Genomic DNA, 144179 nt, shown 5'->3' with positions numbered 1-144179 from the left:
AAATAAAATGATTTTTTTAAAAATACTTTTACCTTCCACTTCAACAATATAAGGACATTATTTTAACACTAATCTATTCACTCTGTCAGCAACCAAAAACATCTTGTACATATCAAAGGGATATAAACAAACATAAAATATTTTAATAAAATATCAATGATCATTTTTTAAAGCTAGTGATGAAGAAATTGAAGCTTTCTACCAACAAATTCAGTTAGAAATTGATTAAATATGTGATCAAATACATTAATAGTTATTGGTGATTGGAATGTAAAAATTGGAAACAAAGAGGCAGGAATAGTAGCTGGAAATTTTGGACTTGGTGGTAGAAATGAAGTTGGAGATTGCCTGTCGGAATTTAACAAACCCAACGACTTATTCATATCAAATACCTTTTTCCAACACAAAAAGCAACACATGGAATTCACAAAAATAAAATTGACTACATCTGTGGAAAGACTCAAAAAGGAAGCTGAATATCAGCAGCTAAAACCAGACCAGGGTCAACTGTGGAACAGACTATCAATTGCTCATATGTAAATTCATGAGAAAGCTAAAGAAAATGAAAACAAGACCAGAGGATCCAAAATAATACGCCCAGGTCTATCGCACCTGAAATTCAAGAACAGATTTGACACATAAAACACTAATGACAGAAGACCGGATGGGTTGTGAGAGGACATCAAGACCATCATTCTTGAAAAAAGCAAAAATGGTCATTAAAAAGACAGGAAAGGAAAAAAGATCAAAGTGTCTATCAGAAGTGACTCTGAAACTTGCTATTAAACATAGAGTAGCTAAAGCAAATGGAAGAAAGCATAAGACCAAGGAGCTGAATCAAAAATTTCAAAGGGCAGCTCAAGAAGATAAAGCCAAATATTAAAACAAAGTGTTCAAGACCTAGAATTACAAAACCAAAAGGAAAGAACATGCTCAGCATGTCCAAAACGGAAAGAACTCAAGAAAAATTTCAAGCCTGGAATTGAAACTTTGAAGGATCCTATAGAGAAAATATTGAATGATGCAGGAAGCATCAAACGAAAATGGAAAAATATATAGATAGAGTCATTGTACAAAAAAACTAGTCGATAGTCCACCTTTTCAGGAGATAGTATTATGAGCAAGAACCAATGGTGCTAAAGGATGAAGTTCAAACTTCACTGGAGATACTTGCCAAAAACGAGGCTCCAAGAAGTGACAGAATGCCCATTGAAGTGTTTCAGAATGCTGAAGAATCACTGGAAGCCCTCATTTGATGCCCAGAAATTTGGAAGACAGCTACCTGGCCAACTGATTGGAAGAGATCCATGTTTGTGCCGATTCCAAAGAAAGGTGACCCAGCAGACTGTTCAGACTACAGAAAGATGTGGTATACAAGTAAAATTTTTTCCAGGTTCTTCCATGTCATCTGGTGTTTCGAGGTTTCATTGCTGTTTTTCAGAGATATATAGTATATCATTTTGTACCATAGTTTCTTTATCCATTCCTCTACATTTGAACCTTCGGGTTCTTTGCTATTGTGAACTGTGCCGCTGTAAAGATGGGAGATCACAACAACTCATTGTGTCTTTTATTTCTTTGGGGTATATGTTTAAGAGTGGTATTGTTGGATTGTATGGGATTTCAATTCCCAGTTCCTTTACGTGTCACCATATCATTTTCTGTGGTGGCTGTAGTATTTACAAATACACCAACAGGGTAAACTATTTCCATCCTCTCCATACCCTCTCCAGCATTTGTTGATTTCTGTGATTTTGAATTGGGCTAGTATTGTGGGTACAAGCTGGTTTCTCATCTTTTCAATTTGCATCACCTGGATAACCAGTGATCCTGAGAACTTTTACATGTTTGTGAGCCATTTTTGGTGGTCTGTTCATGTCTTTCTCCCAGTTCTAAATGGGTAGTTTTATTATTTTCTTATTGAGCTATTGGAGAGTTCTGAATATTTTGGTAATTAGACCCTTGTCCAATGAATGTGTCACTGGTAAAACAATTGTTCCGAATCTGTGGACTCTTGTTTTACTCTTCTGATGAAGTCTTTTGATGTACATAAGAGATGTAATTTCAGCATGTCCCAGTCATCTATCTTGTCTTCTGCTGTGTGTACCTCCTCCATTATACTTGGCCTATGTATGCCCTGCAATTGGGACCTTAAATTTGTTCCAGTTTTCTCATTAATGACCCTGATAGCTCTGGGGTTTACATTTAGGTCTTTAATCCACCATGAGTTTGTTTTTGTGCATGGAGAGCGATATGGGTCTTGTTTCATCCTTCTGCATATGGAAATCTATTTTTACCATCACTATTTGGTGAAGAGACTATCTTTGTCCCACCGGATATTTCTGGATCCTTTGTGGAAGATTAGTTGCCTGCAGGCTGATGCATTTATGTGTGGGTTTTCTGATCTAATCCATTGGTCTATATATCTCTAATTGCCCCAGTACCAGGCTGTTTTGACTACTGTAGCTATGTAATTCGTTTTTACATCAGGTAGTGCTATACCTCTTATTTGGTTCATCTTTTTAAGATGTTCTTTGCTTATCCTGCGTCTGTTTACCCATATGAAATTGGTAATTAGTTTTTCATTTCTTTGAAGAAGGTATTTGGAATTTGTATAGGGATTGCATTATATCTGTAGGTTATTTTAGGTAGAATTGACATTTTTACCATCAAATGTCTTGGCATACTCAATGAAACACAAGTAAACATCTTTCTGGTAGTCAAGATCTATGTGACATCAGCAATGATATCCATTGTTCCATAGCCTCTTCTGAATCTGCCCTGAACCACTGACAACTACCTATCAGTGAAGGTGATTGGACTAGCTATCCCACATCAAGCTGCATCTGAAATGAGGTGTGCGGATGAAATGAAAAGAAAGAAATATATACAAAGCTTGGGATAGGGAGGACAACAGTCTGATGGACTGAAGTACCGAGTATATTCAAACCTTGGTTTTTATACTCTTCTTAAGAGGGAATGGTTACAAACATCAAAGAACTTACTTTTAAAAACATTCCTAACCTCTTATCTATGCAAATGTTACTTAACTAGTCACACTTTCTTAACATTTGAATAATAAAAGCACTATAATTCTAAGATAAGATATGCAAGATTCAAAAGAATCTTTTTTTTTAAATTTTAACAATTTATTAGGGGCTCATACAATTCTTATCACAGTTCATACATATACATACATCAATTGTATAAAGCACATCTGTACAGTCCCTGCCCTAATCATTTTTTTTCTCCTCTTTTCTTTTTTTACATTTTATTAGGGACCCATACAACTCTTATCACCATCCATACATATACATACATCAATTGTATAAAGCACATCCATACATTCCCTACCCCAATCATTCTCAAAGCATTTGCTCTCCACTTAAGCCCCTTGCATCAGGTCCTCTTTTTTTTTCCCCCTCCCTCCCCTTTCCCCCTCAAAAGAATCTTAAAGAGGTCGTAAATAACTGAGTTATATCCCAATGTTTTTAGCTGCAAGGTCATAAGTAACTGAGTTATTTTGAAATTCTTTTGTCTGCAAAGACACAAAGGCACAGGGGACTAATTGGTCACCCATCAATAAACACCTGGACCAGCCAATGGCCTCCTACAGATCAGTGTAAATGTTGTTGGATGACTCAGCAAAATTGTACTTGTATGTGATAGTCATGATATTACTCTGAATTTAGGCATTCTGTTGAGTCACTTTTCTTTGCAATTGGTAAACTAGGGATGTTTTCCCACTAGTTGGCCAAGTAGCTGTCTTCCAAATTTCCTATCATAGGAGAGACATACCTCCAGTCCTTGATCATAGTTGAAACATTTCTATTGGTATTTCATCAATCCTTACATCCTTGTTTTTGGCTAAAGCTTTCAGTGCAGTTGAAATAGTAATTTCAATGATAATTGTAGCTCTAAAATGACCTATGGACACATATAAACCATAGATATGTAAATATGTTTTAGCTCTCACTTTAATTATTGCCTGAATCTAAAAAATTAGTTCTTATGACATGGCCCTTGTTAATATTCTCCCTCATGAAGAGTTTAGTTAAGATGCAGGTGCTACAACAACAAAGTGTGGTGAAGAAATCTGCTAGTACTTGATTATCAGAAAGTATAACATCTGAGGTCTTAAAGGCTCGTCTTCAAACGAACAGCCATCCGAGTGAGGTGTCAGCTAAGTCTACACAAAAGAAGCACACCAGCCAGTGCGATCCAAGGACTGTAAATAATAGAAATCTAAACCCAAAGGAAGGAAGTATAGTAGAGCTTAAATTCTAAGCACTAGGATTGCAGAAGGCTATGAGTGACAGAGGAAGTCCACAATCCATTTTCAGGGTCCCTATGTGGATTAAGCCTCAAGCATTCCCCTCTGACCATAGTCCAGGCATATGAATAGTGTTGCTCTCAGACAGAGCTTTGTAAAGTGGATTATGGCAGATGTGGCTACGTTAAAATATAGCATTTTAGCACTTGATCTCCCTTTTGGCTCATTTTGAATTTATTCCGGTACATCATATTTTCTGCTTTCTTTTTGATTGAGGATTTATTTTGTTTTATTTTGTTACTGGGTTGTTTTATTATTGGATTTTGATTGCTTGTTTTTGGTCTTTGATTAATTTGGTTTTCTGTACATGAAATCTAGAATAGGTAAGTCAATAAATATGATATTATTGAATTAATCATTTCCTAAAACCATGCAAGGGAAAAGCGGGGGGGGGGGGGGGAATAGGGAGCCAACAACAATGACTACAAGAAAGAAGAAAATGTTCTAAAATTGATTGTAGTGATGATTTCAGAACTCTTAATATAATTAAACCATCAAATTTTGTATGTGAATTATATGCAAATAAAGCATTTTTCAAAAGAAAATTATACAACAACAGTAAAAGAAACCACAAAAAACTCTCAATCAAAAACCTCCCCAAACCAGACAATATTGGGCACCCTCAAAGCAGGAGATTCAACCCAAAGTTCAATGACTTCCACATCCACAGCTCTGGAAAGTAGTCATCTGCTTCTTTTCACCTAGGAAATGTCAGCCTTAATTACCATAAAAGTGAGCTAACAAAAAAACAACTGTTATCAAGCGGATACCGATTCATAGCAACCCTGTAGGATAAGTAGACATGCTTCTGGGAGTTACTGAGACTGTAACAGGAGTAGAAAGCACGTGTTTCTCCCACAGAGCAGCTGGTGATTCCACAATGTGTAACAACACCAGTGGAGTAAATTCCTTTAATCTGCAGCAGAAATTTTTAAGGTAAAGTCTGGATAACTTAATGGGTTTTCAAATCAGATCTGTCTGGTGTGGCCTATGAAGGATGTTATTCACCTTAAAAGGACAAATTCTATAGTCCTGGTTATTTATAGCATCTGACATGGGTCACAAGGGGCTGGATAGAAAGTAAGTCTGACATGCCTGGTTAGGAACATAATACAAGGCATAGTCTTCCATCGGAGGGCTATATAAATAATGTTAAGCATTTTTGGTTTGGTCTGCAATGGCAAGTTGTCCTTCCTGAAATTCACAACAACAAAAGTAAAATTACTTTCTATAAGACAAACATGTCCCAGCCCCTCACCGCTGCACTTGAATTTCCATTCAGGTTCTCTGAGCACCCCTGTAGCAGTGTCTGTTCATCTGGGGTGGCCATGGAATGATAGTATATGGCAAAAACTGGTTTTCTCCTCCTCCTTATCTCCAACATGAAAAACTGACCCCCAGTTCAAGCAAGGCCTCCTCTGACAAAGTGGTTTTTGAGATGTATAAAAAACCGAGTCTATCTGAATCATAAAGATTAAGAAGGCACATTGATTCATTGCTTGGGAGGATGGATTAGATTACATGATCTGAAAACAGACACCTTTTTGGTCTTGGTACTTACCCTCATAGCAGTGGTTCAGGATATCTGTTGCTTTATGACTGACTCCCTTTTCTCAGCACCATATTTTCCAGATCCCTCCATGTCATGAGGTGCTTCATGGTTTTATCACTTATTTCAAAGGATGCGTAGTATTCCGTTGTGTGTCTGTTTTCCAAGAGTTCCTTTATCCAGTGTTCGACTGATGGGCATTTGGGCTGTCTCCAGCTTCTTGCTATAATGAATCATGCTGCAATCAATGCACATGTGAAAGCATACATCTGTTTCATGTTGGATCTCTTACTTCTTTGAGGTATATATCTGGCGGAAGTATTGCTGGATCATATGGGATTTGTATTCCCAGTTGCTTTAAGTAGCACCTCATCATATTCCACAATGGTTTGTATATGTTGACAAAGCCACCAGCAGTTTATATACGTTCCAATCTCTCCACACCCTTTCCAGCATTATTGCTCTCCCTTTTTAAATTACACTGTCATTTTCAGTGTAAGGTGGTATCACATTATTCTTTTTTTGATTTGCATCTCCCAGATAGCTAGTGATTGTGATCATTTTTCATGTGTTTGCTAGAAATTGGATGACATTTTTTCGTGAACTATGTATTTTGTCTATGTTTTAATTGGATTTTTTCTGTGTTTCACATTGAGGCATTTAGAAACTGTTGCCAAATATTTTTTTCTCACCTCAAGGGCTCTCCTTTTACTCTGTTGGTGAAGTTTTTTGATGCACATATATATCTTGTTTTTAGTAAGTGTCAGTGATCTACTTTGTCTTGCACTGTGTGTGCTTTTATTATAGTTGGTAGTATGAAGGGGTACCCCCAGAAGGTTTTTTTTCAAAGCTATGTATTTAAATTCTTTTTATAAAACCAATTTATCACCTTCAACATACTCTCTTACACTTAATACACTTGTCAAATATGCTCTTCCATTTTGGGAAACATTTTTCAAACTCATCTGTTTGGCTGACTGACTGTACCTCCCTTGTTTGTTTTTCTGCATCTCTTCTATGTCATCATTGTTCTTTCATGTCCTTCTTTATTGTAAGAAACAAAAAGAAGTCACACAGAGCGAGGTCCGGTGAGTAAGGTGTGGGGGGCAAGAGAAGCATGCTGTTTTGTGCCCAAAACTGGTGCACAGAGATGGTTGCATGAGCATGTACATTGGCATGGTGGCAAACAAGTCCCCTGTCAGCCACAAATCGGGCTTTTTTTTAATGCACACTGTTGCACTATTTTTTCAGAAGCTCTAAATAGAAAGCTTGCTTAACAGTCTGACCTTGTGGAAAGAACTCCAAATGCATTATCCCCCTCACATCGAAAAAAGAAAAGCAAAGCAGAGCATCGTTGTTTTTTTTGCAGGGGGTACCCCCTCGTATCTCTATGCACTCCATTTAAGTTTGTTCCTATTTTTGCACTGATGATCCTTATAGGCTGGTGGGTTACATTTAGCTCTTTTGTCTGTTTTGAGTTTATTTCTGTACAGGGCAAAACATGGATACTATTTCATTATTTTGTATATGGAAACCCAATTTTTCCAGCATCATTTGTTGAAGAGTCTATATTTTCCCTGTTTAATTTTTTTTGGTCCATTGTTGAAAATCAGTTCTCTGTAGATGGATACTTTTATTTCTGGGTTTTCTATTCTGTTCGTTGGTCCACGTATCTATCATTGCACCAGTCAGTATTAGGCTATATTGGCTACTGTGGTTACGCAGTAGATTTGAGGCCAGGTAGTGTAAGACATCCTACTTTGTTCTTTGTAAGAAGTTATTTGTTTGTGTTGGATCTCTTTCCCCTCCAGATAAAGATGGTAATTCGTTTTTCATTTCCTTAAAAAATGAAGTTGGGATCTGGTTTAGGATTCCATTGTATTTATGTACTACTTTAAGTTGTATTGACCTTGTCACAATAATGTCTTCCTACTCATGAATATGAGATGGTCTTTCTTTTGTGTAGGTTTCTTGTAATAACATTCTGTGGTTTCCTTTGTACAGATATTTAGCTTCTTTGGTTAGGTTTTTCCCTGAGTATTTCATCTTTTGTATGTCTATTATAAATGTATCTTTAATAACTTTTTTAAGAGATCGCTTCACTGGTATACATGAATCCAATTGATTTCTGCTCGTTGATCTTGTAGCCAGCCACTTTACCAAATCTCTCAATTGTTTCCAACAATATTTTTGTGGAGACCTTGAAATTTCCCATATATTACATATGCAAATAGTGAAAGCTTCACTTCTTTTCCCAAAGGCAGTCCTTTGATATCTCTTTTTTAAATCATTTTATTGGGGGCTCATACAATTCTTATCACAATCCATGCATACATTCATTGTGTCAAGAACATATGTACATTTGTTGCCATCATCATTCTCAAAACATTTGCCTTCTACTTGAGCCCTGAATATCGGCTGCTCATTTTCCCCCTCCCTCCACACGCCCCCCCCCACCTCATGAACCCTTCATCATTCATAAATTATTATTATTTTGTCATATATTACACTGTCTGATGTCTCCCCCCTCCTTCTTCTCTGCTGTCCATTCCCCAGGGAGGAGGCTATACGTAGATTCTTGTAATCAGTTCCCCCTTTCTACCCCACATTCTCTCCACCCTCCAGGCATTGCCACTCTCACCACTGGTCCTGGAGGAGTCACCTGTTCTGGATTCCCTGTGTTTCCAGTTGCTATCTGTACCTATGTACATCCTCTGGTCTAGCCAGATTTGTAAGGTAGAATCGGGATCATGATAGTGGTGGGGGGGGGGCGGAAGCATTTAAGAACTAGAGGAAAGTTATATGTTTCATCATTGCTACCCTGCACCCTGCCTGGTTCATCTCCTCCCCAAACCCCTTCAGTAGGGGTGTCTGGTTGACTACCAATGGGCTATGAGTCTCCACTCTGCACTCACCCACATTTTCGATGATATAATATTTTGTCAAAATCTCGTGGTCACACAGGCTGGTGTGTTTCTTCCATGTGGGCTTTGTTGCTTCTGAGCTAGATGGCCACTTGTTTATCTTCAAGCCTTTAAGACCCCAGATGCTATATCTTTTGATAGCTGGGCACCATCAGTGTTCTTCACCACATTTGCTTATGCACACGTTTGTCTTCATTGATTGTATCAGGGAGGTGGGCACCCATTGATATGATTTTTAGTTCTTTAATGTCTGATAACTGGTCCCTTCTGCACCTTGTGGTTTGCTTCTTCCATGTGGGCTTTGATGCTTCTCAGCTAGATGGCCACTGTTTTATCTTCAAGCCTTTAAGACCCCAGATGTGATAACCTCTTTTTTGTCTAATGATTCTAGCTGACTTTCAGTATGATATTACATAAAAGTTGTGATATGGGCCATCTTTGTCTAGTTTTAAATTTTTCCCATTAGAGTTGGCCTCTGGGTTTTTTTTTAAATTATTTTTTCCTACTTTTATTGGGGGCTCTTACATCTCTTATCAAAATCCATACATTCATTCATTGTATCAAGTACATTTGCACATGTACCACCATCATCATTTTCAAAGCATTCTTTTCCCACTTGAACCCCTCATATCAACTCCCCTCATGAACCCTTAATAAGTTATAGATTATTATTTTCATATCTTACATTGTCCTCTGTCATCCCTCACCAACTTTTCCATTATTTGTCCCCCTGGGAGGGGATTATATTTTGATCCTTGTGATCAATTGGTCACTGAATTTTTCATATGTCCTTTATTATGTGTGGACTTTCATTTATGTTCCTATTTCATTGTGTATTTTTATCAGAAATGGGTGTTGAATGTTGTCAAATGCCTTTTCTGCATCTATTGATAGATTCATATGCTTATTTTTTTGTCTTGCTTGTATGGTGAATTACATTGATTGCTGTTCAGATGTTGAATTATTCTTGTATACCAGGTATGGACACTTGGCCATGGTGAATATTTTTTCTGTATGATGTTGGATACTATTTGGCAGAATTTTGTTGAGATTTCTTGTGTCTATATTCATGAGGGATATTGGCCTGTAGTTTTCTGTCTGTGGAGTCTTTGCTTGGCTTTGGTATAAGGGTTATACTCATTTCATAGAATGAGTTTGGGGCTTGCTATCCCTCTCTATATCCTGGAATATTCTGTGTAGACCTGATGAGAGCTCTTCACTGAATACTTTGTCAAATTCCCCTGGAAAGCTATCTAGACCTAAAGTTGTCATTATTGGAAGGTTACTAATGACTTTCTCTATTTTCTCTTTAATTATGGATTTGTTGAGGTTTTCTACATTCATCTCATTTAATTTGGGTTAATGGAGTATTTCTAGGCATTTTTCCATTTCTTCAAGATTATCCATCTTGCTGGGGATATCTTTCAGAGCAGTGTGTAATTCATTGGGATCTGTTGTGATGTCTCCCTTTTCTAAATTTAGATATTTTCATCTTCCCTTTTTTTTCTTTAAGTATTTTACTCTCGTTAATCTTCTCAAAGAACCAACTTCTTGTCTTGTTGATTTTTTCCATTGTTGTTCTGCTTTTAATTCATTTATTTCTGCTCCAATTTATATTCTTCTCTTGTTGGAGAGTTTATACTGTTGCATTTGTTCTAGTTGTTGACAGTGTTATGTTAAGGTGTTGATTTTGGATTTCTCTTATTTTTTTCATATTGCTATAAATTTCCCTATGATTTTCTTTTTGCTCTGCTCCCATGGTTTTCGTATGTTGTGTTATCATTCTTGCTTGTTTCACAGAATTCCTTCATCTCATCCCTTTTTTTGGTGTCTTACATGATTGTTTTAAAGTGCTATTTTGTCCACTCACTATGTGTTTGTCTTTGTGCTGCTGTTCTTCCCATTGTTGACTTCCAGGCTAATAGTATTGCAATCTAAGAAAATAAATTGTAGGATTTCAATGTTTTACAATTTTTTAAGATTGTCTTTGTGGCCTGACATGTGATCTATTCTACAGAATGTGCCACCTGCACTGGAGAAAAAATGTCAATGGTGTTGTTGCCTGGTAGAGATGTCTGTATATATTTAAAAGTTTGAGCAGTTTGATTTTGCAGTTTAGTTTTTCTGCTTCTTTATTGGGTTTATTTCCTGAAAATCTATATTTCCTTAAGACTTCCTTGAAGTCTCCTACTATTACTGTTGAGGTATCTATTCCTCTTTTCCTGTCTAAGAGAGTATAAAAACAAAAGTAAAAAATAAACCAGCAGTTTTGGTGGGGACAGGTGGACATGGTATGTGCGAGTGCCCTTCTTGAGGGAAAAAGAGGTACATGAGGGAGGAGGAACACTGGATAAGATAAAGTTTAAAAAAATAACAAGAAAAAATTAATGGTGAAATTCATTGCTTGGGTAGTGAGGATGCCTGTACCTATGACGCCCTCTATTGGGACAAGGACCCCAGAGGTTAGAACTATGAGTTTTGTTGGGTACGTTTAAACAGGAGTTTGGCAAGATTGGTGATCACAGTGGGAGGTGATGTTCACTGAAACAGTGTGGTCCACTGGTCAATGCTGAAGGGGAATCAGAAACAATAAGCAGGTTTTTCTTATTCAACTTAGACAAAACAGCATGGTGTACTGAACTTTTATGTTGATTTTCTGGCTTCCAAGAACACATAATTTCTCCTTGGACCTGTCTGGTATTTGCTGAAGAGTTCTTCCCATGCTTATGCCTGATTCTCCCACATGCTTTTCTTTGTCTGAAATCCCATATATATACATCTAGATACAGCGATTAGATTAATAGTTTCTTAGGGTTATGATAGGTGAGGTCTGAGGGTGATGGGAAGTTAATAATAACAAGTATAAGAAAATATTCTAAAATTGATAGGGGTGCTAATTGCACATTTCCTTTTAATATACTTAAATGATTGAATTGCATTACATATCAATAAAATTATTAAATTTGCTTAAATTAAAAATCCGAATTCTACTTTGCAGGGCTGGATAGGGCAGAGGTTGTACACTGGTACATATGGGGGCTGGAGGCACAGGGAATCCAGGGTGGATGATACCTTCAGGACCAGGGGTGTGAGGGGCAATGCTGGGAGAGTAGAGGGTGAGTGGGTTGGAAATGGGGAACTGATTACAAGGATCTACATGTGACCTCCTCCCAGGGAGATGGACGGCAGAGAAGGGGGGGAAGGGAGACTCTGGATAGGGCAAGATATGACAAAATAACAATGTATAAATTACCAAGGGCACATGCGGGAGGGGGAGGGGGGAGCGGGGAGGGAAGAGGGAAAAAAAGAGGACCTGATGCAAAGGGCTTAAGTGGAGAGCAAATGCTTTGAGAATGAATGGGGCAGGGAATGTATGGATGTGCTTTATACAATTGATGTATGTATATGTATGGATTGTGATGAGTTGTATGAGCCCCTAATAAAATGTAAAAAATGAAAAGAGGGGAAAAAAAGAAAAAAGGAAAATGATTAGGGCAAAAAATGTAAAGATGTGCTTTATACAATTGATGTATGTATTTGTATGGATTGTGATAAGAGCTGTATGAGCCCCTAATAAAATGTTTAAAAAAACTACCAAAAAAAGAGATATAAAATTTTCTTGAATTAAATGAGAATGAAAGTCCAAAATGGAAAAAACCTTTGAGACATAGAGAAAATATTACTCAGAGAACAAGTTATATCAATGAATACATATGTAAAAAAAGAAAAACAAACAAAGCAAAATCATAACCTTGACCAAACATTTCCAAAAATTTTTAAAATACCAGGACAAGAATGCTGTAGCTAATAGAAGAAATACTTAATAAAGATATTAAATGAATAGCAAAAGAGTAAAAATATTTTAAAAGCCAAGTTAACAGGATTAACAGATTTGATCAGCCAATGACAAATCTAAAACAGGAAAGGAAGGATAATATGCAAATATCATGAATAAGAAATTAAATGGGCAACATCACAACAGAACAAATTGAAATTTAAAAGACAATAAGAAAATAATGTGAATGATGGTTCTTCTATAAATTTGGATATTTTTCTAGAAATCTACTACCTATGTTAAGTAACAGCAAAATCCTACCCAACAGAATCCAACAATATATAAAAAAATAATGCATTTTGAACAAATGGGATTCACACTAGATATGCAATGATGGTCCAATTTTAGAAAAGCAATCAATGTACTTCATCACATAAATAAAACAAAGGAAAACAACAACATAATCATATCAGTTGGTGCAGAAAGGGCACTTGCTAAAATCAAACACCCATTTTTTGATAGAACTCTCAGCAAAATAGGACTAGGAGGGAAATTCCTCAGGATAATAAAGGCCATATGTACAAATCCAACAGCCAACAAATGTATCAACACAGAGACACTGAAAGCATTCCCATTGCAAACAAAAAACAGACAAGAATGTCCTTTATCACCATTTTTAGTCAATATTGTACTGGAAACATTAGCCAGAACTATCAGGCAAGAAAAGGAAATTAAAGATATCGAAATTGGCAAAGAACCAAAACTCTATTTGCAGATCATATGATTCTATGTATAGAATGTTGCAAAAAACTCTCCAAAATGTTGGAACTAATTGAAAGGATCCTTAGGTTTTCAAACTTTTTTGACTTGTAACCCCTTTTCAGAAAATAAAATTATCCCCCCAGGATAAAATATCAGTTGGACAAAGTTTTAAAATGGAAATCAGGAAAACAACACAACTTACCCATGCAAAGGATAAATTGCCTAAGAGTAAACAAAAATCAAATTGAGTTCATGGATGAAAAGATAACTTCTTTAATAAGTGGTGCTGGAAAAAATAAATTTCCATTTGTAGAAGAACAAAGCAGGACATATATTTCGCTCGAAAGAAGTGAACTCAAGTTGGATCAAGGACAAATGTAAAACAAGAAACTATAAAGATTGCAAACATGACATAAATAACTATCACACATAATGAAAACCATACACAAAAACAAAAGAAAAAATAGAAGACAGAGACCACCTAAAAATTAGACATTTCTATGCATCCGAGGTTTCACCAAAATGTAAAAAATAAAGCTATAGACTGGTAAAAAAAATAATGGTAATGATATATTAGACAAGGAAATAATCTTTAAAGTTCATTAAAAATGTCCACACTTCACATATAACATTCCTCTAATTCTTTAATGGTTCCTGACCCTCACTATCATGAACCTAATTCTACCTTACATATCCAGCTAAACTGGAGCACCTACATTGATGCAGATAAGAGCTCTCAAAACAAGGAATACAGGACATATAAACCCTTCAGGACCAGTAATGGGAGTACCAACTGCAGAGGGTACAGGGAAGGCACAGGGAGAAGGGGAATGGATCGCAATGATTGACATATAACACCCCCCTGCCTCCACCAGGGGGATGAACAACAGAAACATAGGTGAGGTGATACAGCAGATGGTGTAAGATATGAAAATAATAATACTATATAATTTATCAAGGGTTCATGAGGGTGGGAAGCTAGGGGAGGACAGGGGGAACATAGGAGCTGATTCCAAGGGCTGAAGCAGAAAGAAAATGTTTGAAAATGAGGATGGTAACATATGCACACATGTGACTGATACAATTGACGTCTGGATTATTATAAGAGCTGTAAACAATTTAAAAAGTAATCAAATAAAAAGAAAAGAACATGTCCACACCTCAACAGCAAGAAGACTATTCTATTTTCAAATGGGCAGAGGAGCAGGACAATTTGGAATAATGTGTCCAAGATTGTTTCCTGAAGTGGAAGAGACTACTAGGACCAGATAGATGCAGGAGATTGTGGCATGGAGAACAATGTCAAGACTAGGGAGTAACTCCCCTCATCTTGGCAGACTACGGAATGATGCGGTGAAGCAGGGCAGGGTAGCTTCATTACCCATGCAAGCAGAGGCTGAGAAACCACATGGTTGAGAGACTGAGCATCAAAGAGAATTGGTTGCTGACTGGGAAGTGGTGTTGCTATGGACCAATTACTGTACCCTTAACCTCCCTGATTGTTGGGGAAAATAAAAGATGGACAGAAGACATAAACAGATAGTTCAACAAAGAAGACAATCAAGTTTCCAAACAAATATATGAAGCAATGCTCAAGATCATTAAGCATTCCAGAAATGTACATTAAAACAATGAACTTCCACCTCATTCTAATATTAATTGTAAAGTAAAAAAATTGGAAAAACAACAAATGCTGGTATGATGGTTAGATTTTATCCTGTATACTGTATCCTGTATTCAGTATTAAAACTGAATCTGTATATAAGATGTCCATTTTGTTTAATAATTTATCCTTGTGTCACATGTGAAATTACTATCATGTCGTTTGGACTGGAAAATTAAGTCCATTTTTTCCTGATGAAAACAAGTCTGGTCCCAGGGACAGGGGAGCAACAAGTGATCCAAAATCAGTGGCAAGGAGGGTATGAGAGGCCTGGTAGGGATTCAGCAAGGGCAAGGTAACCAAGAGAAACTACTGAAACCCAAGTGAAGGTTGAGCATGATAATGGAAAAAGAGGAAAGTATAAGGAAATAGAGGAAAGAACTAGGTGACAAAGAGTATTTACAGGGGTCTAAAGACTGGAATGTACATATGTAAATGTATTTATGTAAGAGTGTGGGGAAACGGATCTATGTGCATATATTTATAGCTTTAGTATTAGGCAGTAGATGGACATTGGGCTTCCACTCAAGCACTTACTCAATGCAAGAACACTTTGTTCTTCAGACAAGGGTGACGTCCCCTAGTGTGTTTTGTTGTCTTGTTGCCCCGCCCCACCCCCCTTGCCTGAGCCTTTAGTGAAAGTAGAGAAGCGATATTTTATTAAAAGAAAGAAGAATGGAATGAAGGAAGGAATGAAGGAAGGAATGAAGGAAGGAAGGAAGGAAGGGAGGAAGAAAGGAAGGAAGGAAGGAAGGAAGAAAGGAAGAAAGGAAGAAAGGAAGAAAGAACGAAAGAAAGAAAGAAAGAAAGAAAGAAAGAAAGAAAGAAAGAAAGAAAGAAAGAAAGAAAGAAAGAAAGAGAGAGAGAGAGAACCATGACTGTAGGAATCCAGGTAAGGAGCAAGCATACTAGCCAGGCTCAAGAGTAGGACAGAGAGGTGGTCCTGTGAAAATTTTAGGAGGCGACTGATCAACATTAGCAGTGGGGAGACAAAGAGGACACAACAACCTTTCACAGTAGTACCTGGCCCAACACCTACCATCCCAGAAATCTGATGTGCAAACTCCAGAAATGTCATCCACATGGACTTTTCCATGCAGTTCTTCCTGTGCACTCGGGTAATTAAAATCCATGGGGCCCTTACCAGACTCCTAAGGGTGTTCATGTAACAAGCTGGCTCTAAACCAGTGGTCCTCAACCTTCCTAATGCTGCAACCCTTTAATACAGTTCCTCATGTTGGGGTGACTGCAACCACAAAACTATTTTCATTGTTACTTCATAACTGTAATTTTGTTACTGTTATGAATCATAATGTAAATATCTGATATGCAGGATGTATTTTCATTGTTATAAATTGAACATAATTAAAGCACAGTGATTAATCACAAAACAATATGTAATTATATATTGTGAATCATTTATTTCTAATTCCAAGCAAATGAAATTTTGTCTTAAATCATGGTGTAGCATGGGTAACAGTCTTTACACTGGGTACTTGTGTGGGGGTGTATCTGCACATCGGCCGACTCTCCTGGAAACGGAGAAAGGAGTGGTGTGTCAGTTCCTAAGACCTTCGGAAATATGGTTTTCAAATGGTCTTAGGCGACCCCTGCAGTAACTAATAAGCAGAATGTGTTAAACTGAGTTAAAGTTTATTGTCCCAACCTGGCCAATAAACACATGTGGGCTTAGTTGAAGGGCGGAGGGATAAATGGCTTGGTGAGCCTCGCCTTTCGAGTTCTCTTGCTTTGTGATGGTTGGACCAGGGGGCAACTGCCTTAGCCAGTTCCCTGCTTCAGCTGGTTCACTTCCTGCCAGACATCCCCAAGGAGAAGCCACATGGACCTACCCTGATGCAGCCCTGGGTGCTGGAACAGCCATGTGGAGACCCCTGCCAGCACTGAGATGCTTACACATTCACTGATTCATCCCTGAAGTCGGCATCATTGCACGTGTTTTGTGAGATGAAGGAGGACTTTATGGATTGGTGTCCGACATATGGGCTAATGAACTTGTGGGCTTGGGCAGCACTGGGTTAGGATGTTTTCTTGTTGTGCACATACCCTTTATATAAAACCCTCTCTTCTCTATATGAGTTTCTGTTAATTTGTTTCTCTAATGTACCCAGACTAACACATAAACTAACATACATTATCAGATCTAAAAGCCACTCTATTGGTGAAATATATTTCCAAATTTATTAAAAAGTTTAGATGTGCATGTATGTTTTTTATAAATAAACATATTTTTCTTAATTCTAGCCCTAATATAAGAACAATTGCATATAATAATAATAATTTACAAATTATCGAGGGTTCATGAGAAAGGGGAAAAGGGGTGAGAGGGGAGAAATGAGAAGCTGATGCCAAGGGCTCAAGTAGGAAGCAAATGTTTTTAGAATGATGAGGGCAATAAATGTACAAATGTGCTTGATGGCACAATCGATGTATATATGGATTGTAATAAGAGTTGTAAGAGCCCCAATAAAATGATTTTTAAAAAAGAACAATTACTTCTGACATGGCCCTACTCAATACTCACCGTCATGAAGAAATCATTGAAGATGTGGGTTCATAGCAAAGTGTGGTGAAGAATAGAGTGCAGGGTCTTAAAGACTTGTCTTCAAACAAGCCTCCATCTAACTAAGGGTCAAATAATTCCACACAGAATAAAAACACCAGCCTGTATGATCCAAGGACTGTAAAAATAACATCCAAATCTGAAGGAGGAAAGCTAAGATTATGAACACCTGGTTTGCAGAAGGCTATGGGTGACATGGAAGCTCAGAATCCACCCACAGGGTCCACCCACATGGTTTAAGCCTGTAGTAAATTCATGTGGACCACAGTCCAGGCACGTGACTAGCCTTACGATCAGACAGGGAACATTGTAAAGTCAATTTTGGCAGATGTGGTTAGGTTAATAATGTAACACTCTACCGTTTGATCTCCCTTTCAACCTATTTTAAAATGTTCAGTTCTTAATCTTTTCTGCTTTCTTTTACTTATTTATTTATTAATCATTTTATTGGGGCTCATACAACTCTTATCACAATCCATACATACATCAATTATGGAAAGCACATCTGTACATTCATTGCCCTCATCATTCCCAAAACATTTGCTCTCCACTTACGCCCCTGGCATCAGGCCCTCATTTCTGCCCCTCCCTCCCACTCGCCCCTCTCTCATGAACCCTTGATAATTTAAAAATTATTATTTTGTCATATCTTACACTGTCCAAAGTCTCCCCTCACCCACCCTTCTTTTTTCCATCCCCCAGGGAGGTCACATGCAGATCCTTGTAATCGGTTCCCCCTTTCCAACCCACTCTCCTTCCACCCTCCCATTATCATCACTCTTACCACTGGTCCTGAATGGATCATCTGCCCTGGTGTTCCCAGTTCCTATCTGTACCAGTGTACATCCCTTGGTCTAGTCAGATTTGTAAGGTAAAAATGGGATGATAGTGGGTAGGAAGGAAGCATTTAGGAACTAGAGGAAAGTTATGTGTTTCATAGTTGCTACCCTGCACCCTGACTGACTGGTCTCCTCCCCACGACCCTTCTGTAAGGGGCTGTCTGTCCACTTGCCTACATATGGGCTTTGGGTCCCCACTCTGCACTGCTCCTTATTTACAATGATATGATTTTTTTGTTCTTTGATGCCTGATACCTGATCCCTTCAACACCTTGTGATCACACAGGCTGCCGTGCTTCTTCCATGTGGGCTTTGTTGCTTCTGAGGTAGATGGCTGCTTACTTACCTTCAAGCCTTTAAGACCCCAAATGCTATAGCTTTTGATAGCCAGGCACCATCAGCTTTCTTCACTACATTTGCTTATGCACACATCTGTCTTCAGGGATCTGGTCAGGAAGGGAAGGTGAGCATCATGGAATGCCAGTTTAACAGAACAAGGTATTCTTACATTGAGGGAGTACTTGAGTGGAGGCCCAATGTCCATCTGCTACCTCTATACTAAACCTATAAATATATGTAAGTAGACCTATTTCCCCATCATCATGTATAAATACATTTACATATGTAATTCTGTATTTAGACCTCTATAAATGCCCTTTGCTTCCTAGCTCTTTCCGCTATTTCCTTTCCTCTTGTCCCACTATCATGCTCAGTCTGCATTTGGGTTTCAGTAATTCCTCTGTTACATTATCCTTGATCACGCCCTACCAGGCCTCCTACACCCTCCTAACCACCAATTTGGATCAGTTGTTGTTCCCTTGTCCCTGTGTTTGTTAATACCACTTCCTTTCCTCCCCACCTCCCCCTCTACCATGTCTCCCCAGAACCGTTGGTCCCATTGTTTTCTCCTCCAGATTGTTCATCCAGCCTATCTTATTTAGATAGACGCACGGAGGTAATAACATGCACAAAAACAAGACAGAGCAAAACAAAGCAACAAAACAAAACAACAAAAAAGAAAAGCTTGTAGTTAGTTCAAAGACTGTTAGTTGGCCTTTAGGAGCATTTTCCGGTTGAGTCTGATAGGGTGCCAAGCCCTGGTGCCAAAGTCTATTTTTGGTATTCCCTGGGGACTTTGTTGCTCTGTTTCCCTTGCTGTTCTGTTGCATGTCCTTAGTGTTTAGCCTCGGTGTGATGGAATCAGATTGGATGTAATTCCCATACTGTGTCTCTAGTGTTGTCCCCTGAAGGGCTATGGGTCAGTGAAAGATGCCATAGCTCATAGTGTGGCCAGCCATATGGTCTTGTCTGTGGATTGGCTGCTCTGAGTGGGAATATTGTCCTCAAGCCTTGGTGGGCCAGGATGTGCTCCACTCTCTCTTCCTCCCCCTTCATTATCTCCCATGTGCTCTGATCAGACATGTCCCTCTCCCTGAGCTGCAGCTTCAGTGCTATCCTATGAAATAAATTCTTCTGTGGGGACGGGTAATGTCTATGTAGTTGGGATTGGGGCCAGGCCCTCAGACCTCTCCTCTGCTTTCTTGTTTATTGGATTTTTTTTCCTGTTTTGTCTAGTCATTTGTTGTTGGATTTTCTGGTTGGTTTTTTTTTTGTTGTTTGTTTATTTGCTTGCTTGCTGTTATGTTTTGTATGATTTTCTGTATATGAAATCCAGGAGAGGTTAATTTATAGACAATGAACTGAATTAGCCTAGGGAAATAGCAGGGGAGGTTTTGGGGAAAGTAGGGAGCTAACAAGTACAAGAAGAAAATATTGCAAAATCGTTTGCAGTGAGGACTACACAATTCCTCTCAATATGGTTTAATGATTAAATTTATGATATGTGAAGTATATGCCAATAAAACTATTTAAAATAAATAACTATAAAAGTAATGTGCTTTTATTGCCACTTCCAGCCAGATGCCAATAAAAAATGATTGCCAAGCAGAAAGTTCTATCAGATATCAATAGGTTATAATTTGACCCAAGCACTATGCTATACATATTGCAAAAATTCTGGTTTCTGTAATCCTGCCAGGTAGAAATGTTTTATCCCATGTATAGGTAAGGCAACAGAGGCACCGAGAATTGAGTTTCTGAAAAATCCCTGATAAGTGGGGAGCTGTTATTACAAGTTCAGTGCTGGGAAATGAGACTTTTGGAGGAGCCCAGAAGGACAGTAAGACTTGTAAACTGAGTGTCACACACAAGTGTGCCACAACCAATGCTCCCTATCCCTTGAACTTGCAGCTTCTGCAATGCTGTTGGGAGGGCAAGCAAGCAAAGCAATGAATGATAGACAATAATCATTTCCAATATGTGTGAGCAATTTGAATAGAAGCTTCTAGGGCCTCTCACACTGGCTTTATCTTAACTCCTACAAATCTCACTGTCTGTCTGCTTGGTGGTGCTTTATCTTACAGACACTGAGAAGAGAAACTTTTGCTGAGCCACTAGTGAGATTCTGCTCCACCCTTCACCCCCCACACAAATTAACTGGGAACACCGAAAACAAAAATAGCTCCTATGTTTGAAAGAAAACCCAAAGGAATCTTGGCTGGAGAGAATATAAATTGCAATAAGCCAAAATCATTTTCAAAACACAGAGACATTTTGAATCTTCTCGGCCCAGCTAGGCTTTCCTCACAGGCCTGCATTTGTGTAAATCACCTCAAATAATAAAAAAAATTGACAGCTCACTTTCTGTGATGGGGAACCACACTGGAGAAGCCCCACCCACCCCCCCCACCCAGCTTCCATCCCTGGAAATGATTGCTGACGATGTTTTGTGGTGCCACCTTTACCAAGAAAGCCTTCGGTCTAAAAAACACTGGAGGGCTAAGAGGTATTTATTCTGGAACGGGCATGTAGGGATGGAACATGTCAGGCAAGTTAAGTCATGTTAGTGTCTCTGGCTCTAGTTTCCTGATAACATTAGCTCGTGAACAGCAGAGCAATTACCTCTCTGATAGGCCATACCCACATGCACAGGAAACACCAGAGCGCTCCCTTGTCTCTGGCCATCACTGCTCCTTCACCACCCACCATGAAGGTGTGCTTTTGCCTGAAATGCCCCTTCTTCCACTAGACTGAATCAGTCTTACACACACACACACACACACACACACCATGCTTCCTCCTGCCTTTCCCCACAAGATTCTGAATTTTCCCTATATCAGCATGCTTTCCAAACCTTCCCGGATAAACCCTGCCTCACCCCAATCCCTGCCTCATTTGATTTTCTAATCATATCTAACTTATGCAACCTCCCTGTCTCCAAATAAGCGTACAGCCACTGTTTATCGCTTTGCTTGTGTCTGCATCATTTAGCTGTTTTCATGTCTGGACTTTTCTCTCTCTTTCTGATCTGAGACATCTCCCCAGGAGAGACTGGCCCCACAGGCAAAGGCCAGGTCTACCAGGTCCCTTGACACTCCGTGAGGGTTGTAGACAATACGCTATGCAGGCATATGTAACCTGACGACTCAGATAGTTATTCTATGTAAGGTAGATAAAAGATCCTTGGGAAATGTTTTGACAAAATAGTACCTGTGCAGACTATTTCTCCAAATATCTTATTTGGTTTTAACTTCTATTAATTGGCACAGGACCAAACCATCCATCCACCTCAGCAGATGTTGCTTTGTCTGCATATTAGTGCCACCTATTGGCTCCAGGAGAAAGTAGGGGTGAGTTTGGCAAGATCTGAGGCTGCACCTTATAAACAGCTTCCTCCAACTTATAACAACTTTTTTTTAGGGTAAGAGAAATGCTTTGGCCAATACTGTCCTGATTCTGTCTGCCTATGTTTCATCAAAAGTCTTTGGGGGCTTAAACCTGGGACCAGAATTTGTGCTCAAGGCATGAAGACAGAAGTACCGCCCAAAAGAGAAGTTGGACGCAGTGAAGTGACTTAGCCACACTCTGAGGACAGATATTTCAATTCATCTTCTCTGGCATCTTGTTTGATCAGTATTTCAATCACCAGGCATCTATTAAGGCACCTGCCTGTGCTAGAGCCTGAAAGTCAGTCTCTTAGCCAAAAAAAAGCAAACCTAGGTCTCTCTGTGTTGTCTCAAGTCAGCCTTTTCTCCGTGTTCCATCAGCATCCTGACAACCACTGAAGCCCTATCTCACAGGATAACTTCAGTTATCTCAGGAACATCTAAATGCTCCCCAGAGTCGAATGGATGGTGGGTCTCAAGCCACCAAAAGTGGAAGAATTTGCTTTGTAATTTCTTGCTTTGGAGCTCAGTCCACCTCCACTAACCCCAACAAGATCTGTCGAGGACAGGCTACAGAGTTACCCTGATGGTTGGCTTCGCATCCAGAAATCGGGCCGAAAACTGCGATTTTCCTGTCTCAATTCAGATGAGGATCATTGTTCCAGGAAGAAACATCATTCAGTTGTTACTAAGTTTGAAAAACTTCAGCATTCACCATTTACCACAGTAAGTTACTTTTACAATGAAAAAAAAAAAAGACAAACTCTCCTTTATTGCTGTATAAAAAGCCACGCCAAAATGTAACAGCTTAAATCAGTAGTTTATAATTAAATTAAAGCAAATGACTAAACATGAACAATGATTTACAGTTTCTCACCCTCCTGTAGGCTAAGTGGGTGATTCTTCTCCACATCATGTCAGCTGTGGTCGTTCATGCATTCAGCTGGGCAGGCCTGGAAGGCTCACGGCAGACTTGGCACTGCTCCATGTGGCTTCTCCCTCCATGTGGCATCCCATCCTCCAGGGCCTCTCTTTGTGGCTTCTTTCTCTACTAGCTCCATTAGCATCAAAGCTGGAGCTATGAGGCCTCTTTAAAAGTCCTGGGACTGACGGGTTTTGCATTTTATGGTCAATGCAAGGCACAGGCTAACCGAGATTCAAGGGTTACAGAAATTGACTAGACCTGCCAATGGGAGGAGAAAAACAAGCATACGGTAAGAGGAGAACTGATTGGCAGTCATCATTAAAGACAACGTACCACATAGAGCATAAGTAAAAGAGGCCCACATGGATCGGGTGCCTCCACCTTCGATGTGGAAGACTAGCCGGTTGCAGTCTCTTTGAATGATGATGGTAATTTCTACTTGGAGGGCTGTGAGGATTAAATGAGATCACTATGGTTAATGCTTGGCACAGGTTTATGACTCAGCAAGTTACCATAGAATATTAGCACTCTTTGGCACCACTAAGGAGCAATCAGCAGAGGAGGTGCCATTTCAAAGTGTTCAGTGCTCAAGACTGGCTCCAAATTCATGCCTCAGTGGGTTTTCTAGGGAGCTTCGATGTCTCTGTAGCCCTTAAGGACTCTTTAAAAAAAATTTTTTTTCACAAAAAGAACAAAAAAAAAAATTTCAGCTAACCAATATAAAATGCTGCACATACTCATTTTTCCCTAAAACTAAAAGATTTCATTCAGATTACATCCACAGATTGCATTAGAGATGCTGCAAAGCAGGTGGGCACCGATGAGATCAGCAAACACGGGCCAGGGAAGCACGCAACTGTGCACGCTTACAGCTCCAATCTTATTCAAATGGCCTCTACAAGAAGAGGCCTCAATAAAATGATATTTAACAAATACTGTACGTGGGGGGAAACAGAGTGGGTGCGATGTTTACACCTCTGGTTTATGGCATAGTGCCCCACTGTCGAGCAGGATGCTGCCAGCAGGGAACGCATGTTTGAGGTGTCAGGGATATTAGTGAATGAAGAAAAAGGTTCTGAGAGAAAATACATAGTTGAGGGGAAGGGAATGTTGACAGCAGGCATTTTAGAAAGGAATGCTTCATAGATTAGAAAAAGCTGGGGAGTAATAAGGCAGCTGAGCTAGTTTTGCTGGTGTCTGCCCACCCCCTACTCTGAGAAAGTGCTAAACATATTCCTTGCTTCTAAAACTCTCTTCTGGGGTTATTAGCTGGAGATGAAATTTCCAGCAAGTATAAAGCAGATTTGAAGGTTCTAATTCCAGTGCGACACTCAATCAATGAGGGATAGGAATGGTGGGAAATACCTTAACTTCCTTGCACTCTTTCGTCCCTTCTCACTGACCTCTTTCGCCTTGCTTCCTTGGCTGCCTCCCAAACAAGATGGCTATGCCTAAAGCCTTGTTTCAAGGTCTGCTTTGGACAATAACTAAAATCAAAAGCCACTGCCGTCGAGTTGATTCGGACTCGCAGCGGCCCTATCCAGTGTTTCTGAGAATGTAGACCTTTGCGGAAGGAGAGTGCCCTGTCGTCATCTGCAGAGCCTTGCAGAGCACCTGATGTGTTTGAATGGCCCACCTTGTGGTTGTTAGTCAAATGCTTGCCCAAAAACCGGACCAGAGCACCCAATCGCCTTCATTATTTTTACAGCTCACATAGTCTTGGCCCTGAGGATAAGATCCCAGTGCACAATCCTACCCTCAGTTTCTTGAAATTTTCCCATTTTCCATTAATTCATCCCACCTATCTTTCTCAATTCTCTTGACCAACCTTTACAAAGCCATGATTGCATGAGATACTGCTGTTGTTTTTGTAAAAGAAATTAGAAGGCCTAGCATTCTCCCTTCTCTCCTTGGAATTTATCTTTGGCTCTATTACCAAGTCTACTTCAGCTTTTGCTTCCTTTGCTTGGTTCACTAAATTTTTCTGTGTGATGTTTTTTAACCCCTTATGCACTAATAGCCCCCAGATTAGTAATTCAAACCCACTCTCAGAAGACAGACCTGTGAATATGCTCCTAAAAGTTCACACCTTTGAGAACCTTATTGTGGAAGAACTCTACTCAATACACAGGGGGGCACCAGGAGTTGGGATCGACTCAGGGCAACTAAGAACTCACTTCCAAATGAGTCACTCTAACTCTGTTCGGTTAGAAGCCCAGTGTTATTTTAGGGCCTTGGTTTTGTTTTCAGAACAGGAATACAGGAAGCCTCACAGATGACCTGGGGACATTTGCCCAAGAGAAGCATCTTTACAGAACTCAGGCTGATGTAATTAATGACGCCGAGGTCAAAACAGGAGTGAAATGGGATTGCTACAGAATCACAGAAACTTTCATTAAAGAAAAATATCGACATGTAAATTCATTATTTCTCAATATGTCCTTCATCTAAGTCTATACCATTTTCAAAGCAGTTCCCTCGTGTCTTTAAACCTCCCTGCTCCCCCAAAGAATTCTGTCGTCCTCTTTTTGTGCCGTGTCAAAAAAGAAGTTTTGCCATTCTCTAGGGACTTAGTTTGTGTTACTTTAAACTGTTATTTGAGTTTGGGGAGCAAAAATAGTCTGAAATGGCAAGGGGTGAGGTTTCCCAGTGAAAGTTCCCAAAGAAGGCCCTTGCTACCCCAAAAAGTAAGCGGATTCATTATCATAGTGGAATAAAATCCTGTAGCATAACGTTTCTCCTGTTGTCCTCACCAGTGCAACTCTCCACTTTCTTTAAACTTTTTAATAAGCTCTACTAATAATTGTGTTCTTTCAAAAAGACCAAACCAAGTATATTATTTAGAGAGCGTGTCTTAAGCTCTCCACTGATTAGAGACGTGTTTAAACACATTTTGTTTTAAATAAACCCATGCACGTATGAAGTGAATCTCTAGTAGAAATATTTTTTACTTACACTCTTATTATAAATACAGAAATTACTTTTCCAGTAGTGGGCAGAGAGCTCAGTCTTTAAATTATTCCCAAGCATACCTCCTAATCTCTAGGAGATAGAAGCTTTCAGCTTGTCTGTTCTTTCACATTCTTCCCATTATCAAATTTAACTCAGCCTGGCCTCTTTTTCCTTGGAGTACAAGAGAAATGAATTACTAAATGCTCTTATAGATGACAAGTACAAAAATTAAATTCAAATTAGCTTACATAAATACCAGTTATTGGCTCAACAAACTGAAAACTCCATTAGTAAAGTTTAGTTTGCATTCCATTTAGATCAGTGGTTCTCAACCTTCCGAATGCTGTGTCCCTTTAATACAGTTCCTCACATTGTGGTGACCCCAACCATAAAATAATTTTTGTTGCTACTTCATAGCTGTAATTTTGCTACTGTTAGGAATTGTAATGTAAATATCTGACATGCAGGATGTATTTTCATTTTTATACATTGAATATAATTAAAGCATAGTGATTAATCACAAAAACAATATGTAATTATATATTGTGAAATATTTATTTCTAATTCCAAACAAATGAAATTTTGTCTAGAAGCATGGTGTAGCATGAATTACAGTCTTAATATAATAGCAGTAGTCTACATAGCTACATTTTGTGACAATGTGTGTAAAAAGTTGACGTCAGTGTGAAGGTTGAGGTAGCTTCTTTCTCACCGGATCAGAAATTCTCGGGGCAGACTTTTCAAGGGCACAACAAAGATCATCTTCCACAACTAGTCTACTTCTGTATTTAGACTTGATAACCAACAAGCTGGAAAACCCTGTTTCACAAACGTATGTGGTTGGAAATGGAAGAAGGTGCAACACAGTCTCAGAACAAGATGACTGCAAACACTTGATCCAGATGTATGTAACTGGCATTGTAGAGAAATCAGTTCTCACTGCATCACGGTCAATCAGTTCAATGAACTCTTGTGCTAGCTCAGGAACAGCTTCAAGTTTGACTGTGATGGGCTTCTGGCAAGGGTAAATTGGGTGTCAGGTGGATTTGGAAAGTACAATGAAATTTCATCTGCAAGCATGTGCAAGTGTTCTTTCACATATTATCATTGCAATCCTTTTGTCTGGCTCAATGTCATGTTCCTCAAAGAAAGGAGATAAGGTAGGCAGCATATGAATTTTATTTTCATATTTTTCCCCAAAGCTGAAAGTTTCATTTGGAATGAGGTCTTTTCAGACAAACCAAGGCTAGTTGCATTTGGTCCTTGCAGTGATCTTTTTTTTTTCATATTCCAAATTTTATATATTTTTATTTAAATCATTTTATTGGGGGCTCATATAATTCTTATCACAATCCATACATACATCCATTGTGTCAAGCACAGTTGTATTTGTTGCCATCATCATTCTCAAAACATTTGCTTTCTACTTGAGCTCTTAATATCAGCTCATTTTTCTCCTCCATCCCCACTCCCCCCCCCCATGAGCCCTTCATAATTCATGTTATTTTGTCATATCTTTCACTGTCTGATGTCTCCATTCACCCATTTTTCTGTTGTCCATCCCCAGGGAGGAGGTTATATGTAGATCCTTGTAATTGGTTCCCCCTTTTACCCCACCTTCTCTCCACTCTCCCGGAATAGCCACTCTCACCACTGGTCCTGAAAGGCTCATCTGTCCTGGATTTCCTGTGTTTCCTGTTCCTATCTGTACCAATGTGCATCCTCTGGTCTAGCCAGATTTGTAAGGTAGAATTGGGATCATTATATTGGGAGGAGGAAGCATTTAAGAACTAGAGAGAAGTTGTATGTTTCATTGTTGCTACACTGCACCCTCACTGGCTCATCTCCTCCCTGCAACCTTTCAGTAAAGGGGTGTCCAACTGCCTAGAGATGGGTTTTGGGTCTCCACTCTGCACTCCTCATTTACAATAAGTTTTTTTTGTTCTTTGATGCCTGTTACCTGATCCCTTCAACACATTGTGGTCACACATGCTGGTGTGCTTTTACCATGTGGGTTTTGTTGCTTCTGAGCTAGATGGCCACTTGTTTATCTTCAAGCCTTTAAGACCCCAGATGCTACATCTTTTGGTAGCTGGGCACCATCAGCTTTTTTCACTACATTTGCTTATGCACATATTTGTCTTCAGTGATCATATCGGGAAGGTGGGCACCCACTGATATGATTGTTTGTTCTTGATGTCTGATACCTGGTCCCTTCTACACCTCATGGTCACACAGGCTGGCGTGCCTCTTCCATGTGGGCCCCGATGCTTCTGAGCTAGATGGCTGCCTGTTTATCTGAAAGCCTTTAAGACCCCAGATGCGATATCTTTTGATAGCTGGGCACCACCAGCTTTCTTCAGCACATTTGCTTATGAACCCATTCATCTCCAGCGATCTCATCGGGAAGGTGTGCATCATGGAATGCCAATTTAATAGAACAAAGTATTCTTGCACTGAGAAGGCGCTTGAGTGGAGGTCCAATGTCCATCTGCTGCCTCAAAACCAAACCCACAAACATGCACGTAGATATATTTCCCCACCATCCTATATAAATAGGTTTATATATGTACATGCCTGTATTTAGACCTCTATAAATGCCCTTTGTCTCCTAGTTCTTTCCTCTATTTCCTTTTTATTTTGCTGTGATAATTTTAACTCATTCAAGTAGACAAAGATGTCAACCAAGTAAGCTATTTTCTGCAGTTCACTTTTAGAGCTGAAAAGTGCTTTGAACCGCCATTTAGCTTTCTTCATAAAAGAAGTTTTTCGTTCATCACGAAGCTCAAAAACACATTTTAATACCTTTTAACTTGACAACCATCTCACTTCAGTGTGAAATATCCGAGCATTATTCAGTGCATCAAACTCATTGCACATCTGCGAAAACAGTCGACTGTTTAAAGTGCTCACCTTTACAAAATTGACAGAACTTATGACACTTTTCATTACTTCTTGTAACTCTGTGGCAGCATCTTCATTGCTAGTATTTGCCGATGAATCATATAGCAAGTTCTGATGACTTTTGGTGACTCAGTACCAAACGTTGAAATCCAGATCCACATCCTGGCATGCTGGAGCACATTCTGTTCAAACACCACAAATCTTTTCCCAAGAGATCTTATGCTCTTTCAGAAATGAATCAACTGTGTCAAGTATATCACGTGCAGTAGTTGTTTTTTTGCAAAACCCTTGAAAAGACAAACTCATCTTTAAAGTCGCCATCATTAATAAACCTCATGTAAACCAGTAACTGTGAACAGTTTGCAACATCTGTAGATTCATCCAGCTGGATGCTAAATATTGGAAGTGGAGCAGATTTAATTTCCTGGATTACCTGATCAAGACATGTCATCTATTCTTCTGTGGACAGTGTCCTTAGATAAGGAAATTGCATTCAATTTCATAACAAATTCATCTCTGGTCATAACAAACAATGTCTGTGGCCACTGACAACAGTAAATCCTCAGCAACGGTATGAGGTTTCATAGCTCTGGTGATTCTGTGTGCCACCAAATATGAAGTTTCAATGCTATGTTTTGTTTGTGGTACTTGCTACCAGTGTCAAATCTGGCTTTCTTGAGTCCATCAGCTTTGCTTCAAAATAGTTGGTATCCTTGCTGGCAAAGCTCTGATGCTTGCTATCAAAATGGCATTTTAATTTGCTTGGCTTCATAGATTTGGCCAATAAAACTTCACAACAAATAACATACTGTGGTTTCTAAAGTCCTGCTGTAATTATTGGGGTAAAGCCATTCTGCAAAAAAATCCTCACTATATTTTCTTTTCTTGACATTCTTCTCTACACGATCCATTGTCATGGTGTGGTTTGCTAATGAAAAGAATATACAACAACAGCTTTAATAATATAAAAGATGATATAGAGCATAGTTCAGTCAGTACAGTTCATGAAAATTTCCTATGATTTACCATTCTGTTTTGTTGTTTTCACATACCTGTTACTATCACAAGGTGGCAGTATTCATATCAATCACAGCTGAATATAAAAAGACTGATCAGCATCCAGATTAAGTTCCCATGGTACAGATTTTTTTTCAGTAGTTGATGATTTTACACTTATCCAGTAATTAAAATTCATGAATTGTTTTATCTCCAATACTGCTGCTTTCAACACAGTAGCTGCTTTTAACAGAGTACCATATATACTCAATTATAAGCCAAGTTTTTCAGCATGTTTTTAATGCATTTTTTCGGTAAAATTATGTGCCTCAGCTGATATTCAGGTCAGCTTATACTCAAGTATATATGGTAGCTGCTTTCAACACAGCAGTTGCTTTTTACACAGTAGATGCTCTCCACGCAGTAGCTTCTCTCTACATATGTGTGACTGATCCACATAAGTACATTATGGCACCAACCCTGTCACATACACCTGTATTTGTATGGGGTGTATGTGATAGGGTTGGCGCAATGCATCACGCCAGGTATGTGTATGTGGACATGTCTGCATGTGGCAGACCCACCTGGAGATGGTCTTAGGAATCTAGACATTGCTCCTCTATCCATCAGATATATGTGTTTTCTGATGCTCTTAGGTTACCCCTGTGAAAGGGTCGTTCGACCCTCAAAGGGGTCGCAACCCACAGGCTGAGAACTGCTGATTTAGATGGTTGTTGAATTTAAGACAAGCCTTTACCTCCCTAGATTCTTTCTGATAGCCAAGCACTATCCGATTTCCTCACCACATTTTTCTATGCACCCTTATCTTCAGTGATCACTTCATGAGGGTTAGTATTTAGCAAAACCATATTATATGAACTAATTGTTCTTATATTAGGGCTCAGGTTAAATGCAAGCTTAAAATGCATCCATACTTAAGATATATGTATGTGTATTCTACTTTAGATTCAGTATTGTTAGCTTCTTGAAAAATAACATAAGTAACTTCCATAAGAAGTTACTTGGTTATTTGGTAACTCTAAGAATAATAACATTAATCTATCCAATGATATAGGATTGAAAATACTAGTAAAAAATGAGAAAATATATAAGGGACAGCCGTTTAAACTAAAATACATGAAGTGTTTACTTATATAGATTAAAACTTAATGACAGAACCCTGTTTGACAAGAAGGAAACAAATTTCAATACTTACTCATTAATGCTTATTCACTAAGACTAAACTATTGGCTTGCAGAATTGAGACATATACAAAAGGCAAAGAAGATAGCAAATATAGTCTCAAATTGTCAAATATTGGGCAACCCCAAAGCAATAGGAAATTGGAACTAAAATCCAATGACTTCCAAGTCCATGACCTCAAGGTAGCAGTCTTTGGCATCTTTCCACACTAGGGGATTTCCAGTTTAAATCCAAAGGGGTATTCCAATTCATTTAATCTGCAAAAGATATTTAAGATAAAGTCCAGTTCACTTAGCGGGGTTTCCAAATCATGTCCTTCTGATAGGGCTCTGATGAAGAACACTGTACACTTAGAATAGACAAAATCTTAATTCCAACATCACCAAAGACGCAAATGAATCTGGTCAAAATGCATAATTAGCAACATTATATGGTGTGGATTTTTTTCCCTTTTAAAAAAATAGGGGTTCCTCTTAGTAATGCTAAGGGTTTTCACCGAGGGCCCCTTCCCTGGTATACCCACAAACAAAAGTTAAATCGCCTTCTTAGAGAAAAGGAGGTACTCACTTCCCCCAGTTCACGAATTTCCAGAGAAATTCACTGAGCACCATTATAGGCATATCTATAAAATCATGGTGACTGTAGGACAGCACTCTATAGCAGGAATAATGTGGTCTTCTCCCACTCTCCCCACAAGTGAAAATCTGACCCTAGCTGAGGTGAGGCCTCCTCTGAGGAGTTTTCTTTTAAACACAACTGAGAAAGTGATTAATGGATTATAAGAATTCGACAGGCACATTGTAGCACTGCTTGGGAGCCTGGATTAAATAATTACATAATTTGCCCTAAATCCAACTGACTAGTCTCTTTTTGTTTTTTTTTGGTATTTTTCCTTCGTTTGAGTGCATTATTTAAAAGAACAAAATGCTCTGAGCAATGTGATCTGTTGTTCTTTCTGTAACATCATTCAAAATTAAAATGGCCCTTACAAGCTTACTGTCATCAAGTAAATACAGATGTATAATGACCTTATAGGACAGAGTAGAATTGCTCCTTTGAGTTTCTAACACTACACTGTTTACAGGAGTAGAAATCCCTTTCTCCCATAGAGCAGCTGGTGGTTTTGAACTGCTGCCCTTTCAGATTGCAACCCAACAAGTAACCACCACTATGCCACCAGGGCTCCTAAAATGATTTTTAGGCACCATTTTGTTTTAGTCTGATTTAATATCCAAAGTATTTTTTAAAAAGTTATCTAAGGGCAAATGGTTCACACATAAGTTATCCCAACTTCTACAAATGCCAGAGACAGAATAGAAACATTAACATCATTTGGCCAAATATTTTTAAATAATATGTAAAACTAAATTATGAGTTATTTTTAAATAGCGAAATAAGACCAGTAGCTGTTACATTCTGTAAAAACCTCAGATTCTTTATAACCAAGGACATGGATGTGGACACTGAAACATTCATCTGTTAAGACACAAAGTTGTCTCACTGGAACATAATAGGGAATTATACTGTTTTTCTATTTTATAGCTAATAGCTAAAATCTCACTAAATTCTCTAATCATGGTTTTTATGAATTTATTAAACTTTTCTAAAAGAAGTTTTTGATTTGAGGGTTATGATAATTTAAAACCATAAATTAAGCCATTTGGGAGAAATGAGAAAAGTACATTCTTATATACAGAGGATAATTTTATTTTTCCCCAGAGGACAATTTTTTTAAATCATTTTATTGGAGGCTCATACAATTCTTATCACAATCCATACATACATCCATTGTGTCAATCACATATGTACATTTGTTGCCATCATCATTCTCAAAATATTTGCCTTCTACTTGAGCCCTTAATATCTGCTGCTCATTTTCCCCCTCCCTCCCCACTCCCCCCTCCCTCAAGAACCCTTCATAATTCATAAATATTTATTATTTTGCCATATCTTGCACTGTCTGACGTCTACCCCCGCCCTCTTCTCTGCTGTCTATCCCCCAGGGAGGAGGCTATACGTAGATTCTTGTAATCGGTTCCCCCTTTCTACCCCACATTCCCTCCATCCTCTAGGCATCGCCACTCTCACCACTGGTCCTGCAGGAGTCACGTGTCCTGGAGTCCCTGTGTTCCCGGTTGCTATCTGTGCCAGTGCACATCCTCCCAGAGGACAACTTTCAAATGACCACACCAGTCACACATATGGAGTTTATAGAAACATTTACTCTGTCCAATGGCTAATAACTATTCTTAACAATGTTTGAAACCACTGTAATTTATCCACCCCATCACCTTTGAAGTTCAGAGATATGGATTTAGACAGGGCGGGGGAGCAAGGGGGGATCCAAATCCTTTCTTAGAAATCCAGTATGGTCCAGTTTTTGTTAGAAATGTTGGTCAAACAACTTGGCAGGTTAGCAAAGTAAAAGCTTACTATAGATGGCAAAACCTAATATGTCCATGGTCAATCAAGGGTGATGCATATATCACTGGAAGACTTCAAGGCCAAACAAGGTGAACTGAAAGTCAGAAAGAACATTAGACTGAAAGGAAATATCTCAAAATACAAAGCTTATAAGTTCCAGATAGACTGTCAAGCCTAAATTAGCAGAAATCTGTCATCGTTTCCTGGTTGTACCGTGGATAAATAGTTGGAGGGACCTATTTGCAATCTTTTCTCAACTGTACACCCACTGACCAAATGTACTTAATCTGATCATGTACTTGAACAGCTCATTGGTATAAACCAGCCATGATAGGGGGCTTTAGGTTTACTGAACCAGCGGTTCTCAACCTTCCTAAGGCAGCAACCCTTTAACACAGTTCCTCATGTTGTGGTGAACCCCAACCATAAAATTACTTTTGTTGCTCCTTCTTAACTGTAATTTTGCTACTGTTATAAACCGGGTGATCCTGTGGAAGGGTCATTCGATCCTCAAAGGGGTTGTGACCCACAGGTTAAGAACCATTGACTTAAACCCCTCAAAGACGATAATCCCATTGCTATTTTAGAATAGAGTATTATCATTAGGTATCTGTCCAGAGCCATGAGGCCCGGCCATTGCTTGGAATTTATTAGGACTTGCCTGGAGCCGTGAGGCCCGGCCATTACTTGGAATTTATTAGCCTGAGCTCTGGGCATTCTTCTACCCCAGCCTACTTGACAGAGCACTGCAGCTGTAAAGCTTGAGCAAACAAGGGGTGATGCTCTTTAGATAAGCACCCGTGTCCTGCATCCCCTTGATTGGGCAAAAGATCGTCTTCCCCTATGCTTGATTTGCATGTACATGCCACTCCTCTTCGTACCTAATTGAAGACTGTAAGCCCTTACTGACTCATGGGCAGGGCACGCTCCCCTGAACTCCCTGATTGGCCTGTTGCCAAGGTAGCCTAATCTGCATGTGCGGCTGAGGCTCCCCCCCTTGGCTGGCCCTTATAAGCTGTGACTCTTTGTTCATTAAAACAGGACTTGATCAGGATATTGTCTTGTCCTCATTCTCCATGCCTCTTGTACCCCCCCAATTCCCACTCTCTCCTCCAGGACCCACGGTGAATGTCCCGCGGGACGGGACAGGTATCATCTTATGAAAGATTTGAAGGTTTAAAACTATCAGTAATATAAACTAAATTCACTGCCACTAAGTCAATACCAACCCACCCTGTGGGTTTCTGAGAAAGTCGCTGTTTACATGGGCAGAAAAGCCAGTCTTTCTTCAGAGGAGTGACTAATGGTTTTGAACGGCTTACCACAGCCAAAGCATAGCTACTGTACCACCAGGGCTCCAGATAAGTAATGTAGGTAGGTTTTAATCCTCAATGAATAGGCTTGCCAACTGGACACCCCCTTACAGAAGGGTCACAGGGAGGAGACCAGCCAATCAGGGTGCAGGGTAACAACGATAAAATATACAGCTTTCCTCTAGTTCCTAGATGCTTCCTCTCCCCACTCTCATGATCCCAATTCTACCTTACAAATCTGGCTAGACCAGAGGATGTAGAGGTACAGATAGGAACTGGAAACACGGGCAATACAGGACAGATGATCCCTTCAGGACCAGTGGTGAGAGTGGTGATACCAGGAGGGTGGAGAGAGGGTGGATGGAAAGGGGGAACGGATTATAAGGATCTACCTATAACCTCCTCCCTGGGGGATGGACAACAGAGAAGCGGGTAAAGGGAGATGTGTTGGACAGTGTAAGATATGACAAAATAATAATAATTTATAAATTATGAATGTATCATGAGGGAGGGGAGCATGGAGGGAGGGGAAAATGAGGAGCTGATATCAAGGGTTCAATTAGAAAGAAAATGTTTTGAGAATAATGATGGCAACAAATGTACAAATGTGCTTGACACAATGGATGGATGTATGGATTGTGATAAGAGTTGTACAAGCCCCCAAGTAAAATGATTTTTTTTTTAATGAACAGGCTTGCCAACTTTGGCTAAAACCTGATTCAAATGTTAAGAAGAGTCTTCATATACTAACGAACCTTTGGCCAACAGTCTTTTAAAATGCAAATGCTCTTGATATAGGAAACTAAGATTCACCAGCCGTTTTCAGTCTTATGGACAAACGCACTTAAATTTCATCTAATATCATAAATGTCTTAATTTCTTCCCATTGATTTAAACAACTACACACCAAAGCATAGTTCAGTCATTCAAACTTTCCACAGCTTAGCACACACCCCTCATTAACCTCTATTATCTTTCACGTTTTGATTCAATCAGATATTCTGCTTTAAGACAAAATGACTTTCTTTTCCCCCCTAAAAACTAACAATCTATAAAAACTTACTATCAGTCATTCTATCTTCCTTCTAACTGTTAAGCCCACATTGAAACTTTCAACTCAATTCTTTTTTTTTTCTTGGTCTTTTGTTAAAACTCAATTCTTAAGGTGGTTTTCATCTAGTAGCTTAGAATATTCTAGGTTTTTACTAAGTGAATATGACATACACATTTTAAATCAGGGAAGGCCTACACTAATTTGAAATGGCATCAAAAGGTAAATCTTAATTAAGCCTGTAGGTAATTAAATGGAATTAAAAGAAATAAGTTAGAAATCAAAGCAGTTAAGATGATCTTATTAAGTAAAATAATCCTCAAAAATATAAATATCTGCTGTAACAATAAGATAAAACAATAGAGTAACAGTTATGAACTTTGAACAATCTCCTTGGATGTCTTCATAGTCCTATGAGTGGAACAGTTTTAGATGATCTAGTAGGCCAAACAATCCAGATATCATATCTGTTCTAGAGCAAATTGTTAAAATCATGAAAAAACAAACAACAATCTCAGGAATATTGAAGTGAGGAAAAAACAGACATGGTCTGCATTTAGACTGACAACAAAATAGGAAGTAAATTTAGGTTACACTATTTCCCATAAAGTTTAGCTTGTCAGCAATGATCTGAGAAATGCCAGAGCATCAACCGTTTTTTTTAAAACAAAGAAACATAAAAACATGTGGTTTGGTTAAATACAGTCTACCCTTTACCTTGAAGCCATCCATTCAAAGAATGAATCACATTTTCAAACTAACAATTTTTTCCCTTAATGGCCAGAAGTCCAATTTTTTGCATATTGATACTATTTAACACTGATATCCGCCCCCACCCCACGCCTCACCCCCAAGGAGCCCTGATGGCATGGTGGTGACGGGTTGGGCTGCTAATCACCAAGGTCAGCAATTCAAAACCACCAACTTGCTCCTCATAATGATGGGCTTTTCCCTCACACTATTAGGTGGACTCTCGGAAACCTAGAGGGTAGAACTGCCCATGGGTTTCCGAGCCTATAAGTCATCACCAAAGTAGAAAAATGCATCTTTCTCTTGCAGCGTGGCTGGTGGGTTGGAACACAGACCAAAGCGTCAGCTTACAGTGCACCAGAGTTCTTTGAAAAACAGAATCATCTTATTCAAATATCTGAGAATCCAGACACAAAATGTTTCAAAACAGTACTATTTTCCAGGTTTACTCTGGATCATAGAAAGAACCTACTATACCAGCAAAGTTTCAATGACAAATATTTTTTTCTTGCACCTCCACCAAACATGTACAAAAAATGTGATCCCTGAACTCTCCCACCCCACCACAAAAATTAGAAATTACCTTTGTCAAAGCTGAATCAAAATATCAGTTTTCAGAAGATTCTGTGTCATGCAAAAATAAATAAAAACAAACAAACAAACTAGGCATCGACAAACAGGACAGAAAGATCGAATGAACAATTCACAGCAGAGAAAACACAAGACTTAACATAAAACTCAAACTCACTGCCATTGAATCAATTCTGATTAATGTTGACTTGATAAAGGTATAGTAAAGTTTCTGGAAGCCCCAAAAGGTGGGTTGGTAATTTCAATAGCATTTATCCTTGAGTAGTCTCCGAGGATCCATTAAAATGTGGAGGAAAGTACTTTTTTTTTTCTGACACCAAATTTCCTAACCCCACCAGAAATCTCACCAAGAAAGACAACTTTGGAATTCTGTTTTCCAACTACAGCACTTGTTTGGGGGCACAGAAAGACACCCCATCTCAATTTAAGGAAAATATTGATTAAGTCTTATTTAAATATAATTTAAGGAAAATATTGATTAAGTCTTAAAGAGACAAAGACAACACCAAGATACAGATACATCATCAGAATGAGAGAAGCCATTCACACCAAGTCAACATGGCATCCAGTGCATAAGCCTTTAAGGAGCAGCCTGGTGATACTACTTACCAGAAAGTTTTCTTTTAATTCTTCTGGAAGTCCATGGTACTTTGAATATTTTTCACCAACATCATAGTTCAAATGTATTGATTCTTCAGCAGTCTTCGGTATTCACTGTGCAACTTTCACACTCATATGAGTCCACTGGAAATATTATGGTTTGGGACAGACATACCTTATTCCTTAAAGTTAAATCCTTGCTTTTCAACACCTGAAAGGGACCTGGTATAGCAGATCTACTCAATGCAACACATCATTTAGCTTCTTGATTGCTGCTTCTAGGAGCACAGATTATGGATCCAAGCAAAATAAAATCCTTGAGAATTTCAATCTTTTCTCTGTTTATCATAATGAATTAATGTTCTCTTCTGATCTATAATGTTTTCACTGGCTGATTTTTTTGAAATTGGACTGCCAGGCTCTCCTCCTGTCTTATTAGTCTGAAAATTCCAATGAAATCTGTTCACCATGGATAACACTGCAGGTATTTTCAATGCCTAGTATAGCCTAGAGCATTAAATTAATCCCCAAGACAACATGGAATGAGGACATGAAAAACTAGTGGTAACACACAGTAGGTGTTTTATAAGTGCCAGTTTTCTTCTTTCCCCTTAGTTCTTACAAAACGTCACTCACCTATGTTATATAATTTTTAGTTATCCAAACCCTTTGGGATTCTGAGCGATGTAATTAATATCCCCATTCTAAGGATGAGGGTATTAAAACTCAGAGATATGAAGGAACAACTTTCAATCCATTTGTGTCTTTATCTAGTAACTACTAAGAAAGTATCTTTTAAAAAAGGAAAGGAGAATTAAACCAAAAAGAATCACTAAAATGAAGCATACAATGCTTAAAAATAAAAACAAATTATTAAGAAATGGAATAGCTAAATTACTTTTATCAGTAATTCCAGTGAACATAAATAGACAAAATACTCCAATCAAAAGACTTAGAGTGGCAAAATGCTTTTTTTTTTAATCTAGCTTTCTGTAGAAATCACAATTTTCTTACAGTCAAATGAAAATGAAAGCCCAACACACTGACATTATGAGATGTAGGAAAGGCAGTATTAAGAGGAAAACATAGAAATAAAATATTTTAAATCAGCAGTGTAAATATAAATCTCTAGAAATTAGACAGAGAAGATCAAACTAAGCCTAAATCTACCAGAAGAAAAGAAATAACAAAGATCAGACAATAAATAAATACAATTGAAAACAGAAAAATATTTGCGAGAATCAGTAAAACCAGAGTTGGATCTTTGAAAAGATTAATAAATTTACAAACCTTAGACTAGATTGATCAAAGAAAAGACATAAATAGCAAAAACTTAAAATGAGAGCAGGGACATTACACCTGCCTGTGAGAAATAAAGAGAATTATGTCAGAATATAATACACAGCCACCACGTGTCTGTCAGTTTGTCGTACTGTGGAGGCTTGTGTTACTGAGATGTGGAAGCTGTCTCACTGGTATTTCAAATGCCAGCAAGGTCACCCAAGGGGACAGGTGGTACAAACAGAAAAAGGAAGTATTATATGGTTTCAATTCAGGAAAGGTGGGTGACAGGGTTGTGTCCCCTCACTATACTTATTCAGTTTGTGTACTAAGAATGTAATCAGAAAAGCTGGATGATATGAAGAAGAATGTGGCATTAGGATTGGAGGAGGCTTATTAACAATCTGCCATATACAGAGGATATGGCCTTGCTTGAAGGAAGGAAGACTTTAAGGGCTTGCTGATGAAGATCAAGGATAGCAACCTTCGGTGTGGATTACAATTCAATGTAAAGAAAACCAAAACCTTTACAATTGGGCTAATAAGTAACATCATGATTCATGGAGAAAGGATTTTAATTGCCAAGGGTTTATTTTTGCTTAGATCCATAATTAATGCTCATGGAAGCAGCAACCAAGAGATCAAATGATGTCTCACTGGGCAAATCTGCTGCACCAGACCTCTTCAGAATGTTGAAAAGCAGGGAAGGTACTTTGAGGACTAAGGTGAGCCTGACCCAAGCCATGATATTTTTAATTGCTTCATATATATGTGAAAGTAATATATTGAATCAGGAAAACCAAAGAAGAATTGATGTGATGTTAGTGAAGACTATTGATAGTTCCATGGACCGACAAAAAGGCAAGAATGGCGAGACTTGTCCTACATACTTTGGACATGTTTCAGTGGCTGTCACAATGGGCTCAAACATAAGAACAATTGTGAGGCGGTGCAGGACCTGGCGGTGTTTTGTTCTGTTGGGCATAGGATCACTATGGGTCATAACCCACTCAATGTCACGCAATAACGACAACATTATGAACAAGTATGCAATGACAGACCGTATAAACTGGGTGAAATGGGAAAATTCTTAGAAACACCAAACTCTCAATCTGACTTCAAAAGAACTAGAATGTGTGACGGACTCATAACAAGTGAAGAGAAACTTGTGATCAAAGACTTTGGGTGTGGATTCGGGTGTAAGCGACGGGGAGGGTCCCTTGAACAAATTTAACTTTACTGGAGAATTCTACTAAATATTTTCAGAAAAATTGGCATCAATGCTGTTTAAACTTTTCCAAAAGACAGAAAATGAATGAGTATTCCCTAATTGATTCTATGAAGCAAAGCACAACTCTGACACCAAAATCAACAAAGATTTTGAAAGAAAACAAAGACTATAGGTTAGTATGTCTTATGAATATATCTTAAAAACGCCTTCTACAAAATAATTGCAAGCAGAATCCACCGACATATTTTGAAAGTCACACACCATGACCAAGTGGAATCTATTCCATGCCTCTTGGGCTGACACAACATTAGGAAATCAGTCAACATAGTACACAACCGCTATAGTACAAAGGAAAAGAAACGCAAAAGCATCTCCATGGATGCAGCAAAAGCTTTAGATAAAATCCCAACACCCCTTATTAGTGAAAACCCTAAAGATTAGAAGGGAAATTCCTAACTATAATTTAAGGCATATATTAAAATCCAGCATCTAATATGATTGTAAAAATGGCATGGGGGCAGAACATGACCTGTTCAACTTCTAAGGGAAGAGAGAGGACAAAAATCAACAGCCTGAGGCTGATTCATATGAGGCAGAGGTGAACCATGCCTTCCCCCTTCAGCTTGTAACCCTTTCACCAATTCTGACACCAACCATTGCACTGTACTCTCTACTTACTTTTGACATTGAATAATTCATTGCAATGGCCACACAGAACACACAGACAATACACCTGATTATGGGAGTGCAGTGCAGTGGCTATGTGCTATGTGCTGTGGTTCTTCTAGCAAATGACTGGGTGGGCCTATGCAAATAAGGTATCTAGAAATCCAATGAGATTAGTTACTTTGTCATCCTAGTATGTTAAAAATGAATCATCCCAGAATTAGGAAAAGGGGATCTTATTGCCATCAAGTTAGAAGAACCAGGAGTGGCACGTTCACTCTGGACCCCAAGATTCCTGAGCACTGATATTCCTACGTCCAGGAGAGAGAGCTATGAACTAGAGGCATGGAAGTGGTGGTAGCAGAGGTAGCAGCACCAAGAGCATGAGACAGACTGCTGGGCTTCCTGGCCCACAAAGAGAGTAAAGCTGAGCACTTCATGACGGGAGACGAGCTTGTGAAGTGAAATGTCTCCAGACACTTATTAGAAGGAGCAATGTTGGCTGACCCATGGGGCTACAGTTAAGTACCTTTGGTCTGAGGCTTATGGTGGCGTGGTGGGTCCTTTGGGCATTTAACCACAGCACTAAAGGAGCTTTTTAAGACTTGCTCCAGCAGGGCAGAGGTCACAGGGCTGTGTAGTTTAGAGGCCAGGGAACAGAGCATGGTGCTGCTCACTGGAAGAACTTAATATAAGCATTTCAGATCCAGAACTTTAACCTCTTAATTTCCTAAATAAACCCATAATCACGAGTATGACCATGTATTCTATGTGGCCATTGCAATGAATTGTGGGACCAATAAGAGACAACACGCAAGAAGGAATGGTTGACCTCTAAAATTATAGAGAAGTCTGGGGTCTGATGGCATGCCTGACCTCTGCCTCAGAGGACTCATGCCCTGTCTGATGCTGTCGGATGCTCTTTCCTCCTTGTGAGGTTAGAGGAGGTCAGGCACTGCCTCTATGCCATTCGGACAGGGGTAATGGGCTGTCCTGTTGTTAGGAGTCATCTAGTGGGTTCTGACCCATAGTCCCCCTTAGAGCCAACAGGACAAAACACCTCCTGGTCTTGCTCCTCACAATTTCGCCTGTGCTTGAACCTGCTGTTGAAGCCCTACTGTCAATCCATCTGCTCAAGGGCCTTCATCATTTTCGCTGCCCCTCTCTTACCAAATATGTCGTCCTTCTCCAGAGCCTGGTCTTTTCTGACATGTCCAAAGTCTGTAAGACAAGTCTCGCCATCCTTGCCTCTAAGGAGCACTCTGGCCATACTTCTTCCAAGACAGGTAGGTTTGTTCTCTTAGCAGTCCATGGTTCTTTCCAGGTTCTTTCCCAGCACTACACTTCAAAATGCCTCAATTTTTCTTTAGCCTTCTTTATTGGATGACCAACTTTCACATGCATGTGAGGTCATTAAAAACACCATGGCTTGAGTCTGGCAAACCTTGGTCCTGAAAGTAACATCCTAACTTTAGTGCAGCATATTTACCGAATGCAAATGCAAACTCACCTTTTGATCTGTTGACTGCTGCTTCCATGAGCGCTGATTGTGAATCTAAAAAAGATAAAACCTTGACAGTTTTAACCTTTTGTCCATTTACCATGATGCTACCTATTGGTCCAATTGTGAGGTTTTTGGTCTTCTTTGCATTAAGTTGTAATCCACACTGAAGGCTGAAAGCTTTGCTCTTCATCAGCAAATGCTTCAAGTCATCCTCACTTTCAGCAATCAAGGTGTGTCATCTGCATATTGCAAGTAGTTAAAAAGTCTTTCTACAATCATGATGCCATATTCTTCATAGAATCCAGTTTCTCTGATTATTTGCTCAGTATACAGATTGAACAAGAATTGTGAGAAGACATAATCCTAATATGCAACTTTCCTGACTTTAAACCATACAGTACTCCCTTCTTCAGTTCACACAACTGCTTCTTTATCCACGTACAAATTCCTCATGAGCAGTGAAGGGTTCTGGAATTCTCATCCTCCTCAAGGTTTGAGATAGTTTATTGTGCCAACCTGGCCTATAAACATAAGTGGGATTAATTGAAGGGCGGAGAGATAAGTGGCTTGGTGAGCCTCGCCTTTCTTGCCTCTCGCTCTTTAATCATCAGACCAGTGTGCGGCTGCCTTGCTTGTTGTGTGCCTCAATTTATAGGGTACACTACCTGTGGGACGCCTAACCTGTGGACTGTTCCGCTGTAAGTAGAGGTCCCTTTAAGACCACATGATTTGAATTTACATTTCTGGAGCTGAGGACCGACAGCTGGTGACCTGGCTGACAGTTGGTGACCTGCCTTGCTGTTTGCTGCCTGTGCTAGGATAGGCTAGCTCTCTCTAGAGATGACTACTTGGCAGCCCTCAAACTTAAAGGACTGCCAGTGTCTCACAACTCTCTCACAGCATTGAGTTGCACTGAGCCGTTTGTACTGCTTTATAATTTAACTGTTCACTTCTTGTATCATATATCTATCTTTATTTTATATAATTTACCTGTTCATTTCTTGTGTTATATATCTATCTATCTTTATAAATATATATATAATTATCAGAAATCTTGTTTTATCTCTCTAGAGAACCCTAATACATTTAATGTAATATTAGACCGGTCTGAATTTCTAGATATGGGACCCCTAGAGCACAGACTGTTCTTTCAATGTCTCTGCGAGAGAGGCTAAGAGAGGATCTAATGCTTTATTTGCTTAGTTCAATGAAGCACGGACTGCCAGATGGCCTAGATCTGACCAACTTGAAGTACCTGACCTACCTTGGTACACTGTAGAGGAAGGCATCCAAAAGCTTATAGAAATTGGTATGTAGGAATGGATCTATCAGGATATTCCCATAGATCCAAAAAGGGGGTGTCCTGAGGACATACCCTTTACCACAACCATAAGGAACAAGTTTGTGAAGTGGGCCCCAGCATCTCTTAAGACTCCTGTAATTGCTATTGTGTGTGCACCAGGATTAACAGTAGGCACTGCCCTAAGTGAACTCCGACATTTGCCCACAATAGGGCTGATTGGGCCCCGTGATGGTAGAGGACAGATGTCAGCACTGAATCAACAGAGACAGGGTGGGTGTGGTTATAATAGACAACAAGTTTTAAGTTGTAATCAAAGCAACCTGTCTGGTGTGGAATTATGGCATTGGCTACTTAGCCATGGTGTCCCTAGAAATGAAACAGATGGGAAACCTACTAAAGTCCAATCATGTGGTCTTAAAGGGACCTCAACTTACAGCAACACAATCCACAGGCTAGGCACCCCACAGGTAGTGTGCCCTATAAATTGAGGCGCACAACAAGCAAGGCAGCCGCATATTGGTCCGATGATTAAAGAGCAAGAGGCAAGAAAGGCGAGGCTCACCGAGCCATTTATCTCTCTGCCCTTCAATTAATCCCTCTTGTGTCTATCGGCCAGGCTGGCACAATAAACTAACTATCTCAAGGTTATTCATCATTTGCTATGATCTACACATTGAACCTCCTAGATCCAGAAGACAGTGATAACATCACTGGAGCCAGAGCATGGAACAGAATGGTGGACTTACCAGTCCATGGAACAAGTGAAGCTGAGATTTTTGTTTAGGAGGCTGGCTTATGGAATAGGGACCTCTAGGTACTTAATTTGGGGTCCTGGGTTTGCTGACCCACAGAGTTTCCATAGAAGTGTTATGCCCTTTGGGGCATTTATTAGCAAGCCTGAAAGAGCTTTGTAACATGTCCTGATAAGCAACTATCCTGAGCAATTCTCACTGGACTTAGAGCATGTTAACTTCCTCAATAAACTCCTTAAGCATGAATTTTGTCTGTGAGTTCTGTGTATCCATTGCAATGGATATTAGAATCTAGAGAACAAGTACAAAATAACAGGCATCCTGCTTGGGAAAGTGGAGAGGCAGCAAAAAGAGGAAGACCCTTGATGAAATAGATTTACACAGTGGCTACAACAATGAACTCAAGTGTAACATCATGAGTAGGGGAATTGGGAGGGGGGAGGAATGAAAGGGGGAACCCATCACAAGGTTGGAGCTATAGCTTACTCCCTAGGGGGCTGAATAACAGAAATCCTGGTGAAGGGAGACAACAGACAGTATAAGACACAAAATAACAACAATAATATACAATTGATCAAGGATTCGTAAAGTGGGGTGGGGGGAGGAGGAAGGAGGAAAAAGAGGAGCTGATACCAAGGGCTCAACTAGAAAGAAAATATTTTGGAAATGTTGATGGCAACATATGTACAAGTGTGCTTGCTACAATTTAATGATAGATTGTTAAAAGATTTGTAAAATGTCCCAACCCGCGGAAACTTCAACGCGGACCCTGGAGGAGGGAGTGGGAATTAGGGGGACAAGAGACACGAGAAATGGAGACAAGACAGCAGTCTTATCAAGTCTCCTTTATTGAGTAAAAGGCTACAGCTTATATAGGCCAGGAAAAGGGAAACAAGTCGCAGGTGTTTCCCTGAGAATAAATGGGGGAAGCAAGCCGCAGGTGATTCCCTGAGAACAATGACCGCAGAAAAAAACAGTTCCTGTGGAAAGTTACAGAGCTCAGGCAATAAAGATCAAGACAATGGCTGGGCCTCATGGCTCCCGCCAGGTCCCCCTTTTTTATTTTGTAAAGCCAAGAGAGATCCCTTTGGGAACTGCGTCTGTCTTAGGTTGTCAGGCATCAAGTGTCATCCTTACCCGTCATTGATCAATGGAATGCTTTCAGAAAATAAGAGCAAACCAATGTCTGTCTTAGGTTGGTATGTCTTGTGCCGATCTTACCCGTCATTGACTGTCCAGTTCAGCACACAAGGGCAGGGGGTCTTATCATAACTTCTCGTATGAGCCACCCTGTTTGCACATCTCAAGGCGGTGGTAATGGACCTGTATAGGCTTTGCCTGGATGGCCTCAATCCGTTGCTTGATAAATGCCATGAGCTTGTAAAACACCACAGGTCCCAGTGAGAGAAAGAGTAATAGGCTAACCAAGGGGCCCTAAAATGGTAAGAGATAGGGTAAAAGCCTGTTCAGCCAAAGACTCTAAAAGGGCTAAGCTGTATGGAGAGGTAGCCCCATATTGAGATACAGCCGTTTTAAATTCCTTTATGAGGGCGAATATGAGCCCAACATAATTTCGGACAGGCTCCCCCTGCTCATCTATGGTCTCGGTAACTGGGAAAGCATGTACAGGAGAGAAACCCCCTCCTCTCCTTCTGCAGGCATTTTCTTTGTAGGGAGATATTGCCTAGGCTGTTGCAGTGGGCGGGCCGTTTCTGTCCCTTTTTCTGTTTCTGACACCCTTGGATTCCCTGATCTCAATGTCTGCAGCCTGGTTATCAAAGACTGATGTAACTCTTCTACTTTTATCTGTTCTTTAAGCTAATTTTTTCTTTAAGTTCCTCTATTATAGGAGGACCCTTGGCCTCCTCTTCATCACTTTCTAGGGAAATAATGTCAATCTCCTTCTCTGGTGGAGACTCTCTGAGATCTGTTTTAGAACTGACTTTTAATATTTCTTCCGTCTGGGCGATGGCCGCCGTTATTTGCGGACAACTCTCCTTTCTATCTATCAAATCTTTAATTAAAATCCAATAAGAAAAAGCTGTAACAGGAATTCTTTCCGGTCCAAAGACCTCATCATAATGCTCCAAAGCACTGCCAACCCTTTTCCATCTTTTTATATCAATTGTCCCTTCCTGCAGAAACCAAGGACAAGTATCTTTTTTAAAGTGAAAAATTTAAATAAATCACAACTTTTAACCTTTACTCTTCGTGTCTTTAAAGCCTCTTTCAATTGTTTAACATAAATCTGATGCTGGCTTAATTCTTGTCCCATTTTCAGGCGCTTTTACTCACCTTCAGTCTGGTGCGGCAGGCTCCCCGCGGCGGCCGAAGGATTTTTCTTTCACTTTTACTCGCCAGCCTCCTTTGGCGCCTTCTTTCTCACGATATCCCTCGTATCCGGGCCCCACGTTGAGGGCCAGATGTCAGATGTCTCGACCCACGGAAACTTCAACGCAGACCCTGGAGGAGGGAGTGGGAATTGGGGGGGGGGGGGGAACAAGAGACATGAGAAATGGAGACAAGACAGCAGTCTTATCAAGTCTCCTTTATTGAGCAAAAGGCTACAGCTTATATAGGCCAGGGAAAGGGAAACAAGCCGCAGGTGTTTCCCTGAGAATAAATGGGGGAAGCAAGCCTCAGGTGTTTCCCTGAGAACAATGACCGCAGAAAAAAACAGTTCCTGTGGAAAGTTACAGAGCTCAGGCAATAAAGATCAAGACGCCAGGCCTCATGGCTCCGGACAGTAAAGGCCCCCAGTAAAATGATTAATTAAAGAAAAAGAAGGGAGGAAAAAGTCGCTACTGAGGCCACTTATATGCAACCAAATACCTCATGGTTCAAGGTCATGGTTGCATAGGACATCCTAGTAACTGTCCTAATAATGTGTTTAGTATTTCTGTTCTACCTCCTAGTTCACCGCATAGTGCTAGTGGTTTTAAAAGCATACAGGCACCAAGGACAATTGGTCTCTATTTGCCTGCAGCAATAGAAAGAAAAGGGAATCAAGAAAGGGAGGATATGGAATGTGTGGTTAATTGTCTCCATGAACACCCGTCTCGTTTGCATTGAGACCAGAACTAAATGAGCAATTTTATCAAAGATTCTATAAAGAATCAGATTCTATGGAAGATCTTATAGAAGAATCAGATGATCAAAAGGGGCCTTATGGGCCAGCACTGGACTTACTTGAGTTGCACTGGGCTGGGATGCCTTCTGGATATGTAGTTACTTCTTGATAGAAAACTCTTTCTTACACATGAATGAATGTCACTGGGTTTGTCTCTTCAGACAACCCAGCCTACCACAAGGGGGACATAGAATTCCAAAGTTTCAAATAAAAATCCAGACTTTCTGAAGCCACAGGAGTTGAATAAAACCCTGAAAACAATAAGGCTTTTTATTTGGTTAGAATTTGGAAGGAGGGAAGGGAAGCGGGGAAAGAAAGGAGACGACTCTAATGAGGGCTTGCTAATAAAAACTTGAATGAAAGTAAAAAGTTAGACTTTATCGCATTCAAAAGTATGTAACCATTCAAATGCATCCATTGAATAATGTACCAGTTATTGTGTTTATTCTCTCTGAACTTCCATACTCAGCTTTGTGATGTATCTGCCTTCCTGCCTGGCCACCTGCTCCCCTTGGTATCTGACAATGGGAAAGTGGGAGGATGGAGAAGAATGGGGCCCTGCTCCTCTTGTTCATGAGAAGTTTCGGGCTCTGGGTATTTCCTGATCCTGGATACTTCCTACTAGGAGTATTTCTGTTTTTCTTTTTTTTTTCCCAAGGACTTCCTGTTCCTGTCTGCCCGGCTCCAGCAATGCTTTCTCATGTTGGCCATGGCCGCTGCTTTCCATGGCAGTAAATGAATAAAGTTTGAAGTGTCTCGGATGCTTGTAGAACTGATCTTATTTTATCTCCTACTCAGATAACCTGATTTCCAACTCTGTGGCACCCCATCTTTATGGTAATTTCTGCTTCTAACCAAATCCATACAATATAAGCAGTAATATTCTTCCTTCCGCATTCTCTGCTGGATCTGGCTTAAATTTGGGGAAGTTCCTGTCAATGTGCTGCTGCAATCATTTTTCAATTATTTACATAAGCTTTGGTTCGCATATGATATTACAGACCCGGTCCAATCATTTCTGCATTGCACTGGATCATCCTTCTGCTGAATGCATACAAGTGAGGGTCACTTCAGTTCTTTGGCACAGATAAGTGAGTCCAACCCACACTGTATTCATTTCTTGAGACATCTTAATTGGTAGTCCACTAATTATTAAAGCATCATTGCCTTCAATGCCACTTGGACTTCTTCTTTCAGTACCATTCATTTTTTGTTTATTTGTTTGTTTTTGTTTGTAATCATTTACTACTCCTGCAGTGGTTGAATGGAAGAAATGATGGAGTAAAAATGGCAAACAGAAAGCTTCAATGAGTGACTCAAGAACAAAAACTATTGTAATGAAACGTGCCGAGTCCTGGAGTTAGAAACCCAAAAGGAAGAACATGTTCAGTTTATCTTAAGCTGAAGAAGAAGTGGGGGAGGGAACAATTCAAGCCTTGGGTTAGAAATAAATATTCTACAGGGAAAAATTTGAATAATATAGGACACACCAAAAGAAGATGGAGAGAGCGCACAGCGACTGATCAAAGTTCAACCATTTCAGGAGGTAGCTTATAAACAAGAACCTACTGATCCTCGCACAAAATGAGGAATCTCAAATGCATTATAATGAATGAAAGAGATCTCAAAAAATTACACACCTTATGATCCCACTATGTGGTATTCTATAAACAGTCGAACCATACCAACAGAGAGGATGTTAATGGTTGTCAGAAATCAGGAGGTGTTGTATTACAAGGGAGTTTGGGTGGGTGATGAAACTGTTCTATTGAAGTTGAGCTTACGCAACTCTATACATGGGCTAAAATCCCTAGAACTGCTTACCGAAGCAAAAAGAAGATTGAGTTAATGACTAAAGATTGGAGAACTCTTGGGAAAAGACCTGATGCTGTGCTGAGTATAAGGAACATTAACGATGAGTCTAGAAAGAATGGAAGTGTCCAAAGGATTCAGAGCCCAACTGGATGAGCTCACACCAATAAAAATTAAGACTATTCAGCTATGAAAATGAATGATTACATAAACACATTGTATATAAAAGTGATTCTTTAACCAAGTATAAAAGAGCCTCATCAATTACAGGACATGTTATTCCTCCAGATAAGATGCAATCAGAAGGAGCCAACATCAACTGCATGATATGTCTGCCACAAATGTTCATATCAAATCTCCAGAAGACAATAGGAAGAAGCCAGATTGAGGGACATTCTGAAGAACAGCTGGTCAAATATCTTACACACCATAAAAAAATTGTAGTCATTCAACAGCTCAAAAATACTAGAAGTAGAAAGCAGATGTTTTGAGAATGATGATGGCAACAAGTGTACAAATGTGCTTCACACAATGGATGGATGTATGGATTGTGATAGTACAAGCCCCCAATAAAATGATTTAAAATATATATTAGAGAATTGTTGACAAACGATTGTCATGGCAAATGTATAATTCTGCTTAATGGGATTGAAATATGGAATTTTATATGTATTAAATCCCAACTAATAAATAAATATAAAGCACTTGAACTTTAAAAAAATAGCAAGGGAACTGTTTTAGATTGAGGGAAATAAAAGAGCTGACTGCCAAAGTCAATATGTTAGCCTTGATTATTCCTTTAATTAAACCAAAGAAATACAATTATTTAGTGATTTCAATATGGATTCATGTTAGAAAATTCTATTTACTCAAAGAAAAAAATGCCCAAGTACAATAACTTTCTTATGCTTCTGCAGGAAAATGTCTTTATTCTTAGGAAACAAAAAATGGAACCACTTGGAGCCACGTGTCATGATGTCTACAAATAACTGTAAAAGTTTGAGAAAAAATGAAGAGAGAGAAGGAGGAGAAAGAGACGGCAAGTTTAGCAAAATGTTAATAGTTTGTGAATCTAAAAAGTGTGAGATATTTCCACTAGTTCATTGTACTTACTCCAGCAGTTTTGAAGAAAACCGAACAAAACATGAGAAAACCCTAGTATAAGTGGGAACATGAACCCCAAACCTACTGCTATGGAGTCGATCCCAACTCATAGCAACCCTATAGAGGGTGTCCGAGGCTATGAATCTTAGCATGAGCCCCTAAGAGGGTGCTGTCAGATGAGCATTGAACTGTTAGCAGCGAGGTTTGCTACTCAAACCCATCATCTGCTCCACGGGATGTAAATGAGGCTGTCACAGTGATGGCGAGCAATGGAAATTCTCACCTAGGACTGGTCGAGAGTGTCAATTGTTACAATATTCCTGGGTATCTATCAACATTTAAACTGAGCATACACTTTGACCCAGAGAGCCCGTGTGCAGATTAACATAAGGAGAGCATTAACATGTACACTAATGTTCCATTGCAGACCGGGGTGTTTTTGTTTTGTTTTATATCTGAAATAATACAAATAATCGCTGTCCATCTTTGGAAAAGTGGTAGGAAAATTAGCACGCATTTTAAGTGGCATTTTCTTGTGCCTTCGTCACCTCATCTGTAACATGGGCACAATGAATATTGCTGCCTGATAGAGATGATATAAGCATCTAGTACAGTGCCTGGCCCATAGCAGGCATCCAATAAATATTACAGGTTATTAGTTACTGTGTAATGGATACAGTGATGTAAGTGATGATTAAGATAGTTACTAAAAGAGAAAGAGAGTTACTGGCCTAGAAAGGTATCTGTGACAGCGATTAACAAAGGGAGCTTAGCATGGCTAGATGCGGCTCCACTGCTGTGAAGAGCAAGACATTTCCATCCCTATTTGCTAAAGCAAGACATTTCCATCCCTATTTGCTAAAGCAAGAGAGGTAAGCTGCTCTGGTGGTCATCCCTGATGAGGGTTGATGAGTCATTTACAGCCACCTCTGCCCGTGAGAACTGGCGTTCAATGAGTCAATGTACCTTGCAGTCGCCTTTTCTTTCAGAGCCTCCTCCACCTGGCCCTCTGCCAGACACACTGATGTGTGGGTGTTGTGGAAACGCCGGGGTTCCTGTGAAGCATGTGGGTGGCTACAGAGCCGAAAATAGCGGGAGCTGTTGATATTTTTAGGTAGGTCCTAACTACATAAATTCAATTTGCAGCGTTGTCCCTAAATCCTAGCTTTCTGCTGTCCCAATGCAAATGGTGGTGCTTTTACCAAGTTGGCCACTAGATGGGAGTCTTTCCTCACAGCAGCGCCGCACTGCCCGGCCCATCCTTCAGGCTTGTTTCTGAAACCAGCTTCTGTGTTGACTTGGGTATTTTCAGAAAGAGATTCTTCACTGAAAAGACCTTCACCGAAGAAAATAGTAGGATTAAGTACTCAGAAGCAGCAGAGCTAGAAGAAAATATAATTTTACAACCTCACATCCAGCCTGCTCTTCTTAAGCAGAAATCACAGCAGTGTTGTGTTGGTGTGCAGGCCAGGGTAGAATTAGAATTGCCAAACAGCTAGCCCTGAATCCACATTCCTGTACACTCTATGCCACTCAAAGCCAGATATTGATGTCTGAAAACACGATACATAAGCTTCATTATTTAAGGACCCTTTTCTTAAACAAGACTGCTTTAATACTTACCAAGGTAGGGAGGCTACATAATTTAAAATCTATGCAAATAGAAATAAGAAATGATTTGTAGTGGGCTCCACTTTATCACATGCCAACAAAGAAAGACATTCACAATTTGTTGCCTTCCCAGGGCCCCAAAATACAACACAGGCCTGTTCTCCTGCTCTGGGCAGAAGCCACAGCTGAAGCTGCTCTTTATCAGCTTTTCTCTCCCAATATTTACCAACCAATAAATCTTTTTTTCCTAAGAAAACTGACATTCGAATCCCATTTATGTGGAAGCTTGTTATCCAAATAATATTAAATCAACCCACTGAGAAAGTAGTAAGATGGATTTTTTTCTTAGTGGGTCAATATTAAAGAAGAGGAGGCTGTTTCAGTCCCAGAGGAGGGCAGCTGCCCTGTCTGGAGTTAGCATATCCCAATCTAAGAGCCTCCTGACTCTGGGGCCAGCAAATGGCTTGGAACTGGTATGGTGCCTTCTCTTATCATAAAGCATGGGTGTTCGGCTTTAGAAACCTGTCTATTTTGACTCAAAGGGCTTCCCTGAGGCTCTGCCTTGTGGCATCAACCCCCAAGCTGACACCTGCAGAGTCGAGCCTGGCTGCACTGTTGCCACAGCTGTAATGAAGGACTTTACAGAGTAGAAAAATTTGCCAGGGATGCAAGAGTCTTTTGCCAAATTTCCAAAAGTAGAGTATGTTATTCTTTTGATAAAATGTTTAGGTCTTTTTCCATAATTCAATTCCTCATTCTCTTCCTCCATCTGTCAGAGGTTTGTGTGTGTGTTGTTGACAGAGAGACCATTGACCAGAAGTATCAGCAGATGGGAGATCTGGGGCCAGCTGTGCTGCTAACTTCCTGGTGGGATCAGTCGTCTAACTCGCCTCTCTGTGCCTCAGTTTATACTTTTGTAGCATGAGGTATTTCACCTGAAGCTTAATTTTTTTTTAATCATTTTATTAGGGACTCATACACCACCCATCTCGATCCATATATACATCAATTGTGTAAAGCACATTTGTACATTCGTTGCCCTCATCATTCTCAAAACTTTTGCTCTCCACCCAAGCCCCTGGCATCAGGTCCTCATTTTTTCCCCTCTTTCCCCATTACCCCCTCCCTCATGAACCCCTGATAATTTATAAATTGTTATTTTGTCATATCTGGCTCTGTCCCATGTCTCCCTTCCCCCATTTTTCTGTTGTATGTCCCCCAGGGAGGAGGTCAAATGCAGGTCCTTGAAGTAGGTACCCCCTTTCCAACCCACCCTCCCTATGCCCTCCCAGTATCGCCACTCACTCCACTGGTTCTGAGGGAATCATCCGCCCTGTGGTTTCCCTGTGTTTCCAGTTCTCATCTGTACCAGTGTACCTCCTCTGGTCTAGTCAGGCTTGCAAGGTAGAATTTGGATCATGACAGTGGTAGAGGGGGGCGGTGAGGAAGCATTTAGGAACTAGAGGAAAGTTATATCTTTGATCATTGCTATGTTGCACCCTGTCTTGTCTCCTCCCCAAGACCCTTCTGTAAGGGGATGTCCAGTGAACTACAAATGGGTTTTGCCTCTCCACTCCACACTCCCCCGCTCATTCACTATGGTAAGATTTTTGTTCTGACGATGCCTGATACCTGATCCCTTGACACCTTGTGATCGCAGACGCTGGTGTGCTTCTTCCATGTGGGCTTTGTTGCTTCTGAGCTAGATGGCCACTTGTTTACTTTCAAGCTGTTAAGACCCCAGACGCTATATCTTTTGATAGCCTGGCACCATCAGCTTTCTTCACCACATTTGCTTATGCACCCATTTGCCTTCAACGATCATATCAGGGAAGTCAGCACAAAATGTTACAATTTTTTTGTTCTTTGATGCTTGATAACTGATCGCTGAAGCTTAATTTTAATTTGATACTTGATTCAAACTTCCTCTTAATTTTACTGATCAAAGATGTAAAATTTTAAAAAGAGGTTTAGGGCATTGGAAACTTCCAATCATCAGAGACCACAAGCACTGGCTTCTTCTTGGAAGCTAAGTATCTCAGTCCCTGGCAAGACTTCTAGAAAGAAATAATAATAATAATAGAAATAGAAACTAACTACATGGAGAGTTTTCAACATTAGGCATCATCCTAAAGTCTTCATAACATTAATAAATTCAGTCCTCACAAAATCCCTACGCTATTTTGCCCGATTATACTTGAAGCTGAAAAACCAAGAGGTTAAATCACTTCAGCAGAGTCACCGGGCTGGTAAGTAGCTGAAGCGTCCGAAGCCAGGTCATTTGGCTCCAGAGCCCATTTCTTAACTCCCTTGCTTTCTGGATGGCAACAGGTCCACATAACTTCTGAGCGCTGTCATTTCTTGGTAGGCGATGCTGTGTGCTAGAATCTCTGATTCTTGAAAGAGTTATGGCCTTCGGGGGTTGGACACTCCGCAAGTGCTCCTGGCTCCTGTTGAGGCACTTTCTCAGGGTCTTTAAAATTCCAGTTGCCATTGAGTCAATTCTGAGTCGTATCAGAGTAGGTCTGTGTTCCCTCATGTTTTCAATGACTGTCTATTTCAGATGTAGATGGCCAGGTCTTTCTTCTGAGGCACCTCTATGTGGAAGTTCCTTTGGATGGGTTAGCAGCCAATCTTATTAAGCATAAACACCACTAGTGGCTCCTCCCCAACCTTTCCTCTACTTTTTTTCTGCCAGGCATGGCTAGAGGGGATGTACACATTCATCAGCAATTTCGTGCAGATGTCTGACATTAATTTATCACTACACAATAGTATTTAGTGCTTCATAAAAAATAGGAAACATAACGTAAAACATAACAAATAAGGCTAAAAGTTCCATTTAACCACCACTATTTCCAGTTCTCTCTGTCCCTCACTAAAGTAATGACTGTCATCATTTCAGAGGTACCCTGCCAAATATTGTCCATGCCATGTCTACTCTTTATGGGTTTTGTTTGTCTCAAAAATGGCATCACGCTGGTGATGTTATTGGAACATTCTTTTCCTCCAGCAACAAGACCATCTTAGACATCTTTCCCTGTGCATTGCCACGGACCTGCCACCGTAGTGTATGTCAATGTTAGTTGATCGAGTCCTTTTGACATAAACTTTCTTATTCCAGACACGATGGTAGTTTTGCTTTATTTTATCTTGTTGCTCTCCACGTGTATGTACAAAATATCATTTTCTATAAACACATAAAAAGGAATTGCTTTGCATATACATGCTTTATACAACTGACATACACACTGTACAAGATTTTACAAATGCTTCACCCAAATATTATGGGATGTAAGACTATAATAATCAAATTACTGCAGGAAGTAAGAGTCGCAAGCAATGGAGCACAATCACAAGGAGGAGGAAAAATATGCACGTCAGCTGTAAGTCCATGCTTTTTACTTCCATCCCAGAAAACATATCAGAATGCAAGCGGGTGGAAGTGACCTTCATATTGCTGTGGTGGGTGGGTGCCATCGAGTCATTTATAACCCATAGCAACCCCAGGCACACCAGTACGAATAACTGTCCAATCCTGCACCATCCTCACATTTGTTCCTATGCTTGAGCCCATTGTTGTGGCCACTGTCAATCCATCTGGTTGAGAACCTTCCTCTTCTTCACTACCTCTCTACTTGACTATCCTTCTCCATGGACTGGCCGCTCCTGACAACATGTCCAAAATACATGACATGAAGTCTTGACATCCTTTCTTCTAGGGAGCATTCTGGCTGCTTCCCTTCCAAGACAGATTCGTTTGTTCTTTTGGCAGTCCCTGGTATTTTCAATATTCTTCACCAGCACCACCATTCACATGCATCAATTCTTCCGTGGTGTTTCTTATTCGATGGCCAACTTTCACATGCATAGGAGGCAATTGAAAATGCCATGGCTTGAGTCAGGCACACCTCAGTCCTCAAAGTAGCCTCCCTGCTTTTTACTCTAAAGAGATTTATGCAGCAGATTTATCCAATAGAACTTGTCTTTCGATCTCTTCACTGCTGCTTCCAGGAACACTGATGGTGGATCCAAGCAAGATGAAATCCTTGACTTCAAACTTTTCTCCATCTACCATCAACTGTTGGTCTAGCTGTGAGAATTTTGATCTTCTTTACATTGAGTTGTAATTCGTACTGAAGGCTGCAATTCTTGATCTTCATCAGCAAGTGCTTCAAGTCCCCCTCACTTTCAGCAAGCAAGGTTGTGTTACCTGCACATTCAGGTTATAAATAAGACTTCCCTCAATACTGATGCTGCCTTCTTCTTCATATAATCCAGTTACTCTGATTATTTTCTCAACATACAGATTGAATGAGTATGGTGAGAGGATGCATCCCAGACACATGCTTTTCATGATTTTAAACCATACACTATACCTTTTTTGCTGTTTGCACAACTGCCACTTGATCCATGGACAAGTTCCACATGAGCAAAATGACATGTTCTGGAATTCTCATTCTTCTCAAGGTTATCCATAGTTTGTTATGATCCACACAGTTGTATACAAAGTCAATAAAACACAAGTAAATATCTTTCTGGTATTCTTTGCATTCAGCCAAGATCCTTAATAAGGGAAACATTTCAATCGGCAGAGATTTAATTAATTTTAAAAATGATTTCTTTATAAGCATATACAAAGTGCTATTTTCTTGCAGTTCCATCTGCTTGCATGGTTCATGCTTCCAATAAGGAGATATTGCACACACCACAAAATAGGTGAGACAGCAACCAGTTCAGGACAGAAATATTCCAAAGTGTTCCGGCTCCATAACATGTGCTGGAATAGGGTCACTGTGCAAGGATGGAAGCCTGTGTCTGTCTGCCATGCTCTGTGTGTCAACATAGCCCACTGACATGTGCCACATGTGCTCACACACATACAACACACCCACAGATGCACATGTACACACATGTGCATATATATATATATATATACTCACTGACACAGTCCTAGGATTCCTGCAATTCCAGGTTGAACCCCGAGGGGTTAGGACTGGGAGATTGCCCTGGTAACTGAGGTGCACCCCAGGATCCTTGGACCGTACTCTGAGTCTATGAGGAACAAGAAATAATATTTTATTTTAGTGATGGAACTTCAACACCAGTTCTCACAAGGAAGCCAAGAGTGATACATTTTTATGTTGGTCCACCATCTTTCAAACCGAGAATTTTCCCAAATATTAATCTTGATCACAGGCTAAGAAACAAACACTGAGCAAAGTTGGTGTTTAGGGAACCTTAACTCCCAAGCTCGGCAGATTGCCCCTCTGAAAGCAGTGCCCCCACCCTGTGCCTCCTTTTCTTTCCTCCTTTCACTTTGCAAAGCTGCTTCCATGAAAGCAGCTCAGTCTGCCCTGCAGATCAGCACATTCATAAAGCAGCCCTGGGTGCCTGGGTCTAGTCCAGCAAGGGTCTAAAAGGTGATGTGGAGGGAAAACACTCGGAACTTTTATATGAGCTCAGAAAATAAAGGTGGACTTGGATTTGGAAGTAAATGTTTATTTTCCCAGAAATCCATTTTGATTGTATTTTATAAAAACATTTACCTGGGATATATTGGAAATTTCTTGTAACATGCATCTTTAGGTTGAGATGTCCCCATCTCTAAGATCTTTGATTGAAGCTTTAATTTTTCTGGAAGAGAAGACCACTCCCCTGGGGCCCAGGTCATTCCATGCGTGATGCACGGAGGGGCAGGAGACTCCTGGTTCTAGATGTCCTTCGTTATATGTGGCTGTCCCCTCCATTATTGCTAGAGGATTACTTTCCTCACAGGAATAAAGATAATTCAAAGAGTAACCATACTGTGTACTATCACGTAGATTTTTTCTAATTCTTCCTAATTTATTTAAATGTATGCTTTTATACATGCGTGTATATAATACCATCTTTCTAACACTGCTATATGTAAGCTATACAATATATTAAAATAATTACTGTATGTAAATTGACATTGATATTTATTATATACATGCAGAAAATGTAAACACAAATAATACACTAATGTTAATAAGTTTTTAAACATCCATTATTAATTGGGAATTAATACATATATTATATCATTCCATGGTTCAATCACATCCAGTAGAAATGCACATTCATGCTGGACCTGATCTGGTTTCCAAAATTTCTGTGTTTTTGATTTGGTTTTTGTTTGTACATATTATGGTGTATCTCTGAGGTGTTAGCTTATTGGGAAGTCACCCTCTTGAAGTTTTTTTGTTTTGGTTGTTTTCATTTTTAAATATATGAAACCCAGGATTAATGAACCTATAGAGATATCAAGTAGAATAAGGGTTTAGGGGTGGGGTACAGTGGTGGTGGCGGGGTGAAGGGGAGATGAGGTCAAGGAGTCCATGTGAGAATCAATGCTTGGAAACTTATTGTGGTCACTTCTAATTATATCAAACTTCTTAGGCAAGGGAGGTGCTGTTTCATGCTTTGCAGTTCTGTCACATACACCTGGGGCGGGGGGAGGAAGAAGCAAAGTTCATAAGGAATAAGGACAGTGATTTGTTGATGTGTCATTTGTATAGATGTAAGAGAAACAGAAGCCTTGTGTCCTTTTAGGACCTGACCTCTGAGTCATGGAGTCAGTGGTTGAGATGGTCACAAGACACCTGGAGAGGAACACCTGAAGAGTCGAGGAAGTATTTGTGCAAGTATTTGTGGAAAAGGAAAATACACTTTGCCCCAAATAGTTTTCACTTAAAAGCATTGGACTTAAAAGGTTGATGATCAGTCAGGAGATCAAACAATGCCTTAAACTGGGAAAATCTACTGCAAAAGAACTCTAATGTTGAAAAGCAGGAAAGTTACTTCAAGGACTCAGGTGCACTTGATCCAAGTCACAGTGTTTGCATATTTGGGTGAAAACAGAATATTGGATAAGGAAGATCGAAAAAAAATCAATGCACTTGAATGGTGATGCTAGTGAGGAATATTGAACGTTCTATGAATGGCCAGAAGGATAGATAAATCTGTCGTGGAAGAAGTGTGGCCAGAGTGCTTCTTAGGGGAAAGGCTGGTGAGATTTTGTTTGACATGCCTTGGAAATGCTGTCAGGAGAGACCAGTGCTTGGAGAAAGACATCATGCTTGGCACAGTAGAGGGGCAGAGAAAAAGAGGAAGTCACTTAACAAGATGATTGGCACAGCGACTGCAAGACGGGCTAAGGCACAAGAACAATTGTGAGGATGGTGCAGGACTGAGCAGAGTTTGTTCTGTTAGTTTCAGGGTTGGTATGCTCAGAACTGATTTGATGAGACCAAACAACAACGAAAACAACAGTGGTGGCACAGGAGAAAGATCAGTAAATCTGGTTCCATAAAATGATAGCCAGAAGACCCTCTGGAAGAATTCTTCTCTGAAACATATGGACACATGAGGTCGCCTCGAATAGGAGTCAATTGGACAATAGATTTGTTTGTTGTCGTGGTGTTTACAGCAAATAAACAGCTACAGGACAACCATTCACAAGGCATGAACAGGTTAGGAAGCACCTCTCAGTGCTTGCCAATAATGATTTCGTGTAGCACGTCTTAGGTGCTTGCAAACAATGGCTCTCGTTTAGGGAACACTTGGTCGGTGACTCTTCACGTCTCACCATGTGCTCCACTGCATTTCTGGAGGAAGCTGGTGCCTGTGCCTTTGAGCCAATCCCAGTGAAATGACTCCCCTGGAAGTCGCTGGTCCCCTGCTCTATCCAGTGAGACCAGAATAAGCAAAAATCCTTCCTTGATCCTCCTCCCTGGTAGGGTGTGCTGCCCCCTAAGTTGTGCAGGATGGAATTATCTTCTTGCCCAGCATTTTAACATGTTATCGCTTATTGCTGCTGGCTTATTTACATTACCCTGCATAGACTCCAAGGTCCTCAAGACCTGGGACCACATTTGCTTTTTGTCATAGCCCTAGAGGTGACGAGCATATTTGGGCTACTGATGGTTGATTGCTGGAGGAGAGGAGAGTAGGTGAAATCTTAGGGACACAGCATTAATGCTATTTTCTTCTTGTTTTATTAAGAGAAGTTGAAACTTTCTTTTATATTTATTTCATATAAAGCTTCATTTATATGCCCGCACACGTATTTATGTGTACCCTGTGTAATGACTGTATATTTGTGTATGTGTATAAGTCTGTGTGTATTTATGTGTGAAATTGTATTTGTGTGTGTGTATATATGTGTTAATATGTTTGTATGTATGTTCCTGTGAGTGTATGTGCATTTATATCTTGGTATGGGTGTGTTTATATGTGTATCTGTTTGTATGGGTGTGTTTAATCTGTATTTGTTAATTTCTGAATGCATTTGTGTACATGCAACATTTGTATGTATGTATGCTTGTGTGCACATTAGTATGTATGTGCCTGTGTGTGTGTGGCTCTGCTGACTGTGTAGATATAAGTGAGTGCACGCACAACCAGCCCTCTGACTTGCAGGATGGGCTGTGAAGCATCCTGCCCTCATTGGCAATTCCTCCAGTGTCCTCAGCGAGGCCATCTTTACTTCCTCTCAGGGATGAGGAGCTGAGCAGAGGTCAAGTGACTTGCTCCAGACCCCACAGCAAGTCCATGGCAGTTCTGCTTGGGTCAGATTGCCAGGCTCCCTTCCCCTCCCCACCCCCACCATAAGGCCGAGCTGCCTCTCTGTGGCATGTTGGCACCTCGCCCAGCCACGCTGCCCAGCTCTGAGAGCCCCCATTGTGGGCGACAAGTGGCTGTGTGCCATCACCCAAGATTCTGCAGGTGACGGGTCTGTTTTGAGAAGCTGTGGGAGGAGGGACTCCCAAGAGGACAGGAAAAGGGCACCTCTCATTTTGTGTAGCTAAAGGGTTGGAAATAACGAACATGTAAAAGGGAGAAAAAGGAAAGAGGAAACCAAAGCTAATGAGGAAGAATGAAGACGTCGAGAAGGACACACACAGAGAATGGTGGGAGCCAGAGGGTGACTGATCAGAAGCGGAAAACACACACACAAATAGCAACAGGAAACAAAGAGCGCTGGAGATCAAATTGGGCCCAGGAAGCCTTTTGTTTCTCTCTTTAATTGGTGACCCCATTGCAGAGTTGCTAGAAATGGGCACTTGCTCAAGAGACTCAAGTGCTGGTATGTGAGACAATGGGATGCTGAATGGCATGGAAAAGCAGCCAAGTCCAACTTCAGTCTCTGGCACCAGTGAGCTTTAGAGTCGCTCCCCTGCTCACAGAAGGTGGCTCGGAAAGCTCTCAGACTGCGCTCCCAACTAAGTTCAGCATGAAAAATCTGCCTGGGTAGACTGATCCACTGATATGACAATTCTAGATGGAAGTTGCTAGCATGTCACTGGAAATAAACACTATTATCTTTTAATTCCACTTTCCCACAAACTTTTTAAAGCACTCTGGTAAATTCACTGGCTCCCCTACAAGCTGCCCTGTACTTAATTCTGTCTCATATGTACAGGAGAGAACTGTTCAGCAGGGTTTTCTTGGTGGCACATGTTTGTAAATAGATCGCCAGGCTTGTTCTGAAGGGTCTCTGGGTGGATATGAACCACTGATATCTTGGTTCATGGTTGAGTCTTTAACCATTTGTGCCACCAATGGATTCTAGTAGTAAAGTTATAAGAAGAAATTTATATTCACTAATTATATTCAGTTTAAGTCATCAAAAGGAATTTTAAAATAAGTTGCTTGAGATGGAGAATAAGAACTACCCACGAAGTAAAAAGTAGAAACAATCAATCCATGCGCTTCCACTGAGAGGAAATGTTGCAGGTGCAGAGCTGGCATGTGGTTTTGGGTCAGGTGACGTGGAGACCAAGCTGTTTCTCTGTCTGGAATATTCATCGGTGTGCAAGAAAAGAGGTTCAACCAAAGTTAAGAACAACCAGCGTAACATCTTTACCCAAACCGTTGAGTCATTCATTATACTCTTCTTAGTGGGAAAGCCAAGACAAAAACAACAATAGCTTTTCAAAGCATTCTTCCTTAAAGGGAGCAAATTTTCTATGAGTTGGGAGCCAGGGCTGCCTACGTAGATACTGGCACCCAGAACCAAGCCCTCCCCATTCTGGTATTTGAATAGGCCTGGCAGAAAAGTTATAAGTCCACAGATGGAGCCAGGGGGTTGTACGTGGCTACTGACTGAAAGACTGGTGAGTCAAACCTGCCTGGCAAGACCACAGAATAAAGGCCCAGTAATCTGCTTCCAAAAAGATCACTGCCAAGCAAATCCTATGGAACCCAATTATATTATGTTAACACGTGGTGTTGCCATGAGTCAGAATTGGTACCTGGTTGAGTCTAAATCTACTTTCCCGTCTCTTCCCCTTAAAGTGAAGCGTATCGATACATTAGCTTTGTCCCTCTTAAAGGCTTCTAATCCAATGTACTGAACTGATCATAGCAAAACTGACCCAGCTACCTAGGAAAATTGACGATTTCCTTCTTAACAATTAACAGCAATACATATTACCAACATTCAGGGAACACTAGCTATCTAATACAGATACTCACACAGGCTGGTGTGCTACTTCCATGTGGTCTTAGTGGACACCTCACTTAGATGGCTTCTTGTTTTAAGACAAGTCTTTACAGCCCCAGACACTATTCCTTCTGATAGCTGGTCACCATCTAGTTTCTTCGCCATACGTTGCTAGAGTACCAATGCCCTCAGTGGTCTCTCTATGACAGTGTGTAGATTGCGGAATTCAAAGAACGGAGCTCAGGTGGCCCCTGTTGGAGAGGTGGGGCTCACTCGTTTCAGATGATGACGGTCTGTCCAAGAGGAGAAGGGCTATAGGGACTGTACCCAGTGCTTCCCTAAGTGGCATAGGGTCTTTACTGGGGGTGGGGCCGTGAGGCAGCTGGGACATTCAGGTCAGCTGGAACTTCATGCGTGATATGTGGCAATTACTGAACCCTTCCATTCTTAGGGAGTACGGCTCAGGCTTAGGGAGCATGCCCCTTCTGGCAGAGGGGCAAAGGGGCAGAGGGACAGTAACCTGCCAGGGCATTTACCAGCTATGACCCTCATCAGCCAAGAGGTACTCCACAATCCAGGGGTACGTGTATGTCTACTCATTGAGGGATGAGTGGGGTATAGAGGCAGTCAGGAAGCCACGTGTGTGGGGTGTATACCCACTGGGGAAGTAAGTCAGCCATAAGGTTGGTGGCTTGGTCTGCTGGGAAGAATGGTTAGGCTTCTCGTCTTTCTAGTCACCCTCTGCCAATCCCACCACCACTGCACTCTTGGAGGACTTGGGTCACTAACTATTGGGTTGCTCTCCAGACTGTCGGTGGCCCCTTCTCTCTTCCTTGGAGATGTTCTCCCGGTTCTTGGAGAGACATTCACTCTTCATGCAATATGTGGAACCATTTTGACCCCGAACTCTAGAGTTAGATTCAAAATGGAGTTTGGGTCTCAAACCCTAGAATAGTCACCATCACATGCCAGGAGTCTTAAGTTAATTTGAGTGCTCTTACTTTAACTTAGTACAATGCCTGTTAGTTGTTGTTGTTGTTGTTGTTGTTGTTAAACGCTGCCGAGTCAGTTCCTACTCATGAACTCTAGGCAGTTGTTCTTATAAGTTTGAGCCCATTGCTGCAGCGCCTGTGTAAGTCCGTCTCTTTGATTGTCATCTTCTTCGCAGCTTCTCTACTGTACCAAGTACGATGTCCCCTCCAAGGACTGTTGTCTCCTGATAAAATGTCAAAGTGCATGAGACAAAATCTCACCATCCTAACATTTAAGGAGACTTCTGGCTCCTTGACATAGACCTGTTTGTTCTTTTGGCAGGCATGGTACTTTCAATATTCTTCTCCAGTATCAAAATTCAAATGCATTGACGCTTCTCCAGGTTTCCTTAATCGATGCCCAATTTTCACATGCATACGAGCAATGGGAAAGATGATAGCTCGGGTCAAGAGCTTCTTAGTTTTCTAATTCTCCATAAAGCCCAGCTTCTTGGGTGATTTGTTTGGCATATAATTTCCAGATATACAACCATCTTGAATTTTTAAAATCATTTTATCGGGGGCTCATACAATTCTTAGCACAATCCATAATACATCCATTATGTCAAGAACATATATACATCTGTTGCCATCATCATTCTCAAAACATTTGGCTTCTACTTGAGCCCTTAATATCTGCTGCTCATTTTCCCCCTCCCTCCCCTCCCCCTACCTCATGAACCCTTCACCATTCATAAATTATTGTTATTTGTCATATGTTACACTGTGCGACGTCTCCCCCCACCTTCTTCACTGCTGTCCATCCCCCAGGGAGGAGGCTATACGTAGACTCTTGTGATCAGTTACCCCTTTCTACCCCACATTCTCTCCACCCTCTAGGCATCGCCACTCTCACCATTGGTCCTGAAGGAGTCATCTGTCCTGGATTCCCTGTGTTTCCAGTTGCTTTGGAGCTAGATGGCCGCTTGTTTACCTTCAAGCCTTTAAGACCCCAGATGCTATATCTTTTGATAGCCAAGCACCATTAGCTTTCTTCACCACATTTGCTTATTTACACATTTGTCTTCAGTGATCATATCAGGAAGGTGGGCACCCACTGATTTGATTTTTAGTTCTTTGATGTCTGATAACTGGTCCCTTTTATACCTCGTGGTCAGATAGGCTAGTATGCTTCTCCTATGTGGGCATTTACTCTCAGCTAGATGGCTGCTTGTTTATCGTCAAGCCTTTAGGACCCCAGATGCTATATATTTTGATAACTGGGCACCATCAGCTTTCTTCACCACATTTGCTTATGCGCACCTTTTTCTTCAGCAATCATGTTGGGAAGGTGTGCATCCTGGAATGTCAATTTAATAGAGCAACAGGTTCTTGCATTTAGTAAGTGCTTGAGTGGAGGCCCAATGTCCATCTGCTGACTTAATACTAAACCTATAAATATATGCACGTAGATCTGTTTCCCCACACTCATATATAAATATATTTACACATGTACATTCCAGTCTTTAGACCACTGTAAATACTCTTTGTCACCTAGTTCTTTCCTCTATTTCCTTACACTTTCCTCTTGTTCCACTATCATGCTCAGCCTTCAATTTCAGTAATATCTCTCAGTTACCTTGCCCTTGCTGAATCCCTTCCAGGCCTCTCACACCATCCTTGACACTGATTTTGGATCACTTGTTGCTCATCTGCCCCTGGGTTGGTCAGCACCACCTCCTTACCCCTTCATCCCCCTCTCCCATGTCCCCCCAGAACCATTGTTCCCGTTGTTTACTCCTCCAGACTATTCATCCAGTCTATCTTATCTAGATAGATCTGTAGAGATAATAATATGCACCAGAAATCAAGTCATAGCAAGATAGGCGGTGAGTGAGAACACAGCGATGACAACAAAAAAGGAAATCAATTATCCATAGAAGAATAATTTTTTATTTAAAAGAAAGAAAAATCCGTAAATAGATCAAGGTATGTGTTTTTAATCTCTAAGCATTTCCTTCAGTCAGGTCCAATGGGGTATCATGCTTTGGCCCCAGAGTCTGTCTTTTGTACTCACTTGGGGGAATCCCTGCTCTGCTCCCACGGTTGCTTTGCCACACGCTTTCATTGGTTTGCCTCAGTGTCCCAGGGTCAGTCTGGGCGAGTCCCGACCCTGAGTCTCCAGTGTTGTCCCCCTTAGGGCCCTGAGCTATCAAGGGATGACATGTCTCATAGTCAACCATGTTGACTTTAAACCACGCAGCGGTATCCCTTTGTTCTAATCACACTGCTGCCTCTGGATCCATATTCAAGTTCCACATGAGCATAATGTTTTGGAATTCCCCTTCTACTAAAGATCATCCATAATTGTGTGGTAGTTACATAATTTCATGTCATCTTGATAAATAAATGTAGGGGTGGAGTCTAGCCTGTCAATCAGGTCCCAGCCTGATGATGCCTCCTTGTGGGTATGGCCTTCTCATGAGGATTCTGGGAACTTTCTCTCGCTCTCTCTCTCTCTCTCTCTCTCTCTCTCTCTGCCTTCCACTTCCTGTTGACAAGCCACACAGAGACTTGGGAGACCTGCCAGAGCCCCTTCCTCTGTTTTCACTTCCGGTTGACAAGACACATTGAGCCATGCTGGGACCTGTGAGACCCTTGGGGATGCTTCCAACACCACTGGGTCTACAAGAGTGTGTACCCACTACCTTGTCAAACGGATCTTGGCTAAAAGCAGAGAAAACGAGAAAGATGCTTTTGTTATATTGACTATGCAAGGGAATTCGACTGCATGGACCATAACAAAGTGTGTTAGTTCAGGTTGGCTAGAGAAACAAATCAAGAGACACTTATATATGTATAAGAAAGAACTTTATATCAACGAGTAATTGTATATTAAGAAAACATACCAGTCCAGTCCAGATCAACTCCATAAGTATGATATTAGTCCATAAGTCCGATACTAGTCCATAAATCCCTCTCAGACTCATGCAACACATGCAATGGTGGAAAATGGAATTATTTTATAAAATCTCTTTTATAGATTGGACCAAAATTACATTAATTGATTTCACAGCGCATTAATGAGATTGTGACTCTCACTGGAGAATTACTGCCCTGCAGGCCCTGCCCGGCTTTTTGTCTCTGTCTGTATCAAAATTTTTTTTAACTGTTCTCCACTTAAATTTTACCAATTCTTGATGAATGGTCTACCTATAAAATAACGAGGACTTGCATAACAATTAAAGCAACAAAATTGTTAAAAGATAGCTTTCACTATTCAAATAGAAATCCTATTTTCAATCATTATTAAAGAAAAAAAGACTTAGGGAAAGTAGGCAGATTGAAATCAAGTGTTAACTGCTGCTTCCTTCCCAATACCTCGGAAACAATATAAAAAAATGAGAAGAGATTTGGAAAATGAAAGCGTGAATAACAGCAATAAAATAATAGAAGCTAGACGGGAGATGAGGAAATGATGATGAAACACAGACCTCCTGGCTTGCACATCTGAGAAAGATAACTAACTTAGCGGTAGCAGAGCCAAACGACAAAGGGAAAAGGCCATGAAGCCTCAGGAGCTAGAGGCATATACTCCAGAAAATGGAAGCCCTGATTGGGGAGTAAAAAATACAGACAAAAATTAGGAAAATTGGATGAAAGCCTGTGACAGGAATTTATGTACCCCCAGAGAGTTGCCCCTTCCTTACATTGTGATAAACTGAGATTCACTCTGTTCTAAGTAAAGCTGAGGGTATCTGATCTGGGAAAGAGTCCCAGGGAAGCACCCACCCACTGTAACTTGTCATCGCTGACTCATAGCAACCCTAGGGAAGAGTCGAACTGCGCCCTAGGGTTCCCAAGCCTGCAAATCTTTACAATGTATACTGCCTCATCATTCTCCAACCTGAAACCCACAGCAGTATCATGACACAAGCAAGTAATTGTGTGAATTTTATGACTGAATATGGAGCATCTCCCCTATTGTTAGCACCAGACTCACTGTTCATAAATATACACTCGGTGATAGGTAAGTTTTCATGTTAATGTGTCTGGACCAGTGGTTTGGTTGTCAAGACCTAGTAACCGTCCCTGATGAAATAACCTCAAAGATTGGGGCCTGCTTCCAACATAAGTATATGCTGCTGACAAGCTTGCTTGCTCTTTGCTAGGCTTAAATCCTACATCTGATTTGTTAACCTCTGGTTCTTTGGACTTGAGCCAATAGCCTGTCATTGCTTGCTGAATGTTGGAGTTGTCAGAGGCCTGGATTCATTTGTCTCTGCACCCAGCAGTCTGTTGTCTTCCTGCCAATCTAAATTCATCAGCCCTTGAAGCTACTTAAGTGAGGCCTGCTTCTACAACTGTGTGAGCTATTTCCTTGAGATAAATCTCTCTGTGTGTCCTTGTCTCTCTGTTTCTCTCTCTCCTTCTCTCCCTCCAAAAGGTAAAAGTAGATTCTTCCCTAGGAAATTTGACCAAGTTACAAGAAAAGACCTAAGATACTGGCCCCAACGGTTCTTCTAGGATGACCTGGCAAGATCACCCTACAATGGAAGCCATATTTGACAAGCCCCACCAACATGTACAGAATTTTCTATCAGTTTTTTCATGGTCTATTTTTTAATTGAGCACTCAAGATCATCAAACATATAAGAAAAGTTCTACATGAGGCAGAAAAATTTTAAAAATGAAAAACCAGAAAAAAACAAACTGTGAAAACAGAAAGCATGTAGGAAAGTACAAATTACCTCCAAAAATGTATTACTATTTTCAGAGAAAATAAAAGAAACTACTATTGAAAATAAAAGAGCAATAACAAAGGAATCACTGAGAATAAAATATTATCATTGTGATGGTTAGATTTTAAGTCAACTGAATGCACCTGGATGAAGGTAGGAATGGGCATGTAATCGCTATAAGAAGACACTGAGTACAACAAAGCTCTCTCTGACCCCTTCTCATTCTGCTGAATCTAGATCCTGCATCTCGTTCTCGAGCTCCTCTTGTGTCACCTGCTGATCCAGGTGCTGTGCCGCTGGTCCCAGGTTCTCCCCTCCAGGGCCTCAGGGCTGTGTTTCAGAGTGGAGCATGAGAGGGTGGGAGAGGGTGCTGGAGGGTACTCCAGTGTGAGGAAGAAATTCACTCACTCTCTCCAGTGGAACCACTTCTTGTTTTGAACCAGGACGACTCAATACTGTCAACTGTAGGGTGACATCTGCAACCCACCTACAGAGAAGAATGGTGACAACATTTTAAAGGGTGGTGTAGACACTGACTTTCACTTTTAAATATTTTCATTTATTCTTAGGGTCATTGCTCAGCATGGGAGGGCTAAAGTAGATCAGCTGTTCTAGGATTCTGTAGTAGTTACATAATCTGGTGTCAATTTGCGACTTGAGAGGATTATGAGTGAAAGGGTGGAGTACAGCCTGTCATTCACTGTATAGCAAATGAGGCCTCTGTGTGGGCATGGCCTTCTGAGGATTCTGGGGCATCTGATATTTCTTCTTGGAGGTAGGAGACACTATCTCTCTCTGCTGACTCCTTTCAAGACATCTCTGAGGAGTAGCCACATGGACCTACCCTGATGCAGCCCTGGAAGCTGGAGAAGCCACATGGAGACCCCTGCCAGTGCTGAGATGCTTACAACACCATTGGATCCAAAGACTTTCTACCCACTGGCCTGTGATCGTTCTGCATTCGACATCATTGCATGTGTTTCATGAGTCTGAAGAGGACTTTATAGATTGGTATAGGACAGTGGTTCTCAACCTTCCTTTAATACAGTTCCTCATGTTGTGGTGACTCCCCCCCACAACCATAAATTTATTTTTGTTGCTACTTCATAACTGTAATTTTGCTACTGTTAAGAATCAGGCAACCCCTGTTTAATGGTCATTAGACCCCCAAAGGGGTTTCGACCCACAGGTTGAGAACCGCTGGATAGGACATATGGGCTAATATCGGACTTATGGACTTGGATGGACTGGGTTGGGATGTTTCTTAATTTACAATTACACTTTATATAAAACTCTCTTATACACATATCCATGCATATGAATTTTTTCTCTAGTCTACCGGGACTAACACAGATTCAATAAACCTTAATATTTCTAATAAAAAGAAAGAAAGACAACAAATGATGTATTAATCATTTGGAAAATCTGCTGCAAAAGAATTATTTAAAATGTTAGAAATCAAAGACATAACTTTGTTGACAAAGGTGTGTCTGACCCAAGCCATGATATTTTCAATCATCTGATATGCATGGGAAAATTAGACAATGAATAAGGAAGATAAAAAATTGATGCAATTGTGGCATTGGTAAAGAATAGTTAACACACCATAGGCTACCAGAGAATGAACCAATCACTCTTAGAAGAAGTGCGGCCAGAATATTCCATAGAGATGTGGACAATAAAACTTCATCTCACTTGATTTAGACATTATCAGGAGGGGCAAATCCCTGGAGGAAGGCATCCTCCCTAGGGAAGCAGAGGGTCAAAAAATAAAAGGAAGATGTTAAAAAGATGGATTGACACAGCGGCTGCAAAAATAGGCTAATATATAGTAATGATTCTGAGAATGGGACAGAACCAGGACACTTTTGTTTTGGTTTTTCCCTAAGCCAAAACCCAATTTTATTTACACTCATCCCAAAGCACATGATCTGGGGCCAGGAGACGGGTCTGAGGGGAGAGGAGACTGAAGACTGTAGTAGACAATGGCAGAGGTTGCAGAAGAACAGAGAAGGGACAGCGAGAAGGGGACCTGCTTTGAGCGTCCTTCACGCCGAGTCCCCCGCTCAGTAGGCTTCTTCACCTCCCTTGCGTGCAGGCCAGACGGTGTGCCCTGGGCAGAAGGATTTGCACTTGGATACAGCTAGTCCGATGAGGTCAGCAGGTACTGCCACCACCAAGGCCATGCCGCCAATGATGGGCATGCCCACCAGTCCATCTTCCTTCATGGCCTTGTCAGTGCGCTGCTCCGGTTCCTGCCTTTTCTGGAGCTCCGTCTGCAGCTGCGGACGCACATACCTTGGGGTCTTTGCATACGCCTGGAGGCGGCAGTTCCCACAGCCAGATAGAAGACTGCATCCTGCTGCTCCTCTTTGTCTCCTTTGGGCAGCAGCTCAATGCCTTTCCTCATGTCCTCGGTATGCTTGCTTCGAACCAGACACCTGGCGGACTCGAACTGGGTGCCCTTGGACACGGACCCTGCTGCCGTCTCAGATCAAAATTTCTTTTCAGATTTCAGCAGGTCATCCACAGACACCAGATCATTCATGATGGCCTCCATGGCCGCAGCCCCAGCAAGGCTCCTTCCAGGCACCACAGGGCCACAGTCTCCATGGCCCGCCCCCAAGGACGGAGAGCCACTTCAGGAAACGTTTTGTTTTCCTGTTGTACATAAAGTCACTGTAAATCTGAGCTGACTCAATGGCACCTAATAACAATAGCAACCCTGGTCTTATATAAAATATATATTTAAAATAACTAAACATGTAGAATAAAAATTAAATCTTAAAAATAAAATAAAACTGCAAGGATATGTAGCAGTTTCCCAAAACTCTTACCTCCAAAGCACTGTCTGATATCTTCCTTCATCGATTTTTCTGGACAAAAATAAATCCAAATGGGACTACACCAAATGACATTGTGACGACCCACTCATCTCAAAGAACAATGTCTCTAGGGTATCTGTTCATGTCAATGCATGCTTAAAATCTCAAAGCATTGTTATAAGGAATATCTATCTAAATACATATATATAATTAATGATCACCTTATGGGATTGCTTTGAGAACTAAATGCTTATAGACACTGCATGTGAGAGCACTATATAAATTATGAAGCAACATGAACAGTGTTGATAATAGCTATAATTATAGATAAAATATAGAAAATTTTATATGAAGCCAAAGTGTTTGATTAATTGGTGTGCTCCATAATCATAGATAGTCTCATTCATCATAGACAGAGATCACAAAACAGCACAGTTAAATCTGGTCTTTTAAGGAGTACACCCGAATTAGAGCACACCATGCATTATTTAAAACAAGGAGAAAAGACCAACATGTTCTAGAAGCTAAATGTTGACAGTTTGTCAGAGATATTATCTTCTTTGTCCAGGAACATGTACTCATGTTTACGGAAGCCTCTCTTGGGTTCCACATACTGCATAATGTTGGAATGATTACATAAAATTTAGCTGCTGAACCACATTTTTTCAACTGAGAATCTAGCGTGACCAAAACACAACTTAGGTTGACAAGCCAGCTTGATCACCCTGAGGTCATAGGAAAGCTAGACATGACCTGGCCCTGCTCCAAATTAGCTGTTACTAAAACTTCATGAAGGTTTCTATGGTAAAGGAATAATAATTCAATGTTCACCCAAATTTACTATGTAGATAAGAGATTATATACATAATGTGCCCAGCATGACAGATATTTATGAATTTGAATTTATTATTACCTTATATGCAGAAGATAGTAGGAGGCAACTTGATTTATTTTATGTGTTCTATTAATTTATGGTAAGGCAATGAAAAGAATTCATTCCAATACCTCCTCCAAACTGAAATTGAATTTCACATGTGTACACCAAAATAAACAAGAACAGCCTATATACATTTGTGCCCCAAAACACAAGATAATGCATGCTGGCAAGGGATCTGGTAGGGTCCATTATAATCTATGTGATCCATAAAACTTGGCTACTTTTATTACAGGGCTCGCATCCTCTTAATATGTCTTCAGAATAATAACACATCCCTGCATGAATTTCCCAAATGGAAGCATACTGATCGACTAGTGGATATTAGTTTTAAATAGCTGACAACATTTTATAATTATAGGATAATAAAGGTTCCACATTAAAGTCCTTGCATTGGTGCATTATATTCCACTGGTATCAAAGACTGCATGTAACTCTGGAGGTTTCCATAGCATGATAGTGTCAACTTGGCTGGGCCAGTCTTCTCAGTAGTTTGGCAGTGATCCCTCATGATGTCATCTAACACAACATATTTTGAACTCGGTGATCAGCCAACGGTGTGATGAATCCTTGAAGAGTTAACAACCTTGATGCAATTGGAAGAAAGACTCCTTGGGGGTGTTCCCTGATCTTCATACAGCAGATTATGGGGGACACTTGTCACTTCTGCTGGATTTGTATCATGCATCTGGTTACTGAAGCCTCAGCCACGTTACGTTGTCTGCTGAACCCAAGAGCCACTAGCAGGCTACTGACCTTGGATTTATTTGACTCTGAATCCAACAGTCTGTGGTCTCCTGTTTCTTGGTTCATCAGCTCCAACACCTACACTAGTCACAATAAACCTCCAGCTTACCAGCTGACCCACGGATTTGAGCTTAACTGAACTTACTTCTACAATTGGGTTAGCCATTTCTTGATATGTTTCTTTCTATGTACACACCCCAAAAACCATCACTGGTTTTACTTTTCTAGAGAACCCAGCATGCTACAAACAGGTGTGAAATCAAAAGAATGCTGACAATGGTTTCTTATCTTAACTGTATTAACCAAAAACAAAGAAAGAAAAGAGCAAAGGAAAAGAAAGTTGTAAAACTTAGAATCTAGCCTTGACTCTGCACTAATTCACGGGTTGACTTTGCATAAGTCCCAGTCTTCTTTCCTTTGCTAGTTTAATGAAAGTGCCCTCTGTCCCTGCTTCTATTCAACAGTTTCCTGCAGGTCCTCGTCAAGACAAGAACACAACAGAGGAGTTAAAGGTAGAAAAACTGCTACATAAGAGGTCAAGATTGGAGTTATTTGCAGACAACATTGTTATCTACATAGAAATTTCAGGAGATGTGAAGACAATTAGATAAAATAAAAGAATTTAATAAGATTTCTAGAAGCAAGATAAGCACTCTTCCTTAGTTTGTATATTTTTAACAATTTCACAGACAAATACATAGCATACGTTTCAACCGTTCAGTCATATTCATAAGAGTTGTGCAATCACCATCCAAGGCAATTCCCGCGCGTATCTTCTTCCTTGCACTTGTTGTTTGCGCCCTATTCCCTGTCAGCTTCCCCTATCAGTTTCCTGTGAATCTATGGATGCAGTTGTTGTCTCTATAGGTGTACCTAATCTGAGTTTCATAAACATTTTAAATATTCCTTTTATCAATAATGGCCAATTAGAAAATTGATTTGGTAAATAAGTTGGTTTTTTTTAATTTCATTTTATTGGGGCTCATAAAGCTCTTATCACAATCCCACATACATCCATGTGTCAAACACATTTGTACATATGTTACCATCATTTTCAAAACATTTTCCTTCTACTTGAGCCCTGGGTAACAGCTCATTTCAGCCTCCCCCACCCTCCCGCCCTCATGAATCCATGATAGGTTCTAAATTATTATTTTAATAAATTGTTTCTTAGAGTAATGAAAACACTACAAATGTCCCAGAAATAAATCTAGTAAATGATATCCACAGTATTCCTGAGAGAAATTATAAAACTTTATTAAAGACATACAATAAACTCAAGAAAATATAAATACATGAAATATGACCCAGGATTGATGAACGTTTAGGGACAGCAAGTGGAACAAGGGTTTCAGGAGATGAGGTACAGTGGTGGTGGGAGAGGGGATGGGGGTAAAAAGGAAGACGATGTCAAGGAGTCCAGGAAGAAAAAGAATGTCTGGAAACTGACTGTGGCACCATTCATGCAATACTGCTTGATGTGATCAAAGTATGGCATGATATATGTATTAACTATCAATTATTAATAATTTTTAAAAGAAATGAGATATGCTCAGACTTGAGCAGCCTCAATATTATAATGAAAGAGACCTGCGCGTAAATTAATCTGTACATTTCAATTAATTTCTGTCAAGACAAAAATAGTTTAGAATTTAATTCCCTGAATCTACAATTCATGTAGAGTAGTGGCTCATAACCGGGAATAATCTGCCTGGCAGGGCTGTGGTTGAGAGCTCAGCTGCTAACCAAAAGGTCACTGGTTCAAACTCACCAGCTGCTTGAAGAGGAAACATACCGGAATCTGCTTCTGCGAAGAAGGCAGGCTTGGCAATTCTAAAAGGCAGTTCCACTCTGTCCTCTAGGATCAATATAAATAGAAATCAACTCAATGACAATGGGTTTGATTTGTGTTTGGTGATCTCATAGGTAAAACCAGAGATGCTTCTAATTATCCTCCAATGCACAGGACAATTCCTACCATGAAGGATAATGTGCCTCTGGCACTAATTCTGGAATCAAAAATTCCTGATAAAGAAAAGGAGCGGTTTTGGAATAGGCAAGAGCAATTTGAAAAGCATATAGAGGGGGAGGATATCAGTATTTAATAGATAACTATAGTTGTTTAAAAATATGTGGTAATATTTGTAAATGTGGGAAATAAAAAGCTAATACACAGTGTCTTAGATATCTAGTGATAACAGAAATATCATAAGTGGGTTACTTCAACAAACAGAAATATATTGCTTCTGTTTAGGATAGAAGTCTGCATTCATGGTGTTAACTCTACAGGCCTGCTTTTTCTGTTGTTTCATGCTTTGAATAAGGTATCGTCACCTGCAGCATCTGCAGGCCTGACAATCCTGTGCCCTGGCATCATTTTCATTCTAGGTCTGGGAGTTTCTCCAGGTATAGAATGATATCCAGAGCATACCCTCAACTCCAGACTTGCTTCTTTTGATGGGAGTGGGTCCTTCTAATCTCTGTTCATTTATTTCTCCTTTTATCTTTTGTAAAAACAAAAGGTGCTACAGGCCATACATCATCAAGACTGTGAGGGATCATCACGTAATTACCATATCACATCATTACATGCCAAACCAATGAGAACCATGATCCAGTCAATTTGAACAAATTTGCGGGGAGGGAGGGGAAAGGTTTCAGAATCCAACCCATGACACACTTGAGATATGAAATTACAAATCCACCTCAAGAAAAGGAAAGGTAGACTCTTCAGCAAGCAATATTGGGAGTAAATGCCACTAGATGAAAATATATTATTAAATTTTTTATTAAAAACATACACAAAAATTAATTTTATACAGGCATAAGGCCTTTAAAGAAACTTAAACTCAGCATGAGATTACGACCTTGGAAAAAGAAAAAGTTCCTGAAAAAGTTACTTACAAGTAGAAAATACAAAGAAAATGGCTTATATATGATTAACTAAAAAAATTGAGTAGCTGTCTGACAAAAGATGGCATGAGCCCAAATCAGAATCACCATAGTACAATATATGGAGAAACCATTACTCACACACAGATGTTCATATATGTAATCATATACAGACACGAACTTACACACCACGCATACTTATACACGTACAACCCAGAATGTGTAAAAGACACCGTCTGTACTCATATAAATAAATAATGAAAGACAAAGAAAGCTTGAATTAGGTAATGTCTCAAGACTGGTGGTGATGTGGGATGCACGGTGGGCTGCTGTCCAGAGGCCAATGGTTTAAACACATCAGCCCCTCGGGGAGAAGGATGAGGATACCTGCTTCCATAGGGTTTACAACCTTGGAACCCTGCAGCTTCTGTCCTGCATGGTCACTGTACGTTGGAGTGAACTCAACGGCAGTGAGGTAGTTTGGTTTGCTCAAGTCCTACCTATTTTAACAACTCATGATCTAAAATCTGCACGTCCTTAACTGGATTTAAAATACATACATATGCATCTTCTTGGATATCAGAGCATTCTTTCTCATGTGACATAAAATTGTAGGTCTTCTGATGACTCCAAAGGTCTAGTTGCAGTTTTGCAGAAAAAGACACATAAAGCTGTCACTTCTCATGGACATCTTCAGCTGTTTGATGTTCGGATTGATTATGTAGTACCTCGTATTACTTCTGAGCTTTATGTATTTTATTCCTTTCAAATTGTATTCCTCTTGAAATTGGATTTTATTTGTAAAGAGCCCAAAACACTATTGAATTACCTTAATTCACAGAATCGTAGGTATTTAGAGAGAGGTGGGGTGTCAGAATTTACACAGTTCAGTCTCTCTTCAAAATAGGTATTCTCCTAATAAGGAGGATATCAAAATAAGTATTCACCTTCCAATAACCTTGAAACCTTACCACAGAAAATGAATTGAGAGTCAGACACAGACCGTAGCTTAGGATGCTCATAAAGGGCACCAGCTCTCAAGCCAGGCAGCCACTCATTGGGTTGCCTTGAGCAAGTCACATAGTTTCTCTGCGCTCCTCTATTTCCTCAATTCCAAAGTGAGAATAAAAGTAGTACATCTTCAAGCTGTGGGAGGATTAGAGAAGCAACGCAGGTAAAAGGTGAGAACAGAGTTCACTGCAGTCAGAGCACTAAGTGCTGGCTACTGTTACTATTTAGCTCTTCCTAAGGAATACCCATGTCCTGCTTACTTAAAGGATTGTCCAGTTTGAAGAGAACTAGTCAATTTTATTCATCATTAGATGTCGATTCGACTGTGATTATCTAAATGCCATAGGAGAAAAATCTTCCTTCTTGCTTGTGTATGACAAAACATTTTTGCTTCTCTACAAACAGATCAAGGGCCTCTGGTAACATTGTCAGACAAGCCTAAGGTGGTCAAAGCAGCCAGTCGCTGTCCACGATAGAGAGAGCTATCTGCTCCTGTGAAGATTTATAGCCTAGGAAGCCATGTAGGGTTGCTAGGAGTTGGAATGAGTGACAGTGATTTGTTTTGTTTTTTGAAAGGGCAGGTTAAGTGGAGTGCATGGGGAGATGACCCAGAGCATACTGAGTAGAAAGGAAGAGTCTTCCTGGGATTACTAGGCTAATATAGCAACTCAAATATTGCTAAATATATTTCCCCATTAAAATATTTTATTTAAAAGGTACATTTAACATTTTAAAAATTCACTCTTGTGGGGAAATAATCCAACGTTAGACATTTTGATAAATCCGAATTAACAATTAAAATACTGTCATGGATGGTTAGTGTGACTAATTAGAGAGGCGGTTACCCTTGACTACATGCACACCACCTTCTCAAACTGCAGTTATTACAAAGCCAGCATGTTTCTGGATCTGTAATATGTCTTATATCTGTTATCATGGTGGATGAAGACAGACACATGCATTTACTGGTTTCCCTCTAATAATAATAAAAAGAAACAGTTTATAAAGTCAGATTAGATGAAAGCTTGCCTAATAATAATAATTTATAAACTCATTGTGGAATAATGATGTATTTAAGAGTTGTCACTGTATGATGAAAGAAGCATAATATGAAAGAATTTCTTTATGAAGAATGACTACAAATGAATTGTGCTAAGATATAATTCTCTGATAAAAGGCAATAAGAACCTCTAGAACACTTAATAATAGAGTACTCAAGGTGAATTAAGGACTGCAATAAAAACCCATAAATTTGAAAGTTTCCATATAGTCCTAATCTTTTTAAAAATGCCAAAGTTCATTGGCCAAAGACTCATGGAATCAACTGATAATGCTGCCTATAGCACAGTAGATTATGAATGGGGAGTTTTTGGAAAATGTTCTCAAGTTTGAACTTTTTAAAGCCTAGTGTGTTACTCCAGGTAGACTAGAGAAACCAATCCAGGGAGACTCATAGGTGTGTAAGAAAGAACTTTATATACAAGAGCAATTGAATATTGAGAAAACATCCCAGCCCAGTTCAGATTAAGTTTCTTAATTCAATATTAGCCCATTTGTTCATTACCAAACTATAAATTCCTCTTCAGACTCACAAAACACATGCAATGACGCTGAATGCAGGAAGATGACAGGTCAGAAGAAGGGAAGTCTTGTGGATCCAGTTTATAAGCATCTCAGTGCTGGCAGGGAACTTCACATGGCTCTGACTGCAGGGTAGCTTCATGTGGCTTCTCATCAGAAATGTCTCACAGGGAGTGAGCATGTGTCCCACCTCCAGTGAGTTATTTATCTCCTTAGCATCTCCAAATGAGGTCAGCAAGTTGGGACATGATTGGCTTAGTACTCAAATAGACAACAGATTATGTAACTACCACATCTAAGTTTCACCTGATTCATTGCATTGGATAAATCTGCTGCATAAAACCTCTTTATAGGGTTGAAAAGCAAGGATACTACTTTAAGGACTTAGGTGTTCCTCACCCAAACCATGGTATTATCAATTGCCTCATAAGCACGTGAAAGCTGGACATTGAATAAGGAAGACCAACAATGAATCAATGCATTTGAATGATTGATGACGCTGGTGAAGAATATTTAAAGTCCCATGGACTGTCAAAAGAACCGACACGTCTGTCTTGAAATAAGTACAACCCAAGTGCTTCTTCAGCAAGCATGGCAAGCCTTCATCTCATGTACTTTGGACACGTTGTGAGGAGTCCAGTCTCTGAAAAAGGACAGCATACTGAGTAAAGTAGATGTGTACAGAAAATGACGAAGGCTCTTGACAAGATGGATTGACAGTGGCTACAAGAGGTTAAAACAGGGGTCCTCAAACTACGGCCCTCCCAGGACATTTAACCGGCCCACCTGGTGTTTTTGCCCTTGCTGCCTGTCCTGCTTAGCAGCCGATTGGTCCGGGCCCGCAGTGCGCATGTGTGGAATATGCGCAGCACTCTCCCACTCCCCTCCTTCTCTCTGTCTCTCAACTCCTCCCATCAGTCTCCGGGGTGATCAGATGAGACAAGAGTTTGCCTGTGCAGAGCCTGTTGCTGCCTGAGGACCGAGGTTAGAACAAGTTAGGAATTGTTTTATGAAGTTAGGACGTCTATTTTTTTTTTTCAGTTAGTAGGGCTTTGTTTTGCAGTTAATGGGGGGGCTTTTTTCTGAAGTTAGGAGGTCTATTTTTCTTAAGTTGGTTAGTTGGTTGGGGGTGGTTTCTAGGGGGCTGCATCACAGTGATAACGCACATAGTAAGTGCTCAGTGCTAATGCACATTGTCAGTGCTTAGAGGTAATGCAAATTGTCAGTGTTCCCGTTCGTGTTACTGTTTTGTGTTTTTACTTCAAAATAAAGTATGTGCAGTGTGCATAGGAATTTTTCCATAGTTTTTTTAAACTATAGTCCGGCCCTCCAATGGTCTGAGAATAGTGAACTGGCCCCTGTTTATAAAGTTTGAGGGTGGCGCAAGATTGGGTAGTGTTTTGCACCTGACAACAAGAGGTTTCACTGACACGTGCTTGATATTCTTTTTCTAGTGAAAACATAACAGAGTTAATTGTGTAAACACTTGGAACTGGACTGTGGGTGTTGCTTAATTTTTTTCACCCTGCCCATTATAAAATGACCCATTTCAGAAGCAGAAGGGGGACTCTCGCTACCATCAAGAAAGAAAGCACATCTTTTGACCTCAAGATCCTAGTGCATTAAATATCCTTAACTCAGGGACAGAAAGTTGTAACACCAGAGGACAGGCAGAGGAGTAGCAGCAGCAGACACTAGAGCCCGTGTGAAAGACAGCAGTGAGTTTTCCAGCTCAGACAGAAAACGATGGGCAAGAAGCTTGCTTGCATAGTGGGATGACTATAAATAGGGAGAGCTTTGTAACTAAAGGGGCTTTGTAACCTTGCCGCAACAGGTCAAAGGTCAAAGGATCAGAGATTGGCATTGCCTATGGGAATAACTGGAAAAAGGCTATCCTGACAAAAGAACTGTGTCCAAAGCATTTCGGATTCTGAATTGTAACCCACTAACTTCTCTAATAAACACGATAGTCCTGCATATTGTCTGAGATGCATGGGGCCATTTCAATGAATTATCAAACCTAGTGGAGACATATAAAGTGCGGAGAAAGAGAGGGATGGTTGGTGACAAATGTGGTAAAGAAGGTTGGAAGGCAGAGGCATGTTTGACTTCAGTTTCAGTCTTAGACTGATGCTGAGCTTTGTTCTCCTTTCTCCTGAAATCAGAGGAGGTCAGATGTTGCCCCACACCCATTTTTATACCCACACTTTACAGGTGAAAATATCAGCGGATGGGGAGAAAATCAATTTATCCAAACTCACATATCTGCTATGGATGAAATCACAACTTAAACCTAGGCAGGCTGACTGCAGATTGTCATCATAACTCTATAGTTACCTAAATGTGACACATACATACTATGCCACAACCAGTAAAAATAAGGTGAAGCTAGACATTCCCACATAAAGTACTATTTAAGACATACATAGCTAAAAGGAAAAGAAAGTCCCCCAAACAAACACAAGAATGAAATCATAAAATCAAGATTATACCAATTTCTACATGGATATAAATGCACAAAATTATATGCACCAAATACCTAAATGATACACCAAACTAAAACAGTGGTTGTCTTTGGAAAGTTCAGTGACTTTGGGAGTTGAGAAGAGAGTTGAAGTGGGGCATTTTTTTACTTTATACATATACTTCATTTTTATCTGCTTTATTCCACAATGATAACAAACTCATTACTTGTAAATAACTAGTATATCTCTGTGTGTAAATACACATACATCCCACAAATACAGTAATTATGGCTGAAAAAAATCTCAAAATATTTCCAATTTAGATAAAAATATTAATACCGTGTTACTGCTTCCCAAATTTTACAATTCATTAAGTAAACATTTAAGCCATTTGCTAAGTTAAAGTCCTTCAAGAAAAAGGGTTGGCAAGTGCTGGTATGGTAGAAATACCACAAGTCAATGACTTTAACAATCAGATTTATTCTTTCACAGTTCAGAAGACCAGAAGTCCAAATTAAAATTATCAGCTCTAGGGGAATATCTCTCTCTCTCTCTCTCTCTCTCTCTCTCCCTCTCTCTCTCCCCCCCCCCCCTCTTGGGGAAAGGAATTTGTCTCCCTTTAACATCAGTGGTTCTTGAATTTCTTGGAGATTTATATAAGCCTGGCATCAATCAGCCAAAATCCATGTCACATCAAAAATGATATGCCTCTATCCATGTCTGCTTCCAAATATGGCTTTAATTTCTGGTAGATCCCCATTGATGTCCTGCTATAACTATTTTTTTAATTATCTGCAAAAACTTTGTTTTTGTTAGGTGCCATGGAGAGAGTTCAGATTCTCAGTAATCCCATACACAGCAGAATGAAACTCCGCCCAGTCCTGCAGCCTCCTCACGATTGTTCTTATACTTGAGCCCGCTGGTGCAGCCACTGTGTCGATTCATCTTTATGCGGGCCTTCCTCTTTCTCACTGGCCTTCTACTTTACTAAGCGCGATGTCCTTCTCAGGGGCTGAGCTCATAGGACCATGCCCGAAGTTTATCTAGTCATCCTTTCCTTTAAGGGGAACTCTGGCTATGACAGATTAGTTGGTTCTTCTGGCGGTCCATAGTTCTTTCCATGAGCTACAGGAGCACCATAGTTCCCAAGCACCAATTTTTCTTTGGTCTTCCTTATGGACAAGTTCATGAGCACAAACAAATGTTTTGGAATCTTCCCACCAATGGAGTCTGTGTGTTGCAGCTGGAAGGAGCCCTGGTGTCACAGTAAGTTACAAATAGGTTACTAACCACAAGGTTGGCAGTTCAAAATCACCAGGTGCTCCCCAGGGGAAAAATGAGGCTTTCTATTCCTGTGAACCGTCTCTGAAATGCACCGCAGCAGTTGCAGTTGATGCAATAACCATGATTTTTTTTTAATATTCCATCGGGAGAAGTCCATGTGTATAGTCACCATGTGTTGTTAATGAAAAGGTATTTGCGGTGCCTTCAGGCCGATGGGCACTGTCTCTGACAAGATTCTGCTTCCACTCAGTAAGCCTTCAATATCTGATAATGTTTCAATGATTCCTTCCTCCCAAGTGGCCAGCCAATTCATATATATATAAATTGTTCTTTGGAAGCTCCAATTAAACCTGTTCACTTTGGGCAACCCTGCTAGCATTTGAAATGCTTTCAGTATCCCAGCAACCTACAAGCCAACCACAGTACAACAAACTAACTGACAAGTCTTGAAAAACTTGACTGCAAGTTTTGGTCATGATATTGTTAGAGGATTTGTCCCTTCTGTTGTGTTAGATCTTTGGAATGGGCACAAGCATGGATTTTTTTTCTAGTCACTTGACCATCTATTCCAAATTTCTTGGCATAGATGAGGGTGGACCTTCAGCCTGGATCTGTTGAAACATTTCAATTGATATTCCATTAATCTTGGAGCCTGTTTTTTCACAAATGCCTTCAATACAGTTTGGATCTTTTCCTTCAGTACCATGAGTTCTTGATCATATGCTATATTGTGTTAGTCTGGGTAGACTAGAGAAACAAATCCACAGAAATGCATATGTATATAAAGAGAGTTTTATATAAAAGGTAAGTGTACACTAAGAAAGCATCCCAACCCAGTTCAATCAAAGCCCATAAGTGCAACATTAGCCCACATGTCCCACACTGATCTACAAAGTCCTCCTCAAACACAAAACACACACACAATAAAACTGAATGCAGGAGGAAAGCCAAATCAGTGAGCGTGTAAGAATCTCAGCACTGGCAGGGGTCTCCACGTGGCTTCTCCAGCACTCAGGGCTGCATCAGGATAGGTGTATGTGACTTCTCCTCAGGGATATCGCGCAGGAAGTGAGCCTTCCTGCTGAGACAAAGAGCTAGCTAAGACAACCACACACTGGTCTTACCATCAGAGAACAAGAGACCAGAGAACAAGAAAGACAAGGCTCACTGAGCCATTTATCTCTCCGCCCTTCAATTAATGCCACATGTGTTCATCGGCCAGGTTGGCACAATAAACCTTAACTATCACATATATCTTGTCTTAAAATGGTTGAACATCAATCAGTTCTTTTTAATACAGTGATTTTGTGTTGTTGTTTTTGATACAGTGATTTTGTGTTGTTGTTTTTGATACAGTGATTTTGTGTTGTTGTTTTTGATACAGTGATTTTGTGTTGCTATTGTTTTTGATACTGTGATTTTGTGTTGTTGTTTTTGATACAGTGATTTTGTGTTGTTGTTGTTTTTGATACTGTGATTTTGTGTTGTTGTTTTTGATACTGTGATTTTGTGTTGTTGTTTTTGATACTGTGATTTTGTGTTGTTGTTTTTGATACAGTGGTTTTGTGTTGCTGTTTTTGATACTGTGATTTTGTGCTGTTGTTTTTGATAGTATGATTTTGTGTTGTTGTTGTTGTTGTTTTTGATACTGTGGTTTTGTATATTCCATTTTCTTTTCATGTTTTCTTCCATTTTCTTTAGAAGTTTCCTGCAACGTTCGATGTTTAGTCACATCGTCGTTGCTGTTGCTAGGTGCCATTAAGTCAGTCTGACTCATAGTTGCCCTGTGTCCAACAGGAGGAGGCACTGCCCACGCTGCTCCCTCCTCACAATCATTACTATGTTTGAACTCATCTGCTTGACAATCTTCCTCTTTTTCACTGGCCCTGTAGCAAACATGATTTCCTTTTCCACGGATTGGTCTCTCCTAATAATGTGTCCAAAGTAGATGAGACAGTCTCACAATCCTGGCTTTTAAGGAGCGCTCTGGCTGTACTTTATTCAAGACAGATGTGTTTGTTCTGACGGTGTGTGGTGCTTTCAGTGTTCTTCAGGCACCCTCATTCAAATGTATTAATTCTTTGGTATTCCTTTTTCTTTTCTAAGGAATCTGGAGAGACTTTTATTTAAAGAAAAACACTGTATATATTAACACAGCCCATCTCAATATACGGAATCAATAACAATATCCTGTTAAACCCTCCATATATATGGGTCTTTATGACAGAAAATAGAATTCCACTCCTGTTCAATATGACCTGGTAGCAAGCTAATTATAATATACTTTAAAATAATATTCCTTATTTAGACAGACCTGCAGAGATAATAACATGCACAAAAACAAAACAGAGCAAAACCAATCAACAAAAGAAAACAAAACAACAACAAGCCAATGACAAAACAAAACATAACAAGAAAGAAAAGCTTGTAGTTAGTTCAAGGATTGTTTGTTGGCCTTTAGGAGTGTTTTCCAGTCAAGTCTGATGGGGCACTAAGCCCTGGTCCCAAAGTCTATTTTTGATATTCCCTGGGGACTTTGTTGCTCTGTTCCTCTTGCTGTTCTGTTGCACATCCTTAGTGTTTTGCTTCGATGTGGTGGGATCAAATCGGGTGAAATTCCCACACTGTGTCTCCAGTGTTGTCCCCTGTAGGACTATGGTTCAGTGAGGGATGTCATATCTCATAGTGGGGCCAGCCATTTGGTCTTCTCTGTGGATTGGCTGCTCTGAACGGGGATATCATCCTCAAGGCTTTGTGGGCCAGGATGTGCTCCATTCTCTCTTCCTCCCCCTTCATTTGCTCCCCTGTGCTCTGATCACACATGTCCCTCTCCTAGAGCTGCAGATTCAGTGCAGTCCTCTGAAATAAATTCTTCTAGGGGAAGAGGCAGGTGTCCACATAGTTGGGATGGGGGCCGGCCCCTCAGATTCTCCATTGGTTCCCTACTCCGTGCTATGTTGCATTCACATCTTGCAGCACTGAGTGGAAGTCTGGTCCCTCTGTCTCTATGAAGATATAAACAATACCCTCCCCTCAGTGGACTCATGTTGTACTTGTCTTTTTGTGCTTGACTTACTTCACTAAGCATGATTTCCTACAGTGCTTCCCATGCAGCAAAGTGCTTCATACATTCATCACTGGTTTTCAGCGATGTGTAGTATTCCATTGTATATACCACAACTTTTTTAATCTACTCATCAGTTGGTGGAAATTTGGGTTGTTTTCAACTCCTTACAATTGTGAATTGTGATACAATGAACATTAGAGCACAGATGTCTAGCCATGGTTTGTTTCTTGCCTCTTCTGGGTATATGCCCAGTAGGAGGATTACTGGGTCGTATGATAGCTCATTTTCCATCTGTTTTAGATATTGCCAACTTGATTTCCATAGTGGCTGTACATACTTACGGGTCCACCAAAAGTGGATGAGAGTTCCTGCCTCTCCACAGCCCTTCCAACACTTGTTGTTTCTAATATTTTGAATTGGGTTATCTTTGAGGGTGTTAGGTGGTACCTCACTGTTGTTTTAATTTGCATTTCTCTTATGGCTAAAGATCGAGAAAATTTCCTCATATTTTTATTGGCCATTCAGATTCCTAACCCTGTAAAACTTCTGTTCAGGTCCTTGCCCACCTCCTCAGTGGCCAATTAGTTTTTTTTTTCTTTTTGGAAGCTAGCAGAATATTGTGGATTTTAGTAATAAGGTCTTTGCCTGATATGTCATTGATAAAGATGTTGAGCTCCCTTGTTACTCTCTTGGTGATGTCTTTCAATGTGCACAGGTGACTTATCTTCAATATGTCCCACTGCTTTATAATTTAACTGTTCATTTCTTGTATTATCTATCTGTATATAATTTAACAGTTCATTTCATGTGTTATATATCTAATTATCTTTATAAATATAAATATATATAGTTATCAGCAATCTGGTTTTATCTCTCTAGAGAATCCTGTCTAATACAACTATATTGAGTCTTCCAATGTGTGAAGATAGGATATCATTCCATTTATTGAGGTTACTCTTGGCTTCTTATAATAGTGTTCTGTAGTTTTCCTCATATAGATCTTTTGTTCTTTTCATCAGGTATATCCTTAGATATTTCCATTTGTGCATGGCTATTGTGAAGGGTACCACCTTTTTTATCTCTTCTTGTCGTCTTATCTAATGGACTTATAGCAGTCCAATGAACTTCTGTTTGTTGATCTTGTATCCTGCCACTCTGCCAAACTCCCCTATTGCTAACAGTACTCCCCTTGTGGAGCTTTTGGGATTTTCCATATATGAAATCATATCATCTGTAAATAATGATAGTTTCACCTTCTCCTTCCACAGATGAATGCCTTTGATGGCTTCTCTTTGCCTTATGCTGTTAGCTAAAACCTCCAGTGTGGTGTTAAATAAGAGTGGGGACAAGGGGCATCCTTGTCTGGTCACCTTTTTCAGTGGGATTGTGTTCATTTTTTTCTCCATTGACTACCACATTGGCTGTTGGTTTTTCATATATAGCTTGTATTATCTTGAGGAATTTACCTTCCATTTCTATCTTCTTAAGTGTCTTAAACAGGAATGGGTGTTGAATGTTGTCGAATGCTTTTTCTGCATCTATCAATATTATTATGTGGTTCTTAGAGTTTTTATGTTAATGTGGCGAATGATACTAATTGTCTTTCGTATGTTGAACCATCCCTGCATACCTGGTATGAATCCCACTTGGTCATGGTGAATTATTTTTTTATATACTTTTGTATTTTATTGGCCAGTATTTGTTAAGGATTTTTGCATCAATGATCCTTAGGGGTATTGGTCTGTAGTTCTCGATTCTTGTGGGATCCTTTCCCGGTTTAGGTATCAGTTATATTAGCTTCAAAGAAGGATTTTGGTAGTTTGCCATCTTTTTCTATGTTCTGGAAGAGTTTTTGTAGGATTGGTGATAGTTCTTCCCTAAATGCTTCATAGAATTCTCCTCTGAAGCCATCTTGTCCAGGAGAATTTTTTTTGTTAGCAATCCCTTGATAACCTTGTCTATTTCTTCTATTGGGTCTGTTGAAATTCTTGAAATCAATTGGGGATAGTCTAGGGAGGGATTATTTTTCCAAGATTTGTCCATGTCTTCCAAGTTGTTGAATTCATTGGAGTATAATCCTTCATAGTACTGTGTAATTATCCTTTTGATTTCATTAGGGTCTTTTGTAATGGCCAATCTTTCATCTGTCATTCTTGCTATTGAAATTTGTTCCTTCCTTTCTTTGGTTAGGTTTGCCAGCAGTCTGTCGATTCTGTTTATCCTTTCAATGAACCATATTTTAGCTGCATGAATTTTTTTCGTAGTTTTCTTATTTTCCCTCTCTTGAATCTCAGCCCTGATTTTTATTATGTCTTTTCTTTTGCTATTAGTGGGATTGTCCTGCTGACTCTGCTCTTGTTGTTGTAAATTTTGTGCCAGCATATAAATTATGAGTCTCTCTTCCTTTTTCAGGTGTGCATGTGTTGCTACGAAACTTCCTCTGATAACAGCCTTGGCTGTGTCCCATAAGTTATGGTACATCGTGTTCTAATTCTCCTTGGTTTCTAGAAATTTCCTAATTTCATCTCTGATCTATGCCAGTATGCACTCCTTTTGCAGTAGAGTTGTTCATCCTCCAATTGTTTCCTCTTCTTTTCTTCGTCTTCCTTTTGTTGATTTCCAGCCTTATGGAACAGTGGCCAATGAGAGAGAGGTCTGTATGATATCAGTGTTTATGCACCATTTTGTCTTCAGCGATCGTGTCAGGAAGGAGAGTATCACAGAATGCCAGGTTTTTAGAACAAAGTGTTCTTGCATTGAGGGAGTATGTGAGTGGAGGGTCAATGTTCATCTGCTTCCTTAATACTTAACATACAAATATATGTGCATAGGTCTACATCCCTATCATTGTATATTAATATATTTACATATAAACATGTCTATATTTATACCTCTATAAATGTCTTCTGCCTCCTAGTTCTTTCCTCTATTTCCTTTTTCTTTCCTCCTGTCCCACTATATGTTCAAACTTCATACGGCTCTCAGTAATCCTTCTTAGCTACATTGCCCTTGATCAAGCCCCACCAGGCATTCTATGCCCTCCTTTGCCATTGTTTTTAGTGCTTTTTTGTTCCTTTGCCCCTGGGTTTGTGGGCTCTCCTCATCCCTTTCCTTCATTTCCTATTTTACTCTGACCACCCGAAGCTTCAGTCCCGTGGTTTTCTTCTCAGGATTATTTATCTTGCCTATATTGCATAGATAGACAGGGAGGGAGCGGGGGCGGAAAGGCCTATAAATAGTTCCAGGTCTGCCTGTTGACCCTTGTGGATGATTTTCGATTGACTCTGATGAGGTACCAAGCCCTGCCCTCCAAATCTGCAGTCTATTTTCATGATTTCTCAGGGACTTCATTGCTTCCCCCCCTTGCTGCTCTGTTGCACTCCTTGTGTGTTTCACTTCAGTGGGAGAAAAGCATATCAGACCGGGCACAATTCCAAAACTGTGTCTCCAGTGTTGTCCCCTGTGAGGGGACATCGTGACTCGTGATGGGGCCAGACCTAAAGTCCTCTCTGTGCATTGGCTGGCTGCTCCAAGAAGGAATGTAGGCCTCAAAGATCAGTGGGCCAGGATGCAATCCGCTCTCAATCTCTCTCTCTTTCCATCTTAGTTTGCTCCTGTGTGTTCTGGAAAGACCTGCCACACTCCCCGGGGCTGTGTCTTCAGTGCTGTCTTCTGTAGTCCAATCTTCTGGGGGAAGGGTTAACATAGCAGGCATTGGGGCCAGCCCTGCAGACCTCTCTGTTAGTTCACTGCTTCATTCTAGTATGTTACTGTCAAAGGTAACACACCAGGTTGAAGTCTGGTCCCTCTATCTCCTTCCTGTGGAGACATAAACAATACCCTCCCCATGGGTGTGTTAGTGCCCTTTTCCCCCACTTCCACGTCATCTCCCACCCCACCCCCCTCTGTTTTAGATGGCGGCCTAATGCAGCCTTGGGTTGGGTCTGACCCCTGACAGAGTGCCTGGGCCTTGCCCCAAGAACTTATGCATTTAGTGGCTGTTCGTCTGTGCACCATGTGCTTTTTAAACTTACCTCAATTAACTGATGCTGTACTTGTCCTTTTGTGCTTAGCTTACTTCACTTGCATAATTTCCTGTAACTCTCCCCATGCAATGACGTGCTTCATGCTTGCATCACTGCTTTTTAAGGATGCATAGTACTCCATTGTATATATATACCAGAGTTTTTTATCCATTGATGGAAATTTGGGCTGTTTCCAATTCTTTGCAGTGGTGAACTGCGCTGCGATGAATATCGGAGTGCAGATGTCTGGCCATGGTCTGTTCTTAAGTCTTTATTGCTGGTTCATGTGGTAGCTCAATTTCCATTTGTTTTAGGTATCATGAAATTGATTTCCATAATGGCTGCACATACTTCCAGGTCCATGAGCATTGGATGAGAGTTCCTATCTCACAACACCCCCTTCTAACACTTGTTACTTTCTGATTTTTGTGAACTGGGCTATCTTTGAGGGTGTTAGGTGGTATACCTCATAGTTGGTTTAATTTGCATTTTCCTTATGGACAATGATCAGGAACATTTTTCTCATATGTTTATTGGCCATTTGGATTTCTGCCCTTGTGAAACTTCTGTTCAGGTCCTTTGCCCACCTCCTCAAAGGGCTATTTGTTTTTCATTATTGTAGGCTAGCAGAGTTTTGTGGAGTTTAGTAATAAGACCTTTGTCTGGTGTGTTGTTCCTAAAGATATTTTCCCAGTCTGTGGGCTCTCTTATTACTCTCTTGGCAAAGTCTTCCAATGTACACAGGTGTTTTTATCTTCAGTATATCCCACTTGTTAATTTGTGCTTTCTCTGTGTTTGTTTCCTTCCCTATTTCCAAAAGCCTATGTATTGCCTGCGCCAAAGTTCTGAGATTTGTCTCAATTCCCTCATTAATGGCCCTAATAATTTTGGGTTTTACCTCATGGTCTGTGGTCCACCTTGAGTTTATCCTTGTGCATAGAGTGAGGTAATGATCTAGCTTCATTTTTCTGCATGTAGATGTCCATTTTTTCCCAGAACCACTTTTTGAAGAGGGCATCCACTTCCCATTTGATATTTTTGGGCCCCTTATCAAAAATAAGTTGTCTGTGTGCTGATTATTTCATTTTTGACTTGTCAGTTCTTTCCATTGGTCTGAATATCTGTCACTATACCAGTACCACAGTTTTGACCACTGTAGCTGTGAAATAGGTCCTAAAGTCAAGTAAAGGAAGTCCTCCAACTTTGTCCTTCTTCTTGAGAATTTCTCTGCTAATTCTGGGCTTCTTCCCTCTGAATATGAAATTGGTAGTCAGTTTTTCCAATTCATTAAAGAAAGATGTTGGTATTTGTATCAGGATGGTGATAAACTTATATAGTGCCTTGGACTGAACTGGCATCTTTGTTGTATTAAATCTTCTGATCCATGAGCATGGGATATTCTTCCATTTTTGGAGGTCACTCTTGGTTTCTTATAATAGTATTCTGTAGTTTTCTTCATACAGATGTTTTGGTTCATTTGGTCAGGTAGATCCCTAGATATTTCAATTTGTGCTTGGCTATTATGAAGAGTATGACCTTTTGAATCTCCTCTTCCATAGTCTCATCCAATGTACATAACATTACAACAGAATTCTGTTTGTTGATCTTGTATCCTGTACTCAGCTAAATTCCTCTATCACTTCCAGCACCTCTCTTGTGGAATTTTGGAGTTTTTCCTATATAAAATCATACCATCATAATGATGATAGTTTCACCTCTTCTTTCACCAGATGAGTACTTTTTATATCTTTCCTTTGCTTTAGGTTGTTAGCTAGGAACTTCAGTATGATATTAAATAAAAGTGGGAACAAGAGACAGCTTTGTCTGATCCCTTTTCAGGAGGACTATTCTCATCTTTCCCACTGACTACCATGTTAGCTATTGGTTTTTCTTACCTAACTTGTATTATATCTTGGGGATATTTCCTCCCATTCGTATCTTTTTGAGTGTCTTAAAGAGGAAGGGCTGTTGGATGTTTTCAAATGCTTTTCTGGTTTTATCGATAATATCATGAGGTTCTTATCCTTTTTCATGTCCATGTAGCAAGTAATGCTGATATTCTTTCAGATATTAAACCGTTCCTACATCCCTGAAATGAATGCACTTGATCATGGTGAATTATTCATTTCATATGCTTTTGTATTCTTTTGGCCAGTAATTTGTTAAGGCTTTTTGCATCAATTTTCATTAAATATATTGGCCTGTAGTTCTGAATTCTTGTGGAATCCTTGCCCACTTTAAGTATCAGTGTTATACTAACTTGATAGAAAGAGTTGGGAGCTTGCAGTCTTTTTCTATGCTCTGGAAGACTTTGTCTAGGATTGGTGTCAGTTCTTCCCTGGATGATTGATAGAATTCTTCTCTGAAGCCATCTGTCCTGGGGGATTTTTTTGTTGGTAATCCCTTGTTGTCTCCTGACTCCTGCCACTGAGCAGAGCTTGGCACCTCATCTGAACTGTTTGGGGGTTATTCACAAGCGAACCACACTGAAAGTCTAAAGGTGCAACGGAGTGGGGGGTGGGGTGCTAGACTTCTCCATCCTTCACGGCAGGAAGAGCAATGGGATCTTGCAGAAGGCACGCCCCTTGGACACAAATGCTGAGGACTGAAAGGGTATAAGGTCTATTAAGTAAGCAGGTCCTGAGAGATGGATCTATGAAAGAAAAGGAGATTGGACCGGTGGATTATAACAGGACCTGCCCTCTATCTAACAAAGACACATACTACATATTACCAATAAGCTAGCACAATCTGAAGTAAAAAATTTGAGGATATCCATCCTGATATCCAACAACTACAAAAAAAAATCTTGCCTCACACAGCTTCACTGGAGAATTCTACCAAACATTCAGAAAAGAGCAAACACCCATGGTACTTAAAGTATTCCAGCACTTCAAGAGAAACACAATAAAGCAGCCTGACTTAAATTCCCATCTCGAAAAAGACTATCAGTCACAATTGTCAAAACAAGCTGATATTGCCACAATGTCAAACACATCGTAAAACACTACAATGTCAAACACTAGTAGAACAGAATTAAGAATCCAGAAATAAATATATCCAATGTTGGACAGCTGATCTATGACAATAGGACCTCAAGAAATGACAAGGAGACAATATCTGACCTCCTCTGACTGCCAAAGGAGATAGAGAAAACCCACCATCAACATTTTCTCAACTTTGTTATGAGACAAGATTCAGATATTTTTCAACCCCCAAGACCTTTCTTGCCACTTCTGATATCAGCCATCCCGTGGAAGGCACGGCCACTTCTCAGCTGGGTTTGATAATTCATTGTATTAGTCATATAAAACTCACATATGGAACCAATGGTTAGGGATTTTATTAGGGATCTTGTTGTTGTTGGTAAGTCCCGTAAAATTGGTTCTGACTCAAGGTGATCTATGTGCAAATGGAACATGGAGCTGTCCTGTGCCATCTTCACAATTGTTCTTCTATTTGAGCCCATCATTGCAGACAATGTGTCAATCCAGTTCATTGAGGGGCTTCTTCATTTTGGCTTCCCCTCTACTTTACCAAGCATAATGTCCTTCTCCAGGGACCAGTCTGTTCTAGTAACATGTCCAAAGTATGGGAGACAAAGTATTGCCATTCTTGCCTCTTAGGAGCATTCTGACTATATTGCTCTTGAGACAGATGTTTGTTCTTTTGGCAGTACGTGGTATTTTTAATATTCTTAACTGACAGTTTAAATGCATCAGTTTTCCTCAAGACTACTTTATTTAATATCAAACTTTCACATGAATATGAGGCAATGAAAATACCATGGCTTGAGTCAGTCATACCTTAGTCTTCAAATCCTAGCAGGATTTATTTCAGCATTAGAAATACTCAAAACACAGATTTTTGGTCAGAACAGCCTATGCCCAGCCACGCCCACAGTCAGGTGTCTCGCTAATCCTCAGCTCCTCAACAACATGGCCCCTGAGCCTCCGCCCTTCCAGGTCAATGTTGCAAAGCTCCTTTGTTGTGGTGGTGTTGGGTGTCATCAAGTTGGTTCCAATTCGTAGTGATCCTATGTACAACAGAACTAAATACCGCCTAGCCCCATGCCATCCTCACGATTGTTCTTATGTCTAAGCCCGTCATTGCATCTACTGTGTCATAGAGGTTGTCTTCTTTTTCGCTGCCCTTCTGCTCTACATGATGTCCTTCTCCAAGAACTGGTCTCTCCTGGTAACATGTCTAAAGTACATTAGACAAAGTCTCACCAACTTTGCCGCTAAGAAGCATTTTGCTTATACTTCTTCCAAGACATCTCTACTCATTCTTCTGGCAGTCCATAGTATTTTCAATATTCTTTCCCAGCATCATAGTTCAAATGGATCAATTGCTCTTCCATTTTCCTTATTCGATGTCCAATTTTCACATGCACATGATGCAAGTGAAATTACCATGGCTTGGGTCAGATGTACCTTAATTCTTAAAGTGGTATCCTTGTTTTCAATACCTTAAAGACTTTCGGTGTAGATTTATCTAATGCAATGTCGTTTGAGCACTTGACTGCTGCTGCTATGAACACTGTAGATCCTAGTAAGATGAAGTCCTTGACACCTTTTATTTTATTTGCCATTTATCATGATGTCACTGATTGTGTGAATTTTTGTTTCCTTACATTGACTTGTAATCCACACTGAAGTTGTAGTTCGTATTTGATCTTCATCAAAAAGTGCTTCAAGTCCTCTTTACTTTCAGCAAGTAAGGTTGTGTCTTCTGCATATCACAATTTGTTAATAAGACTGCCTCCAGTCTTCATGCCACATTCTTCATATAATCAAGATTCATTAAAAATTTGATTCACCACTACCTTCCTCCAGGGACAAGGGAACAACAAGTGATCCAAATCAGTGGTGAGGAGGGTGTATGAGGCCTGGTAGGGCATGGCAAAGGGTAATGTAGCCAAGAGGAATTACTGAAACTCTAATGGGGGCTGAACATGATAGTGTGACAAGAGTAAAGTAAAAGAAAATACAGGAAAGAGCTAGGAGGTAAAGGGCATTTATAGAGGTCTAAATACAGGCATGTAAATATGTAAATATATTTACATATGAGGATGTAGAAATAGATCTATGTGCATATATGTATAGATTTAGTATTAAGGTAGCAGATGGACATTGGGCCTCTACTCAAGTACTCCCTCAATGTAAGAATACTGTGTTATATTAAACTGGCATTCCATGATGCTCACCTTCCCAACACAATCGCTGAAAACAAATGGGTGCATAAGCAAGTGTGGTGAAGAAAGCTGATGGTGCCTGGCTATTAAAAGATATAGCTCAAAACTTGAAGGTAAATAAGCGGTCGTCTAGCTCAGAAGCAACAAAGCACACATGGAAGAAGCACACCAGCCTGTGTGATCACAAGGTGTTGAAGGGATCGATTATCAGACATCAAAGACCAAAAAATCATATCATTGTGTGCTCACCTCACCAATATGATCGCGGAAGACAAATGGGTGCATAAGCAAATGTGGCGAAGAAAGCTGATGGTGCCCAGCTATCAAAATATACAGTGTCTGGGGTCTTAAAGGCTTGAAGGTAAACAAGCAGCTATCTATCTCAGAAGCAGTGAAGCCCACATGGAAGAAGCACACCAGCCTGTGTAATCACGAGGTGTCAAAGGATGAGGTACCAGGCATCATCGGAACAAAAACTCATATCATTGTGAATGATGGGGAGTGAACAGTGGAGGCCCAAAGCCCATCTGTAGGCAATTGATCATCCACTTATGGAAGAGTTGAGGGGAGCAGACGAGTCAGTCGGGGTGCAGTGTAGCAACGATGAAACATACAACTTTCCTCTAGTTCCTAAATGCTTCCTTCCCCCATCCCCACTATCATGATCCCAATTCTACCTTACAAATCTGGCTAGAGCAGAGGATGTACACTGGTTCAGACAAGAACTGGAAACACAGGGAATCCAAGGTGGATGATCCCTTCAGGACCAGTGGTGAGAGTGGAGATACCGGGAGGGTGGAAGAAGGGCAGGTTGGAAAGGGGGAACCAATTACAAGGATCTACATATAACCTCCTCCCTGGAGGATAGACAACAGAAAAGTGAGTGAAGGGAGACGTTGGACAGTGCAAGATATGACAAAATAATAATTTATAAATTATGAAGGGTTCATGAGGGAGGGGGGAGTGGGAAGGGAGGGGGAAATGAGGAGCTGATGCCAGAGACTTAACTGGAGAGCAAATGTTTTGAGAATGATGAGGGCAATGAATGTAAAAATGTGCTTTGCACAATTGATGTATGTATGGATTGTGATAAGAGTTATATGAGCCCCTAATAAAATGATTTTTAAAACATTTGTTTTGCCTACAGATTGAATAAGTATGGTGAAGGAAAATAACTTTGATACACTTTCCCTGATTTTAAAACATGAAGAATTCCCTTGTTGTGTTTGCACAACTGCCTTTTGATCCTGTACAGATCCAGTATGCACACAATTAAGTGTTCTGAAATACCCATTCTTCTCAAGACTATCCATAGTTTGTTATAATACATGCAGTTAAATGCATAGTCATGAAACAAGTCTTTTAGTGTTGCTATAAATGCCAACAAATTTGGAAACAGTCACTTGATAAACTGACTGGAAGAGATCCACATTTGTACCCATTCTAAAGCAAGGTAACCCAACAATATGCAAATTATATAACAATATCATTTATATCATATGCAAGTAAAAATGTTTCTGACAATCGTCCAAACAATTGCAACTGAACATTGACAGGTAGCTGCCAGAAAGCAGTGAATACTACGAACATTTTTACTTGGTTTTTAGTGTTGTTGTTTTTTTTACTATGCAAAGTGATTTGACTGTGTGGATCACGTATATACTGTGAATAGCCTTGATATGAACAGGAATTCCAGAACACTGCATTGTGTTCATGTAAAATCTGTACTTGGATCAAGAGGTAGTTGTTTGAACAGAACAAAGAGATATTGAATGGTTTGAAATCAGAAAAGGTGTGTGTCAAGGTTATATCCTCTTACCAAACTAATTCAAACTATATGCTGAACAGATCATGAGACACACTGGAGTATACAAAGAAAAATGTGGCATCAGGATTGGAGGAAGGCTTATTAACAAATTGTGACACACAGATGACACAATCTTGCTTATAAATAGTGGGGAGGACTTAAAAAGCACTTTTTGATGAAGATTAAAAATTGCAACCTTTTGTATAGAATACAAAACAATGTAACCAAAAAACGAAAGATTCAAGGAAAAAAAATAGTTCAAAAGACTAATGGACCATATGAGCCCAAGCTTCGATGGCCCTGAAACCAGAAAAACAAGATGATGTCCAGTTACCACCGCTGACCACCTTGAAAGTGGTCACAATAGGAAGTCTTAGAGTAAAAGGGAAATGTGAAACATGCCTCCAAGTCTTTTAAAAGACCAGGTGTACTAATGCGCTACTTGGCAATTTGTCATAGTGTGATGTCTAGCTTTTGCTATGATGAACACTATGCTAATGGTACTTCAAATCCTAGCAGTGTCACCTTAGTGAACGTGGATTTCAGCAAGACTTCCAGACTAAGACAGAGATGAGGAAGAAGGAAGAAGCAGCTCACTTCTCAAGACAGCTGTGTGATTGTACATATTGGACTGTGTCATGTATGTTAATAAAACTATTAAAATAGCTATGGAAAACTTTATGAATAGAAACTGAACATTGTCTGATATAGTGCTAGAAGAACCCCTCAGATCGGAAGACACTCAAATTACAACTAGGAAATATCTGCCTCCTTTCTTAAGTAGAGGGACATATTCAAAATGAGAAGGGGAAAAACCCTGAAACATCCTTTAATGAAATATTAAGTTAGTATGATATCTTAGGCATAATGAACCAAAATAGACAAGTATTGGACAATTTGAATCAGACAAGCATATGGTCTACTATACCAGAAATAACAAAGAGAAATATCACACTCATCAAAAAAAAAACTTTAAAATTGATCCTGAAGCACAATGCTGTCAAAACAAAAATAAAAACAAACTGATTCCCATCAAGTCAATTCGAGCTCATCGTGGCCCTGGATAGGGTTTTCAAGGCTGTAAATGTTTTTTATGTGAACTCATAGTCTCATTTTTCTCTTGCAGAGCAGCTGATGAGTTTGAACTTCCAAGATTGTGGTTAGCCATCCAATGTTTACCTTACAGCACTATCAGGGATCTACAATCTTGTCAGTAATAAAATAATACCCATTTGCCTATAAGAAAGACCAGTTAGTATAACTATTATTCAAATTTACACAAGCCAAAGATGAAGAAATGAAATATTTCTGCCAACATCTGCAGTCTGAAATCAATCAAATGTGCAATCATCCAGTTACATTGATAGTTACTGATGACTTGAATTCAAAAGTTAGAAGCAAAAATTATGGATCAGTACTGGAAAATATGGCTTTTGTAATAGAAAAAAAAGCCAGAGATCACATAATAGAATTTCAAAAGACCAATGAGTTATTCATTACAGACACCCTTTTTTCAATAATATAAACAGTGATTGTACACATGGACTTCATCAGATGGAATATACATGAAATAAATCAACTACATGTGTGGATAAAGGCATCATATGAACAAGTTCACAGGCCTATTGTGGAATAGACCATCCATTGTTTTTGCAAATTCAAATTGGAGTTGAAGAAAATTAGGAAGTCTGCAAATCTACAAGAGCCCAAATACCATCATGACCATATCCCATCCGAATTTAGAAACCATTTTAAGGATAAATTTAATGCATTAAACATTAATGACAAAGACTCGATGAGCTGTGGGAAGACATCAGGAACATCATTCGTGAAGAAAGCAAAAGGTCATTTCAAAGACAGGAAAGAAAGAACAGACCAAAATAGATATCAGAAGAGACTCTGAAATTGCTGTGGAATGAAGAGAAGTTCAAATGACTGGAAGACATGATGGAACAGAAGAGCTGAAGAGCACATTCCAGAAGGCAGCTGAAGAAAACAAAGTAAAGTTTTATAATAATATATGCAAAGACCTGGAGTTAGAAAACCAAAAGAAAGCACAATTGACATTTCTCACACTGAAAACACTAGGGGTGGAGTGGGGGGAATCAAGCTCCAAGTTACAATATTGAAGGGTTCTATGGACAAATATTGAACAATGCAGGAAGCATCGAAAGAAGGTGGGAAAGAAAGGAGCCCCATTGATGGAGGGAGCTACGCATTAGGCTATTAATTACACACACACACACACACACACACACACACGTGGAAGGAATGCACAGTCATTTTACCCAAAACAATTGACTCCACTATTTCAGGAGCAATAAATCCAAGCTGCACTGCAAGCGTTGGAGAATATCAAGATTCCAGTAATTGACAAAATGCTAATTGAAGTGTATCAGCAAACTGACATAGTATTGAGGGTGCTTACTTATCTGTGGCAAGAAATTTGGAAGACAGCTACCTGGACAGCTCTCTAGAAGAGATCCGTATGTGTGCCCATTCCAAAGAAAGGCGACCCTATAAATCCAACACTTAGTTCCATGGGCACACTTATTTCCAAGGAACACCAGTCAGTGTCATCTTCATTCTGTGTAAACATTTCTCCAGCTATTAATTTAGTTCTGTTAACTACAGGAAAAGGAGAAGATACATGGATTGAAGGAGACATCTAGCCATCTCTACTGTGGTACATTTCCTTACACACACATTGGTTTGGAGAGTTAACACCAATATGTTTCTTTTTAAGAAATAATCTCCATTATCTACCCCTCAGTGTTCCATATTTCAAAAACTGAACCATGAACAAAAAGTGTAATTTTCTTGGATGCCTATCAATAATCTTCATGATAGAGACTTTCCGACAGCTGGGGTGGCTTTCAACAGTGGTGATGCCTTTCAGATCCCAGAGGTTGATGTTTTAGAATGTTTTTCCTTTGTTCTATTTGGACAAGATGCCACAAAGCCCTCTGTAGTCAACTCAGACACACCTACAAAGTTTAACCATCCCCAACCTAAACCCAAACTCCCTGTCATCGAGTCAACTCATAGTGACCCTCTAAGACAGGGTAGAACTGCCCCTGTGTCTTCTTGAGACTGTAAGTGTTCACACGGGTAGAAAAGCCTGTCTTTCTCCCGTGGAGTGGAGGTGGTTTCAAATTCCTGACCTTGGGAATTGCGGCCCAGAGCTTAACTAGTGCTCCTCATACCATAAGCCCTTTGTAAATGCACCCAAGTATGTGTGCTGTGTCTACTCGTAAATGTAGGAGGTGAGACAAAGGGAAGGAAGATGGCCATTATCAATGATAATGTGAAATAACAGCATGTTAAGTTCTCTACAGCATCGATGCTAAAAATGCCTTTAAGATCAGAGCAGCAACTGGGGTGCTCTGCCTACTTGTCATTTTAGGGGCCTGCCTCAGGGGATGGAATAACAGTAGTAACACGAGAGGCAACGTATCCAATATGAGGAGCTTATATCCTCACGGTGCTTCTAATAGCCATGTCTTCTCACTGCTAACCAGTCAGGGAAGGAAGATGATTTATTGTAAATTTTCCCAGAATGTATTATGCATGGTAGAGGCATGGAAATGCCTTTGATATGTATCTGAAAGAGCTTCAAACACATAAAAGAGATAAATTGTGTATGAAGAGTGTCACTGAGAGGCCGGGAAGAATCTCCAACACATCTTCCTATCACAGGGAATGATGAAGGGCTGCTCTCCTTGCACAATCTGAGCATTAATTTCACTTAAAGAGGACATCATTAGCACGTCTACGGACCCTGAACCACAGTAGAAAGCATCAGTGCTACAAGGAAGCACAATTTAAGACTCTGTGGTCAAGGTCTTGAGCTATGGTCAAGGAAGTCAGAGTATGTGCTTGGTAGGTGATATTCTCTAAATACTGATCTGATCCCTCCCATTCCTATAATTTGAATGTAATAACTGCCATCTTGGATTTTATATTAATTCTCACCTTTTGTATAATTCCATCCCAGTACAGACCAAATCCTTATGAAGTGCAAAATCCCTTTCCTCACAGGTGTGCTTGCACGTCTTTGTGCTGTAGCTTCATGGGTTCTCTGAGGTAACTGACTTGGTGCTGGGTCTCTCATCTGTCTGAGTCCTGTTTTGCCCCTCTGGTCAGGCTTTAGGTCAAGCAGATTAAAGTTATCCTGAAATGACTCCCAGTACTCCAGCACACAATTGGTTACTGGGCAAACAATGTCAAGAACTCCTCTTGTTCTTCATTGATCTGTATTATGACTTCCTGCTGCAGGCTGCTGCTACTGTTTGAATTGAACTGAACCTAATTATGGTTCTATTTGTTTTAATAAAGAGACAACCAAGTGTGCAGGGAGTTGTACACAAAACAATAGAAGCGATCCCAATTAAGGCATTTCTTGTTAATTGTCTTAATCAATCTCCCCTATGAAGCAAATGGTGACATACTACAAGAAGAGGAGAAAAAATAATTTGCAGAAATGTGTGCATAAGCAGCTTGGAGAGTTCATCTCCTCTGCTACCAGCTCCCTGTGCTTTCGAATGAAAACACATTTCTGGTGAGATGCCTGCATTTTAGAGCAAGAGCACCCCTTCTGCAGGATGAATGGAGGACCAAGGCCAAAGCTTACAGCCCACAGAAGCATGGAGGGATAATTAAAGTATTTCAAGTGCAGATCTTATTGAGATGACAACAATAGCAGCAGCAGCAAGAGTAATGACACTGATTCAACCAGTTCTCGGGTCTAAGATAACCAGTCTCGAGCCTGAGAGAACCGCATTACCTCACGGCGTGCTTTCTTGTCCTTTGCATGAAGAATCGGGAAATTTTAGTGAAGTGCCGATAATAAATATTATTGTTCCTTTCCCAATAGGTTCACGTGGTTTTAACATTTTTCAGAGATGCACAGTATCCGCTCACCCTGAAACCTGCAGGAAACTACAGAGGCATGGTCTCATCTGGTTTTGTTTAAGATTTTGTGGCTTGGGGATTGCTGAAAACCTCAATTAAGATGGAGAAAGGGGTTGAAAAGGAGCTAGGTAAGTGCAGGGAGATGGGGAAGGGAAAGAAATGGAGACAGTGGATGTAGAAAACCTGGTTGTAAATAAGGAGTGATATGGGAAATCACTAAAGGGAATCATGAGATTGAAAGTATGTTTGGTTTGATTTTTTTAAATTAAGATACCTAAGTATAGATTAAAGTTAATGAGCAATTCACTAAATGATATATGTCAGAATTATGCATTTCTCTATAAGTCAATTTTCATGAAACAGAAAAATAATAATCAATATTGAAGTCTAATTAATTATATGAATGCTAAAAACCTTAAAAATAGACCCGTAAGTTATCTACAGCTTACTTTGAAATGGAATTTTTAATTTTAAACAGTTTTGCTGGCTTGGATTTCACAGATCACACAATTCGATGCTCAATCATGTCAGGAAGAGTTGCACAACCATCGCCATAATCAAGTTTAGACCATCTGTTTCTTTCTTGTCCTCATTGTCATCAACTTCCCGCCTTCCTGCAACTCCCTCCACCACATCCCCCGAGAAACAGGCAATGCAGTCGCTGTCTCTATAGGTCTGCCCAGCCTACATTCCATATGCAGACAGACAGAGAAACCAAACGACCCTGCACCCACCCTGCATGATAGCAAGCCTATTCCCATCGGTGGTATATAATCAGAGGGACTTCATTGGGGCTTCATCCACGTACAGACCCTGGAAATGAATTTTGCCCCTCCCCATCCCCTCACACACTACCTTCATCCATAACCTTCCAAATACCAGGTGTTCACCATTTAAGCTCTGATACCATTCCTTCCTTCATTTGGATTTTATCATTCATAATCCTCGGATACATAGGCTAGTGTGCTTCTTCCATGTGGGCCTCGTTGATGTCTCATTCAGATGAAAACAAGCCTTTAAGATCCCGGATGCTATTATTTCTTTTTTTATTAATAAATCTTTTTATTGAGGCTCATACAACTCTTATCACAATCTGTACATACATCAATTGAGCAAAGCACCCTCATACATTCGTTGCACTCATCATTCTCAAAATTGGTGAATTTCCACTTGGGCTCCTGGAATCAGCTCGGTTTCCCTTTTTTTCCCCTCCCCCTCCACTCCCTCCCCGATCCCCCCTTCCCCCTGGTCCCTTAATAGTTTACAAATAGTTATTATATCTTATCTTACACTGCCCGGCATCTCCCCTCATCCACCTTCCCATTGCCCATCTCCCAGAGAGGAGGTTACACATAGATCTCCAAGATCGGTTCTCCCTTTCTACACCCCCTTCCCTCCTGGTGTCGCCACTCCCACCGCTGGTGTTGAGGGGTTCGTCCGTCCTAGATTCCCTGTGTTTCCAGATCCCTACTGCACCACTGTACATCCTCTGGTCTAACCAGGTCCGCAAGGTAGAATTGGGGTCATGATAATTGGGAGGGGAGGAAGCATTCAGGAACTAGAGGAAGGTTTTGAGTTTCATTGTTGCTACACTGAACCCTGAATGACTCATCTCCTCCCCACTACCCCTCTCTTTGGTGAGCTTTTTATGTCCTATGCCTAGTTAAGAATTAGATGATTCATAACAGTGAAGTAGATTTGAACACTGTAGAGCCCAAAATGAGTAACGAAAAAGAAAATAAAGTATGGGGTTGTCGAAACTAGTTAATTTTAAGAGTATAACTCTGTATTCTCGTGTGTTGGTTGCTTGTTTTAAAAGCCACTTACAAAAGAGGACCTGATGCAAAGGGCTTAAGTGGAGAGCAAATGCTTTGAGAATGATTGGGGCAGGGAATGTATGGATGTGCTTTATACAATTGATGTATGTATATGTATGGATTGTGATAAGAGTTGTATGAGTCCCTAATAAAATGTAAAAAAAGAAAAGGGGGGAAAAAAGAAAGAAAGAAAAGAAAATGATTAGGGCAAAGAATGTACAGATGTGCTTTATACAATTGATGTATGTATATGTATGGACTGTGATAAGAGTTGTATGAGCCCCTAATAAAACGTTTCAAACAAAACAACAACAAAAAAAAAAGAAAATGTACTGAAATTGATGAGGGCAGAAATTGTATAATAATGCTTGATCTAACAGAACTATGGATTGCAATAATATCTGTAAGAGCTCCTAATAAAAATAAATAAATAAAAAGCCACTTACAGGGAAGGGAAGAGGTGTCGGCCAACACAGGGACAAGGGAACAGTGAGTGGTTCAAAACCAGAGGAGGGAGGGGAGGGGAGGACTGGGTAGGGAGTGACCAAGGGCAAGGTAACTGAGAGGAATTACTGAAACCAGAATGAAGGCTGAACATGGTAGTCGGACGGGAGGAAAGCGAAAGGAAATAGTGGAAAGGAGTTGGAGGCAAAGTGCATACAGAGAAGCCTAAACACAGACATGTACATATGTAAATATATTTATGATTATGGGGGCAATAAACTTATGTGCATATATTTATAGGTTCAGTAGTAGGGTAGCAGATGGACATTGGGCCTCCCCACACATACTCCCCCAATACAATAGCACCTCTCCCTGCTAAACGGTCATTGCAAGAAGCACACAGCCTAAGTGAATACAAAGTGTTGAATGGACCATGTAGCAGACACCAAGGAACAAAAACAATCATTGTGTGATCACCTTCCTCACATAATCGCTGAAGACGAAGGTGTGCATAAGCAAGTGTGGTGAAGAAGGCTGATGGTGCCTGGCTACTGAGAGATATAGCGTCTGGGGACTTAAAGGCTTGAAAACAAACAAGCAGCCATCTAGCCCAGAAGCAACAAAGCCCACACGGAAGCAGCACACCAACATGGGTGATCATGAAGGGCAGAGGAGACCAGGCTATTATTTCTAATAGTTGGACACCATCTAATTTCTTAACCACACTTTGATATAACACCCTTATCTTCAGTAATCTCTTTATGAAGGTGAATATCAAGGAGGGCCATGTCATAAGAACTAATTGTTCTCAGATTGGGACTAGAATTAAGTGTAAGTAAAAAAATCCATTCATATATCTATGAGATATATATATATGGTTCACTTTAGAAATATTATAGTCATTTAAAAAATACTTTTATTGGGGGCTCTTACATCTCTTATCACAATCCATACATTCATCCAGTGTGTCAAGCACCTTTGCACATATGTTGCCATCATCATTTTCAAAGCATTCTCTTCCCACTTGAGTCCCTGATATCAGATCCCTATTTCGTCCCCCTCCCTTCCCCACCCTCCCTCCCTCACAAAACCTTCATAAGTTATAGATTATTATTTCCATATATTACATCATTCTCTTTGCCCCTCACACACTTTTCAATTATTCGTCCCCCTGGGAGGGGGGTCTAGTTTGATCCTTGTAATAGATTCCCTCTTTCTCCCCCCACGTTCCCCTAATCCTCCTGGTATCTCTACTCTCATTATTGGCTCTCATTATCTATCCTGGATTCCCTGTGTTGTGGGCTCTTAACTTTAGCAGTGTACATGCTCTGGTCTAATCTGATTTGTAAGGTAGAATCGAGATCATGATAGTGGGGGGAAGGAAGGACAAAAGAATTAGAGGAAAGTGTGTGTTTCATCAGTGCTACACTGTACCCTGATTGGCTCATCTCTTCCCTGTGGCCCCTCTGTGAGGGGATGTCCTCTCTATTGGTTCCCTGTTACATGCCAGTATGTTGTATTCACATTGAGTATGATTTTGTTCTGGATCTTAGCTGCCTGATACCTGATCCCATTGACACCTCCTGATCACACAGGCTGGTGTGCTTCTTCTATGTGGGCTTTGGTGCTTCTCAGCTAGATGGCCATTTATTTATCTTCAACCTTTAAGACCCCAATGCTATATCTTTTGATAGCCGGAAATCATTTGCTTATGCACACATTTTGTCTTCAGTGATCTTGTCAGGAAGGTTAGCATCACAGAATGCTGGATTGTAAAAACAAAGCGTTCTTCTGTTGAGGGAGTACTTGGGTTGAGGCCCAATGTCCATCTGTAACCTTAAATCTTAAAATATAGATATTATTACCTAGTTTTATTCATATATATATATATATATATATATATATATATATATATATGCTTCTATACATGTCCTTTGCCTCCTGGTCCTTTCCTCTATTTTCTTTTACTGTCCTCTTGTCCCAACATCATGTTTTGCCTTCATTCAGGTTTCATAATTCCTTGCTGCTACATTGCCCTTGATTAAGCCCCACTAGGCATCCTACAACCTTCCTTCCATTGATTTCAGTTCCCTTGTTGTTCCCTTTTCCCTGAGTTGGTTGCCTCCCCCGCTTCCTTTCTCCCACCTCCCCTTCTCCCATGTCCCCCCAGAACCATTGGTCCCATTCTTTTCATATCCAAATGATTTATCCCACCTATCTTATCTAGATAGACATGCAGATACATTAATAACTGCAAAAAACAGGCAAAGACAACTAAAATAACAAAGGAAGTCAAAACCAACAAAGCAATAAGAACAACAAAAACAAAAACCAATAACAAAAAGAAAGCCACTGACAAAAATGGAAAAGCCTATAAATAGTTCAAGTTCTATTTGTTGGCCTTTACAAATGTTTTCCAGTTGAGTCTGATGTGGTGACACACTCTGTCTCCAAAGTCTATCTTTGGTATTCCCCGGGGGGTTTATCAGTCTGCTCCCCATGTTGCTCTGCTTCATGCCCTCAGTGCCTCACCCCAGCTTGATGGGGCCAAACCGTGCACTATTCCCACACTGTGTCTCCAGTGCTGTCCCCCGCAGCACCATGGTTTAGTAAGGGATGCAGTGTCCCATTGTGGGGCTGGCCCTACGGTCCTCCCCATGCATTGTCTGCTCTGAGCAGGAACATCATCCTTGGTTTGGTGGACCAGGATGTCCTCTCCCCACTCTCCATCCCTTTTCATTTATCCCTTGTGCTCTAATCCAATGCACCCCTCTCCCCAAGCTATAGCCCCAGAGCTGTCATCTGAAGTGCATTCTTTTGAGGGGTAAGAGGGGTGTTCACATAGTTGGGATTGGGACTGGCCCAGAGACCTCTCTATTGGTTCCCTGTTATATGCCAGTATGTTGTGTTCACATCTCGGTGCTTCGGGTTGAAGCCTGGTCTGTCTCTCTGTCTCTCTCTCTCTGTTCTCTGTCTCTCTCTCTGTCTCTCTCTCTGTCTCTCTCTCTGTCTCTCTCTCTCTGTCTCTCTCTCTCTCTCTCTCTCTCTTTCTCTCTCTCTCCCCCCCTGTGGAGATATAAGCAGTACCCTCCCATTGAGTGGGTTAGTGCCCTGCTCCCCACCCCACTCCCTACCCATGTCTTTTTTTCTCTCTCTTTCTTTCCCCCTCTTATTTAGTTGGCTGCTGTATGTATCCCTGGATTAGGTTTGACCCCTGCCATAGTTGCTGGACCTCACCCCAGGGATGTGTGTGTGTGTTTGTGTGTGTGTGTGTGCATGTGTGTTTATATAGTAGCTTTTCCCCTATACCCTGCATTTTTTTTAAGTTTACCTCAGTGGACTCATGTTGTACTTGTTCTTTTGTCCTTGGCTTACTTCACTTAGCATAATTTCCTCCAGTTTTTCCCATGCAGCGATGTGCTTCATGCACTAATTGATGCTTTTCAGAGATGCATAGTACTCCATTGTATGTATGTACCACAGTTTTTTTATGCATTTGTCTGGTGATGGAAATGTGGGTTCTTTCCACCTCCTTGCAATTATGAACTGTGCCGCGATGACCATTGGAGCACAGATGTCTGGCCTTGGTTTGTTTCTTTCTTCTTCTGGGTAAATGCTCAGTAGGGGGATTGCTGAATCGTATGGCAGCTCAATCTCCATCTATTTTAGAAATCGCCAAATCAATTTCCATAATGGCTGTACATACCTACAGGTCCACCAGCAGTGGATGAGAGTTCCTATCTCACCGCAGGCCCTCCAACACTTACTACTTTCTGATTTTTTTAATTGGGCTATCTTTGAGGGTGTTAAGTGGTATCTCATAGTTGTTTTTAATTTGCATTTCTCTGATGGCTAATGATCAGGAACATTTTCTCTTATTTTATTAGCCATTCGGATTTCTGTCTCTGTGAAACTTCTGTTCAGGTCCTTTGTCCACCTCCTCAGCGGGCAATTAGTTTTTTTCCTTATTGTAAGCCTGCAAAGTCTTATAGATTTTAGTAATAAGGCCTTTGTCTGATGTGTCATTGCTGAAGATGTTTTCCCAGTCTGTAGACTCTCTTATTACGCTTCGGTGAACTCTTTTGATGTACACAGATGATTATCCTCAGTATATCCCACTTGTCAATATGTGACTCCTCTGTGTTTGTGTCCTTTCCTATTTCTGATAGCCTAGGTATTCCCTGTGCCGAGGTTCTCAGGTTTGCCCCCCAATCCCTCATTAATGGCCCTATTAGTTTTGGGTTTTATTTCACGGTCTGTGATCCACCTTGAGTTTATTCTTGTGCATGGAGTGAGGTAAAGGTCTTGCTTCACTTTTCTCTAGGTAGATATCCATCTTTTCCAGGAACACATTGAAGAGGGCATCTGCTTTCCATTTGATATTTTGGGGGCCCTTTTCAAAATAATTTGTCTGTCTGCTGGTGTTTTTATTTCTGGGTTTTCAGCTCTTTTGCATTGGTCTATTTGTCATTATGCCAGTACCACACTGTTTTTTACCATTGTGGTTGTACAATAAGTGCTAAAGTCGGGTAGAGAAAGCCCTCCCACGTTGTCCTTCTTGCCGAGTTCTCTGCTAATTCTGGGCTTCTTCCCTCTCCATATGAAATTGGTAATCAGTTTTCCCAATTCTTTGAAGAAGGGTGATGGTATTTTTAATCAGGATAGCATTAAACTTATGTAGTGCCTTGGGCAGAACTGACATCTTTACTATATTGAGTCTTCCAATCTATGCGCATCATGGGATATTCTTCCATTTGTTGAGGTCACTCTTGGTTTCTTATAATAGTGTTCTGTAGTTTTCCTCGTACAAATCTTTTTTTTCAGTCATGTATATACCTAGCTATTTCAATTTGTGCTTGACTATTGTAAAGGGTACTACTTTTTAATTGCCTTTTCTGTGATCTTGTCTAATGTATACAGCAGTCCAATAGACTTCTGTTTGTTGATCTTTTATCTTTCCACTCTGCCAAATTCCTCTATCACATCCAACACTCTGCTTGTGGAGTTTTGGGGATTTTCAATGAATAAAATCATACCATCTATGAATAATGATAATTTCACCTCTTCTTTTCCCAGGTGAATACATTTGATGTCTTTTCTTTGTCTTATGTTGTTAGCTAGGACCTCCAGTATGGTGTTAAATAGGAGTGGGGTAAGGGGCATCTTATCTAGTCCCCTTTTCAGTGGAATTATTTTCATCTTTTCTCCATTGATGACCATGTTAGCTGATGGCTGTTCATATATACCTTGTATAATTTGGAGGAATTTTCCTTCCTTTCCTATCATCTTGAGTGTCTTAAACAGGAATGGGTGTTTGTATGTTGTTGCCTAATGCTTTTTCTGCATCTATCAATATTATCATGTGGTTCTTAAAATTTTTCATGTCGATGTGGTAAATGATACTAATGGACTTTCATATGTTGAACTATCCCTGCATCCCTGGTATGAATCCCACTTGGTGAATTATTTTTTAAAATGCTTTTGTATTCTATTGGCCAGTATTTTGTTAAGGATTTTTGTATCAATGTTCATTAGGGGTATTGGTCTGTAGTTCTCAGTTCTTGTGGGATCCTTGCCCACTTTAGGCATCAGAATTATACTAGCTTCATAGAAAGCTAGTCTTTTTCTATGTTCTGGAAGAGCTTTTGTGGAATTGGTGTCAGTTCTTCCCTGAATGCTTGGTAGAATTCTCTTGTGAAGCCCATCTGGCCCGGGGGATTTTTTTGTTGGTAATCCCTAGATAAAATTATGGTCATCTTATGTTATAGATCATCCTCACGAGGCATAAAATAATTCTACTAATAGTCAATTGTGTAGAATTTAAAACACTTGAGAAAAGGGAATTATACAATTGTTGACTTGTACAGAGTAAACATTAGGCACTATTTACACAAATAATATGAGTTGGTGACAGTGCAAAATTCCAATAACATCCATTGACAATGGCAGAACCATGCCTACAATATTAATACATATCATAATAAAACAAGGAGAACACTAAAATAGTAAGTATATTATAGTCATTGGCCACCATTCGGTGGGCATCCTCAAAGCAAGAGATCTGCACCAAAGTCCAAAGATGGCTAGTTGTATAACCTTGAAATGGCAGTCAGTTGGGTCTATGTGGGATACAAAAAGGCTTTTCCCCAATTTGTCTCCCAAAAATATATGCCAGACCTAGGATACTGCTTGCAATACATACATAGTAAATAATTGTAGCACACTTGGAAGATAGCTGGTTAGAAGTTATCTCCCTGAAGGCATCAGCCATCAGAGCAATCAGACTACTGTCTAGTCCACCATAGGTGGGCTCACACCCTACTGATAATAATAGTGATTGTTTCCCGGGAGAGCCCAGAATAAGTCAAGCCCGCAGCTCAAGGATGATCAACGTCAGGCTGCCATCATGAATCTAACATCCACCCATCTTGTTACATGGGTACCCCTATCCCTCCTGTTCCTATTGCATGCACACCCCTAGATCATCCCCTTCCTATTGCTGTATTACCTATGGTACTACCCCTTCCTGTGACGTATGTCATTACCTGTAATCAGGGGACTTGCACATCCCCAAATATATATAAGCCTTAGTTAGAAATAAATCTCTCTCCTCCTCTCATCTCCCATCCTTAGGTGGACCACCAAGAGGGGCAGAGGTGAGCATGCTACCAGGAAATGTGTCTGCCTTTATTTTACCCTCTCTCCTCTTTCTCTTATACTTTATGACTTTACTATAATCTGTATATATTATCGCTGTACAGTTGTGCCTATGGACTCATGATATTTGTCAGGGGCTGGTTTACCCTGACAATTCTGAAACACTAGGAAGTTTCAGTCTTAAGACCAAGGGCTATGGGTGAGTTTGAGGCAAAGGCCAATTCACTTAATGGGGTTTCCACATTAAATCCTCCTGGTGTGGTCTATGGAGGATGATGTGCACCTCAACAGGACAGAATCTAAGATCCCATGGCATGGGTCATCAAAAGCTGGATGATCACTAGGTCAAAAGTGCCCCATTAGGAAAAGATCTGTTTCTTCCCTTATGTAAGTATTGTTAAGTGGTTTTTGTCCTCTATGGGATGTTGCTCTTCTCAATTTACCCATCAACAGAAATATAGCCACCTTATCTGAGACCTGTATGTCCCTTTTCCCCATCCTGACTTGAATATCCAATAAAATCCACTTATCACTCTTGTAGGAGTATCTATTGGTTTGGGGTGACCTCAGCATATTTTTGTATGACAGCAACTGAACAGCCCTCTCTGTCGCCCCATGTCCTGAAAAACTGACCCTAACTGAGATGAGATCTCCCAGGTTGGAGAGGTAAAATCCATTAAAAAAAAAAAAGAATTAATGGATGGCTAGAGGGATAAAGAGGTGATAATGGAAACATAGCAGAATATTAAGTAGAATTTAGATGGGGAATACATGGATGTAGTCATGCAACTCTTTCCATTTTTATATGTGCTTGAAGATTTCCAAACATAATATTGGTGAAAAGTAGTAGGATCCAGTCGAGACAGAGTATTCAAAAGTAAAATGAAAATTGGTTCAGTTTCCCAAGGAGGTTTGCGGAAAAGGGGTTGGTGAAGGAATCAGGTTGTTATCTAAATAAAGAGAAAAGGAGAATACGTTCCCTGGGAAGTCATTATGAATCACATCAAAATCCTGTGTGGCCCCTCACCACAGGGTGTCAGGGTGAGTTGCTTTCTCTTATAGTCATTTTTGTGCACAATTTTATGGTTTAAAGCAAATCCTACAAAATGATTAGTAGTAGCATGACACGGAACAGGTCTGAACTTCCCATCAATTGCTTCATCAGCCTGACTCCCTTCCCTGCCCATGTTCACTTACAGCTAAGTGAAATAAGCTCACACCACCTCCAAGTCACTCTCTTTTGTTGTTGCTTTCATCATCTCTTGAGCCTAAAGGTGTGCATGCTTTGAGATCAGCCAGTTTGAACTCAGATCACAGCTAGGCCCCTCATTAGCTCAGTGATCTTGATCTCCTCTAATGGAAAATAAGGCCAAGAACCATTTTGCCTCTTGGAACCAAAAAAAAGAGTAAATGGATGAGGCCACATATAAAACATTTGGGCCCATGCCTGGTCCATAAACCCGAAACCCACTGCCCTTGGTTCAATTCCCTATATAGAGGTTGTGCAGTCTTAAACCTTCATGGGAGCAGCAAGCCTCAAGTTCTCCTGCAGAGCAGCTGGTGGGTTTGAACTCAGACCTTGCTGTTAACAGTCCCATTTACCGAACAGTGCCATTAGAGTTCCTTCTATAGTAACTGCAAAGCACAATAGTTAATTTCTCAAAATTCAAAATATAAGTGCAACTTATGCCTGAGTGTGCCTGGTTGTAGTTCTAAAGACATTTTATAATGGCTGAAGAACAGTGGTGTTTGTGTTTTGAAATCTCTTTTGCTCTCTGCTCACATGACAAACTATATTTTTTAAATGTCCTTTTCCTATGCCTTAGGTCATGTTACTTACCCACATAACAACCCATTTGAGAATCATTATAACCCAAGAAGCTTTCTGATCAGTGGCTCATCCCTCCTGAAGGGCTCAAGTCCGTCGCAGAGTAGTGCCCTTTTTCCCTTCCTTGAGTCAAAGATCATGTGTGGTCATTAGAAAATTGGCCTTGGGCCAAATGACTTTGCACAGCTACAAGACCAAATGAAGCCCTTAAAAAGTTTACGTGGAAAAGGTACCTTTCTGATTTCTTGCTCACAGATCTGAAGTCAATTTCTTTGAGCAGAGTGGAAAACTCCAATTTATTAACTGATTTCAACAGAGAAAGTAAATCTTAAAAGGCTTGTTGACAGCCACTGTAGCCCCAGTGCAACCTTATCTTCATCTTTATTCCACTGTTTTAATTAGAAAATGAGAAAAGGAGACTTGTTTCATTAACACAAACTAACAAATGGATATATATATTTATATTTATATATAATATATCACCTAACAGCAACTATCCATCAATGTATGATATATTAAATTAATTTTTTGATGATGATATTTGTTTTGTATAAAATACTAATTTTGTTATGATGATATTTTAAGAAGATGATATATTGCTTAAAAATATTTTTGTTTTAAGCTTATATTCAAACAAGCAGCCATCTAAGCAGGGAGTCAACTAAGTCCACATGGAAGAAGCACACCAGCTTGTGTGATCCAAAAATGACAATCACATGATTCAAATATGGTGAAGAGAAAAGCATCAGAGCAAAAATTATGAACCCCCAATTTGTGGAGGCTGTGGGAGACAGTGGGAGCCCAAAACCCACCTGCAGTGACTAGTCAGACTGAACCACCGGGAGATCTGCTTTAGCCACAGACAAGAGTCTCAAACAGCCCTAGTATCAGGCAGAAACCGTTGTGATCTTGATGGTGCTGGATCGAACTTGATACTTGGCCATTTGACCATCCTATAAACTCGACCAGGATTTGTTCTGGGTGCAAGTATTTCTTACTGGTTCCCAGACAGAAATTTCTTCCTTGGCTTTTTTAATGTTGTTGTGGATCTTTTCTTGCTTATGCCTTATTTGCATTTTTGTCTGTATACCATTATATTTTTATCCTTACCACCTTAGTGTGATGTTGTTTTTTATTGTTTTCTGTTGGGTTTCCCAGCTGTGAATCACAGGAGGATTGAATGCACAATGAGAATAACTGATACAGGGGATCTAGGGAACACAAGGGGGGTAGGTGATCGGGAAGGTACGAGCATTTCAGGAGTAAATGATGAAGATGAGAGGGAGGAGGGAGCTCAGAGACAATTTAACCATGGGAAAGGGGAATGTTCTAAAATTGATGTGGGAGTGATTGTACAATTCTCCTTGATAAGATTGAATCATTGAACTTTGAATTATATGATATGTAAGCTACTTGACAATAAAACTGTTGATAGTTAACATTTATTGTGCCAACATGGCCAATGAACACATGTGGGATTAATTGAAGTGCAGAGCGATGAATGGCTCGTTAAGCCTCACCTCTCTTTTCTCTTGCTCTTTTATCATTGGACCAGTGTGCGGCTGCCTTGCTTATTCTTTGCCTCAATTTTCAAGCTACACTACCTGTGGGACATCTAACCTGTGGACTGTGTTGCTGTAATTTGAGGTTCCTTCAAGACCTGCTTTGCCACATATTGGAATTTACATCTCTGGAGCTGGGTACTGTCAGACCCTGTCATCTGGCTGACTGTTAGTACCTTGCTGTTTGCTTCCTGTGCCCAGATAGCCTGAATTTCTCTACAGAATACTACCTGGCAGCCCTCAAGACTTGAAGGACTGCCAGTGTCTCACAACCTCATGAGAGTGAGTTCCAATGAGCCATTTGTACTGTTTATAATTTAATCAAATGTTTATTTCTTATATTATCTATACAAATATACATAAAATTATTAGCATTCTGGTTTTGTTTCTCTAGAGAACCCTGTCTAACATAACTGTTGAAAAATATTTTTGTTTTGTGACATATACATGCATGTATGTATATATATATATTCAAGGGATCCCAGGTAGAGTTGAAAGTACTAAGGAAATCTTCACTTTCTGTTAAAGTAGCAGTTTCCTCATTATTGGTACAAACCAGTCTTTAGTAGTAATTTACTAGTTTTCTGAACCTCTGAGTATAAAATTGTTTTTTATTAGATGTATAAAACCCTTATATTATCCCTTAATTTTTTTAACAGAAATGAGTTGATGTATCTTTTCATTAGTAATATCTTAGAGTAGAAGACAATGATTATGTCATTGTTATCAGTGCTTATTTCAATTAATGTCACTGCTAACTTGATCTCCATCATTATCTGAAAAATTGGTGTTAAGCCAATAATTTGATTTTCAATTTTGTATATGAAATTCTGTGATATTCTCCCCAATATCTATGTACAAATATTTCAAAAATCATTTTATTTTAGGTTTTCATGAGTCAAAATCAACTGGGAAGAACTGGAGGAAATTATGCTAAGTGAAGTAAGCCTAGGACAAGTACAACATGAATCCACTGAGGTAAGTTTACTAAAAAGAAAAAAATGCAAAAGGGGCACAGGGAAAAAGCTACTGTATTACAAACACTCCAGCTATGAGGTCAAGGTAGTATGGCAGGGGCCATACCAAATCCAGAGGTACATATGGCAGCTAACTAAAAAGGAGGGGGTGGGGGAAGAAAAAGGAAGGGAAAAAAGATAGAGATGTGTGATGGGGGAATAGGGCACTGACCCACCCAAAGGGAGAGTATTGCTTGTGTCTCCACAGGAAAAGGAGACCAGACTTAAATCCAGTTATCCGGGATGCAAATGCAGCTTGGCAGCTTGGAAAGGAAGCCAGTGGAGGGGCCTGAGGGTTCAGCCCCCATACTAGCTATGTGGACAACAGCTCCTCCCCCCAGAAGAATTTACTTTAGAGGACAGCTCTGAAGCTGCAGCTATAGGAGAGGGGCATGTCTGATCAGAGCATACAGGAGCAAATGAAGGGTGAGGAAGAGAGAGCGAAACACATCCTGGCCCACCAAGCCTTGAGGACAATATTCCTGCTCAGAGCAGCCAATCCACAGAGAAGACCATATGGCCAGCCCCACTATGAGACTTGAAATCCTGGCCCACGAAGCTTGAAGGAAGATATCCCCACTCTGAACAGCCAATGCACAGAGTGGACAATATGGCTGATCCCACTATGAGACATGACATTCCTTGCTCACTCATGGCCCTACGGGGGACAACACTGGAGACTCAGTGTTAGGATTGGCCCGGTCTGCCCCCACCCCATAACACTCTGGCAAAACCTTAAAGGCATGTGGCAGAGCAAAGGGGAGAGCAGGGCAGGGAGCTCCTGAGGGAGTGCAAAGGATAGACATTGGGGCCAGAGCATGGCACCTCTGTACTTGACTGGAGGACATGCCTAGAGTTCAAAAATCAGAACTTGATTTGTTACAGGTGATTATTTCTTTGTTTGTTTGTTTGTTTTTTAATTAATTTATTCTTTACTTGGTCATTGGTTTTCTTTGCTGTTGTCATTACATTCTCTTTTGTCACTTTGTCTTGCTATGCCTTGTTTTTTTGGTGCATATTATCTCTGCAGATCTATCTAGATAAGATATACTGGATGAACAGTCTGGAGGAGAAAACTACAGGACCAATGGTTCCAGGGGACATTGGGGAGTTGGAGAAGGAGGTGGTGTTGACCAAACCAGGGACAAGGGAGCAACAAGTGATCTAAGGGCAAGGAGGGTGTGAGAGGCCTGGTAGGGCATGATCAAGGACAATGTAACCCAGAGAAATTACTGAAATCCAAATGAAGACTGAGCATTATAGTGGGACAAGAGGAAAGTAAAGAGAAATAGAGGAAAGAACTAGGAGGCAAAGGGCATTTATAGAGGTCTAAATACAGGCTGGTGGGGAAATAGATCTCCATGCATATATTTATAGGTTTAGTACTAAGGCAGCAGGTGGACATTGGGCCTCCACTCAAGCACTTACTCAATGCAAGAACACTTTGTTCTATTAAACTAGCATTCCATGATGCACACCTTCCCAACACGATTGCTGAAGACAAATGTGTGCATAAGTAAATGTGGTGAAGAAAGTTGATGGTGCCAGGCTATCAATAGATAAAGCATTTGGGGTCTTAAAGGCTTGTAGGTAAGAAAACAGTCATCTAGCTCAGAAGCAAAAAAGCCCACATGGAAGAAGCACCCCAGCCTCTGTAACCACAAGGTGTAGAAGGGACCAGGTAACAGGCATCAAAGGACAAAAAAATCATATTATTGTAAATGAGGGGGAGTGCAGAATGGAGACCCAAAGCCCATCTGCAGGCAATTGGACACTCCCTTACAGAAGGGTTGTGGGGAGGAGATGAGTCAGTCAGGGTGCAGGGTAACAATGACGAAACATACAACTTTCCTCTAGTTCTGAAATGCTTCCTCCCCCCCACTCTCATGATCCCAATTCTACCTTCCAAACTGGCTAGACCACAGGATGTACATTGGTTCAGATAGGAACTGGAAACATAGGGAATCCAGGACATATGACCTTTCAGGACCAGTGCTAAGAGTGGCAATACTGAGAGGGTAGAAGGAAGGTGGGGTGGAAACGGGGAACCAATTACAAGGATCTACATATGGCCTACATCCTGGGAGATGGACAACAGAAAAGTGAGTGAAGGGAGATGTCAAACAGTGTAAGATATGACAAACTGATAATAATTTATAAATTATCAAGGTTTCATGGGGAAGGGGGAGTGGGGAGGAAGGGGAGAAATGAGGAGCTGATATCAAGGGCTGAAGTAGAAAGGAAATGTTTTGAGAATGATGATGGCAACATATATTCAAATGTGCTTGACTCAATGGATGTATGTATGGATTGTGATAAGAGTTGTACAAGACCCAAATAAAATGATTTTTTAAAACCTTGTTTGGAAATAAATCATCACCTTATAATATCATCTTAATAAAATTGGACATTTAAAATTTGTACTTTACTTGAGGGCTCTTACAAATCTTATAACAATCCATCATTCAATTGTAGTAAGCATACTTGTACATATGTTGCCATCAACATTTCTAAAACTTTTCCCTTCTAATTTAGCCCTTGCTATCACCTCTGCCTTTTTCTCCTCCCTCTCCCACCTTCATGACTCCTTGATCAATTATATATTATTGTTGTTATTTCGTGTCTTACACCGTCTGTTGCCTCCCTTCACACAGAGTTCTATTTTTCATCCTCCTGGGGAGTGAGCTATATAACTTGTGATGGGTTCCCCCTTTCACCCCACACCCCACCCCTGCAATCTCCCTACCCTCATGATATCACTACTCCCACTCCTGTTCCTGAGGGTTTTATCTGTCCTGAATTCCCTGGGTCAAGAGCTCTTATCTATACCAATGTGTGTACTCTGGTCTAGCCAGATTTATAAGGTAGAACAGGGTCGTGGTAGTGGGGGAGGAGGAAGCATTTAGGAACTAGAGGAATGATGTGTGTTTTGTTGGTGCTATACTGCACCCTGGTTGAATCATCCCTTCATTGTAACCCTTCTGTGTGGGGGTATCTGATTGTCTATAGATGAACTTTGGGTCTTCACTCCAACATCCTTCTTTCACATCAATGTTTGGGATCTTTTGATACCTGATACCTGATCTTGTTAACACCTCAGGATCCCACAAGTGGTGTGCTTGTTCCTTGTGGGCTTATTTGCTTCCCTGATAGATAGCTGCTGGTTTACTTTAAGTTTTTAAGACCCCGGACACTATATCTTTTGACATCTGGGGACCATCTGCTTTCTTCACCACATTTACTTATGTATGCATTTTGTCTTCAGTCATCATGTCGAAAAGGTGAGTATCAGAGTGCCAGTTTATTAGAAAAAAGTGTCCTTGTTTTTAGGGAGGCCTTGAGTAGAGGCCCAATGTCCAACTGCTATCTTAACACTTAACATATCAATATATGTACATTGGCCTCTATCCCTTTCATTATAAATATGCCTATAGCCATACTTCTATAAATATCATTTGCCTCCTATTTCTTTCCTCTATTTCCTTTCACCTTCCTCCTGTCCCACTAGCATGCTCACCCTCCACTTGACTTTCAGTAATTCCTCTTGGATACACTGCAGTTGATCAAACTCCATCAACCCCCACTCCTCACCATCAACTTTAAATCTCTTGTTGTTCCCTGATCCCCGAGTTTGTGGGCACCCTTCTCCCTCTCCCCGCCCTCTCCTCCCCTATGTGTCCCCTAGACTGCCAATCCCATTGTTCTCTCCTCAGAATTGTTTGTCCTTCCTATCTTATATAGATAGACATAGGGCGAAAGACAAAAAAAAAAGATAGAGAGAGAGAGAGATAGAGAGATAGAGAGATTAGATAGATAGATAGATAGATAGATAGATAGATAGATAGATAGATAGATAGATAGATAGTTCCAGGTCTATCTGCTGACCCTTATGAGTGTTTTCCAATCTACTTTGAGGAGGTGCAAGCCTTGTCCCCTGAATCAAAAGTGTATTTTCAGGATTCCTCTGGAGCTTGGTTACATTGCTCCCCTTGCTGCCCTGTTGCACTCCCTCAGTGTTTCACCCTGCTTGCGTGGGGCAGATCAGGCACACTTTCAGATGTGCATCCAATGCTGTTCCCTGTTGCACTATGGGTGAGTGAGGGAAAGTCATTCCTCGTGGTGGGACCCACACAATGGTCCTCTCTGCCTTGGCTTCTCTGAGCTAGCGCACGTGCTCTCTCGCTCTCTCTCTCTCTCTCCCTTGCTCTTGCTCTCGCTCTTGCTCTCTCACTCTCTCTCCCACTTAGTTTGCACTGTGTGGTCTGGACAGCCCCGCCACACTCCCTGTGCTCTATCTTTAGTCCTATCCTCTGAATTACATTCTTCTGGAGAGGGGGTCAACATAGCTTGGCTTGGGCCCGGCCCCATCATCCCCTCTGTTAGTTCATTGCTCCATGGCAGTATGTTGTACTCAAGGCTTGGTACTCCAGGAAGGGGTCTGGTCCCTCTCTCCCTTTATCAACAATACCCTCCCCATGGGTGTATCAGTGCTCTGTTCCCCCAACACCCTCATTTTGTTTTGTTTTCTCTCTTTCCCTCTATTATACTTGGCTTCCATTTGCATCCCTAGGTTGGGTCAGATCCCTGCCTAAGTGCCTGGCCTTGACCCAGGATTTTTACATTGGGGCATTTATCCTCTTTGCCCATTGTGCTTGTTGAGCTGACCTCAGTGGACTCATGTTGTACTTGTCCCTTTGTGTTTGGATAACTTTGCTTAGCATAATTTCTTCCAACTCTTGCCATGAGACAATGTGTTTCATGTGTTCATCGCTACTTTTCGGGCTGCCTGGTACTCCATTGTATGTATATACCAGAGTTTTTTAATCCATTCTTCAGTTGATGGAAATTTAGATTGTTTCCAATTCTTCGTGATTCATGAGCTGTGCCACGATGACCATTGGAGCGCAGATGTCTGGCCTCGGCCTGTTTCTCACTTCTTCTGGGCATATTCCCAGGAGGGGATCATATGGTAGCTCACTGTCCATTTGTTTTAGGTATCGCCAGATAGATTTCCGTAATGGCTGCATGTACCTACAGCACTGCCAGCAGTGGGAGAGAGTTCCTATCTCACCACACCCCTTCCAGCACTTGTTGCCTTCTGATTTTTTGAATTGGGCTATCTTTGAGAATGTTGACATAGTATCTCATAGTTGTTTTAATTTGCATTTCCCTCATGGCTAATAATCGGGAACATTTTTTTCTCATGTGTTTATTGGCCATTTGGATTTCCACCCTTGTGAAATTTCTGTTCAGGTCTTTTGCCTCAGGGGGTTCTTTGTTGTTTTTTTTTCTTGTTGTGGGCTTGCAGTGTATTGTAGATTTTAGTAATAAGCCCTTTGTCTGATGTGCCATTGCTAAAGATGTTTTCCAGTCTGCGGGCTCTCTTTTTACCCTCTTACCAAAGTCTTTGGATGTACACAAGTGTTTTATCTCAGTATATCCCACTTGTCAATTTGTGCTTCCTCTGGGTTTGTGTCCATTCCTATTTCCGATAACCTATGTATTCCCTGTGCAAAAGTTCTCAGGTTTGTCCCAATTCCCTCATTGATGGCCCAAATAATTTGGGATTTTGCATCAGGGTCTGTGATCCACCTTGACTTTATTCTTGTGCATGGAGTGAGGTGAGGGTCTTGTTTCATTTTTCTGTAGGTAGATATCCATTTTTTTACAGAACTACTCATTGAAGAGGGTGTCTGATTAAAATTGTGCATTTTATATCAAAAAATGTTTCAATGTCATTTCATGCAATGATGCAGAGTTGTTGTGTTTACGTGATATTAAGTCAAATCTAACTCATACCAACTTAAAACTAAAGAAACCCATTGAGAGCCTCTGTACAACAAAATGAAACCCTGCCCAGTCTTACATCATCCTCCCAATCATTATGTTAGCTCATTGTGGCACACACATGCCAATCATTGAAGGTCATCCTCAGTTTGCTGACACTCTGCTTTACCAAGCATGTCTGTTTCCATGGATTGGTCTCTGCTGCTAACATTGTCCAAAGTACTTGTGAAGAATTCTCCTTTGCTTCTAAGGAGCATTCTGGTTGTACTTCTTCACAGTTTAAACCTGCCCTCATCTTATTCTTTTATTTAGAATAGAAACTTTAATGGATACAAGAAATAGCAATGTATGAGGTTTAACAGGAATATATATACACCAGGTGAGCAGGTAAGTAGATCACTGTGTTACCTGAACCTGCCATACTTCACTTTAAAGAGGTCTTATAGGCAGCAGATTTAACTAACATAATATGTTTCTTGATATCTTTACTGCTGCTTCCATGAGCATTGATTGTGGATCCAAGAAAGTTTAAATCCTTGACAACTTCAATCTATCCTCCATTTATTGTGATAATACCTATTAATATATGTATTAGGATTTATGTTTTCTTTACATTCAGTGGTAAACCATGTTGGAGGCTACAATCCTTTATCTTCATCAGCAAGTGATTCAAACCCTGCTTGCTTTCAACAAACAAGGTTGTGTCATCTGAATAAATTCTTCAATTCTGATGCTTTGGACATATTGTACTTTGGACATGGTATAAGGAGAGACCAGTCCCTGGAAAATGACATCACATTTGGTAAAGTAGAGGAGCAGCCAAAAAAAAAAAAGGTCCTTGACAAGATAAATTAACACAATGGCTGCAAAAATGGGCTCAAACAATAGAATTATTGTGAGGATGACACAGAACAGGTAGCACTTCATTCTGTTGTGCGTAGGGTCATTACGAGTTGGAACCTTCCTGATAATAACCAACAACAATTCTGAAGCTGCATTTTCATACAGCCAGGATTCTCTGACTGTTTGTTCAGCACACAGATTGAATAGGTATGGTGACAGGCTACAACCCTGGCACATAACATGGTTGATTTAAAACCATGCAGTATTTCCTTTGTCCTGCTCACATGACTGCCTGTTGAACCACACATAGGTTTCCCATGAGCACAATTTAGTGTCCTGCAAATCCCATTATTCTCAAGGTTATACATAGTTTTTCACGATGCACAGCTGAATTCCTCTGCATAGTCAATATACATAAGGAAACATTTTTCTATTCTCTGACTTTGGCCAACACCCCTCTGTCAACAATGATATACCTTGTTCCACAAATACAGCTGAAGATAGCTTGAATTTCTGGTCTCCCTCTCATTGCATTCTTGTGACTATTATTGAACCATCTTCAGCAAAATTTTATTGACTTGTGAAATTAATGATTTTTTATAAATCCCGCATTCTGTTTGTTTACCTTTCTTGGAAATGGGTACAAATATGGATCACTTTCAGTTGGTTGGCCGAGTAGCTGTTTCCCAAATTTCTTAGCATAGATTAGTGAATGCTTCATGTGCTTCATAAGCATGTCGAAGCATTTCAGTTGGTTTTCTGTCTATTCCAGGAGGATGAGTTTCGTGGATGCTGCTGCTATGTCCACTGCCTGAGCTGGCACCTCTCTCTCTTTCCCTTCACGTTCCTCATTGCTGGACACCCTGAGAGCTGCCAGAGTCCTGCCATGTTTCCACTGACTAGATTCACACAACTCTGCCCCCACTGGGCTGTGATCTTCCTGCATTCTGCATCATTGCCTGTGGCTTCATGAGTCTGAAGAGGGACTCATGGACCAGTATCAGACTAGCAGACTTGAGTTGGACTGGTCTGGGATACTCTCTTGGTATATAATTGTGTCTTTCTTTTGTTTTTGTTCTGTTAATCATTTTACTGGGAGCTATTACAGATGTCATAATAGTCCATAATTCAAATAAAGTGTAATTGTACAATTACTTCTTGATGCAATGCTCTTTCCTATACCTATATGAGTGTCACTGAATTTGTTTCTCTAGTTAATCTGCCCTAACACAGATATATTCAATGTCATCTTTTGACTCTTGTAGACTTGTTTCCATTTTCTTTGATGGACACTTGAATGTACATATGAGCAACTGATGATCTGTCCCACAGTCTGCACATCGCCTTGTTTTAGCTACTGATAATTAACATCTCCATGGTCTCTTCCCACAGATAGTCAATTTGATTTTTGTGTGTTCAATCTTGAGAAGTCCATGTGTATAGTCACCATTTGCGTTGTTGAAAAAATATTTTCAATGAAGAAGTCTTTGGTCTTGCAAAACTCTATCATGGCATCTGCAGCTTCCTTTCTATCACCAAGGCCATATTTTCCAACTATGGTTTCTTCCTCCTTGTTTCCAACTTTCTATTCTAATCGTTAACAATTATTAATGAATCATGATTGAATGTTTCATCACTTTTAGATTGAAGATGCTAGTAGAACTCTTCAATTTCTGAATTTCTAGCTTTTGTGGTTAGTGTATATAAAACAGAAAAACAATCTCGCTGCCATCAAGTTGATGTTGATTCAGAGCAACCGTCTAGGACAAGGCAGAGCAGCCCCCCCATGAGTTTCCATGACTCTTTGCAGGAATAGAAACCCAATTTGCATAATGGTTGTACAGACTGGGTTTACTTGTATGTGGATAGCTGCTATCCTATCACAGGCAGCATTGTAGTTCAAGATATATCTTGAAAAGTCCTTTCTGTGGGGACCCAATGCTCATCTGTAGACAGCTGGACATCCCTTCCAGAGGGGTAGTGGTGAGGAGATGAGTCACTCAGGGTTCAGTGTAGCAGCAATGAAACTCAAAACCTTCCTCTAGTTCCTGAACGCTTCCTCCCCTCCCAATTATCATGACCCCAATTCTACCTTGCGGACCTGGTTAGACCAGAGGAGGTACAGCGGTGCAGTAGGGATCTGGAAACACAGGGAATCTAGGACAGATGAACCCCTCAACACCCGCAGTCGGAGTGGCGACACCAGGATGGAAGGGGGTATAGAAAGGGAGAACCGATCTTGGAGATCTATGTGTAACCTCCTCTCTGGGAGATGGGCAATGGGGAGGTGGGTGAGGGAAGACACTGGGGAGTGTAAGATAAGATATAATAATTATTTATAAACTATCAAGGGACCAGGGAGAAGTGGGGAGCGGGGAGGGAGAGGGAAGGGGAAAAAAGGGAAACCAAGCTGATTCCAGGAACCCAAGTGGAAGGTGAATTATGAGAATGACAAGTGCAACGAATGTATGAGGGTGCTTTGCGCAATTGATGTATGTATGGATTGTGATAAGAGTTGTATGAGCCCCAATAAAAAGATTTATTAATTAAAAAAAAAGAAAAGTCCTTTCTGAAAATAAGTTGGACACCATTCCTTTCAAATTTGCCATAGTGAACCATTATGTTTGTCTGATTCAAAATGGCCAACTGCAGTCAATTCCAGCTCACTAATTCTTAGGATATGATATTTATGGATTCTATTTCTTTCTGACAGATTCAAATTTTCCTAGATTCATACTTTGTATATTCCAAGTTCCAATTATTAACAGATGTTTGTACCTATTTCTTCTTATTTTGTGTTGTGCCTCTTAGCAACTAAAGGTCCTGAATGCTTTACTCTGTTCACATAAACAACTTTGTAAAGACAGCTCTTCTTCAATCATCTTTGGACTGCCTTTCCAACTGAGAAGCTCAACTTCAGACACAATGCCTGGCACTACTCTGCTGCTATTAGTAAGGTTTCCAGTGGCTAATTCTTCAGAAGCAGTCTGCCCATCCTGTCTTTGCATTCTGTTCCCAGTTTGGAAACTGCTGAAACCTACTCACCTTGCGTAATGCTGCTGGTATTTGAGATACCAGTGACGTAACTTCCAGCAGCACAGCAACATGCAAGCCAGCACTGTAGGACAAACTAACAGTTCCTGTGAAGAAAGGAGAAAACCGTAAGCCACTCATAAATACTTGAAACTATGTTTGGCTACGCTCATGTCAAATTGGCAAAACATCTATGGCGGCAACTTACAATACATTTAAAATACACATACTCTTTTGAATGAGTAATTCAGTTAGTTACTAGGAATGGATCCTAAATCGATCTTTACATGTGCACAGTAATAATTGTGCTAAGCTGTTTAATAGAGCAATATATGTAATAACACAGTGTTGGGATAAAGCTACATGCTCGTCAAGAAGGGAAAGGTTGAATTATTATAGCGCATTCATAAAATACCATGAAATAGTATTGCATGCAAATAACATGAAATGCTATTGAAAATATCATGCAATGCCCTGAAGAGTGAATGATGAAATAATGATATAATCTCCTATTACTTAATGAAAAAAATGCAGAACTGTGTGTATGGTGTAAAACCATTTATAGATTTTTTTACAGTTTTATTGACATAATTCACACAGCATACAGTTCAGTGGTTTAAATATATTGAAGATAACTGTACATCCATTGATTTTTTTAATCGCTTTATTGGGGCTTACATTTATTGATTTAAAAATACTTTTCTTCATCCTTATATCTATTACTATTAGCTTCCCATTTCCTCCAACCACCCCTTCCATAACTCTAAGAAGCTACTAATCTACTTTCTGACTCTATGGATTTACTTCACCTGCGTTCCATATAAAGAAAATCACTTTAACAAAACCAGAAACAATAGAACACAAACCAGAAAAACCTAATCCAGAAGATAACAGAAAGTAATAAAACCTAGAGCCAATTAAAAATGGGCCCAAAGGGAAAAAGCAAAAGTAAACTTTTAACCGAACTACATCTGTGGTAATCTCTTTTCCAATGCACTCTGGAGACAGAACTGTTCATACCCTTGATCACCTTACGGAGGGAATTCAGTGGCTGCTCCGTCCATGTGGAGGCGCTGCGAATGGATTTTGGCCATCGATAGCCTGGTGCAGAATGGTGCTCAGAGTTAAAGTTCTAACACGGTCTACCGTCTGATCTTGTATTGTCGATAATGCCTTTACTGCACTAGCCGGCGTGCTTCCGCCTTTCAGGCTGCCTGTTTTAAGCTGGCCAGCGCCATCGGCTTTCTTCCCCACATTTTTCTAGAGCAACCACATCTTCAGTGATCGCTTCATGAAGGCAGGTATCCAGCAAGGCCAAATCATAACAACAAATTTTTCTTATATTAGAACTTATGACCTACTGTGAGCTAGAAATCCAGCTGTAGATCGATGATTTATATGTGTTCCTGGTCCACTTATAAAAACAAATTCACTGCCATTAAGTCAATGCTGATTCGCAGCCACCCCCTGTGGGTTTCTGACACCAGAACTGCTTATGGGAGTAGAAAGTCCAGTCTTTCTCCATCGGAGCTGCTGATGGTCTCAAACTACTGACCATGTGGATGACAGCCCAATGTGAAACCACTGTACCCACAGGGCTCCAAGACACAGCATTATCAGTTTATTGAGAAAAAATATAAATAATCTCCATGGGACATTGGATAATTCTAATAATAATATCATTGATTTAGACAATAGTATAGAACTTAAAATATTATTGAGAAATGTAATGAAATGTATTGAAAAATATACGTGTATGTGTGCAAGCTTTTTAGATTCAAATGCATGGATTGTTGATTGTACAGGTTAAAGACCTGGGTGAATGAACACTGTTTACTACAACAATAAAGGCTGGATACAAGGCAAAAAATTAAATAATGCTCATTAAGAAACAACTATGTCTGTCAGACTAAGACGTGCCATAAAAAAAGCAGAGAATATGCAATTAGCAAATTATTTAGTAGCATTAGTTTGCTAATTATTGGATACCCTCAAGGAAGAGGTTTGAACAAACGTCCACTGACTTCCAAATCATGACCTTGGGATAGGAGTCATCTACTTCTCACACTAGGAGGGCATTTCAGCTTTAAGTCCAAAGGAGCATTTACATTCCTTTGACCTGCTAGAGGTGTGTTTAAGTCAAATCCCAGTTCAATTAGTGAGGTTTTCCAATGGGATCCTTCTGGTCTGGCCTATGAAGAATAATGTGTACCTCGAAAAGACAAAACCTAAAATCCAGGTTGCGCACAGCACACGACCTGAGTCAACACGGGAGAAGTAAGATTTCAACTACGGGCGCTTGATGGAGACCTATAAAAATAACGTCAAGCACTTTTTGCAGTGGAAGTGGCCCCTCCTGGTTTAACCAACAGTGGTGACATCATTTTTCCTCAGATACACATATATCCCATTTCCTCCTCTGGTCTTGAACTTCCGTTAAAATCACTAAACACCATTATAGGATTGTCTATTGATTTGAGGTTACAGTGGAACGATGCTATATGGCAGGGACTATTTGGTCCTCTGCCTCTCCCTGCAAGTGAAAAATTAATCCCAGCTGAGATGAGGCTTCCTGAAGTAGTAGTTTTTAAGCTGTATAAATAAGGGCATGATAAATAGATCATAAGAATTCATAGACCACCTCATTGCTGGAGAGACTGGATTAAAAGATTAATGACCTGAGAAGAGATGTCTGCCTTTGTCTTGGTGTTGATCCTTACAGTGATCTCATACACTAGAGAACTTCTCCCTTAATATTTCTTCAACTATTTTCTCAGTAGCTATTGTTTCTTCTTTCTTTTCTGAGATATTTATCAGGCATACGTTGTTCCTTCTGATGGTGCCCCATAGAACTCTGAGATAATCTTTAGGATTCTTAGTCATTTTTTATAGCCTTGTCTTCCTACATTTTGTTCTGGAGAGGTTCATCTTCACGCTCAATGATTCTTGATTCAAATATATGCATCTTGCCATTTTGTTCTTTTACAAAACAGTTATGATATTTTGGTGTGTGACTTCTGTATTTCTTTTTGAAGTCGTTGTATTATTTCTAATTTTTATTGATCATTTCTACTTTTTTCATGAATTTGTTATCGTGTTCTTTCAAGGCAAGGCATACCTAAGATCTTGAATTATGGCATGCATTCCTTCTATTTCTGTCTAATTTTCCTCCCGTTTCTTAATCTCCAGCTTGGGAGGATCAGTGGATTTCTCTTCCAGGAACTTCTCTGGACCCACCTCTGTGTGTAGTGTAGTTCCTTGTGCTGTTTTCTCATTTCTACAAGTGTGCAGAGATTGACTGCCACTTCCAAGACGTTGTATTATTATTAATTTATTTTGTTTGGTTTTTTTATGTTTGACTCTAAATACACTAATTCCCACATACATACCTGCTGTGAAATCTGTGTAGTCAAAGGTGGGCAGGCAATTCAGCACAAGGCTAGCTTCAACAGGGGTCTAAGTCAGTAAACAATTAAATATGGGCTCCCTCAAAATCCTGGCTTTGAGGCTGGTTCACAAATCACTGGGGAGTACCTGACAATTACTGATCAAGCCAGTGAATTGAGAGGAGAAGCTACTAATTAGAATAGCTTTCACTCAGATGTCCCCTGTCTGGCCTGGATGTTGGTGTTGAGCCTAATTGCTATTTCGGCATGGGCTTGTGAGCAGGCAGGTGTTAGCATTTTGGGCTCACAGAGAAACTCTCACCCACTACTAAGCTGACCATCTTGATTCTGTAACTACTGGGAGATGGGCAGTCCTCTCAGTATTTCAGGAAAATTCTGCCATAAGCCACCCCCAGTGAGGTCCAGACAGATGGTGGGAGCCAGTTCACTGTGTAGACCCAAGTCTCCCCTATCCGGCTGATGCCCTCCCAACGCAGGAGTGCAGAGGCCCGTGTATCCTAGCAACCAAGTTCCCACTCAGCCTCTCCCCAGTTATGCTAGGGAAGTGGAGTTAAGTGATGGGAGGAGAGAGGACTGTGTACTCACCCCTGGTGTCCAGATTGTCAGTGTCCTGCCAAGATGGAAAGGAATCCACGCCTTTTTTCCTTTCTCTGGGGTTCTTTGTGTCAGTTTCTCCCTGCATCCCCCTGGCAATTGTGTGCTTTTTAAGAGGGAGGTCTGAAAACCCAGGCTGCAACAAGTCTCCCACAGCTCCAGAAGTTTTCCATTAGAGAGGAATTAAGAGCGACTCCAACTATACAGCCATATTGCTTCTCGCTGAGTTTCTTTCCTGGTGATCTGTACTTCCTTGTTCTGTGTTATGTTAGAGGCCTCGAGTTGGTTCCAATGCATAGCAATCCTAGGTACGGAAGAATGAAACACTATCTCGTCCTGAATTGTCTTCAGTGTTGTTCTTATGTTTGGGCCCATTGTTGCAGCCACTACATCAATTCATCTGGATGAAAGCCTTCCTCAATCGTGCTGCCCCTCTCTTTTACCCAACATGATGTCTTTCTACAGGGACTTTCCTGACAATATGTCCAAAGCACATACGAGGAAGTCTTGTCATCCTTGCCTCCAAGGAGCATTCTGGCTGTACTTCTTCCCAGATAGATTTTCTTATCCTTAGGCTATCCATAGTACTTTAAATACTTCACCAACATCGAAATTCAAATGCATCGATTCTTTCCTGAAGAGTGGTGTATTAAAATCTCCACCTACTATTTCCAAACTGTCTATTTTTCTCTTAAATTTTGTGAGACTTTGATTAATACATTTCTGAAATCTTTCACTAAAAGTGTATGTTTATGATGACTGTTTCCTTTAGTAACTATGGAGAGTCCTTTCCTGTTCTCATGATGTTTGTTGTCTTGATGTCTACTTTTTTTTTTAACAATTTATTAGGGGCTCATACAACTCTTATCACAGTCCATACATATACATACATCAATTGTATAAAGCACATCTGTACATTCTTTGCCCTAATCATTTTTTTCTCCTCTTTTCTTTTTTTACATTTTATTAGGGACTCATACAACTCTTATCACAATCTTGATGTCTAGTTTACCAGAGTTTTATACTGCCACTTTTGCCTCTTTTTTTAACCCCTGAAAATAATTTTGTACATTACTAAAAATCTTTTGATCTTTAGTCTATTTCTGTCTTTGTGTTTGAGGCATGTCTCATAGGCAACATGTAGATGAATTTGTTTTCTAATCTAATCTGCTGCTTTGTTTCTTGGCATATATTTAATCCATTGACATTCAGTGGGATTCTTGATAAGTGCAGGTTTGTGGCTTTCATTTGGCTAGGGTGTGTGTGTGTGTGAGCGTATATGTGTGTGTGTTTATTGCTGGTTTTGTTACTCCTCTTTTTCTTTATTACATTGAGTTCTGTTTTCATTGTGTTGGTTTCTAGGTGGTATTGTTCTGAAACCTCAGGTATGCCTGATGTTGATTCTCTGTCCACAAAAAATGTTTCTGCTAACATTTTTAAAATAATGCTGGTCTTGTTATTACAAGCTATTTTCATTTCTTCTTGTCTGGAAATACCTTTATTTTCCCCTCATATTTGAGGAATAATTTCTCTTGGTATAGAATACTTGATTTGCAGTGTTTATTTTCTTCCAGAATTTTATATATGTACCCCATTGTCTTCTTGCTGCCTGCATGGTTTCTGCTGAGAATCTGAGCTTATTTTTATTTGTAGGCGAATGTCCTTTTTTCCCTGGTTCTTTGCAGATTCCTATTTCTTGGAATTGGAGGTATATTATGGCTATAATATGTCATGATGTTTTCCTTTAGGTGTCTAGTCTGTTTGGGGTTCTCTCAGCTACTTTGATAGTTACTTTCTCCTCCTTAATGGTATTGTGAAAGTCCCTTTTCTTGATTTCTTATACTGCATTCTCTATAGACTTATGTTTCTAGACCCCAATGATATATAGCTAGTTCCTTTTGATAGTGTCCCACATCACACTCAGGCTTTCTTTGGACCCCTTTGCCTTTTTGTTTATTGTTTCTCTTGTCAGTTGCAATTGCATAGATGGCCTTTGGGCTAACTAATACAGTTTTCATTTTCTTCCATTATTTTACTTCGGTTTTTATTGTTTTGTCTAATTTTTAACTCATTATTTATCTTCTGGAATTCCATTTGGTGTAGGATTTGCGGTGTTTCAATTCTTTGGGTTCTTATCACGAAAATCCCCTTCATTGGTCAAGTGACCTAAATATTATTCTTCTCGGTTGTGTTTCCAGTAATTCCAGAACAAGTTTGTCAGAATATTCCCCTGAGTTCGGGTGATTTTTGGTTGGTTTTGCTTGCTCTTCTTGATTCTTCGTATATACTACAATTGACTGCTGTTTCCAGAGCACTGTGGTATAGCTATTAGTGGAGAGTGAGCTAGTTGGTTGAGTAGGGATATTTCACTCTGACAAGTGGCAAGTGAGAGGGGTGATCAGAGCCAGAGAGAAAAAAGGTCTGAAAATGGAGGGAAAGGGGGAAGACATAACTAAGGGGGGAAAGGAGGGAAGTGAGAGAAAAGAGTAAATGAGAGGAGGGTCTTATGAATGGACAAAGAGGTTTATAAAAATAATGGAAATGTATTATAAGAGGAGTAGTAAAAATTATAGGTATCCTAAAAATATGTTTCACAAGGAAAAGGAGTGAGAAAACAGAGATAATGGATGACAAAAATATAAGCAAGCAATCAAACAAAATAAAGGTTAATGTTTCAAATAGTGAAGGTGATGGCCACCAGGTAATAAACATGGAGAAAATCCCCTCAACAACTAACTACCTGAGAGAGACCAATAGGAGCAAAAATCCCTGTTCCCTAGCAACCAGAAAAACAACTTACAAGGTAAATATACAATAGTTTGTTAAAGTTGAAGATCAGTAATACCTGCTGACTGTGACCAGTTCCCTTGCACCTCTGAGGGCCCTGCATGGACAGTAGAACGCATGTGCAGCTTGATGCAGACGTCCTATCTACCAAAGCAGTGCTTTGGGACATTTCTCCTTCGTTCTTGATTTCTTCTCTGAGCCCTCTCCCCTGTTCCCACCCCACCCCAGCCCCACATCTTCCCATACACCACATAGCAACATGTGTATACAATGGCATAGACATGTGATCAGGAGTCCCCACCTGCAGGTGGCTTTATTTTTAATTTTTTGTGTTTTTTAACTGTTTTAATTGTTGTTGTTTTTCTTATTTGGTTCTCTCCTACTTTCTTACTGTGCAACTTCACCCACACATAAATATGCACACCTCTCAGACAAAGGACTCAGCACCTGCAGATCTGGGCTAACCCAATCAAACTAGGGTCATATTTTTAAATCCAGTTATTATTTTCTTTTCCCTGTAGAGTACATACCCATGCCCACAGTACCATAGCAACAGACTTCTAGCATGCACGCTCAAGCAGCCTCTCTGCTCTGCCCATTAAAACTGTTCATTCTTCTTTCTCTCCTCATCTACTTCTTATTTTGCATTCCTCCACTTCTCTATTTTCCTTATTTCTCTCTTTTCTTCTTCAATTCAATATCATCTAAATATGTAAGCAAATAAATCATACCATTATACACACACACGTCATACCAAATAATGATACGATTCTTCTGGTATGATTATTTCCTTACACTTTTCTCTTGCCCCACCCACTATCTCTTTTTAGCTCACTCTCTCTCTTTTTCTCCTCAAAATATATTTCTGTGATATCATTACTTCTTATTATACGTCTTAAAATATATTTCCCATTATTTGTACAAACCTTTTGGTCTAAAAAGAGATCCCATATTATTATGATGATGATTACTTTGTTTTTTTTCTCTCTATTTGCCTTCCCCCACACTTTCCCCACGTGCACATCTTTCAATAATTCTCTACTGTGTACTTTCTAGCGCCTATTAGGCCTCCTTCCCATCACGACACAGAGACCAACTACTCCTCCATGACCCAACAGGCCACAGGCCACTGACAACTGCACCACAATGTCATGGAAACAGCCATCAACTGCAGGGCACCCCTTCCCCAAAACATAAGCATTAAGAAAAACAAACACAATAGAAAATTACTCAAAACCAATGAAGTGCTCTGAAAACAAGACCCCAGAATTACCACAAATCATAAATCAAATTCAGATGAATGGTGCTCAGGGCACTTCAAGAGATGTGGGAAAACTCAAGAGAGTAAATGACAATTTTGAAAAACTAGAAACCATACAACAGAATGAAATGCCGAAAATAAACAGTAAGATAACCAAATGAGGCAACACAAAAACAGATCTGAGAAATGGAATGAAGTAAAGGGAAAATTGAACCAGCATGTTTAAATATAATCACTCTGACTACAGCTAATGAGAGACCAAATCAACAATAAAAAAGCAAAGGTATCAGGAGAAAGCCTGAGCATGATGTGGGACACGATCAAAAGAAGCAAGTTACAACTTATCTGGAGCTAGTATAAACAAATAAACCTATAGAGAAGATTGTATGAGTAAACCTGGGGAAAATATCTCCCCAATTTCACAAAGAAGAAGAAGCTATTTTAAAAAATCATTTTATTGTGGGCTCATACAACTCTTATCACAATCCATACATACATTCATTTTGCCAAGCACACTTGTATATTTATTGCCATCATCATTCTCAAAACATTTTCTTTATACTTGAGCTCTTGGTATCAGCTCCTCATTTTCCCCTCCCTCCCCGTCCCCTCTCCCTCACGAACCCTTGATAATTGATCATTTACTATTGTTTTTCATGTCTTACACTGTCCGATGTCTCCCTTCACCCACTTTTCTGTTGTCTGTCCTCCAGAGAAGGGGTTATATGTAGATTATTGTAATAGGTTCCCCCTTTCTACCCCACTGTACCCTTGCCCTCCTGGTACAGCTACTCTCGTTATTGGTCCTGAGGGGTTTATCTGTGCTGGATTCCCTGTGTTTCCAGCTCTGATCTGTACCCGTGTGCATGCTCTGGTCTAGCTGGAAACTATTTAAGAAGCAGACAGAACCCCCAAACAGGATAGAACTCAAAGGAAAAGCACTGTGACATATTGTAGCCAAACTCTCCACTTTCGAGGAAAATAAGAGAATCCCAGGGCAGCCAGGGAATAAAGAACCATCACCCACAAAGGGAAACTGATCAAAATAAGCTCAAACTTCTCAGCAGAAACTATGCAAACAAAAATAAAATGGAGTAACATATTCAATTCTGAAAGGAAAAATCTGCCAACCAAGAATTCTGGATCCAGTAAAATTACCCCTCAAATATGAAGGAGAAATAAAGGTATTTCCAGAAAAGAAAAGCTAAAAGAATTTATAAAAAAAACACCAGCATTGCAAAAATATATATGCATGGGATCACTATGGATGGAGAATTCATAACAGCCAACCAACCTAAAAACATCCTAGAAGACAACACCAAAAACCAGTACAATCAAAGCAGCAGTGCTCTGTAGATATTCACTCAGATCCACTTCTATAGGTCATCAAGCCAAATTTCCTGAATTCCGAGTCCAGAGGCACCCCCATTCTCAGACAGCCTCAGCCCAAAGGCACTCAGCTCCACTTCCATGGGTCAACCAGCCCGATTTCCTGGTGGGTGAAGCTGCAAGATCCTTTTGCGACAGCAGGGTTCTCATACATGGTCCGTGGCATCGGGAGTGTGCAAACAGAAGAAGAGGGAGAAATGCAACTTAGATGAGGATGTGAAGTTCTGAAATGACACGGGAGTGCACACGCCCTTCAAGGTGCCCTGCAGGAGGGAAAAGGAAGAAGGCGGGGAGGCGGGGAGGAGAGAGCACTACCTGGGTGGAATTCTCAGGGCAGATACTGGGTACATTTGCACTGAGGTACCGGGATGGTCTCATTTTCAAAGCGCCACCAGAGGCTGTAGAGGTGGGTTGTGCATCTGGGTGTGGTGGAATAGGGAATGAGACAGGTCACACTGTGTGCTCATGGGTGCAGTGGGTGACTATTGGTGCCCATGGTGCGTGTATGCAAGGGAGGGGGGAGAGAACAGAGTGCCTTGGGCCATTGGTTTGTGGTGAAGGGGAAGCCTGGGGAAATGGTAGTCACTCCCAGTGGGGAAGCAGACAAAGCTGACACCCAACAGGAGTTGCCAGCCTCCACACAGGCATCTGTGCTGCCTGCTCTCCTTGCTGTTTGTTCTCACAAACTTCATCTTTGAGAAACCTTGGTCTAGTTAACTTTTCAGATGCTTTTATGGCCTTCAGAGAGCACAAGATTTCCTTCTCGCTGCGCTTTTAAAAAATCATTGTTGAGGAGAACTTTCTGTGCTTGCTTCCTGGCAGCCATGTTCCCCAGACTCTCCATTTACATTTCTTGACAGATAAAATGTGTATCCTTTTTGTATGTGTAGAAACTGTACAGTTGGTGGATTTTTTTTCTTTTACTTTTTGTTGTAAATTAGGTGAATCGGTGCTCATCGTCATTTTTATGTTCAACACCATATCACGCCTCTCAAAGGCTTTCCTTGTTTCCATTATTTTTTGTCCATCTCCCTCTTGTTAGAGATTGTCTGTGCCTTCATTCAAGTTAGCATCTGTCTGCCCTGTAGCCTGTGAATTCCCCTTACCTCCCTTCCCTTTTCACCTCTGGCAATCATTAGTCTGTTTCTTTTAGTGTGAAAAGCCACTCAAGTGCTTATATTCTTTTTTCAGTTATACATAAGCCACCTCTGTAAAGCTACACAAGAGACTGATAACATTAATTGAGTCCATGGAGGAGACCCGAGTAACTGAAACACAGGGAGGAAGGAAATTCATCACTGTAGTATCTTTTTATATCTTTTGAATTAAGACTGAAATAAAAATATTATCTATTTTCAAATTAAAATAAATAAATATAGACACTCTCGGGTCAGGAATGTAAGTATAGATGAAAGTCACACCTCAACTTCCCACTCATACCCTTGCCCGGCCTTTTCCTTTAATTCAGACTTGATTAAACCTCTCTCACCCCTTACTCACCCATGTTTATAAGCTTTGGAAGTTCAGATTTTAGTTTCTGACTTGAACGAAATGATGTGAACATTATGAGTAATTATGCTCTAAAAAAACTTCTCATTGTACAGTTGCATGTACATGATATTAAGAAAGTGTTATAGAGAGGAATAAATGAAAATAAATGCTAGTCAAATAAACCAGGTCATATCTATATTTAAGAACACTATACAGCAGCCAATAATGTGGTAGATTCTGCTTTAAAACTTTGTGCACACACAATAATTTTTGGCTTATACATACATATGTAAGTAAAATATATTACTGCAAAAAGTATTGTTCAAATATATCAAAATTAGAAGTTATTGTCTCTCAATATGATCTCCATCTAGGTGTATATATTCCTAAAGGCAGTGTTTCTATCTCTTTAACCCTTAGCTGAAGAATTCTACCTTCTTCTATCTACTCCACTTAAAAGTGGCAGTTTGGGCATCCTGGTGGGAGTCACATCGGGTTCCTTTATGTGAACTGGGAGTTTGAAGTCAGAATGGGCACCATCATGCTCTAGAGTGGTGGGGTAAGATTTCTCAATGAAATTCTCATAGGACGTGAGATGGTTAAAGTTTATTGTGCCAACCTGGCCGGTAAACACATGTGGGATTAATTGATGGGCGGAAGGATAAATGGCTCGGTGAGTCTCGCCTTTCTATTTCTCGAGTCTCTTGTTTGTGATGGTCGGACCAGGGTGCAGCTGTGTTAACCAGTTCCCTGCTTCAGCTGGCAAGCACACTTCCTGCAAGACATCCCCACGGATGGATCTACCCCGATGCAGCCCTGGGTGCTGAAGCAGCCGTGTGGAGACCCCTGCCAGTGCTGAAATGCATGCACGTTCATTGATTTGCCTTTCCTCCTGCAGTCGGCATCATTGCGTGTGTTTTGTGAGATGGAGGAGGACTTTGTGGATTGGTGTGGGACATATGGGTTAATGTTGGACTTGTGGACTTGGGCAGCACTGGGTTAGGATGTTTTCTTGATGTGCACTTAACCTTTATATAAAACTCTCTTATACATGAGTTTCTGTGGATTTGTTTCTCTAAAGTACCCAGACTAGCACAGGACAGCTCTTCCCAGTCTGGAAAAAGGAGCACATGCATTGTCCTGATGGAGAAATTATTTGGTACAGCTTTTCCTTGCCAATGCCATTTTCAATTTTCTGATTACTGTTAATAAGCACCCATGATAGTCTTCTGTCCTTGGAGAAACTCTATCAAGATTACACCTTTGGGAATCCCAAAATCAGTTGCCATAGCATCTTGAGCTGACCTCTCTACTTGAATTGAGCTGGTTTAGGGAGCCCTGGTAGCATGAGGTTAAGTTTTGGGCTGTGATCCAAAAGGTCAGGGGTTTGAAACCACCTAGTGGTTCTGCAGGAGAAAGACAGGACTTTCTACTGCTTTAAACAATTACAGTTTGGGAAATTCACAAGGCAGTTCTACCCTGTCCTGTAAGGTTGCTATGAGTCAACATGATTTGATGGCAGTGAGTTGATGGTAACTCAAGTGAGTTACCCACTGGCTGCTAACCAGAAGGTCAGCATTCTGAAATCGCTTGGCACCACACAGAGACAGCATGGACTTCCAACTCCCGTAAAGATATACAGACTCAGAAGCCCACAGGTGCCAATCCACTCTGTCCTGTAGGGCCACGATGAACCAGAAGAGATTCTAGAGCAGTGAATGAGCAGATCCCTTCCCAAGCCACTTGTTTTCATTGTATCTTGTTCTGTAGGAACCATAATGAGCTAAGGCAAGTTTACTACCAAATTTGTCCGAAGTACCACTAATCAAAAAGACATAGTTAAACTAATTTTGATTAGAATAAACCCATATATGTATAAACTTGAACCCTAGCAACAATAATTTTTTATTTTTTTATATCTATGATGGGAATCAACTCTATGACAGTGGGTATGCACACACTGTGTGTGTGTACACAGGTATAGAATACCTATTTTTTTATAGAATACCTATTTCATGGATACATATAAAATGCATATCACATATACAGATATAAACATACATTTACATATCTCCCTCATTGTGAACTTATATAATTTGTTAATATGTAGGGGGAAATATGAAAATATTCTCTAATTGTATCTTTTTATGGTATATGGGATGAAATTTTATTTGTACAAATTTTAAACAATAAAAATTTAAGAAATTTCGTGGTAAGTGACATAACAAATATCAGACGCTAGAGGTCACTAAAGATTATTGAATATATTTGAGGTTTGTTTTTTGAGGGCGTGCCAGGGCTGTAGGTGTGAAAGAAGTTCCTTGTCTTTTTTCTTTAAGGATATTTTGCTACTCTGGGCGTAGGAACCTGAACATGAACTTTCAGTAAAGATTGGACGTGATCAGCAAGCCTGCAGCCTTTCTTGCTCCTCGACCTATAGGAGGTCTCTGTGGGTATTTTTAGGAGATGATAGTTATTTATTCTTTTCCTATACTAGACCTCAGAGGTATTTGGGAAGTGGGAGTCATTTTTGCCTGTTTAGATCTCAGTAGATTGCCAGCCAGTGTGTGTTCTAAGTAAAAAGTGGGACTGGCCTCTGAATACACCTTTATTCCTCCATTTCGTGTTCTTGTACCAGGGGCAGCTTGACAATGTGGGCTGAGGGCTGAGGTGGCATCTTGGGTTACCAGGTGATGAGGAGGAGAATGCTTGGCATTTAGGAGAGGTGCAGGGCTGCTAGAGCAGCGGTTCTCAACCTGTGGGTCGTGACCCCTTTGGGGGTCCAACAACCCTTTCACAGGGGTCACCTGATTCATAACAATAGAAAATTACTGTTAGGATGTAGCAATGAAAATAATTTTATGGTTGGGGGGAGGAGGTCACCAAAACATGAGGAACTGAATTAAAGGGTCACAACATTAGGAAGTTTAAGAACCACTGTCCTTGGCAATTCTCGTGCTACCAATTATGAGAATCATTCTCTACTGGTGTTTTTCAAACCTAAAATCACCATCCCCTAATTTAGAACTTTTCCAAGTACAGTGTGCATACATTATCCACACCACCCTGAAGCTTGTTGAATCAAAAACAAACAAACAAAAAAAACCCAGTTGCCAGTCATTCCAACTACTCCTGAAACCATGGGTGAGAGTAGAACTGTGTTCCAGGGGATTTGATGGCAGGTTTTCAGAAGTGGACCCTCAGACTTTCTTCCAAGATCCCTCGCTGAGTGAATTTGAATTTCCAATTTTTCTATTAGAAGCATTGACCGTTTGCAGCACCAGGGGACTCTGGAAGTCCAGAGAATCTACCCCAAGACAAGCTGAAGTAAAATCTGTGTGAGTCGAGCCCCGGGATTTGTACTTTACAGTGCCCTCCAGGCAATATTTTTGCATGCTAACATTTGAGAACCATTGACCTAACCTTTACATAGCACAAACTCACCCAAACCACAGCCTAAATAGTTATGTCCAAGAATTCCAGCCAGTTGAAAATGTCTTCTTTATCCACAGCTTTTCATTCACATACCAAGCAAGAAACTGCACTTTCAAGAACCTGATTTAACCTCACAAGATCTTCACCACTCTTCCGGAAAGAAAATCAACTCTGAAGAAATTCAGTCAGGAAGTCCTCACTCTGCTTTTATATATCATTAAAGTTCTGCAAAAGACGTCTCCTTGGTCCCTGCAATCCCTGAGCCACCTGTGAAGTCTTTCTGAACAAGCGCATCAGGGTGGCACCTGGGAGATGGTGAAGCGTTCTCTCCCTCCAGCCAGTCCTCGACCTGCCCCAACAGGGGCCGCACATCCTACAACAAGCGAGGCCAGCTTCCTCTGCACCGACTTCTCCCAACAGCGCCTACTGCTCTCCCCCATGGCAGCCACAGTCAGCAGCACCGTGTGGTTAGGAAGGGAGACAAAATGGATGGAACCAAACTGGTACCTCTCTGGCCTCATGGGCTGGACCTTCACTGAAATCCATTGCTAGCACACACCTGGTGAACACAACCCCCAGCCTCACAAAATTCCTATGAAACCATCAGAATTCTGTTTTGTTTTTAATGATTTTACAAACAGGACTAGCAATTGATTTACCCACGTACAGACTTAGATATATGCGTATAAATATATTAAATTGTTCGTTTGTTGTGCTGGTAGGCATCATCAAGCTGATTTTGTCTCATAATGACCCTTTGTACAAGAGCATGAAACTGCCTGCTCCCACACCGTCCTCACAAATTTAAGGGTGTCATCGTTGCACCCACTACGTCAGTCTATTTCATTGAGGGCTCTCCTCTTTTCCTCCAACCCACCACTTTATCAAGTATGATAGCCTTCTATAAGGAATTGTCCCTCCTGAGAACATGTCCAAAGTATGTGAGACAGAATCGCATTGTTTTTGCTTCTAAGAAACACTCCACCTGTATTTCTTCCAAAACAGATTTGTTTGTTCTCCTGGTAGTCAGTGGTGCTTTCAATATTCTTCGCCCAGTCTACCATTCAAACACATCGATTCTCTGGTCTCCCTTATTCATTATCCAGCTTCCATATGCATACAAGGCTATTGAAAATAAGGTGGCTGCGATCAGGTGCAATTTAATGCTCCAAGTAACACCTTTGTCCTTTGGTACTTTAAATATGGATTTTGCAGCATATGTTCATAAAGCAATGTGTGTTGCTTGATTTCTTGACTGTTACTTCCAGGATCATTAATCATGTACCCACATAAAATAAAATCCTTGAAAATTTCAATCATTTTTTTCTGTTAATCATTGTTTTTTATTGATCCAGTGTGAGAATTTATGTCCATCATATGCAATTGTTTGTTGAAGTATTGACTTATTGAATTAACACATAAATGTCAGCATATTGTGCATGTCTATCTACATGTAGCTATAGCTAGATGTTAACGGATCTATATATCTGTGCATTTAGATAGATAGATAGATAGATAGATAGATAGATAGATAGATAGATAGATAGATAGATAGATTCTGGCTCAACAGAGCAATCATGGGTCAAGTAATAGAAAGCCACGTCTGTGCTGCTTTCCCAGCACCACGGCATTTCTAACACATCTCATTTAATCATCACAGCGAGCTCTCGGGCGGATATTATCCCTGAGATATCATAACGCTATCTGAGAAATACGCATGAGATAATCAAACCCAATGTAAAAGATGAAAAAATAGTGTGTCAGTGAAAAGGTTTCTGGAAGATTGCAGGAGTCTATGGGGCACTTGAAAATAATTCATTGCACAAGTGCAATTTCAGGTGGGAGAAATTATCTGGTGGAGGAAGGATTAGACCTCTGGCTAACTGTATTCTATTTCATGTGTAATGTCTTCAGTGGGTCATTTCACTGCTGTGCACTTATTTCCAGGGAAACCACTGGCAGCTAGTGAAGATCCTGTTAGACGCGGTGAAAGGCCAATGGGAGGATATGTTTATGTGACAACGTTGGCCTTTGTAAGGAAATGAAACTGGAGTACCTGTGTTAGGAAGAGCAAGATGTCTTCATTCATTTCTTAAATAAAGTGCTCTGTTTCGATGACTCCACAAGCCGATTTCCAAAGAGTTCAATTTGGGACTCTGGCTGCTCCCAGAACCCTACCTCAGCAGAAGTAGTGACTCCATTGACTTTTGCCCATCTGTGATGAAGTCCAGTACAAAAATGCTCAAAAGGGCACCATAAATTCAGCTTACGCTTCCTATCGATGGGGGCAGTTCAACATTCCATGGGGACATTTCTGAATCCTCCATCTAGTTGAATTAAAAGCCTCTCTGATTTTTCCTTTTTTGTATCCCAGTGTCCAACTCAGTACTAGTTCACAATAGGATTCCAGCAAATATTTCCTCAGGATATAACCAAATTATTAACATTTCATAATAATCATTACTATTTTTAACATTTTATTGAAAATTAGGTGGGGGCTTCATTTTAAGATCATCAACTTGGTATTCAACAGTTTAAACAACTCATTAAACCACCCAATAATTTGTCCCTCACTTCTGCCCTGATTTTCCATCTTCCTCTTGTCAAGAACTAGCTTCCATTTAATGCCAGTTAACACTTGTCAAGAGTCTAGCCCATGACTTTATGTTCCCTCCCTTTCCCTCCTCCATTTAGAAAACTCCAAAGTATGTTTCCTTTGGTATGAAAGTCTTTAACTTTTTCCCCTTTATAACAGTGGTTTCCTATAATAATATTTGTCCTTTGTGTTTGCCTAATTTCACTTATTATAATATTCTCTAGGTCCATCTGAGGCATGAGATGCTTAATGGTTTTTCATTGATTTTTGGAGCTGCATAGTATTCCATTGTGTGTTCATTCTCCAAGATTGATTGCACCCCACTTGTACTTTGTGTTTTCCTCCTGGTTATAGGAAAGGGATTCATTCTCCATGTGGTCAGTCAGCCATCTTCTCAATGACATCTTTTGATAAGCCCAGAGGTGCCTCAGAAAAAAAAATGTCTGACAATCTGCTTCCAAAAGTTCATAACTGCACTTTTTTTTAGTACCATACTTTGTAACACGTGGGATCACCACGAATCACAATTGACTCCATGACAATTAGTTTGGTTTTTTTGGAGAAATGGTTCAGTCCTTGGGTGATGGAAAGAGACGTATGTGGCTGATAACCATTGGTGATTCAAATCCACCCCAGGGCCCCTCAGAAGAAAAACCTTGGTGATCTACTTTAGAAAGGTCACAAAACTCACTGCCATTGAGTTGATTCCAACTCATAGTAATACTATGGGACAAAGTAGACGTGCCCCCTTTGGTTTTCTGAGGTTGTAAATCATCACAGGAGCAAAAAGACTCATATTTCTCCTGAGAAGCAACTTAGAACTGCTTACCTCGCCATTAGCAAGTCCTTCCAAAAGGCCACATCAATTGAAAACCCTATGGTGCACAGTAGTACTCTGACACATGAATCCAAATTGACCCTAGAGCAACTCACAACTCAAATCAAACCCAAAATCCTTGCCATGAGGTTGATTGCAACTCATAGCAATACTGTAGGATAAAGTAGAGCTGTCCCTTTGGGTTTCTGAGAGTTTATTTGCTCTTTCTTCTAAGGAGCAACTGGTGGGTTTGAACTGCTGACCCTACAGTTATCAGCTCAATCCTTAGCCCACTACACAGATGGGCTCCTGGCAACTAAAAACAATGGTATCTCACTGTCATCTGAATATGCATTGTACTGATTACAAATGATGCAGATAATCGTTTCAACTTATTCATATTTTATCGGTTCAATCTTTACTCATGTAGCTACAAAAAAACTTTGTGCAGTGTAAGAAATCTTTCCTACCCTGGGGTTAAATGTTGCCTATAATTTCTCTGAAAGTTGTTGACACTTTTTCTGTTCATATTTTTATCTAAGATATCTAGAACTGAGCTCATATGTTATGAGAAACTACTTGTCTGTCAGTTTTTGTACTGTGATGGCTTGTGTGTTGCTGTGCTGCTAGAAGATATTTCGCTGGTATTTGAAATACCAAGAGGGCCACCCAGAGTAAACAGGCTTCAGCAGAGCTTCCAGACTGAGCACAGACCACTAAAAAGGAACAGGCTGTGCACTTTGGATGAATTACCCACTGAAAACTTTATGAATTGCAGCAAAACGATTTCAGAGATAGTAACAGAAGATCATGGGCCCCTCAATTTGGAAGGCACTCAAAATATGATTGAGGAAGAGCTACCTTTCAAAGTAGAGTCTGTTATAACAACATGGATGCAGTGAAACCTACAGGTTTAAGGTCTTCAGGACCAGATGGGCCACGACTCAAAACGAGAAGAAACCACTACAAAAATCTAGTAATCAGAACCTGGAATGTGCAAAGTATGAACCTAGGAAAATTGGAACCCATGAAGATCAATATCCTAGGCATTAGTGAACTGTGATGGACTGGGACTGGCCATTTTTAATCCAAAACTTCTGGTTTGGGATTTCTACGCTGATAATGACACATTTGAGAGAAATGAGAATTCATTCATCATCAAAAAGGACATTTCAACATCTATCTTGAACTACAATGCTGGTTGTAATAGGATTTTATCTAACCCCATACAAGGAAATCCAATCAAAGCAATATTATTCGAATGATGCACTAACGCTTCTGACGCAGAAATAGAAGAATTCTACCAACATCTTCAGTCTGAAATTGATAAAAATGCAATCAAGATTCATTGATAAATAGTGGAGATGAAAATGCAAAAGTTGGAAAGAAAGAGGAAGGCACTCACTAAAAACTCACTGCCAGTGAGTAGACGTGACTCATAATGACCCTGTATGATGGGATAGAACTGTCCCTGTGACTTTCTGAGACTGTCATTGGGTTTAGGAGTAGAAAGCCAGTCTTTCTTCCACGGAGCAGCTGGTGGTTTTAAATTGCTGAACTTGCAGATTGCAGCCCACAGTGTAGCCATGAAAGACATGGTTGTGGGAAAATAAAGTCTTAGTAAGAGAAACAAAGCTTGAGGAGTCATGATTAAATTTTGCAAACCAATGACTTTTTCATCACAAATACTTGTTTCCAACAATTCAAAACAACATTTGGACTTCTCCAAATGAAATTCTCAGAAATAAAATTGACTACATCTATGAGAAGAGACCATGAAGAAATTCACTATCAGAAGCAAAATGAGGTCAGGGACCAGTTGTGAAACAGACCATCAATTACTCCTATGTAAGTTTAGGTTAAAACTGAAGAAAATTAAAACAATTCTACTAAAGACAAAACATGACCTAAATATAACCCTGAATTTCAAGAACATCTCAAATATGGATTTGAATTTCAAAAATATCTCAAAGACATATTTGACACATTGAATACTAATGACAGAAGACTCGATGATCAAGTGAAGAATGGCATACATTAAGAAAATAAAAGGTCATTGAAAAGACAGGAAAGAAAGAAAGATCAAAGGAGGTGTCCGAAGAGACTCTGGAACTTATTCTTAATTGTAAAGTAGCTTATTGTAAAGTAAATGGAAGAAATGATGAAGTCAAGGAGCTAAATAGAAAATTTCAAAGGAAAACTTGAGAAGACAATGCAAAATATTAAAATAA

At 40.2% G+C, this 144179-nt stretch overlaps 1 pseudogene; it reads right to left on the bottom strand.

Moving 5' to 3' along the window:
• Positions 1–70501: 70501 nt before the first annotated feature.
• LOC142422665 (mitochondrial fission 1 protein pseudogene) lies at positions 70502–70995 on the bottom strand (annotated as a pseudogene).
• Positions 70996–144179: the final 73184 nt, after the last annotated feature.

This window comes from Tenrec ecaudatus, chromosome 12 (assembly GCF_050624435.1).
Source record: "Tenrec ecaudatus isolate mTenEca1 chromosome 12, mTenEca1.hap1, whole genome shotgun sequence".
Classification (NCBI taxonomy): domain Eukaryota; kingdom Metazoa; phylum Chordata; class Mammalia; order Afrosoricida; family Tenrecidae; genus Tenrec; species Tenrec ecaudatus.
The sequence above is the reverse complement of the archived record's forward strand: the minus strand, read 5'-3'. Positions and strand labels throughout refer to the sequence as shown.